General features: G+C 39.5%; 5 protein-coding genes across 9 annotated transcripts; 1 reads left to right on the top strand and 4 right to left on the bottom strand.

The window, feature by feature from the left end:
* Positions 1–950: 950 nt before the first annotated feature.
* On the bottom strand, positions 951–29,595 carry cd81a (CD81 molecule a). Its single transcript, XM_038700840.1, has 8 exons — positions 29,417–29,595; positions 20,974–21,088; positions 12,224–12,321; positions 11,683–11,757; positions 9,033–9,149; positions 8,449–8,547; positions 4,874–4,957; positions 951–3,470 (listed from the first exon to the last, which is right to left on the bottom strand). The coding sequence occupies exons 1-8, from the start codon at positions 29,480–29,482 to the stop codon at positions 3,408–3,410; spliced, it is 717 nt and encodes a 238-aa protein (XP_038556768.1). The 5' UTR covers positions 29,483–29,595; the 3' UTR covers positions 951–3,407.
* Positions 29,596–39,935: 10,340 nt separating this feature from the next.
* LOC119889771 (tryptophan 5-hydroxylase 1-like) lies at positions 39,936–58,982 on the bottom strand. The gene is made up of 12 exons (XM_038700581.1): positions 58,899–58,982; positions 48,755–48,843; positions 47,663–47,809; positions 47,319–47,502; positions 47,050–47,150; positions 46,840–46,907; positions 44,749–44,945; positions 42,985–43,120; positions 41,505–41,631; positions 41,052–41,147; positions 40,359–40,492; positions 39,936–40,107 (listed from the first exon to the last, which is right to left on the bottom strand). Exons 2-12 carry the CDS (start codon positions 48,833–48,835, stop codon positions 39,936–39,938), a joined length of 1,443 nt encoding a protein of 480 aa, XP_038556509.1. The 5' UTR covers positions 48,836–48,843; positions 58,899–58,982.
* Positions 58,983–59,045: 63 nt separating this feature from the next.
* On the top strand, positions 59,046–83,755 carry LOC119889769 (AP-2 complex subunit alpha-2). Of its 3 annotated transcripts, XM_038700578.1 has the most exons (23): positions 59,046–59,180; positions 62,740–62,808; positions 63,403–63,545; positions 63,731–63,924; positions 64,843–64,972; positions 65,223–65,324; positions 65,430–65,538; positions 67,304–67,454; positions 69,767–69,935; positions 70,744–70,881; positions 70,968–71,150; positions 73,997–74,094; positions 74,912–75,143; positions 76,651–76,815; positions 77,134–77,223; positions 78,425–78,558; positions 80,237–80,319; positions 80,569–80,658; positions 81,252–81,375; positions 81,461–81,577; positions 82,144–82,213; positions 82,431–82,565; positions 82,646–83,755. In XM_038700578.1, the coding sequence occupies exons 1-23, from the start codon at positions 59,114–59,116 to the stop codon at positions 82,721–82,723; spliced, it is 2,871 nt and encodes a 956-aa protein (XP_038556506.1). In that variant the 5' UTR covers positions 59,046–59,113; the 3' UTR covers positions 82,724–83,755. The 3 variants fall into 3 exon arrangements, with proteins under 3 accessions (XP_038556506.1, XP_038556507.1, XP_038556508.1); XM_038700579.1 differs by lacking the exon at positions 77,134–77,223; XM_038700580.1 differs by lacking the exon at positions 59,046–59,180 and having other exon boundaries at positions 62,740–62,812.
* Positions 83,756–88,291: 4,536 nt separating this feature from the next.
* LOC119889772 (protein C19orf12 homolog) lies at positions 88,292–95,837 on the bottom strand. 2 transcript variants are annotated; one of them, XM_038700583.1, is made up of 3 exons: positions 95,652–95,837; positions 92,310–92,484; positions 88,292–89,005 (listed from the first exon to the last, which is right to left on the bottom strand). In XM_038700583.1, the coding sequence occupies exons 2-3, from the start codon at positions 92,467–92,469 to the stop codon at positions 88,740–88,742; spliced, it is 426 nt and encodes a 141-aa protein (XP_038556511.1). In that variant the 5' UTR covers positions 92,470–92,484; positions 95,652–95,837; the 3' UTR covers positions 88,292–88,739. The 2 variants fall into 2 exon arrangements, with proteins under 2 accessions (XP_038556511.1, XP_038556510.1); XM_038700582.1 differs by having other exon boundaries at positions 92,310–92,517; positions 95,652–95,830.
* Positions 95,838–116,635: 20,798 nt separating this feature from the next.
* Positions 116,636–123,827, bottom strand: LOC119890833 (protein C19orf12 homolog). 2 transcript variants are annotated; one of them, XM_038702261.1, is made up of 3 exons: positions 123,672–123,827; positions 120,334–120,508; positions 116,636–117,333 (listed from the first exon to the last, which is right to left on the bottom strand). In XM_038702261.1, the coding sequence occupies exons 2-3, from the start codon at positions 120,491–120,493 to the stop codon at positions 117,074–117,076; spliced, it is 420 nt and encodes a 139-aa protein (XP_038558189.1). In that variant the 5' UTR covers positions 120,494–120,508; positions 123,672–123,827; the 3' UTR covers positions 116,636–117,073. The 2 variants fall into 2 exon arrangements, with proteins under 2 accessions (XP_038558189.1, XP_038558188.1); XM_038702260.1 differs by having other exon boundaries at positions 120,334–120,541; positions 123,672–123,825.
* Positions 123,828–144,179: the final 20,352 nt, after the last annotated feature.

Genomic DNA, 144,179 nt, shown 5'->3' with positions numbered 1-144,179 from the left:
TCAGATTAGCCCGTATGAATTATGCCAAATTTTTACCTAAAGTACCATATTTGGGCCATGTTTATCATATCAAATTTGGGTCACATTAGGCTCACACCTTGATTAGCTGGAGCTGGAAGTGCCATATATTTGCCAAAAGTGGCCTACATAAGATGTGGCCTGCCACATTTGCTGCTTCATATGTGGGCCACTTTTGGTTTACACCCATATTACCCTTTGTCGGCTGTGCCACTTCAGGCTCAAATCCGTTTTGTCAGGACCACAAGAAGACCAGGAGTGCTGCATCATTGCCTGAGGTGGCCCACATCCGGATGATGTCTGGATGGCAGCAGTCAAGACAAGACAAAAACAACGCATGAATCAGTTTTATTGCATAATAAAAAGATATAGTCAGACTTTTGCTGGTGGAAAAATACAGTCATACTGACAGTCAGTAAGCTTACTCAAGTTTAAATCACTGTCTGTGATGACACCCACACCTTTTGCCTCAGCCGGAGGTTGGTTTACCAGTCCACTTGAATTTAGTTTCATTGATAAATCAGCACCAATTACTATAATTTCAGTTTTGTCATTCTCATTTAATTTCACATCGCTGTTGCTTATCCAAACTAATATTTGTAAGCAGCCTGTGAGACTTGTCTGTCTGTGTTGATGAGGTCATGGGTGCCTGTCATCTTCACTGTTCTCTTAACCCGGACACATCATCACTGATGGTTTTTAACAACATGCATGTACATTTATCAATCCACACTATTTAAAAGTAAAAGATTGTTTTATTCTTGTAGTCACCTTGAAGAAGAGGTCAAGTCAGTTTACTGGCTGGTAAAATGATATCTGCCTGCAGTAATCTGCAGCCTTCCTATAGGTTTCCATTTCATTTATGATCTCTGTAATTTTTATTTGATCCCCACTTTTCATATTAGAATTCCCAAAGAAAAGACCACCAACTGTTTATTTGTAAAATACATTTAATCCCTTTATATTTGGGCAAACCAAAGTCTACAAGAGTAGATCGGGTTTGAGATTTGAGTGGCAGTGGGTCCTGAGTGTCAGATACCAAATTCAAAAGGCAGCAGCTTGGACATACTGTCAGAGAAACACAGGTAGTGCCCTCATCATCGGGGAATACTGGACTGGACGTTCTGGGGAGAAACTAGCTAATATGTTAAAGTTTTGACTTCCCTTCAGTCAGCACTGCCACAAAATCCTCCACCCTTTCTGGCCAGACTCCTTTGACAACGTACCAGACAAAAATACACAATACAAGGAGAAAAAAGGCATACATTTCTTTCTTTCTACAGCCTTCATGATTTTCATTAGTACAATACGTCAGAGCTGTAAATATTACAAGACACTTTTACTGTTTCTCAGTTTAAGTATGACATGTTAACATGACAAGGTTTTAGTTTGGTGACAAAAGCTGTGATAATATGGAAGATTACACAGGATGATTTAATGTGTTCATGATGCGCAAAACTTGGGAGTGCTGCAATGGTGGGCAGTAATGTGTTAGTGGCAGCTGGATCTAGTAGGACAAAATATTTTCAAGCCTATGTGGAGTAAAAAAACCCCACTGGACAAAAACTAAACAGCAGATTCAGTTGCCAGGTGGAGGGAGGGGGCTAAGTGCAAACTGGGTGGCTCAGAACAGATGAGGTGCTTTGTCTTGTTCTTGCCATGCACTGGGAACCATTATTACATGAATGGCAACAATGATGAAGGTTAGTAGGCTGTGAAACCAGAGGGACAGTACATTGACACAACCAGGTCAGATGAGAGAGGACCAGACTCAACCAGATAAGGCTACCCAGATTCAGAACACCAAACCAAAGCTCTTTCTGCAGTTACACTGGCTACAGGCTGGAGTTTCACCATGCGTTTCCTACAAAAGCAAGCAAAAGTTAATCAATTTCCAGTGGTGGAATATTCCTGTACACTTACTCAAGTACTGACCTTAAGTTACTTTAGTTGAGTATTTTCATTTTATGCAACTTTATACTTCTAGTCCACTACATCTCAGAGGCAACTACTGTACTTTTTACTCCACTATATTTGTCAGACAGGTATAATTCCTTTGGACAGGATTTTAACAGGTTTGTTGCAAAAAGCACACCACCAATACATGGAGGCAGCTGGGGTGTCAGTCACCGTGGATATCAGCCAGCTTGCTATAACTGTAAATGGTATGGGTCACATTTCAACTCCTCTGATTTGGGAAAGATAATTATAGTGTTAAGCACAGTAAATAAACAAGTGCACAGTTGTATAAAATGTTTCAAGTTTTTCTATTAGATTGTTTTGTTACGTTTACTTATAGAGGATTACTAGGTCAGATTCTAAGGTGAAAACATGTCTCTGTCTCATGCGCCTCCTGTTGTTGCAGTTTTAATAGAGAGGTTATTAGAAATGTCTGGACAAATTCATACAAAAGATAACTGGATGTTTCTTGAAATTCAGAATGAATGACCTTTTTAACCATACATTTGTGACTACATTAGAGATGACTCAGACGTTTGAAAGTAGGCTAGGCCAAACTAGGTGAAATGTGTTTGGAAGGACATGATTTGAATTCAACTTCATTTCTTCTAAGGAAATCCAAAAACCTCTACTGAGGTAAATTACTTTAAAATGTTTTATGCATCTGAGCACAAGTTTTCGACATGTGACGAACGTCAAACAGCCGCAGACAAATCAACAAGACATCAGGTGACTCTGACTTTGGTTCCAGCTTCCAATATTAACTGAGGCTTTCCTTCTTTAGTCAGCTCCTGCAGACATCACACAGCGATGTGGATGTGAACGCGTGTGCACTTCTATGTGACATGGTGAGGCTAACACGAGTGCTTCACTTGTGAGGGTCGCATACACCATCATCTGGTTCAGTCCGAAACAAGACTAACAAGCAGAGAGTGCAAGAAGAATACAGAAGGATCTACTGTAATACAATATCCATGCTCAGGCAGTCATAAAGCACTGTTAATATATTTATATATATATATATACACAGTTTATACATACAGTGAAAAACATCCATAAACCGAGAATATAAGAGCTTGTTCATAGGCAAGGAAGCAGTAAACCACTAATGAATCACTAAAGGTTTAGAGCACCGGGACTGCTGAGTCATGTGTCAAATCATGTGTGACATGTGGTATAATATCTACATATCAAGTTCGAATAACACTGGTTAAATATGCATAACGGCATCTGTGACAAAAAAAAAATTAATTGACAGTGTTCAATAAAACGCTCAATGGAGGATGGTTTACATTGTCTTCTCAAAGAGCTGACTAAATCCAGCAAGCAATATATGTAACATTTCCTGATTATAAAAGAAAAGAAAAAGAATGAGAGAGAATACAAGGTCGTCCTTCCTTCATCGGCGAGTAGGCTGGACATCTGGCACTTTAGTACACCGGGCTGTTACGGATCCCGCAGCACAGCACCATGCTGAAGATCATCTCAAAGATCTGGGAGGATGAACAGAAGTGTTGATGAGATATCTCTATCCTCAATAAAAATGTGATGGCAGGGGGGCACAGTTGCAGAGTCCGGTGAAAATATTAAGCCTCAGGCTACATTACAAACATAAGGGAAATATGCAAAATCCCTTTCATACAAATAGCAAGATAAGAAGACCCTAATGTCTATGCGTTAAGTCCTGAGGCGTCGGAAGGACATTAGCTTAGCTTAACATAGCATAAAGTCTGCAAGCAAGTTTTAAAAACACACCCACCAACACCTCCAAAGCCTGACACATTATATCTTGTTTGTTTAATCAGTACACAAATACTAATGTAAAAATGACATGTTTTAGAGAGAGTTACATGTTGAAACTATTAATGAAAATAGTCCCTACCAAGTGCACTCCTGTTTGAAAGGCGTTGGGTAAAAACAACAGTGCACTTTAAAATAATTCAACTAAATTTTTTTGACCATTTAAGTAGGAACCAGCTAGCATAGTGCCACTGGGGATTTAGGAAGTATTGAGAGATAGACTAAGATAGACTAAGACAAACACATTGTTGGTTTAGATTTTTGATCTTATCCATTAATCTGTATGAATAACTTAAAATGTCTAATAGACAGAATAAATATGCCAACAATACCAACACCAAAACGAAACACAGCTAACACACAGAAACTCTAACAAAGGCCATGTGCTCTGAGTGACGGCCAAACCTCAGCACACTCTCTGTGTTACTAGCCCGGACATGGAGAGTCTGACAGCAGCTGCTCGTGTCTGCTTAGACTCTGACTACTAGCACCTGCTACGCTGAACGCTGGTCAGTCTGTCACACTGTCAGTTTCCCGCTTCACACACTATGTAGCCTGGAGGCCACGCCCCCTGCGGTGGTTGTCCTGTGCAGTCTTCTGCTGCATCTTTTAAATGTGCTGGGAGGGAGGGAGCTAGAAGAATTTGGGTGTGTCATTACGGTTTATTTTAGGACTAGTGAGGAAACTTTCTGTACTCAACAGCTTTCCAAACTCTGCTCAGACAGCCAAAATGACTGAATAAATAGTTTGAGATAAGCTGTCCATTTCTGTTTAACAAGCCAAACATGCTTTTTTCTATAAACTGCAATCTTGTAAACATTACTTTCTTGTATTGTGGCCCAAGAAGAGAGATATTTTAGGTAACTGATGCAGCTGAACCAGCATACATTTTAATCTATGCATATTATCTGATTTATACGTATAATCGTTTATTCATTGCATCCAACAGTAAATGAGCTCTATACTAAACTAGGCTCCCGTGTCGCATGGCATGCACCTTCTGTATGCTTCTGGATAAATTCAAGAAAACAAATACACCATGTTGTAGAAATATTGAAAGGTTTGATGTCCGTGATGTGCGGCTTCACGTTCTCACCATAATAACTGCGACCACCAGCGCGGCAATGCCAATCAGGTAAATCTTATCTGAAAACAATTCCTTGATCCTGTTGTGGCAATTCTGCAAAAGAAGACAATGAAAACAAATCATTTATATCTGCTTCAAAACAGCAATAACATCTTGATTACCCAGTGAACTGATTTTGAAGTCATGGGGAAAACAAAGGGCCACATTTTACTTTAGCTTAATAGTATGTAATTTACAATTAAATACTACAAAAAAGTATGTAGTTTATATCTGTTTGGGACAAGCGCATGTAAGGAGGAGTTCATACCAATATTGTTCACATGAGCGAGCGTTCACCAAGACCAGCCCCCCTTAGTTACTGTTGTGTTGATCCATTTTCACACATATAGGCAGTTTGCAAAGATAATGGAGGCAGATTCACCACTTGAAATTCTTGGTAGGTTTTTAAACAAGGGTTCTTGATACAAAAGCAGGCTTCTCATTACTAGCCACCGCTGTCTATTTTGTTGGCTGAAATGACAACTGTTTCTGGCAGTGGCCTGATTTCCAGTATGGCGATCAGAGTGGAAATTAGCATTTACAATAGATTTACTATTTACCATGACCACATTCTACCCTCCCCGCGACCCTGTACGCAGGATAAGCGGTTGATGATGGATGGATGGATGGACATTCTATCCTATCATTAACCAAATGGTTTTTGCTGCCTTTTCTAAAAAACATATTGTAATAATTATTAAACCTGCGAAGGTGCAAATCTATGGATGGTTGGTCGCCATACAAATACTAAAATTATGACATTACCATGAGCCTCAGCTGCACTTTCTATTTAGTGCTAATTAGCAAATGTTAGCATACTTACATTATCATTTGGCTGAAAGCACTGCTGTGCCTATGTATGGCCTTTCAAAGCCACTAGTTTGGCTGGAGACTTCTATTTTTGCAAAGCAAACTAGGGCTGGGCAATAAAACAATAGTGATAATTATCGCAATATAATTTTCCTCAATATCAATATAATAAATGTTCAATATATCGTCAATAAATATTTGTTTTAATTAATTTGAATCACAAACAAATAGCACTTAATTTTTCTTTTTAATTTTTTTTTTTATCATAATAGTTCTGAATGTTCTACCTTAGACTTGTGAAGTGATCCACTGTTTGGCATCAAGTGTTTGTCCCATTCTGACCATAAAGAAAAGTTGACCCACATAATAAACCATGTGGTTTCTTTTCAATCAGGAGCAAAAAATCCACCTTTAAACTTGAAAGAAATAATGATTTGACATTTATCGTGATTATTATCGATGTCGAATGATATGAAGTGATTTTATTGTGATAACATTTTTGGCCATATCGGCCAGCCCTAATGCACACACACACACACAACACTTTTTTTTATTAGGGGGCTTATTTTTTCCCAGTAATATTTTAATTGCCTGATTGTCTTTGCTCTTAGTCTTGAAATGTATTTGTTTTTGCACTGATTTTCAAATTTTATTTCACAGTAACCGATACGGTCCCTTGCATTTAGTCAATTTTATTATGATTACACAGTCATTAAAAGCAATATTATTTTTAATCTCCACTTTTTTTATCAACTGATTTCTTTGGGAGTAAATCCTAGTGTTTGTTTCAAAGGTATAGGATAGATACACATCAGTTCCACAACACTTGCATTGGTCATTTTAGTTGATGAGTGTGATGCCAAGAGTTAGGGCCCCTAGTCTGCACTGAGGTAGCTGATCTATGTCTCCAGCCCTGAATAAAGCCCTCTATGATTCTCTACATCGCTTTTCTTATGATTTTCCCATCATAAATGATTTCTTTACATTAGTGTTTCTCAACCTTTTCAGGACCCATAGATCCTGACTTCTCAAACTGAAAACATGCATTTGACATCAAGTGAAATATGTTTATTCACGTTCTTGCAGAGAGTTGAATTGGATTAATACCACTCTCATATGTAGGGTTGCTAAACTAGCTGGGCTCCAGGAGGGTCTGACCACACTACACCAAACTTCATTCATCATTCCTACAGTTTAATTTCCTGATTTTGTACAAAAGCATGTAGTGAACTAGCTTATTTTAGCGGTTTAATAAATCAAGAGGATCTTAAGGTAAATTTGGCACAGATGATTGCCAGATTACCAAAACAACAACACTTAACATCGAAATGAAATGGCAATCTATTGTCAAAGGTACAGGCAAGGGAAACGTCAGTGAAGTAAAGGGACAGTCAACATGAGAGAGAGAGGGGCGCAAACAGCTGTTTCTATGCGTCTCCCCCTGCTTCTCTGTTTGGGTAGCAGAACCTAACATGACAGGCTGAGGGATAACAGAGCAGTAGGTTGTCCCTCTCTCTCATACAAATCACCCTGTCTCAATAGTCCAACCTGCAATATTCCTCTACCATAGATTTTCAATAAATTGGATCTTATGCCTTTGGGTTTCCATTTATGGTATGATTCTGAGCCTTGAGGATGGAGCTTGAGCCAGAATGGGATTATCTTAGTTAGCATAAATAAATACTGTAAGCAAAATAAAGCAGCTTGGCTCTGTCCAAAGTTAAAAAATACAGCTAACAGCACTAATTAACACGTTATATCATTTTTGTTTCATCCATACACAAACAGTAATGTAAAAATGTCAGGTTGTGGTTTTACAGGGACTTACATGTAGTAGCTAGTTCTTACCAATAACAGCAGGGAGCAGAGACTTGGCACTCTTGTCCAGCATTTAACTCCCCATAAAACCCCACATTTTCCTTTTCTGTTTGTACATGGATTAATTAATGACACGAAAGGTGCTGGCAAGCATATTTTATTTTTACATTGGACTGAGTCAGGCTAGGTGTTTCTCCGTGCTTTAAAACTTTATGCTAAGGTAGGCTAATCACCCAGCTCTGTACTTGGATATGAGGGTGGTATCTGCTCATTTAACTCTCAGCAAGAACATAACTGAGTGTTTTCCCCTGTGAACTATTCCTTCATAAATGGATTAAACCACTGACATAACTTACTGCTCAACCTAAATGTTACAGAGCCATCAATAATGTTATTTGTTCCACTGGTGTCATGTTCTGCCTCAACATGAATTTTGGAATACCGTCATTACTGTGATAAAATTAATGTGCTTTACTGTGGCTGCAATAACATCTTCATCTACTCCCACCACCCGAGGAAGTGAAGACCCAGTGGATTAACTTTCTTTTTGATGAAAATGTCCCCACAACAGCTGGAAAACTCTCGTGTGTGAGTGAACCACTTTACTTTGGACTGCTTTATTGAGGGCCAGTACAAAGCAGGATTCAATTAAAAACTGAAGCTCAGGGGTCGATTGACACAGACTTCAAACATGGAAGCTGTAAATTTTGCCATTTTTGTGTTGCTTTACTGTTTATTTTGCAGGGTGAGAAACATTACACTCTAATGATGTGGTAGTGAATAATGATAATGTAACATGGTGGGCTTTATCTTTGACATACTCAAAATGACTATGTTGAACACAACCTCACAGCCTGGCCTGGCTGCTGATGCATGAAAACAGTGAGAAAACTGCTGAGATGGATTATCACACTTACAACTGTAGTTCCACTGCTGGGGCAGAGGTCGGTCACACCTAATTTGTCTGTAAGCTGTGTCAGAAAACTAGTCCCCACGCCTTTACCACAGCAGCTCAGCTGAAACACAAAAACAACACAGTGACTAACTTGTCCTCTATACACAGTACCCTTCTTTAAACTGAATGAAACTAGCTGAAGTAACTTTGCTCATCTTTGTGAAGCCTGAAAGCTGCTCATTGCTGCCTACGGCTTTAATTGTAGACAACTGAGCTGCTTCCTTCTGTTGACTGCTAAAAGGTTTGATCTGGAATTACTGTTTATTATTATTAGACAAATTTCATTTTTCTGTGTAACAATACAACATTTGATCAATAGCTCAATTTAATGGTAAAGGCCAGACAAACCCCTCTTCACATGAGGGGTTTCTTTGTCTCCACATCATCCATTACAATAATGAAACATACACCCCCTCAATTATTTTAATTTCCATAATTTCATACTATACAATGAATTGTATTACTAAAACAGTGTGATGAAAAAAAACAAAAAAAACAAACTTATTTTAATGTTTATAAATTGCATATTTTATACTATATTCATACCGTCTCATGGAAGACCTTGAGCACAGGAGCAACACTCTTCTTCTCCTGGTCAGTGATGGTTGATGAGATGGCCCTGTCGTACACAGAGTCATAGAAGTTGATCATCTCCTGCGACACCTAAAACAAGAACAAAGAGGTTTCTATGGGCAGAAAACTTAAAACTTCCTGTTGTTACCTGTGTTGTCCAAGTACATTTTAAGTGTTAGTAAAGGGTTCAAAAAGGGCCACAGACAGAGCTGGCTACCACAAGAGGAGAGACTCTGCTCCCAGTGTGACAGAGGACAGGTAGAGACAGAGCTGCACTTTCTAACTTCATGCCCTAAATATAAAACACTAAGACAAAAAAACTTTAACTAACAGAAATATATCTATATATCCCAAATATACCCCGAATTCATATCAGACACACAGAAAGTCCCCTGTTTACTGGGAGAAATGCCCAAATGTGAAATAATTGAATAATTTCTCCTCATGCCATGAAGTGAGGACAACCAGTGGAACCTCAGACTGATAAATTGTACAAATTTTCTTATCATTATTATTTGATTGTTGATATTTTTAGTAATAGTTTTGCTTTTAAATTTCACATTTGATATGGATTTATTTTTTAAAATTGTTATTACTATTATTTTTTAATATTAACATTTATTTATTTATTTTTTAATATATTTTAATTTTTCTACCACACACACGATTACTGTTTTATTAATTTATTTTCATTTTTAATATATTTTAATTTTTGTAACACACACTTAATGTTTTATTCATTTATTTTAATTTAATATAGTTTTATTTTTCTAAACACACACACACACACACACGCACACACGCTTACTGTTTTATTTAAATGTTTAATATATTTTAATTTTTCTAACACACACACACACACACACACGCTTACTGTTTTATTTAAATTTTTTATATATTTTAATTTTTCTAACACACACACACACACACACACACACACACGCGCTTTAATTACTTGTTTAATGAAATGTATGGGGTTGATTGTTCTTATGTAGTTTGTATGATGCTTTGGCAATATTGTTGTTATAAATTCATGCCAATAAAGCTAATTTTAATTGAACTGAATAGTAAAGTGTTTTTGTATTTGCTTGGAAAAAGGACAGGACAGAGACATGACAGAATAAACATCAAATGACATTAAAGAAAAAGTAACAGGGCGGCAACTCTGTGTTAAAAAACTAAATAGGTTTTGTTGATGTGGGCATGTTGTTTCAGGAAAGCTGGTATGAGTCACAGATCCAAAAGTCTGAAGGACTGTCAGCTACAAAAACACAACACAGTAACATCGCCTCGGGGAAAAAGCAGAGCCAGGTTGCCTCATCTAACCCTCACACAAGCATGGAGACACTATAGTGATCTCACTGAAATAAAAGGAGTTGGGTTTTTGTTCATGCAGTGCAATTGCCCGTCTGAAAATGGCCTGAGACAGGGCTTGGTTTGCATTACAACACGCTGATGGAAAATGAGCAATGTACCAAATTGGGCGTCAACTAAAGATTTCAGAAAGTCCAACTGATGATTTGGACAAATTGAACACTTGTCATGTTGATAGTTAGTACCTTCCATTTATTGCTGTTTAGATCACAGAGCTCAGCATCTGTTTTTTCAAAAAAAATAACCAGCACTTTCAAAACCCAGACAGTCATTTAAAAACATTTATAACCCCTGTCAAGATACAGAGTTGGAGACGATCAAATAATAAAACAATCTTTATTTTGTATGATATAAAAGATTTTAACCCATAATCTGTTTTTAAACTCATTTCTGTGTATTTCCTATCCAGGCATCTGGAAGTTGCCTTTTTGTCTGACATAAGAAAAAGGCTTTGTTTTATCCATCCATCAATCACCTATACTTCTTGTTCTAAGGCGGTCGCGGAGAGGCTGGAGGCGATCCCAGCTGACACTGGGTGAGAGGCGGGGTACGGACAGGTTTCCAGGCAATCAATCGATCAATCAATCACTGGGCTAACACAGAGATAAATAACCACTGACGCCGACAGTCACACCTACTGGCAATTTAGAGTCGTAAATGAACCTGACCTGCATCTCTTTGGACTATGGGAGGAGGCCAGAGTACTCGGAGAAAACCCACACTGACAAAGGAAGAACATGTTGACTCTACATAGAAAGGCCCCAGTCAGCTCAAGCAGTATTTAAAAAAAACTATCTATACATTCTGACCGTTCCATGTTTGAGAATCAGAGGAGGGATTGTGTGCCTATTCTGTAATATATGTTTGCTAATAGCTATTAATATGGCTCAAAAGACTGTATGTGGGTAGTGACCCCCCCCAACCCAAAAATATAAATCAAACAGCATATAGTCCCTGAGGTTTATTAACAATAAATCTAATTTAAAACAAAATCAAAAGCCCTTTCCACAAAACAAAAAAACCCACATTGGGCTTCCAATGAGGGAACCTAAAGTACCAACTCAAGCATAATAAGCCAGAATATCTGAAAACATCTTTAACAAATGTGGGACTTTTTGAGGCATTTGTTTCATTCTATTTAAAACTTCCCTTTAAATAACCTGCAAATGCCCTGTAGAGGTATTTACTGTACATTCAGGCTCAATTTTGCATGCCTATTTCAGCCTCTAGTGTATGTTTGTAGTCTTACAGTGTCTTTGTGCATGAAGCCCCAGATTCCAGCTGCAACTTCGCAGGCGAACAGGATGACCAGGCAGACGAAGAACTGCAGGACAGAACAGAAGCATCAGATTACTGGTCCATTTAAGGATTTAGCTAACTGAGGTTTTACTTCAACTCTTAATGAGACAACTTTAAGTTAAAGGGGCCATGTGGAGCTTTCTTTTAAACCAACAAAGGTTATGTTTACAATCAGGTCTACTCACCAAAACACACTGTGGCACTGAGCTCTAACCAAAGTTAAGTATTTAAATCCAGCATTGTTTACATCCATGTTTACTAGCTTGCACTGTTCTTCTTCCCTGCCTTTGCTGGCACAGTGCAGCATATCACTGCTGATCAGTGGAATGGTGTGTAACCATTGGTAGGACAGCATATCGTGTAACTCGCGTGCACATTCACGTGCATGTGCGATAAACAAAACGAGCACCCAATCATCGAAAAAGGAGCTTCATAGAGCTACTAGAGGTCTAAAACTCCACAGGGAACCTTTAAATGTGACTGTGACTCACAGTTCCCAACAGGCACTGGGACTCCTGGATGGCGCCATAGCATCCAAGGAAACCGACCACCATCATCACTGCACCAACAGCAATCAGGATGTGGACACCTGGAAAGACACACAGATGGACAGTATAGATTGACTGATTAATATCCATGGCAACACCTGATTATAACAGGGAGGGAAAAAAGAGGGCAGGCAGGAGTTCTACTGGGATACAGGTCATTGTAAAGAAAAGGGAAAATTCACTTGTTACAGCAACTCCAGATACAACACAACAGATAAGAAAATACACATTAATTAAACAGAATAGAAAAATACTAGATATAATAGAAATAAAAAATAAGAATAAGTTATATGTACATTATACACCTTTTACAACTATTACAAGAATGGGAACCACTATACAGCTTTAAAACCACCGTGGTTTTGAAGCTTTGCCATATCCTCCAACTAACTTTAATACCTGCATGCGATAACATCGGATGGCCAGCAGAAGGCACAATCTTGCTTTTATGCCAGCAGAATAAAGTGAGTCATGTTCTAGTAATGTCCACAGGAAGTTGTTCCATGTTTTCTTCTACAAAGTGCCCGCTCCATAATTCAACACAATTTTTTCCAACCTAGACATTATCTGTCATCCCACAGTATCTATAGAAACCTCAATGTGTTTCCTGTGTTATGCTGCCAGATGCATGCTGGTTAACATTTAACTTTATGGGGGATGGAGCGAGTGCAGCATGGAAAGAAAGACGTGGGGATTTCTCTGGTTTACATCTTGCTCTTAGTTCTATTAATCTCAGGAGGTGTGTGGTTGTAAAACGCCAGCTGTGCACCGGCCTTGTTAGCAGAACAGCTGAGAAAAAGAAGTGAAAAAACAGACTATTAATACTTCAGGTCAAAGGTCTGACACAGGGAGAGCCAGGTAGACTAAAAGACGAGTGGAAAGATGGGACTGGAGAGAAGGGACATGGCTATACTACAGCTGCTCAAAAATAAAGCTAAGCTATAAAGAATTTCATTCAAATATTTATTCTTTCTGAATTTGTTTTTCCTTCAAAGACCAGTCTGCTTGATTTGGCAAGTTTAGACCTATAAACATATGACTACTCAAGACTTTCCTGTGTTGTTGATTGTTAAATGTGATAAACCATCCAGCAGTTGAGTTTCCACTCATTTCATTCATTGCAGTAAACAAATCATTGCAGAGACTTGTTTGTGTGGTCACCACAGTATTACCACACAGCGTAATGATATAATACTGGCATTATCGTCTAAGTATAGAAATAAACTAATAATGTGCGATTTTAACCGTTCAACCATATTTTTATGTCCTTTTTCCGAATGATATTTTTATTTCATGTCACTATTTGTCACAATGTTATCGCCACATCACAAGCTTCCTGCCTCTATAAAGCTAACCAGCTAAAGCATAAACATTGTTTGAAGTAAAAATTATGAAATTACATTTCTTTATAATTAGCTGCTTTCCAAAAAAGATGAAAAATTTACATATTGGACACACTTTTTACATGCGTTTTTTATTTCATTATGTCTTTTTATTTAGTTAACACCGAGCACTTTGGAGCTGCGTAAATAACAAAATGGCCACCTCACTTTTGTCCAAATAAAAGACTTATTGGCATATCAGGCTGGGAGTGCAGCTCTCTGTGTAGAGTCCCAGGATCATTACTCAGACATGTCAGCTCAGACATAATTTGATTCTGGACCACTAACTGGTCCCGTACCTCGTAAACCCCATCCCCCACCTTTTCTAGCCGCAGAACCACTCACACACACACAAAGGCTAATTTATAAATCGATATCTTGGAGACTGACCAACTGCTCCCTCCATCTCTTACACTGTGGCTCTCCAGTCTGACACGGCCCCTCCCTCCCTCCTCTGATGCTGTTTGGCAATCTCAAGCTCTCCCTCGCCTGCTACCACCCATTTGTCCTTTCTATTTAATGCATTTGCTCATTCAAAATTATGCTCTCAATAATTTCATTTACTTAAATGTCTTTTCCTGTCTGTCTTGATTTAATCTTCACATAGATCTTCCATTATGCTATCTGTCTGCTTCCATGCAACAGGCCATATGTATCTCCCACCTGAAGAGGAGCTGGTGGATTACGTGACTCTCAACGTAGCATTGCCATGAGATATGCCACGATCATCTCAAATTCCAAGCCTACAAATAACTACATTGTGTGCCATTATGTCAGCTTTAAATTTATTTTAATTATTCTTTAAATGTATCAAAAAAATAGTTGCAAGTCGAATTAACAATTTTTCACTTCAACCAAAGTGCTTGTCAGATGGGCAAATACAACAATCGCAAGGAGTTTGTGCAGCGACTGGCCAGGTGTGTGGAGGTCAGAAAATAGGTAGGGTTTGACATTTACCACATCTACCATGTCAGTTTAGCGTGTTAGCATGCTAATATTTGTGAAATAGCAGATAAACAGAGAGTACAGCTGAGGCTTACAGGAATGTCAATACTTTTTCAGGTATTTGGTCCCAAAGCATCAGAATTTTTGGCTTGATGATGTTGCTGAAATGAGTATATGCAATGTAATAACTAAAACTTTACAGTCTGGTCATGACTTGAAATGAAGAATGGAACGCCCAGTCACATACTTACTTACAAGTGGTCATTTATCAGAGGGAATTAACAATAAAATATCAGTGCTGGGCAACGATTAATCACATTGTTATACGTAAAACTGAATAATGAATATATACACAAAAGTGCAATAACATGTGGTTTGCAAACACTAAACAAATAAGGTGCTTTTTACCAGCAGTATTCCCTTTACACAGTAGCAATAAAATATGTCTTGTAAATCTCAACTTAAACATTAATGTGATCAAATCAAATATTAAACCAAAGCTATTTGCCACTGCCAGGGCATCACCTTTTATCTAGCTTGTTAAAACAAGTTACCATCAGAGTCCTGATGCACAAATCATTGGAAGAGAAACTGATCCTCGCTGTTTGTGACTTTCCAGAGTCTCTTACTGTTTACTAAATTGGACTTTAACAGGAGGGAATTTGCAGAGCATCTCTGCAGAACTGGATGAAGGCCTATCAGGTAAAGTTGTTTAGTCTATAATTTTAATTTAAGATAAATAGGCTACAGCTGTGTAGCGCACAGAAGCTGTTGCCATGGCTTTTCTTGACAGAGCGCCTGCTGTTTACTCGCCAAGCGCTGTCTTACTTCTCCCACAGCGTAGTCTGCTGAAGCCTCCCTCCACTGCTGTTGTTTGGGTGGGTGATTTGCAGGCTGATCAAAATCCCGCCCCTCCTGTGACCCATGGTTTGACTGGATGTGTATTCAGAGCCAGTGAGCAGTAGACTTTCAAAATAATTTTAAAAAATCTGCATTAATGTGCAATAAAGTAATTGTCAGCATTAATTAATTAATGCGTTAACACGATAGTAACACATAAATGTTCCCAGCCTTATAAAATATATAACAGAAATACAATCTTTTTAAATCTAATCAAAAATCTACTATTATTTTATTCTATATGATTATAAAATGTCAAAAAAACTTTGTCTTTTATAATGAGAACAAACAAAGTAACTACGTCACCTATGCTCTTGAAATTCTGCCTATTGTGTTTGTTCAATGTAGACTGATTGATTCAAGGTAGATTAATTGTTAGTACAATTAATCTACCATGTTCATCTGCCCACTGCAGGTGCTATTTCCCTAAAATGATCAAGCTAACATAACAACATGCCTTAAAAACATTTCATGTAGCTGCCTTAGTGAAGTCACCAGACTATTGTTTATTATACAATGAAAGCCTTCCTTCCTGCTGCTTCCTGTTATATTTTGGTAGCTTATTATTAAAACTGCTGTCCAGCCATGTAATGACATCAGAAAGTCTGACTTCAGATGAATACACTGGAAAAGACCTTGAAGATGCAATTTCATGGAAGACACAAACACTTCTCAACCCGCAGACTAAACTGTATACGCTACACAGAATTCCTTTTTTTAAATAAAAAAATGGCTGACAGCATGGTTAGCAACTAGCATGTCATCTAGTGGCTAAAGCTAGTTTCTAGAGACCAAACTACAGTGCACAGACCGACATAAAAGTAAAAGTGGTAGAGTGGGAAAAAAAAAAAAAACATGACACTAAATGAATGCTAATGTTGCTATATCTACTTGAAAAGGCAACTGTTTGGTAACACTTGTGCCATATAGACTTTACAAGGTGACAATACTTCAGATGTTGTGTTTTCTGCTGCCTTAAAGTGGCAAAAAAAACAATTAATGTAGCTAATTAATAATTAATTTGCTTAAACTCATGGAAACCTCTGGTTTAATGTTAAGAAGCTATAGTCCAGTAAGCATGAAGAACAGCATATGATGATGAACATGTGGGTAGAAGTAACAGCTGAATCCCTTCCTGGACAAGTCTATTCAATTCCAAACACATCCCAGCTATCCAGGAACTCTGAGAGGAGATACTCCTCTGACTCCGATTCTTTTTTGTGAGGTGGTTCTGTAAACCACTGGATACGTATAAAAATCCCTGTAGGTCTTGTACAGCTATGGGATTTCCCCAAAAACACACTGCAGTGTGTCATGCTGGTTTTACGTCAACTTTCCAATTCTGGAAATTACATTAGTTTCCTCAGAGGCAGCAACCTTCTTAGTAAGTGAATGACTAAGTGGTTTGCCTCTTAGTGAGTCAAGTAGTCAAAACACTCATTCCTCAGTCATTTGCTATGTCAAAGATAATTCTATGAAAGAGGATGAACCGTTTTTATTTTGTTCTGCTTGGATTAGCCACCCTCTGGCAAGACATTTGCAGTTCCATGGCTACATAAATGTTGGTTAAATATTAAGGCAGGTTAACTGTGGAAGCATTTGGTCTCACCTGATACATGAAGAATCACACCCATTAGCTTGAATCCTAAAGCACTACATACAGTGCACCACTACAGACTGCAGCACTACTGTACAGCCCCTAATCAAATTAAATTACATTCAAAGATCTTCAATTTATTAAAACCAACTTTGTAGTTATTTAGAAGTTACAATCACAAGCTCCAGTCTTGTGACTTATTTAAATTAGGAAATTCAATTACTTTATTTAAATGAACGTCCTATTGATAGGACAGCACACTAGCACAAGTAAGGCAAGTCTGGCAGGAAAACGTTGGACCAAGAAGTTGTTTGTCGACTGTAGGGCTGTCACTTAAAAAACTACAACAACAAAAACATAACAAAAACTAAGACTTAACAAGTGAACTGATTAAGGCTTGATATATGTTCACACACACAGGAAGCAATTCTAACAGTTTCAAAATTTAAGCCCTGACCACTATTCATGTGACAGCTGCTAACTATGTCTCAAAAGCTTGAATGATTATGTAACCTAAAAGGAAGTGAACTTTCAACTCCCCAGCTACTGAGAAATGTGAACTAGAAAAACAGTATGACTTAAGAGGAACTGAGGCATCAAGTTTGCTCAACTTTCCATTTTTTTCAAACTTAATTTTAATCACATTAAGTTTTACAATAAAACTTTGAAGTGATTATTTAGCTGTAGTACATTCTCTGTTGTTTTTAAGTTGGGACAGTTTAGGGAACAAACTGATTTGTCTTTTAACTGACGAGCTCACAGTATGTTTAATTCTGAAAAAAAAAAAAAAGCCATTGGGTAATTGCGTCTTTAAGCGGTTAGGGGTGAGAGAAAGGAGAGAAGCAGATGTAGGACTCCATATTGAAAAGTTCCTGGCAGCAGGGGATGAAGACAAGAGGAGAGGCGGAGGGAAAAAGGGCAGACAGAGATAGAGGGAGGGAGGGAGTGACTAGGGGAAAAATAAGGGTAAGTCAGACAGTGTGACTCGAACACTAACCACAACCAGATGAGGAAGCAAGGGGGAGCGACAGTGGAAAGAAACCGACTGGAGTGAAGGAGAGGAAAACTTTCACAGAGGAGTTTGGAAGAGGGGTGGGGCTGCTGAGGAGGAGGAGGAGGAGAATGGAGGGCTGGTGAGGATTTTTTTCCTACACCGACTAGGCTTTTTCTGAGATGAGAAGGAGGCTTTATGTAATGGGTAGGGTGCAATAATTGAGGAAGTCCATGACTGCTGAGGCTTTTTTCATTGAACTACCACAGCTATGCTGCCTCACAGGACGGCAACAACAATGATCTAAACACGCCCTCCATTTTTTTTGTAGCTATATTTTAGATGTAGATAGGAGCCTCTCTTTCTCACATTGATTGTGTAATTATACCAATTCTGTATTTTCCTAACATCTTCCCTTTAAAACTCTCTCTCTTTCCTTTCCGGGGGGGGGGGGGGGCTTTGATACTGGTTTGCAGAGATGGAAAGCTTTTCACATTCTGTCATAAGATGAGTTGTGCGTCTCCTGTTAGTCCTGGTCACAAGTTGCCACAGATCTGGGTGAGGCGGGGCCGCCCCACTTCATTGTGACGCTGTGCAGGATCAGCTCTGTACAGCCTGTACTGTATACGTCTGAGTGCATGAAACGATGCTACAACTGGATGCTGGTTAATATATATAGTTTCAACTCTACTGAACAATGAGTTGATCAACAGAACATCTGCAACAATCTGATTAATCAATCAAGTCAATTATAAAGCAAAGTTGTCGAATGTTGCTATTTCGCAAATATCAGGATTTGCAGGTTTTCTCTTTTTTTAGATCACCAAAGATTTTCTTTTGGTTTGGAACCATTGCACAAAAAAAGCGATTTGAAGACATGACCTGACAGGCAATTTCCTGTGTTTTCTGACATTTTATTGACTAAGCAATGACTAGATTGATTAAAGAATATTTGATCATTTGCTAATCACATTAATTGTTAGTTGAAACCCTTCTTATCAGTTCAGTTTGTATAACATAAATGAGGGAGGAAAAACCTCAGTGCATGGTCCATTAAGGCTGCCCACTTTCCAACACCGTGAATCTGAGCCTAATGTGTGTTTATTATGCATGCTGTCTTGCGATCAACCAATTTTTATAAACTGCTTCTATGTTGTTTCTTCTTCTTCTACCTAACTTTTGGTATCTTTATTTCCTGGTCCGGTCACTTGGTGTTAAGCCTGTTTGGCTCCGTTTTTCAAAATGTATTTCAAGCTTGGGGATGTTTGGCGATTTTGATAGCTTTTTAGCCCTGTAAAACGCCAGACCAAAACATCATTAAAACTTAATAGTTTATAGCTGCTCACCGCTTAGGAGGCTGTTATCGTAACAGTTATTTAAAAACATCCAGGTTATCCCATACAACTGTGGACCCTCACCACCAAATGCCTGTCCACCACCTGTCTTTGCTGGACAGAGCAGAAAGGCCTGCATACAATTCATCTGCTCTATTGTTTTTCTTTACAGTAGCCGGATATCCAGAGATGATACCTTGCCACAAACACAAGACTATATCACTGTGAAAAAAAAAACACATTTTTAATCTGTTCTTCACATTAGTGCAACTGTTCACCGATTCACTATGAGCTAGAGCCAGCTAGTCATCTAGATCCATGAAAGTCCCGTAAACCGTGGCAGGTGCGCATGCAGTGTAAATATTCACACCACAGTTTACTGGACTGTCGTGACTCAAGACAGCTAATGAAGAAGACAGTGATAGCTGTCTTCATCATCATCATGTGTTATTTTCAATCAGGAAGTGGCACTTCCTGATTGAAAATAACACATGATGTAGGCATTAATTCCACTAATCAAATGAATCAAAAAGGTACCTAATGCCAAGGTTGTGCAGTAAATTTGTTATGTCTGAAAAATACAATGTTAAAATATACTGAAATTATACTGAAACAGGTAGCACTGGTTTCTGCTTTCTTTCTATCATGTAGCCCATTACTTGAGGACGTGTGGTACCATTGTACAAAACATAATTTACAAAAATGTTTGACCAATCAAACTCTTCAGGTTCGGGTTTAGGTTGACGTGCGAGATAACATTAAGTGATAGGTCAGTACTGGTTTCAAAATACGGCTGCCCTGTTCTAATGACACATTTCCTTCTAGTGTCACTGTGTTCTTTAAGGTAGCTGTTATCGGTGGGGTCTCTCCAGCGAGGAATACAGTGAACTGTAAACCTGCGTGAACTCGTTAATGAACTGTTTATTTAGCTTTGGCATAAATTCATGGTCTGTTATATTGACCAAATAACAAGGAAGAAAGGAAATATTAACTTGCATTTTGAAATTTAGGCTAAAGTCAGATCCTGTGGTCTGAACTATCTAATCTGGATAAGCACTGCAATTCGTGCCAAATGTTGCCTCTTATCAGACAACAATTTTTCATTTTCTGATGGTTTCCTGTTTCCATGCAGATACGATATTGCAGACTTTAGGGCTTTCCTTTTAACCCATAAAGCTGTCTTTCCACAGCATGAGCAAAATGAGTCCATAAACTGAAAGAATAATTAAAAGAATAAGAAAGGAACAAAGGAGAGCATTCCCATTTGATTAACTCCACTTAGTAACAGTTAAATATAAATCCTGGTTGGTGGACAAAGAGCAGTGTTGTTGTGTGGAAATAATGCAAATTGACGTAGTTGCCAGAAACATTTTCTGAGTGTGATTCACTTGTGAACTAGAGTGTGGCAACAGATGCTTTTTTGTTTTTTTAAAATGGCACAAGGCTCTCCGCTACTGAACTGCAAGAGATTTACCATAATACAAAGACAGCATGAAGACGGACACAGAGACAGACTGTAGAGATAGTAGAGATGAGATACATACTGATGTAGAAGGTGCTGGGGGCCTGGGCTCCTTCAAATTTGAGCTCTAGCAGGTTGCTGGTCTTGGTATCGTGCCTCAACCAGAGGGCCACGCCCAGGATTACACCTCCTGCAAGCTGCAACACACAAATAGTTCCTTCAGTGCATTTCATTTTATTCAGTACATTGCACTACATTGTTTCTTCTACAGTACATTTTAAGAACAAATATTACCAGGACCACTACAGAAAATTCCAGACCGACATTTATATCCATTATAGACACGACCACTGACTTACTTGTCCACAATATAGCACACTGACCATATTCAGTCCAGCCATACGCTAGGTTTTGACCTAAGCTGTAGACACACCGGATCCGCTGACGGATGTCAAGTCGACAGATCCTTTTCATTTTCTACAGTGAGGAGGAGATTCAGCAACGAGGTGCATGACCGTCAGTCCACTGATCTGAATTTGCATAAATACGACTCGGTGTCCACTTTACGCAAATGAGTCCATCCAATGCAACACACCAGGCTCACAAAACTCACAGCAAACTGTTTATCTTGTTACTGGATTGCCAATTTCTCACCTCAAATGTTTTCAGAAACATATTTAAGTGTAGTGTTTACCTCTAATATGAGAATGTTTCTGACCCAGCCGCCATGTTGAACCAGCTACAGTTAAGCACCGCCCAACTCTCAGTTTCGTCACCCACTAGCCGGAGTGTTCATTGGTATGCTGCATCCAGATGCTTCCTTGCAGGATTCTGTATGTCTCTGGCTTTAGCCTTGTTTTCCCACTTCCTCCGCTGCCCTATCTCCTGGGGGAAACCCTGCACATAGGCCTACTGCAATGTGTAACTTCGTTACTGAAATGTATTGTTCTTTAGGGCGGTTTACATTCACATAAGCCTTCCTGAGCCCTTTTGTATGGCCCAGGACAAAGAAATCCTAAACGTAACAGGAGTTAAATTCAATGTGGCCAAAGAGAATAAATTAAACGAACACTCGTTTCTGTGAATAGATTGCAACCAAAATAGGCTCAGCCACCCCTTCTCCCTCCTCCAACCCCCCCTCCTCCCTTAATGAGGTCCATTCCAGAGCTAAGACCAGCTGCTGCCCAGCAACCAGATCAACACCATAACTGGCAAGAGCGTAGAAATTCAACACACACACACACACACACACACAGCACTACAGAATGACTTTCTAACTTACTAAAATAACCTTACCACATGAATTTCCACTGAATCAAAGTTCCTGAAAGGCATGAAGGTTACCCAGAGTAATAAACTTATTAACCATAAATCTACAAGACAGCCTTTGACCCAGAACTATGTTGTTGTTAAGTTGTTGATTAGGAAAATATTCCAAAAGCACACTGGTTGCAGCTTCTCAAACGTGATTATTTGTGATCCTCTATGTTAGTAAACTGAATACTATTGCATTTAAAAGCATTGGTCACACAGAACAAGCAATTTAAACATTTAAACTGTGCGCTAAAGAATTGTCAGACATTTTACATTTATATTTTTGACATTAGAGATCAAAAGACTGATTAATCAAGAAAGTCTGATAACCTGAAGATGAAGTCATAATGATGGTTAGTTGCAGCCCTTTGATTAAGTATCATAGCAAATGTTAATTTAGTCATATCAGGAAAAGTAGTTTAAAGGTTAAACTAATACCATTAACAACTGATCCCTTTTCACTTATCTTGCCTAAATAAACATCTGTGATTAACATCTCCCTCACTTTCCTGTTAGTTAGGGCAGGACAATTTACACCTCTATGATTTTTTATAAAGTAGATGAAGTTTGATGGCCTCAAAGTCTACCCAACGTCAACTTGGAAGAAAAAAACAAAACAAAAAAAAAGACTAAGCAGCCAGACCAACTGATACACAGTCTCTCTCATTATTACCAAGTTACCAAATTATATATAAAAACATTTGTCCCACCACAGTTTCATAATGAACTAGGGCTGGGCAATAAAACAATAATTTCCTCAATAACAATATAACAAATGTTCAGTAATGTTTGATTGAATTCAGTTGAATCAAAAATGAACTGGCACTTTATTTTTGTATTAAAATATTTATTTTGATGAGGAAAAGGGGCTGTAAAAAGATTTTATTAATTTTTTTTAAAATTTTCTACCTCAGTCTTTGTTCTGACCATAAAGAATAGTTTAAAACCACAATTAATCATCTGGTTTCTTGAACTTTCATGGCGGAGCTAAAATCAACCTTAAACTCACATTTATCAAGATCGAATAATATGAACGTTTTAAATAATAATGACAACATTTTTGGCCATATAGCCCAGTCCTACAAAAAACTAAAAATATTTTTACACATCTCATAAGGCTCATATAGGGCTGGGCAATAAATCAATAATCATAATTATCGCAATATAATTTTCATCAATATATGTTCAATATATTGTCAATAAATATTTGGTTTAATTCATTTGAATCACGATATTTCAGATATTTATTTTGTTGAGGAAAGTGTGACTGAAAAGAGATTTACTAATTAAATTTGTTGAAAAAGATTTGATCATAATGGTTTTGATTGTTCTACCTCAGATTTGTGAAGTAATCCACTGTTTGGCATCAAGTGTTTCTCACATTCTGGCCATAAAGAAAAGTTTTTACCAAATTATTAACCATAAGGTTTCTTCAATTTTCACTCAGGAGCAAAAATCTGCCTTTAAACTTGAAAGAAATAACGATTTGATATATATTGTGATAATTAGTGATATCGAATGATGTCAGATGTTTTTATCGTCATAACATGTTTTCACCCAGCCCTATCTCATAATAACATGAAAGATGACCAATGTTGTGTTATGCACCATTACCTTAGCAAAGCATCTCTTACTCCCAGTCAGTCAGCTCACTACTCGGGCTGAACGATTTTGGAAAATAATCTAATTGCGATTTTTTTTTAACTAATACTGCGATTGCGATTTAATATGCGATTTTTAAGCTCTTTACCTTCTGTAATATTCAAAACGGACAAGCAGTAAATCAGTGTATAGTATGACCAACACACTATTAGATAGATTAAACATACACTGTTCTTTCTTGTGGGTCAGGCCTGTGTTATGATGAAATTAGGTGATGCATGAATTATTATGAGCAATGGTGGAGAAGAAGTATCAAATTTTAATAATATGAGAAAGTCAAAGTCATGGCATTAAATATGTTATAATATCATCAGGTCGGCCTACCTGCAGATCACAAGAAAAACTGTTTAGCACAGTGTGTTATACAGTAAGCGCTCAATACAAAGCCCACAGTTCAACCAGCAATTAATGCGTCCTTATGTCAGTTCAAATCTGCTAGGAGTCCATCTTTCTGTATCCCAGTAAGCAAAAGTCGCAAAAGAACTACAGTCCTAGAACTGCGGTCCCAGGATTGCGGGGGTCCTGAAACTGCAGCCTCTGGTACTGCAGCTAGATAATATTGCTAATCGTACTACACATGTTCAACATTCTGTTGTGCATTTTACCCGCGGGTGGTGGCTCTAATTTCATTCGCTGTTTGACACAAAAGTTTCTGCAGTGTCAGCTTCTGTGGACATTGTACAAGTCACGGTGCAGCGTAATGTGCAAAGTTATGTGCAGACTGCTTTACTTCCGCGTGTCATGTTACCATAATCGCAGCCTTTGCGATTACAAAACCTTGTTTAATCATATTGTGATATTATCGCAAATCCAAATAATTGTTCAGCCCTAACACACACATGAACACACACGCAGCCCTACTGTAGTTTATTGACACAATCCAACATAAACCATCATGCCATAAAATGCCACTAGCTTAACAAATGCCCAGTTTACTCTTGCTTGAGTGGCGTTTGACTTGCATTTATATAATATCAGAATCAGATTTATTTTAAGTAGGTTTACACATACAAGGAATTTGCTTTGGTGACTTAATAAACATAAAATATATAAATATGGCAGTTTGTGTAGTGATATGCCCAACTGGCATCAGCCTCACTGTTTTCTAAGAATATCATATTTCATTTCTATCTAATAATTCAGCTTGGTGTGGTATATCCTAATTGGCCATGCTGAAGAATAGGATGACCAACCAGGAAAATTAGGAGTTAAAACACAAAACTGTATTTTCCTTCGTGCACATTACATTCAACTAGGGTTGGGCCGATAGATGATGCCATCGTCCATGGCTGACAGAAATCACGACATCGAGCCGGCATCCCCCGCCGCAAAAAAAAAATCTCACATTTTCATATTATACCGCCCTGTGAAAGCAGGGTTTAATGACCACGGACATTCTTCTTATTGTTTTTAAGTATGCTTTGCACCTGCCTCGGAATTCTCAGGTAAACACTTACACCCCCCCCCCCCGGTCTGGTCCATTTTGTCCATCAGCAGTATGTTTTATAAAGTTGCCTAAAAGACTGAGAACTCGTCTTTTTTCCGTATATTTCCACCCGCGATCCGTTATCACGGCAGCAGGTGAGCCGCATGTCGGCTTATTAATGACGGCAGCCTATCAAACAATTGAAACCAACATCTGCACCCTGTGTGTTCAATGCTGCTCTACCAAGTCCATAAAAAATACCAACCCTGCCAACTTTTTTTACCGAGTGAAGTCAACTGCTGGCCCCCCCTGTGCGCGCCCGTGCACCCGATGATATCGTCCATCCCCATGTTTCATTGTAGACATCGCCCAACCCTACCTTCAACACAAGGTTTCACTGAATTCAGTTCAAGATATCATCACCAAGAGAGCAATCAGAGGTGGATTACATTGAAAGGGCCCATTAAATAAATGAACAAGAACAGACCAAATGATAAGGTGACCTTTTCATAATAAAGCAAGTAGGGTGGAAAGAGTATCATGAATATTCAGGCCTAGGAGTGCATGTATTTTAGTAGAATAAGAGACTTTGACAGACTTTTTGATCATGTCAGTTGTCAGAAAACCTAAACTGAAAAGAGGACATGCTATGATTACAAAAATACTAGAAATTGTCTCGCATAGGTAGTTTATAGACTTAAATTAGGGCTAAAATAGAATAACACCGCACATAAACTACTGCTACCATTTTCACTGACTGATAATATTTTTGGCCTCATATGCCAAAGACATTATCTAACCATCTGTTGCTCATTCAGCCACTGCATTTGTTTTACACATTCCACACCAAGAAAACTGTCTAAACACGTGACCTATCACCATCATGTTTCGTACAGCCTGCTGTCCCATAAGAGAAGACATTTAAGCAAGTTTGAATGCGTTGTTAGTATAACTCAATATAATACTGAGTCCTTCCACTGAATGAGTCAAGACGAAAGTGCAACTTGATGAGAGTGAAAGTGAAATTGTTTCAAATATCATATAGTATGAAATCAGCGCTGCGCAAGTCTCCCTGCCAGCCGTCTATTTCTGCCTGTTGCCCAGAGTACAGGGGATTGTAGAATGCTAGGCATGGTGGAGGAGGAGGTATGGGGGTGGGGTGTTGTCTGCTGTTCCCATAAGACTCCTATACCACCACACAGGGGCCACCCCTGTAGCCTTTTAACCCTCTCTGTGTCCAGTGTGATTTATGGACACAGGAGGTCTCATTTTTAAAAAGCCAGGCTCCACAGCCGGCTGCTCGGTGACCGCACACTGCAGTCGAAAGCGCCTCTTCAGATGGACTGAACTTGTCTGCTCTGACAGATCCTTTCACAGAGCTCTTTAGAGCAGCCAATAAAACTAAAAGGACTAAAGTGGAATATGTGTTAAGAAGGAAGGAGTAGCCCGCAGAACACTGTAATGCACTAACAATCACATTAAAGTCACTTTTAAGGAGTATTCCCAAAAGGGAACCTTCGGGCCTGAAGAGTGAAGCCAATGCGGAAGTGCCTTAAACCTGCATTCTTTCTAACGGCCAGCAGGGGACGACAGTAGCAAAAAGGAAGTTCAACTGTATGCACGCTTATGAGAAAATGACCCTCTCTCTCACCTGATTTATTACCTCAGTATACACTTTTCCAATAAGTTTATGGTGTCAATAGCTGGTATCAAGTCTTCTTAAATACAGCATTATTTTCATTTTGTAAATTATGCTCCCATTTAGGGCAAAACAGACGATAAAGCAGAGTATGCTTTAGGGCATGGACAAGTCGCTACTGTGGTAACCTGTAAATCTGATCTCATCAACGGCAAATTGTATCCACTGCACTGTGTACATTTAACTTTCAACCTTTCACAGTGCGTTTTCAGTTCATGAAATTTACTGTAACATTTTGGTCACCTACAAATGTCTTGCTCAGTGTTTGGTTGAACTAAAAGAAGTGTTGGCTGTTCATTCCCCCCGGTAGCTATGCCTGTTTTTCACTACACAAAATTAAACTTCTCATCAGTGACTATTTATTTACTATATCTATCTATTAATACACTAGTCTGGGGTAGGTCTTCCATTTTATCCCTTTACAGCAGAGGTTTCCAAAATATGGGAAATGGAACCAAGCTCAGCAGCCTCCCAGTGATCACGGCAGGATCGGGATGGCAGGGAATACAGTACCCAGGCGATATACGGCAGCTCTGGTTCACTACCAATTGTTATGATTGGCTCAGGACATCTCTAGTATTTCCCATATTTTCTAAATCCAATCACTGTCTCAGCACAGATGAGTAACAAGAAGACCATCAAATTATCACAAAGCTTTTTCCTACAGGCTTTGAGTCCTATGTGAACACACAATTTACTACACTTACAACACACAAAGTTCAAAAAGTTTCGGTGGGGTCTGTTCGTAACTGCCTTTCTTAGCTGAACGTGTGTATCAACAAAGAACTGAATGCAGATAAATTGTTATATATCGCAATATTTTTAAAATCACAATAATATTGTATCGTGACATACAGTATGTATCGTGATAATATCTTATTGTGGGGCCTCTGGTGATTCCCGCCTCGATTGTCCAGCGAGGCACTTTGTTGGCTAATCAAATAAATGCACATGCACACATTCCTGGTAGATTCTACTGAATTTTATTTATATACGCAGCTCTCTGGTCTTGGCTATTGTGGAGAGGTTGGAATCTGTTTGATTGAGTGTGTGGACAGGTGTCTTTTATACAGGTAACAAGTTCAAACAGGTGCAGTTAATACAGGTAATGAGTGGAGAACAGGTCTGTGAGAGCCGGAGTTCTTACCGGTTGGTAGGTAATCAAATACTTATGTCATGCAATAAAATGCAAATTAATTATTTAAAAATACTACAATGCGATTTTTCTGGATTTTTGTTTTAGATTCCGTCTCTCACAGTTGAAGTGTACCTATGATAAAAAAGTACAGACCTATACATGCTTTGTAAGTAGGAAAACCTGCAAAATCAGCAGTGTATCAAATATTTCTCCCCACTGTAGACCAGGTCTAGACTGTAGGCCTACTCTTTTTAATTTAGAAACCTTACATTTTCCACCATGAGCAAGCACTTGGCCACAGTGGCAAGGGCAAAAACTCCCTTTTAGCAGGCAGAAACCTCTAGAAGAACCTTCCGCCCCCTGAGCTATTTTAACACTAGGCAGTTTTCTGTAGGAATCCCCTGTTCACGATTGTTTTCTTTTCTGTTTCGAATCAGTCTCCTGACAGAAGATCAGTTTGCTTGCTATTCTCCACACACCGCGGTGCTGATATTTGGCCTAAGTAAACCTAAGTAAATGGAGAACAGCGAAGGAGCAAACTATGCAGCAGCTCCTCCACAAGTGGAGTAAGAACTAAACATCCACAAATGTTTCCATGATCAATCACCCAGCTCAGGGCCTTTGACTCACCAAATGGAAACCACCATAAGCCCCCGTCCACACACACACACACACACACACACACACACACACACACACACACACAGAGAGAAGTTGGGTGGAGGATGTAATCCAAACAAAGACATTATCCAAGCCCAAGCAAGCCAGTCTCCCTACCGTCCAACAGCTAGGGCTTCGCAGCAGACCTACACACATTTGTGCAGAATTATCATTAACGTTAGCTTATTTCGTATTTGAGCTTCTGTCAGTGACCTAGAACTAGATTCAAAACTGTCGAACCGCGTGTTCATGTCACAAGAATCTAAACTATCGAGTGGTCTCTGGCATGTTGTGTTTTTTTTCTGTTTATAAATGATAAAATTTACCACGTCGCGATTGTGTACTGTAGTTACGTAAGTTACATTAACCACACCAGCTTCAATGACCATAATTTCGCCATTATCTCCTCTACGGGTGAACAGATACTGAGGAGGTAAGTTAATAACAGTAAATACGATGCATCTGGGAGACGTGAGGTAAACGTGTATGTTTTGTTCGTCCAGCCACAGCTCATTCATGACGGGCTGGAAGCCCAAACAAACCAAAACCGCTGAGGACAGAGAGGAGGAGGCGCTGCGCAGCGAGGTGGACACCACAATGTGTGAAAAAAACACAAGGCTTCTTACCCAGAAGATGAAGTTGAAGAAGAAGAGCATGTACTTGATACATTTTGTGCAACCTTCGACTCCCATGGTGTTCCGTTTGACAAATATATTCGGCGCAGAGTTCACAGGACGGCGACAGCGGCAGGCCAGGCGGCGTGTAACGGTCTGAAGCTCGAATGGAAATCCTAAAGACAGCTCACAGACCGAGGCAACACCCAACTCCTCCCTCCCTCTGAGCACCCCCCATAATCCTCCAAGCACCCCTCACTGCAGTGTGCAATTCGGGGCGGGGTCGACCGTTTGACTCCGACCACATCGCACTGTCATGTTTTTCGTGTTGAATCTGTCAAGCCTATACAAAACCACACGTTGAATACAAAGTAGTTATATTTTTATTATGGTACCCGCATGACTTTTATGACATTTTTTTTACTTCAACATTCCTTGTATGCTTCCGGGTTGTTTTTGCTATACAGCTCAACTTCGATACCTGCTACGCGCATTGTTGCATTGAACATAGAAAGCGATGTCTTTCTTCTTTGGCTGCTCCTGCTTCAAAACTTGCTAGATTTACTCAAAGGCACCACCTCGTGGCAGAAGCCCTGCAGCACATTCACAAACAGCAATACTGCATGAGGTAGGCCTGCTAAATTACTAAGCTGCAGCCTAGAAAACTGTTACACGTGCATTTCAAACTTTTCCTGCATACAGGTAAATGAGGATGCATTTGCTGAATTAAATTAAATAACACAAAAATAGTTGTTCGCTATGTCATGCAACAGTGGGACACCAAAATAGTAAACATAAACAACCTTCCAAGTAGATGTGAATCACTCACATATGCAGCAATTTTTTAAATAGTTAAATAAACATCAAAAATCAAAATTTAAACATCTGTAACATAATCCCAGAATGTGTGAGTTTGCGTCAAATACAAAACGTTCAGTATTGGGGTTACAGATGAGCGAGTTGTAACACTAGCTAAGGATGTATAGTGATAACAGAACAGTAAAACTGACAGGTGAAGGCCTAATGGCAAAAACATTTTAATAGTAAAAGTGAATGGCAGAAACATCTTTGACTTTATACATTTTAAAAACATCGTTTAATGGAATTCTTATTTTCACCTTGCCAACTTGTATCCTTTTGAAATAAGTGCATTTTATTATTTATTATTGTTTATTATTTTGTGAAATATGGATCATCTGTTTATTTTGATGATGATTTCATTAAGCATATAGCCTATACACAGTATACTACAGTTACGCCAGTAAATATCCTCATTTATAATGATATTGTATCGTATCTTGTGTAACATTTTACTTACATCAGTACATTTTCCTCATTGTAGAGACAGACTATACCATACAGCCATACTGACAAGCTCAATGTGCTTTGTATAAGTTATACTATCTCCAGTAAGAAGACCAGAGTCTCATAACTATCAAGTACTTTTTAAACCAGATTAAATCATCGTTTACCAATAAAGTATTAAACTTCTCTGCCAAGTGATGAGTAGGCTACTGTTTTAACATATATATATATATATATATATAAGTGTGTGTGTGTGTGTGTGTGTGTGTGTATGTGTATATATATATATATTCTTGTTGGTACAACCCAGACTCCCAGACTCAACCAGTTTCTCACATGCACTATCTAGGAATGTCCTTACATATATATATCTTACATATATACAGTCACAGGAAAAAGTATGTGATCCCTTTGGAATTACCTGGATTTCTGCATAAATTTGTCAAAATGTGATCTCATCTTCATCTAGGTCCCAACAATAGACAAACAAAGTCTGCTTAAACTAATAACACACATACAATTATTATGTTTTTATTAAACACACCGTGTAAACAGTCACAGTGCAGGGCGGAAAACGTCACAGATCAGACCTGAACAACGGTCAGGAGGAATTATGGACCATTCCTCTTTACAAAACTGTTTCAGTTCAGCAATATCCTCTGGATGTGTTGGTGTGAATCACTCTCTTGAGGTCATGCCACAGACATCTCAATCACGTTGAGGTCAGGACTCTGACAGGACCACTCCAGAAGGCAGATTTTCTTCTGCTGAGGCCAGTCTGTTGTTAATTTACTTCTGTGCTTTTGGTCGTTGTCATGTTGCATCATCCATCTCCTGTTGAGCTTGAATTGGCGGACAGATGGCCTTACATTTTCCTGCAAAATTTCTTGATAAACTTTTCTATTTCAGCGATGGACTGGCGACCTGTCCAGGATGTACCCCGCCTTTTGCCCGATGTCAGCTGGGATTGGCTCCAGCCCCCCGCGAAGCTGTACACAGGATAAGTGGTTTTTCTGTTTTTCCATTTTTCCGTCGATGATAGCAACCCTTCCAGGCCCTGAGGCAGTGAAACAGCCCCAAACCATGATTACCCCTCCACCATCTTCACAGTTACGATGAGGTTTTGTTTTGTTGGTGTGCTGTGCCTTTTTGCCTCCACACATAGGGTTGTGTGTTCCTTCCAAACAACTCAACTTTAGTTTCTTCTGTCCACAGAATAGTTTGCCAATAGTGTTGTGAAATATCTAGGTAATCTTCTGCAAACTTCAGACTTGCAGCAATGTTTTTTTTGGAAAGCAGTGGCTTCCTCCTCCATGGTGTCCTCCCATGAACTCCATTCTTGTTTAGTGTTTTACGTATTATAGACAGAGATGTTAGCATGATCCAGAGATTTTCCAGTTCCAAGTCTTTAGCTGACACTCTACAATTCTTCTTAACCTTAGTGAGCTTGAAGCTGTGGTCCTGCAGTTATCTTTGCAGGATGGCCACTCCTAGAGAGTAACAACAGTGCTGAACTTTCTCCATTTAGAGACAATTTGTTTTACTATGGACAATTGAACATCAAGGCATTTAGAGATACTTTTGTAACCCTTCCCAGCTTCATGCAAGTCAACAATTCTTAATCTTAGGAGAGCTCTTTTGTTTGAGGCATGGTTCACATTAGGCAATGCTTCATGAGAATAACTAAATTAAAACTGATGTGTGTTTTTTATAGAGCAGGGCAGCTCTAACCAACACCTCCAATCTCATCTCATTGATTGGACTCCACATACGCACACAGTATACACTCAATAGTACATGTATATTTGTTACAAGTGTCTTGCAATTGGAGATTCTGGAGATTAAAGACCATCACCTTGAGTGACTGTGTGGGTCACTCCACAGTTGCGGGCATTGTTCGAAATGGATGTGATGTAGTGTTGTCACAATACCAAAATTATGGCTTTGAAACAATACCTGACTAAATATCTCACTACCAATACTGAAATGATACCACGGCAAAAACCTAAAATGGAATTATGGAATAATATCATGGATGACACACGTTTTATAAAAATTTAAATATCATTTGTCACGGGTGCTGAGCTATTGAAGAACATGTTTTAACTTAAATAAAATGAGTTTGTTGCAGCTGTTGAGCTTTATAGTTATGTTGAAAAAAATAAAAACTTGGTGTGAGATGTGAAGACCATGTTTTTCTCACTGACTTATTTTATGGACAGTTCTTTGGCCACCTCAAGGCTCTTAACTAGGAAAACAAGTTCGTCTCTGGGCTCCTCAGTCAGCATAATGCATCTAGGACTGCAGATAATGCCTGCATGGTTCTCCACCAGGCGAGTGGGTCTTCAGAGCTACGCATCTCTTTCATTTGTTACAACATTTCACATCTCAGTTGTTCAGCAGTGAATTTGAATGACCTCCAGAGCTCCATCTGCCTTACCTGAATTCTCCTTTTTAAGCTTGATGGTGGACAGCAGGCTTTCTTTTGCCCCTCCTTGATCTTCCTGTTGTTGCTGCTGCTCTGCTGCTTAGATGGGTGATGGTGATGGCGCAATGGATAAGACTATGCCTTTGGTGTGAGAGACCTGGGTTCAATCCCCCACAGACACTTAACCCCTAGAGATCCAGAGACCTCTGACATACATAGCAATTGTAAGTCGCTTTGGATAAAATGTACACCTGCTTCAACACATTCTCACTCCCAACTTGTCACATATGGACACTTGGTCAAGACCAGTCAGTCATAGGCGACATAGGTGGTTGCCTAGGGCGCAAAATGTCAGGGGTGCACCCCAAGAGAAGGTTTTCGAATTGGCTCAAATTAACTCAGCCCAGCTGCTGTGCGGCTTGTGCTGAGTCCAGACAGTTGTGACGAGTCGCGTCGTTGCTCTGTTTGGGACTGTGAGCTGCTTGAGTTAACATGCGTGTGGATTTGTGGTGAGTGTTGGTTTCGGTTTCACATGCAACATGTAGAATGTGCACTGTGTTGGTCAAACGGTCTAAAGAGGATAATTCCAGCAGAGCAATAAGTAGCCTAATGCACCGCAGATTATAGGACCGGTAGACTTAAAATATATTATGAATTCTCATCAAATGATGACGTTAGTATCTTAATATTATGTCTTTTTTTGTCAGAGAACACAGATGTGGGAGAGATTCAGAATGTGCAGAAAGTTTTGAATATGAGCAAAAACCTGCTAAAACACAGGATTTAGTCCAGGAGTTTATAACTTTAATAAAAATTAACTTATTTGAGGTGAAAAGGTGCCACATGCACACCCCCATGCAAAAGACACTAAAGAGCAGAGAAGATTGAATCATGCTGCATGTGTGCTGACTCAGCAGGGATTTTATTAAATTAGAAAAGTTGATCTACAGGAGAAATATTGGCTATTTAAAAGTTACAGAATGTCTGAAAGCCTTACTGCATTAAATTCTATACATTATTTATATTTTGAATTGTCACCTGCTGCCTAAATTTTGTGTTCCCCTTTACATAAAAGCTGTCTGGGTCTTTACTGCTTCTGTTTTCCAGCCAAAACAGCACAGACTGCTTGTTGCTGTACACAGAATCTCTTCTCCATCTCATAGGTGGAGTACCAGTATTCATCATAAATGAGCTTTTGCTCAGGTAGCTTCACTTCTCTCTCTCTACTTCAAGCTCCTCGACATTTAATTTGACCTGGAAAAGGCAGACAGGGTTGTCCAGAGGTTGGACAAGCATGGTGAGACACGGACCTATAACCTTGCCTGTAGCCAGATGAAGGTTATGCCCATGTATATATCAGAGTAGCTCTCAAATGCTTTTTTGTTAGTGCAATTGTCAGTGGTCAGTGCCATTTTTGACAGGTCCAGTCTTCTTTTCTCAGACTCCAGTTCCTCCAGGGCTTCACGTATCCGTATGATCCGTATATAAAACTGAACATCCTAAACACCAGGATTGTGTTTGGCAGGATTCAGTTAAATACTGGATTGTGACCACCATGTACGTATCAGCTGCTCTGCTCGCCCAGATGTCTGGGAGTGTCTGGTCTCAGTGGACAGCTTTGGGATTTCATTATACATGAAATCATTTCTCCCAGGCATGTCAAATGTTCTGTCCAACTGCTGCACAAGATTCCGGAATCCACTTTTCTCGTCTATATCAAGTTTGACCTGATGATGAAAGATAACCTCAGCTACTGCTTTGTTCAATCTTTTTGCATGTTTCGAGTCTTTATCATATTTTCTGTAGTTTTCAAACTTAGCTGGAAGGGAAGAAAGCCTCAACTGGGCGGTTACTGATCTTGCTGGCATCTGTATGTCTGCTGTGTGGAGTTAGCAAGAGCATTTGTACTTGCAGCGATGCCTCACATTCACCATTGTCACCATTGTCAACATAAAAGCTGCAACATGCATATGAGAGAAAAGGAAGTGGAATCAGTACTTTACAAATGAATGCAACTTTCATTCTTCAAGTACGGGTACTAATGAAACTGGTTGTATTGTACCATTTTAACAACTACAGATTGAATGGTGGAATGCACATTTGATATACAGGAGTGGCAGTGGCCCCAGAAATGGCAGAAAAAGCAGCAGAGCTTGAGTGCAGTGACAGGGCAAGGGGTCATCTCAGCTGAAGGAACAGCAACACCTCACGAGCGGGTATCACCATCAGAGAGAGGTTCACAGAGTATGTCTTGTTGGGTGAAGATGCAGTGTCATGGCAGGCACATTGTTTAATATCTGACCAAAGCAATGTAGGTATAGTCATGATTCTCATTCATTTTAAGGCAAGTCTCTTAAAATTGTGTGTTTACGTTATGGGGACTTGCGTTTGTCCCATGTGATTGTACAGACAGATTTATCTCCCCATGACATGAGTAATCCACGCTCTCTCTTACACACACTCACACACACAGCTAATATATGAGAATATATTGTTTTAAATAATATAGCAGTTCTTTGCAATGCAAAGACATACTTGATATGTGAGGACATACAGTATTTTAACAGACAAGATAGCTCTTGTCTGTCTCACTCTTGTCCAACTTTTCACACCATTCACACCCCTTCATCATTTTTTTCTCTCTGTTGCATATTTTTTTTCATAAGGTGTCACAGCGAGAAGTGGGGGGGTGGGTGGCATGACAACCAGTGGTATTTAGTACACATGCAGTTCGTTGCAGTGACATCACTAATGCGTAGTATTTGGACCATTTTAAAGCACCGTGCCCAAACTGGTGTATCACTGAAACACACAATGCTATTTGTGTGATCTCACTGTTTATCTACATCCAGTATGACCTAGTAAATGCTGATACCTGAGGACATATTACACCATGCACAGTCAACAAGGACAAGAAGCCCAATTTAATACACAACATCATCACAACTATGTTCTAGTTTCACAATAAAATCCTACCACTGCCTTTCCACTCAGCAATAGCTTTACATATCAACATTAGCTCATTAGGTGCCACCTGCTGTCAAAAAGCTGTTTGAGAAATAGAATGACTGGCGGCAAATTATTGGGAGTGAATGCTAAGTCAGCATTAACTTTATTGTACATGTTTTTACACGAGTTTTAGCATGTTAAACTGAACAAGGGGAACGTGTTGCTCTAAAGAAGAGAGGCGGCAAATGCAGCAAATATTCATACAATGGCATGCTGGCTCTGGCTTAATCTACATCTGTCCACTGCAGAGGCACTATCCACCTGGAGGAGTAACTGGTATAAATTTGTGTATTAGTACAATATTATAACAAAAAATAAAAGTTTAATGTTAGTATAATACTGCTAATACTATCGTATATAGCTTACCACTTGTAGGCCTATAAAATTAATTCCAGTTACAGCGGTTTCATTATGGTACAGTGTTCTCATTCATTAAATCCTTTTGCAAGAAAAATGCTCTACATGGTGGTTAGTCTCTAATTTTTTAATCAATAATCAGAACCATTCATGCAGACGAGTTTAACATTTCAAAAGTTTGCTGTACCATGTCAGCCTGTTTTTAATGTCCCGCCACTTCAGGCTGCAACTGGTCGTTTCACAAAAAGTGACATTGATAAGCAACTTTATGCACACGCTTGGATAAAAAAAGCACCCGACCTTCTCCCTACTCCGTCTGCACCGGTGGAGAGTGCAGACAAGAGCACCAGCCAGGGGCGGATTGGCCATCTGACAATTCTGGCAAATGTCAGGACCATTTGTTTTGGGTTGGGTCAGACAGATTGATAATAATATCAGTCTTTCCCACACATAGACTTTACTTAGGTGGGTGCATTAACAGCCGCCCATGTATATTAGGTGACCCATTTAAGCATTTTGCAAAGAAACACTGAGAGAGATATTATCTATTATGTTATAAGACACAGGCACGGTGGATATTTTACAAGCACAGACCAGGTAAAGCAACAGTGAACACACTGGTGCAGATATAACTGGGTACATTGTTGGTTTTCGGTTTTGATAGGCTTCCTCACTAACAAGCTTCCTCCGCGCACGGAATCACGCAACTTTATAAAACATAGCCCACTGCTAATGGAGAAAGTCAACAGGGCCGACAAATACTGGGAGAGAGAAAATGAAAAAGGTAGGGCCAGCCGCTGTGTTTGCGGCAGAGGTGTGTGTGCGTGCTTGTGTGGGAATATTAGAACTGAAGGCAAAGAGAGCAGATTCAAGTAGGGAAGTGAGTAAACACTAAACTAAAGGTGGAGAATGAAGTAGAATTAACCTAAGCTTCTAGAATAGTCATTCTGTCAGAAACAGTGAATATATATATAAATAAATTGTTTTTACAGGACAACGTTATATAAGATGAGGTTTTATCACTTGCACACATTTACTATGGGTGTAATAATAATATGCCTAATAATAATAATAACAAATATAAAACATTTGGCCCAGTTGGCAACGGCCTGAGATGGGCTGACCAACTCGATTAGGCTACTTAAATTGGGACATTCTGTCAAAATTGAACACCTCATCAGAGAGAGTGCAACTTAATCTGATTGTCAGTGAAGTTACTTTTGTCAGAACAGAAAACCATGACCCTTTCTACTTCTGCCATTTACCAGACTTCCTTGTTTTTATTCATGTGTATTCCAGTGTTGAGATCAGTGTGTGAGAAAACATTTTCCTACAATGTTCACATCCTATACTGAGTTCAAGAACTAGGATGCTGCTGGAATCCGTACAGCCAGAGTCCAGCCTGCTCTTCTAGTACCAGTGCTGTGAGGAAGGATGCTACTGTAGACCTAGCAGAGACAGGGAGGAGGGTGGTAGAGGTAGGAAGGAAACAGTGACACACAAATGTTTCGGTTTGTAAATAACTCTACAATAGAGAAAGACAGTAACAGCAGACAGACAGAGAGCACACAGACTCTACAACATACTCAGATGGACAGCCATTGTTTTAACTGTGTAAATTTGTTATAAACATGTGTAAAAGTATTGAGCATTGTGTGCCGGTCGCATACATTAAATGTTACAAATTGGTTACATACGGCAGGCCTACTGTTTATATTATTTCACCATCTATACACAAATGTAGCCTAAGTAGTAAATGTGTGTTTGTGAGTGGGGATGTGTGGTAATGTGGGCTGGTGTGGCTACAGTGCCAGGGCTGAATTTTTGTCCCAGTCCGCCCCTGGTACCGGCAGCTTGTGCCGGTACGAAAGAGGGAGCTCAACTTCCAGAGGCCTAAAAGACAGTGGTCAGCAGCAGTTCTAGCCAAAGTCAGGAGGTTCAGTGGCAGTGCTAGAGGCATGTACCAAAGTAGATCAGGCTTTGTTGCAGAGTCCGAGTTAAGCATCTAGGTGCAAGTTCACTCTCAAGTCAAGTGTCCAGTCAAACTTGATTAGTTGCATTAGGTGAGTCTCAACACATTTTATATCCACCAAAATAACCCGATATGAGACAACCAACAAAACAATACAATGTGTTATAATATGCATACATACACAATAAAAACTGTCAGGCAGAGCAGGATTATTAAACATTTATCGGGACACCTTGTCCGACTAAATACATTTACTCAAGTACAAATTGAAACACTTGTACTTTCCATTTTATGCTACTTAATACTTTTACTCTACTACATGTCAAAGGCAAATATTGTACTTTTTACTCCACTGCATTTGTCTGACAGCTTTAGTTTAGTTATTTTTATTCTTCTCTACTTTCCATGTCCTAAATAGTGAGATGAAGTGTCCCTTTTCTCACTTTGTTCTCACTCTACAGACAAACACATAATGATCTCATATCTGTAGATGCTGCTGTAAAGTATTTCAATTTGAAACCTCTTAAAAATTGCGACACACACATTAATGCAGCAGTTATATTAATGTATTATAATAGTAAAACACTGACAGGGACAATTGTACTGTACAGTAAATATTATCACTTTAAGAACTGTCACTGTATTTTACTGATAATTATTCTAATGCTTTTGAATGCAGGACTTACTTGTAGTGGTGTATTTTCAGTGTGTTGTTATTACTTTCATGGAAGTAAAGGATCTGAACACTTCTACAATGTTCACACATACGGTAGTACAAATTGGATGGCAATAATATGAGCTTGTTCAGAACAGACCATACGGAAAAGTGGCGCGGCCAGCGCCAATCATTACAGCCAATCTACTCATCCGGCTACAGGCCGCAGCCGGATGTTATTGAATATTTAGGCTACAGATTAAAATTTTGTGCACCGTGCTTCCAGACCTGTCTCATCCCAGGGCGTCTGATACCGACGCTTTGTCAGGCTTTCTCAAAGATTCGATTTGTTCCAAAATAACACAGTTAGTATGCACTTAGTATAGTACAATTAAAAAGTCATAAGCACATTTTAAAAAAAGCAAGTAAATCTTTTTTTCCACTTAAGGTATTATAATCCATTGCTGTTCAGATATGCAAGCTGTCAACAACAACTTAAAGTGCTCCATTAACAGAGGAAAGGTACGAACAAATAAGCAGCAGCCAGCAGAAACATGAAATACCAGGATCCATCATTACATGATCGAGCCTCAAGGCAGTTGTGTGACTGCAGAGTTGGTGCAAGGGTGAAAACACAGTAATTTGCGTTGACGTAGCACTCTGTCCATCAAACCCATCAGGTTAAATCAAGTTGAATTACATACGTTGACTGATTTGAGGCTAATTTGGTTTTCAGGTACTTCTGTATTAAGCTCCAAGTTGGCTTTATTGGAACTTTCAGATGATTTCTGACCAACATGACAACTCAGACTCTTGGGTGTTTGAGTCGGTTCAGGGCGTCTTCTACAATGTCCAGCTCATGACGAATGTCTTTCACCATGCTATTGATGCTGCTGGTGTCCTTCAGGATGTCCACACTCCGCGTGTAGGGGTTGTACCGTACTGTGAACGGACGCCGAATGGTCTTGGCAAACTCCCTGCAGATGCAGCAAAGTCATGTACTCAACATAATGGTATACATAAAATATGGTCACCCTAATTTCCCAATATGTTGAACTTTTCTAGGTTGCAATGATGAAACTTTGGCCATCTGATACTAAAGTGCTGGGTAATGACAATTGGTTGGAATACTTGCTCAATACAACAGAGATGATCTCAAAACATGTTAGATAATAGATTATAGCTACATTATTAAGGAAGGACTGTATTTACACAGAATTCTACTGACCTCATTTTGTTCTTGGCTTCCTCAAAACTCTGTGAGACAAAGTAAACTTCTTGGAACGTGGTTATTTTGCACTCCTGATTACAGGTCACCATGGGGTCAAACGGAAGGATATGGGCCTTGCCAGACAAAGCATGCTGATAGAAGAAAGAGACATTGTGGTTTAGTTGTTAGATTTTAGTAACAAGACACATTTACATATTGAGAGAATGCCCTTCTGGTTGGTCAAGCAACATGGTTTTGGCTACTGCGAACTGAATGCTCTAACAAGGTTACAGTGACGTAGATTGGCACACAGAATAGGACAAATGAGAGGTGTTTTGTCTTTCCGCTAAAAATACTTAAAAATAAATAGTAGTAAAATTGTTTCCTCTTAACACTTATTGCTGTAGATGAGCTGATAATACAGGAATTTGGTTGGTGAGGGTCGGTCAGTATTAAGATCACGATCATGAGAAAAACGATGAATATCTACAATCAATGGGTTTGTGGTAATGAAGGAACTATGGAGGTGAAAAGAAAGTTTCTCAGCCCAGGAGTTAGGTTCGTAGTTTGTTGAAATCTTTAAACAAAAAAATTAAGCCTGAAACCTGAAACTAAAATGCAGTTATATGGAAATAGTATAGAGTAGAGTAGAAACACAGCGCAGCAGATGCATCTGTGCTGTATTAAGCTAGACAGCAGGTCATATGTCACCTTGAGTTCACTGATGGAGGAGAGGAGTCCAGCTCCATAGGCCCTTAGCCTGCCATCCTGCTTACATAGACCAAACTCCACTGTGAAGAAATAACACTAGAACAAAACAGGGTGCAACTTTAAAATCATCCTAATAATATACATCATCCCATCATCAAATAATAATATACATTTGACTAAATTGTTTGTTTGTCTGCTCTCAATTTAATCTTAAAACTTTCTAATCACTGTTTTTGTTCTGTTGTTTTAAGGGTGGTTTACGGTATCCCACCTGCAATATTTGCAATATGACAGTCAGCTGCTCAACAGCATTGGATCTCATAAGTGTTGTGTTAAAATAAAATCTAGGAGACACACAAGCAGCCAAAATGTGAACACGAGAGCTGGTTTAAAAAAAAAAAAATAAAGTGTGTTGTAACATTGCACAGTGAGTGTGTGCGTGTATTTTCTCACTGTGGCCAGTTTCTGAATGTCGTCATCTGAAGCTCCCAGCGATGCTAAACCAATCTCTTGAGAGAACTGGGCGAAGCTGGGCTCAGCAAGCAGAGGAACATGACCCAGTAGCTCATGACATGTGTCTCTGCATCAAACACATAGTGTCACATAGTAGCGGTGGTGGAAATGGGGTGAAGGCACGGGCGTAAAAGTCTGCTCTGATATATTCACTGTCAATCACTTATAGTTGTTTACACGTTTATGCCTGTTGAACAGGTGTATTGATACACACGGTTTCTTAGGTGGTCATGAAATATAACTTATTGTGCTTTAATGCACCACAAATCCAGCTACTGTCCATACAGCCAAGGCATGATCCAAAGTGATGTTTCTGATTCTGCATTGTCATCACTACTGGCTACAGGCGAGATACATGTACATTACATCCGGAGGGCACATAAAAGGACGCAGTAAACTAACTATCGAGGCACTTTTCCCTGTGATTATGCTAAAGTTACATTGTGAACAACAAATACATGTTTAAATCAACTCCTCTACAAAGACACACATGGAGCAAAGTCAGTGGTCAGTGGTTGGAGGCGCTGGAGAAGTGAACCAGATGAAGATAACTCCAAGATTACTTGATTTGACCACTACTCATTACTGTGACTTAGTGCAGTAAAACCATGGCAAGTAAAAAGCCAGTACTTTATAAATCATATATATATACAGTACTATATAAAAAATATTATCAGCAAGCATAAACATGTAAACATGAACAAAGCGTAGATAGTAAATATAGAGACTTTGCTGTGACATTATTGTTGCTGCCCTCGAAACAACATTCAGTTCTAATCCTGTTCTGAATTAATTCTCTTTTTTAGGACTATATTTTTTTAAAAGCCGTTTTAGTGATGAAAAAGAACCAATAAGAGTAGTAGTATGGATGAAACCCTAACAATACCTATCCCTAAACACGAGGTCAACACTACAATATGTCAAAAAACACATTTTAATGGGGACCCACTTAATTTCCCTGGGACTCACTACAGTTAAAACCTTTCAACATCACTTAAGCTGTCAAAAAAACTCATCAACACTGATGGTGGTTCACTTTCCTCAAACATTTGTGGCATCTTTGACATATCTAGTCTAGTTTACGTAACATTAATCTTGATTATATGACCGTTCGTGTTATTGTTGGACAGGAGAGAAGAGGAAACAATGCAGCGGAGAGGAGACAGCATCAAAGCAGCAAAGCAGAGAGAACATAAATAAGCCAAATCATCAACACTGTCATCAAGAAAATAAGATCTCTACAATCTTTGCAATCAATAAAATCTGTAAGAATGAATATAATGAATGAATAATTAATCAAATTTTCCAATGACACCTCTCCCACCTTCCGACCCCCACACAAATATATTCCCCTAGTAAAAGTATGACTGTGGAAGGCAGAGCAAATGAATGAGTTGTGTGCGTGCATGTGTGTACTCACGGTTCAGGTGTATACAAGGGCTCAGAACTGTGACGGACATACTGAGTGCAGTGGAATACTCTGAAGGCCAGGCCTGCTAGAAAGTCTCTGGGGGAGAGGTACCCTGCCACTGGTCGAATGATGAAGCCTGAGCGCTCTATTCAACACACACACACACACAAAATACTGGGTCTGTTTCTTTGGTAGAAAGAAATTCCAGTGAAAACTGTTGACATCAAAGTCTGTGGATTACCCAGATTACCACGGACAATGGGCCTCATACAAGAACTACAAACACATTTACTTAAAGCAACATTACGAAGTAATTTTTTATTAAAATAACAGCTTCAAAATAACCTGACTTGTATTAGGGTTAATGGCGTCTCTGTCATTGCCTCTCCGGGCCCAGGACACCTGCTATTAGACCATGTAACACTGGAATGTTCCAGAGAGGCTATGGACATTTTGTTAGCTAATGGCAGGGGCGAAGAGACAGAAGAGGATGTTGACGGAGGAAGCTAAGAAGAGAAACGTCGGAGCCAGATAACGAAAAGATATCCTGGGTATGTTGAACTTGTTTCATGGGAAAGGTCCCATTTGTTTCTCAGCTTGGATTACGCTGCCTGCCTGGTGTGTTTTGTTCTGTGTCAGCATTTAAACCCTCAGTTCTGTTCAGTATTTGTTGTCTCCTCATCATTTGTAGAGTGCCTGTTTCCATGGTATTTGAAGTACCAGCCCAGTTTTGCTTCAGCTCTGGATTTTGCTCTGTTTTGGTTGTTTGCTCTTTAGGACATGTTTCTGCATTTAAGATACGTTTTGGACTACTACCTTTGTAGCGCAAGCTTTTTGTTGTATTTAAATAATTATTTTACTGGATCTACCCTGTCAAGTGTCTGCATTTGGGTATCCCTATCTATGCATTTGGGAATTCCTGCCAGATTAAGCCAATGATCAAATCTCATGATCATGCACTTTGTATGTACAGGGGGTATTCATCAAATTGAAGTTTGAGTAATTCACAGATGAGTTTGTGTAGTTAAGACTCGGACTTGCTGAGTCTGACTTAGAACATTTGTATAAGCAAGCCTCAGTGAGTAAGAAAGGTTAAGGGTAAGATAAAAAAAAAAAAAGACAATCTTGCATAATTGTTTTCAGGACATTTAAGCATTTTCAAAGCTTTGAGCACCACAAAGAAAAGTGGGTCCATTTGCCTCCTTTGTAAAGGAGTAGAAGCATAAGAGAAGTTATTGAGGCTCACTATGCATCCTCAATATGATAGTAGAAAAAAATAAACAAAATCCTGATTTCCATGTTTTGTGTTTCAATCTTTTAGTCTCCAAAATAACTTATTCACAATTTACATGAGCTGTGAGTTAATGTTAATGCACAAACATTACATTGAATGTGCCCATCACACAAACACATGAAATGTATTTGTGTCAATCTGTTGCATGGATAGGAAAATGCTTTCTCACTTTTATTGCACGTCTTTTGCTTTATGCAGTTTACATTGATTGGTAAGTATCTGTTGAACGATTTCAAATAATAAATCAGCAAGTAGGCTAAAGCTCCATGTTGAGTCATATTTATGGTAACAAAAAAATAATCCTGAACAAATCTGGCCCACTATGAGTTTGTGGAGCTGATATCATCTTGTCATTAGATAAAATGCTGCTGAGGGCACTTCAGCATCAGCTTACACTCTGAGCCATGGCAGATGTTGTTATCACGTGATTTGCTAAGGCACTTCAAATTATCAAAACTGGCTTAGAATTGAAACGTTACCGTTGAGGAAGTGTGAGACATCCTCCAGCTGGGGGATGTTGTCTTCGCTGTAGTTACAGTATTTGGTGAGCAGAGGGAGGTTCTTCAGATGCTCCTTGCAGGCATGGCTGAGGTACAGCTTGTTGAGCTCCCTGAACACCACACCCCAGGTATGCACCTCCTCTGCTGTGAAGTCTATCCGAAATATAGGATCGCCCCTGACAAACAGAAGTTAGCTTACTGGCTTCAATATAAATAATTTAAAATCCGATAAATAAAACACAAGATAAACAACATAGCAATGTAGGGAATTCTGTGTACATTTGTGTCAGATCTCAAACTGGTTTCACTTCATAACTGTCAAAAGTGTGTTTCTTTTTATTACAGTAGGCCTAACTCTTTAAGAAGGTCATTATTATTCTTCGGACTCAAAGGATTTTTCCGGTTAACCCGGAAAGCCGGATCGCTATATGAAAGCACACACACGTGTGCGGGATTACGCGGCGGACATTCATCCACGTTTATTGAGGGATCTCGGTGTGGAAGCAGCTTTTAAGACTCTTTCCCTGCTTCTCATCATAGCACCTGTGGCTTCCTACACACCTGAAGCAAGTTCCAGTAATCAACCTTTCCTGTGTTTAGCCACAGCTCTACAATCAGTCTCTGCACATGCTTCAGCTTAGTGTTTAGTTAAGTTCGCTCTTTTTGCACCAGTTGTCTTGATTCCTGTCTGATTATTAATTGTTTTCTTGCTCCTGTCTCAGATCATCGCTTCAGCTGTGGAAGCCCAGCCTGCCGGCCTGTTCTGTGTTTTTTGGATCACCCACCCTCCTGTCTGCATACTCTCTGCCACTGCCCTTCGGATCACTTTATAGCCCCATTCTCTTTTGTTCAATAAACCCCAGTGTCTGATTCTAACCTTGCCTCTGTGTCTGCTCCTGAATCCAAATATAACTCAGCTCAACAATAATATGAGATATAATCCTATTCATTTGCTGAGTGGGCTATTAACCTTACCCTTTCTTCTATTCATTTTACTGACAGGTCTCCACTGGATGTAATATTGATTTGATCATAAAGTCAGTCCTCTTGTTTAATAAATCGCTCTACATCCCAATTGAGACAATTGTCTCACACCTTTTATTTCTTGTTATCGATTACAGAAATAAAGCAATCTGTGTGTGTGTCTGTCTGTTTGTATTTCGATTATGTCAGGAACCGGTCACCCAATCGGCTTCAAATGTGGAGGATGTGTTGTTGTGGACCCAAGGGAGTGCAGTGTTGCGTTTGGTGCAATTTGAACACACAACATACTCAGAATGACTAAATATACAAGGGAACAGTGGAGCTCTGCAGCAGCGATGGCAGGGAACACTCACTCGGGCGGGGCTTATGGTGCTCAGCACCGCAATAGCGAGAGTGGGTTATGATGGCAGGGACGGGGCTTATATGCTCTGATGTGGTAAGGTATAGTTGACGTTACATGGAAGTTACTCCCTCATACTGACAATATGTCTTCCAACCTCCATGTGTAGGCCAATTACAACATCCACACTGGCAGGTGCACACTGCATTTAAACTGGGAGATCTTTTCAATGCTTTTACATTAACAATTATTTAAAAGCAACATTAAATTCCATTTAGCATATCATACTCAGACACACTCAACACCCTTTCTTTGTTGTGTTTGATTTCAAAAGAAATCAAGGGCCAAGCCTTTACATGAAAAACACCATCAGACTGAAATCACATGCAAAACTCACACAATTCCTTTTCATGACATTAAGAATTTTTTGCTTGTTTACCCTAATGTACTTGTTCCTCTTTTTGATTTTGTCTTTATGCATCATCATCCTATTTCTGAATACTATTGACATAATTTTATTTGGTCTGGAAGTTGCTAATTCTTTTTTATTTATTGTCAGTTTTGTGCAGATGGAGAATATAATGATAGGTGTGTTTTTGATATTATATTTTTATTTTGCCTAACATGGTGCGTCTCAAGGGATTTATCCTTCATTTTTGAAACATGTCAGCTAAATCAATTTTATACATGAAAGCAAAATGAAACAATTTGAAGTGAATCACATTTAAATAAACAATGGAACTTACTGTTTGTAGCTCATAGCCAAATCAGCAAAATATTTTCTTCTTTTACGATATATGTTGTCTTTAAATCCCTGCAAAAACAACACACTCACAATCTCAATTTATATTTTCACAATTTTATAGTTATAAAAAAAAAAAAAAGGATAAGCCATTTTAGACAAGAAACAAAAAACCCACAGGTTACTCTGTAACAACTGTATCTGTCCTACATACCGGATGATCAGCATCTAATTCAGAGCCATACATCAAAACCCTGTTCGCACACAGATCCAAATCAGAGACCTTCTTAGGGAACCAGGGCACATCAGCCATATCTGCAATACAAATTAGGTTAAATTATTTTAAAGTTGCTTGTATCTCATAAATTTTCTGCTAGACCTTCCATGTACTTATGAGTTAACAGTTACAAAACAGGCGTGTGAGTTAGATTTGAACCATATAAGCTATTAATGTTGATTGTACATCATTTAAAATATGCCCACCATCATCAGGGAGAGTGGAGTTGTCAAGTGGGGTCATCTCAACAATATCAGTATGCTTCCTTAGCAGCTGAGTCAGCTCCTTAAGTTGTTTATGGTCAGTGTCACAATCCACAAAGATCTCAAAGTCTGAATTCCTTCGTTTGGACTTGCGGGACTCGATATGAATGAGGTTGACATGTTTTTCCTGCACATGTATAACATAAGAAGAAAAAATGCGGAACCTCTTCCAAACACAATTAAACATATCCAGAGAAGATTATTTCAACAAAAAATATTCAGAAACTTGACTACTAATTTAAAGATGAAATGATGAGAAGGCATGTTTTTGTAAATGAAACACCCACCTGGAAAAGCTTAAGGGCCTTGACAAGACCACCGACTTCATCTTTCACTGAGAATATGATAGTTGCAATGCCTTTCTCAGAGCTGGTGGGCTTTCCAGGGGAGCTGCTCTTGTTGTCCGGGCTCTCATCAATTTTACTGAAGGTAACCTTATAAATTTAGTGTAAAAAAAACAAAACAAAGAAACATTTATGGATTTTCTTTTTCCATTTATGCTTGTTGAGACTACCTGATTAAATAAAGATTATATTTTTTAAAAGACCGGTTGTTATGGCCATTCTAGAGCTCTACATTGTGGGACACAGAGACTGGCCCAATGCATACTGGAGATCTTTTCGGTAAGACATCTGGGTATTTTTTAGCTTTCAATCGATTTTGCTTTTGTTTGTATACTGCATTCTCCATGGTATATATTTGCCAAATACTGCTGGTATTGTAGCCGGTTTTGAGTACAGCCATCTAGATCTTATACAGCCAGTCAAGTCTTGCATAAAGCAATAACTACACAGACTCTGAATAATTAACCAACATTAGCTTTCCTGTTAAAGTCTTCTTGTTATCTAACTTACAAATATGAACACACTTCTTGTCCTGCACCTTAGCTTGTTAAACGAGTCACCAAACAAGCATTCACAGAGATAAAGTGCACTGTTGTGTACAGCATGTAAACAATATCACTCCGGACCTGTTAGATGCTGGTGTGGTCCTTACTCTTCCATACCACTAACAACATGACATGTAGGCTACAACGCAAATAAGTTTAACACTGGCACTCTGGCAGTCTTCCAGCTGCTATCAATCAAACACAGACACAGCCAGCCCTGCAGCCAGCTGAGACAAAAAGGAGCATTTCTGATATAAAATAAAAAAAATGCTTTGATATTATTTTTGATTACGAAATGAAAACAAAATGTGGTTTCAGTTGTAAACAATCTTTCACTAAGCTTATACCAATCAGAAATCATTTGACAGCTTTGTCAGCTCTAGTGGTTAACAATTTTGAAGTTACCTTTACTTAAAACTGCTACTAAAAAAGCCAAGTCCTTTAGCTGAGGCTTTTCACATATACCACAAGCATCGTTAGTGCTACTTACTTCATTGTTGAGCTGCTTCTCCTCAGACTCAAAAGAACATCTTTTGCGTGGTCCCTGTTCGTCTGACTTTTTGGCATACATGGCTGTCTCTAGATCAGCAGTAGAAAGGTAATATACAATTAATGCTCAGTATAGTTGTTTGTTCTGCACCAGCTACCGCTAAACTTGAAACTAGATGACAGTGAGTTCTCTGAAAGGAAGAAAGCCTCTCTCAACAGTAGAAGACTTTTGGATCAGATACAGTTTGAGTTGCCAGCTGTACTGTAACACAGAGCAAAATGCTGGGGTATTTATGGAGCTTTAGTGGAGGGGAGGGTGCGAGAGGGAGCAGCTATTTCTTTCAGCAGGACGGAGATTAAGAAGGGTCAGAATAAACATTACTAATCATCACTAACGGGAAAATAGGTTCACACACTTTGACAGTCCAATAAAAAGCAATAGAATACCTTATTTATGAGCAACAAATATTAGATTTAAAATCTGAAACTGATATTTCTCTTTCAAAGGAATTATATGTGATTATATGCATGTTATGTATATGTTCAAAACACTATGGACATATTTGTTCCTGTCTTATGTTGAATTTTCTTCTGTCTGTTTGGTCTGTGTTTCTTGTTTCCTGTTTTACATTAAAGTTTTGTCTGCCCCTTGTGTCAGTGTCGCGTTGTACTTCCTGTGTATGTCTCACTGATTGCCTTAGTGGTTACACCTGTGTGTGATTATATTTGCCTCACCTGTGTATTTCGGTGGTGGTCTGTCTCTCATTTGTTGTGTTTTCGTTGTTCTGTATGGTGTGCTTCACAGTGGAGGTTTGGATTGCTTGTGTTTCATGTTTCCGGTTTATTCCCTGTGTTTTGGATTTATTTCTGTTGGACTCTTGGACTGTTTGCTTACCTCAGTCGTGGATTACCTTGTTTTGTTTGGACTGCCAACCAGCTTCACATCCACTGTTAGGGTGCTTTCACACCTGTAGTTCGGTTCGTTTGGTCCGGAACAAGTGGAAAAAAATAAAACTGTTGCATTTTAGTTCTGGTACGGTTCATGTTCACGCTGCAGTTTTACAAACGAACCGGAGTACTACTTGGTTTCCTATTTTAATATAATTAAGGAAAATACCTACGCTGGCAAGTAGGCTATATGTTACCAAATGATTTTCATAAACACAGAACGGTTTATACAGATCAATTATGAGATCACTGAACACATTTTGTGATCAGCAGATGGATTTATTAGTGGTTTAGCTTTGGAAATAATGCTCAGATCCCATCTCTGCTATCATAAAATCCTGTGGTTGGTTCGTTTGCTTTCACGCCACAAGCGAACTGCACCAGAATTTGTTTGAAAGCTACTGAGACTACCTCTTCAAGGAGGTCTTGGTCTGCTTGTTTGGTCAGCTTTTGGTGCGCACCCGAGCTCGATTGCTGCATTCACACCTGCCCAAACGAACCACACCAAGGGGGAAAACAAACTCTAGTTCCATTCAACCAAACTAAATGAGGCCGGTGTGTTTAGAATTTTGTTTAGTGTACTTTTACTTAAATAAATGGTCGGAATAGTTCTTCCACCACTGGCAACGCACTATGAGGGGGATCCAGCCACCACTGTTTTGTCACAGAGTGAAAACTCATCTGTTCAGACTGTACCTTGACCCACACTTTTTTTACTTATTGTTTCTAAATGTAGCATTTAAAGCATTTCAGCATATTTGATGGAGTTGATATACTTGCATGATTCTTGCAGTTGTATCCACATGGTTGTATGCACTCATTGTAAGTTTTTGGATAAAAGCTTCAGCTAATTAAGTGTAAAATAACTTAATGATGTCTGCCCTAAAATGCACTTAAGTAGAAAAGTGAAACACAACCAGGTTCATAACCAAACAGTTGAGAAACAAACAACAAACTTAAAGGTGCCCTGTAGAGTTTTGTTGTAAACAAAGTTTTTGTTTAAATACTGTATAGTATTTCTTCCACAAACACATTGTGCGGGGGCGGCTTGTTCATTAGGATAGACTGGGTGACGTACTTTTCTCACACCACACTGTTACTTAGCTGTGACTGTTTTTGACAGACAGTTTATCTCTGAATATTCCTGTCCAATCAGCGTCAAGTCGTTTATGCTCTGTAAAATGCCATAGGCTAAGCTAATCTTGATAGTTATTATAAAGCCAAATTTTATGCTTATGTTAAATGTGATTGTTATTAAGCCATGTTTTATATGTGGTGGTGGAGTCAATTTAAAATTAGCTGCACTTAACCAGTAACAATTATTTGATGTTGTGTTGTTTTTTTTTCTTCTATTGCCAGAAACCAAAGAAGAGGAGGAAGCTTGATGTGGCCACCAATGGCATCTTGTAAGAGGAGGGTAAAAAGAAGAACAAGTAGGAAAACAACAGAAAATAAACCAACAACAATAGAATATACCTTTAATATTTCCCCTTACATGCCTTGTTGTTTATGTGTAAATACAGAGGAAGAATGGGAGAACAGCACATAGCTCGTTTTTGCTGTGATTATAGAGTACAGGAGCAGTGGAGCCACCACTAATAATACTGTGTAACTACAGGATAACAAGTGTTTTTTTTTACAACTCTCTGCTTACCTTATTAGTCTTGTGTAATGTGAAAATGAAAAACTGTAAATAATTTTATTCATTGCACATCATCAGCCCAGTGTCACCGTGTTTTCTTCTGGATTTGTTGTTCCTAAATAAAAGGTTTGTCACAGCTAAATCAGATGATTGTGAGAGTCATCCTTTTTTTCATTAATGGTAAAATAGTTGCCTTTACATCCAAAGGTCTAAAGATGTGTTGATTTTTGACTGAGGACTGTTCATTCATTGTAGACATTGACAATGAACTTCAGTATGTAGCTGTTCACAAATTGCCCCCCTGAGAGATTTAGCAGGAGCCACCACTGGCACTGTGGATCCTTGAGGTCCAATAAACGTGTTCAATGCACTTCCTATTCTTACTCAGTTCAGTTCCCTTTTATTTATATAGTGCCAATTCATAACAGATGTTAAGTCATCACATCACACTTTTGATGGAGCAGAAGCCTGTACTACAAAGCGAGGTAACTGGCTTATCCAGTAACTTCATGAGTAACTTTGGGATGTCGGGTGTAACTTTCCAATTAACCCGTACTACGAAAGGTGGATAGGTTTTACTCGAGGTATTCTGTCATGGCAATTTACACTGCATCTTTAAACTGCTCCGAGCAGGTTGTCTTCGTGGTTAACTCAATGTTACCCTATAGACATGGATAGGCTATTATAAGTGTGGGCTACACAACACATCTGTACTATAATGTAATGATGAGACCGTTTGATCAAATATTTTAGATTTTACACAAGTGCTTTCCACTGTGGTTGCAGTTGAAATATAGTTATTCTTAACACAATAGCATTACATACAGATATCCCTGCAGCCTCTGATATCTAGAGAGTAGATCTTAATTCATTAACAGGTAAATTTCTGAGATGAAGCCCATCTTTCATATTGAATCATCCTACATATTTAGATTTAACATTTTTCATGTCCAAAAAATACAGAGCCAGGAGAGGTGGGTAAAAATCAGAGATAAAAGTATTACATTTAGAAGAACAAATTTCACAAGTATTTTCTCATTGTGAAATCTGGGCGCATAGTATAATTTGATTTATCACTGCGGGCATATTACACGGCAAGCAGCGGCATCTGTGGTGTGATGTTGCAACCTTGTGAAGTGAAGCCATGTGGTTCCTTCCCTTCTCTCATAAATTTATGAATAAAATGTGATTTTTCCAATAAATGTAACACTCGTGCATAAAATCCAGTTTAGTGGACCTTTAATCCACTAACCAAAATTTTATTCATGTCATAGTACCATTTAACTCCAATGCAGGCAGTCAGAGTTTGTCAGACCTGACTTTCCTTGATAACCCCGAGTTAAATCTGAGTAGGTTAAATACTTACTTTTTTATAGTACAGGCCTCAGGTCTAGACCATACTCTTTGTAATATTATAAGACCCAACAATTCCCATTGACACCTTCACTGCATAAACTATCAGAAGTGTTTTTAGTTTTTTATATATTTTTTAAATAATTCTTTAAGTTTTCTATATAAATAACATGAACATAAACACATTATTTCTGCCTTTTAGGTTGGAATTCTATTGTGGAGAATAATACCTAAATTAGGAGCGAATTCAGCATGTATGAATGCGATGCAAAATGCTTTATTAAGCATAGTTTTAGCATAGACTCCACAGCCCTTGTAGTCCAAGGCTACATTATGATCTTAGCAGTGTACACTGCAGGGGGGTGTCTCAGTCTGCCCAAGCATAAAAAAAGGCACATTAAACCAGCTATTTATAGCCCTATTCAGTGATGGCCTCATCCTCCATGAGATGGTGCGTCTTTTGTTCTGAGTTGCGTCAGGATCTTGGAACTGATTTCCTTGCCTGCAGTATAGTTATATTAGCTATTTAAGTTTTTCTTGGTTGACCTATTACAAGTGTTTTTTTCTTATTGAAACAGCAGTTGACACAAATGCATTACTTAATTTCCACTCAGCAAATGTTTTAAGTGGCTACTTTACATCCCACCTATACAAGTACACATTAATATTACATTTTTATTTACATGTTGGCTTACTCCCATAAAGAATGTGTTCTTATACACATTTCTACCCATTTAAAAGAAGCCTTATGGCCAAGGGCACCCTTTCACTCCAGGGCCCACATTGGCCATACAGTAGTCAATCGGAAGGGTAATTTTAATTATAGCAAGAGACAGGAAGTCTCTGTTATCTGGTTCTTTAATTTTGTCTGAAACAGTATCCTGTATCTCTAAGAGGCTCCATATGAGACCTGGCATATTTAAACACATTTACAGCCAGATCTGACCTTCAGCAACCCTCTAAGAAGAAAATCATGGATGCAGGTTCTCTAGTAACAGGTTATCCGCAGCCAGGATTTTCTGAGACGTAAATCTGACGTTGGTGCAGCTCTGCTCTTTTGAGGAGTCTAATGAAAACCAATCATAGAGTGTGATCTGTCCATCTGCTCTCTGTTTATACAATTAGAAAGGACTTTGTGTACCATTGAAAGGTATTGTTTATTGGGTTCTACTGCTGGATGGTCTCTGTGCAGGGTCATTCTGCAACCACACATGTTCATTTTTGATGCTTTATTTTATTAGGCTATGCCCTTTCAGCACTGAAACATTTTGAAATAATTAACATGAATGATAGCTGTAACAGTAAATCACTTCTCTGAATAAGGTATATAGGACTGTGATGTCAAAACGAGACTGCTGTGAAGAATGAAGTAATCAATAAATGATGACACTGCCACTGTAGGCATCTATGGGAGGGTAATTGACAAGTACCCTATATATGTTGTCCCTTTATACTGGCGTCCTATTCAGGATGTATCGTTTCTTGCTCAATGCAAGCTGGGGTAGCAATAGATCAGTGTGAGTTTATAACCATAGCTTATATGATTACAGGTTAAGCCCACTGTTCCTCGTTCCTTTTCTGTTAGCATCCTGGTTCAGCTAGTTGTTTCACCAAGTATGTAATTACACTCACTTAAAGGATTATTAGGAACACCTGTTCAATTTCTCATTAATGCAATTATCTAATCAACCAATCACATGGCAGTTGCTTCAATGCATTTAGGGGTGTGGTCCTGGTCAAGACAATCTCCTGAACTCCAAACTGAATGTCAGAATGGGAAAGAAAGGTGATTTAAGCAATTTTGAGCGTGGCATGGTTGTTGGTGCCAGACGGGCCGGTCTGAGTATTTCACAATCTGCTCAGTTACTGGGATTTTCACGCACAACCATTTCTAGGGTTTACAAAGAATGGTGTGAAAAGGGAAAAACATCCAGTATGCGGCAGTCCTGGGAGCGAAAATGCCTCGTTGATGCTAGAGGTCAGAGGAGAATGGGCCGACTGATTCAAGCTGATAGAAGAGCAACTTTGACTGAAATAACCACTCGTTACAACCGAGGTATGCAGCAAAGCATTTGTGAAGCCACAACATGCACAACCTTGAGGCGGATGAGCTACAACAGCAGAAGACCCCACCGGGTACCACTCATCTCCACTACAAATAGGAAAAAGAGGCTACAATTTGCAAGAGCTCACCAAAATTGGACAGTTGAAGACTGGAAAAATGTTGCCTGGTCTGATGAGTCTCGATTTCTGTTGAGACATTCAGATGGTAGAGTCAGAATTTGGCGTAAACAGAATGAGAACATGGATCCATCATGCCTTGTTACCTCTGTGCAGGCTGCTGGTGGTGGAGGTGTAATGGTGTGGGGGATGTTTTCTTGGCACACTTTAGGCCCCTTAGTGCCAACTGGGCATGGTTTAAATGCCACGGCCTACCTGAGCATTGTTTCTGACCATGTCCATCCCTTTATGGCCACCATGTACCCATCCTCTGATGGCTACTTCCAGCAGGATAATGCACCATGTCACAAAGCTCCAATCATTTCAAATTGGTTTCTTGAACATGACAATGAGTTCACTGTACTAAAATGGCCCCCACAGTCACCAGATGTCAACCCAATAGAGCATCTTTGGGATGTGGTGGAACGGGAGCTTCGTGCCCTGGATGTGCATCCCACAAATCTCCATCAACTGCAAGATGCTATCCTATCAATATGGGCCAACATTTCTAAAGAATGCTTTCAGCACCTTGTTGAATCAATGCCACGTGGAATTAAGGCAGTTCTGAAGGCGAAAGGGGGTCAAACACAGTATTAGTATGGTGTTCCTAATAATCCTTTAGGTGAGTGTATATACAGCACAATATGTCTATGCGTGCAGAAGATGCATTAGGATTTTCTGGGCTTTGGATTTACTAAGATCTTTGTTCATCATGATCAAATTTAATCAGATTAAATAATGTCAAATCTGATTTGTTGAAGGTTGCTCGAGGGGTTCCACAATGTTCAGTGCTTGGCCCACAACTGTTTCTACTATATAAATGACATTTGTAAAGTGTCTAAATTGTAAAATTTTATATTTGCTGATGACAAATTTATTTTTCCGAGAGCAATATAAGCTCTGGGAAAAGTTTGGAACAGCAACTGAATGCACTGGAAACGGAACTGAAAGTGCTGAAAGACATGGTTTGATATTAACAAGTTATCACTGAATTTATTAAACTGCTTTTATAATATTTGGTTATTGGCAATTCAGTAGTCAAGATAAATCTATGATCAGTGATGCTGGAATAAAGAGATTTTCTGGGTGTGATAACTGATCTTAAATTATGCTGGAAACCACACATTAATAATGTGTATAAAAACAAAAATGTCTAAAACCTTGCATTATTATATAAAACTAAGGATCTCTTGAATCAGAAAACACTATATATACTGTATTGTTCTCTTATTGATCTATACATTACCTAGTGTGTGGAGGTGTGGGGAATCACATATAAAAGCAACACTAATCCCAAAAATCGACCTGATTATTATGAACTAACCAATGCACCATTTATTAACTTACAGGCTTTAAAATGTTTTGATTTATTGATTATAAAATTAAACAGATAATATATAAAGCACAAAATAATATACTTCCTCAATATATTCAAAGGTTTTTCGAAATTAAAGAAAGCCAGTATGTCTGCTGTGGAATCCTTCAGGTTTCTGGATTCCACTATCTCCCAGGACCTGAAGTGGGAGCCCAACAACTTCACTATCAACACAGTCATTACAGTGTGCAATAACCCAGTAACTCTGTCTCCAATCAGCCACCTGTTTACTGGTTACCACTTATTGTTTAGTCATCATTCTCTATTTCAGAGATGTTCATACTGTTCATATTGTCATTTTGTATATTGTATATACTATATACCAAATCCACCTACCTCGAGTACGTAACACCTGCAAATAATACTTATTTATTCCAGCATCCTTTGTACTATGCTCCATTGCAATTTGTGTGTATGTGTACATGTATGTGAATGTGTACCTGTATCATTCATCCATTTCCGACATGTACATAATAATAATGGTAATGATCCTTGCGACCCTGTATGCAGGATAAGTTGGTGATGAATGGATTGATGGTAACGATAATTTACTCCTGCATCCTTTGCACTATGTCTTAATCTGTATATTGTTTTTGTTTATAGTGTGTATATATGTGTTTCTCTATACTGTAGCCTGTGTCTGATTTTATTATTGTATTATTTTACAAGTATGCACATCGTGAACATGCTAAGTCAAATTCTTTTTATGTGTACACATACCTGGCAATAAAGCTGATTCTGATGAACTAAGGGGAATAGGTGTGTTTAAAAAAACAAGGGTAAGGACAAACATAAAAAAACAGATCCATAGACCTACCCGTTGGTTGCAATATAATTTTTCTCAATAACAATAACAAATATTCAATATTTCATCAATAAATGTTTGATTTCATTCATCTGAATTACAAATGAATTTGCACTTAATTGTTCTATTAAGATATTAATTTTGTTGAGGAAAAAGATTTACTAATCATCTTTGTTGAAAAAAAGGTTTTATCAGAATCACTTTGAATATTGTACCTCAGATTTGTGAGTGATCCACAGTTAGGCATCAAGTGTTTGTCATGTTTTAGACATAAGGATTGGTTAAAACCACAGCTAACCATCTGATTTCTTCAACTTTCACTGCCTTTAAAATCTGCCTTTAAACTTGAAATAATGATTTGTCATTTATCGTGATAATTAATGATATCAAATGGTATGAAATGTTTTTATTGTGATAAAACTTTGGCCATATTGCCCAGCCTTAGGTATATTTACCTGCTGTGTGTGTGTGTGTGTGTGTGTGTGTGTGTGTGTGTGTGTGTGTGTGTGTGTGTGTGTGTGTGTGTGTGTGTGTGTGTGTAGTGGTTGTCTTCGTGGTGGTAGTTGCTGATTCATTGTTCAGCATTTGTCAGGACTGACTTTTTCAGTGGGTCTCCAGAGTTATACCCGTGTTTATTGGATTTCCGCCGTTGTTTCCCCTTGTTGTTTGGACTAACCTTTCTTTTGTACTTATGGACACACTGGTTTACTTTGATTTTGCTTTTGGACTGCCTGACTCACACACCATCTGTAGTTAAATGTCACTAACTGTACCCGTCTCCATGTCTGCGTTTGGGCCCCAAACCCCCTGTTACTTAAATAGCAAAGTTTTATAATATGTCACGTTCATTGCTTAGCAACATACCACTGACATCACCAATCTAGCCATCTCTGGAAATCATTACAGGGGAAGAACGTTCTCTTCATAGCTAGCAAAACTATTATGAACAGACTCATTTGTTTGACCAATGTTTTGCTCCCCAGGTTTATTCCAGTTAACTTTAGCCTATTTATCAGGAGTTTATCTGATTTGATTGATTAATGATCTAATTTGAGTGTCTGGCCCACAGGCAATGTAACATTACCATGGATGTATAAAGATAACGTCATCCCTTGGCAGACGGCATGAAAAACCTGGGGCCTTTCTCATTTCCCTATTTTGTGCCTCCTCGATCCTCCGTCCTCCTTCCTGTCACCTGGAAATTGATCTCAGTGCGCCATCTTGAAGGACATTTCAATTCCTAAAATGCACCTTGAGGATCGAGGAGGTTTGCCGCAGGAGCTCTGATCGAGGAAACACAGGTGCATCCTTCATGGAAACCTTTGGCAGCCGTGACGTTTGAAAGAGGCGTGGCATACAGCAGGAATATATAACCCATAATGAGCAGGACTCTACAGTGTTCTTTTGTATTCACAAGTTGTGTTAGTTATAAGTATTTGAATATACAAATATAAAATGTTTTCACACATTCATGGTGATGCCCCAGCTACAATAGGCTACTATTGTCTCTATATTGATTCCATAGGAAAGGAGGGTTTTATTCATAGAATTAGGCACACACTGGGAATTCAAATATTTCCCCTTACAACACTGCTGGACGATGGGGTACTTCATAAAGTGGAGACATAAGGAAGTAGCACACTTCCTTAAAACCACATCTCGCAAGGTTTATCTCTCAGATGGCAAAAGTAGTAATGTCGATACTACTCCAATGGGAGGCAGCAATACACTAAATGTTGCCTAGTCTGCTGGAAAAGAAGAAGAAGGAGGAAAGCAGACTGTTGTTGTTGGTTGTTACTCACATGTTTGGAACGCAGCCCTCCTTTAGGTTGTAGTGTAGCTCTGGATGTATTGAACGCAGCCGCAGCTTGTCTGTTACTGTCCCCGTCACATATCGGGGCTCCCTGTACCATACACGCTTGCTTGTTAGCAAACTTTGAAACTAAGTAACCCTATATAGTTACGCTATATTTTGAATACAGAAGAGAAACCGTCACATTAACAAGGCGTGAACAAAATGCCTGCAGTCTCTAAAGGGGATGGGATGCGTGGCCTGGCCGTGTTCATCTCTGACATCAGGAACTGTAAGTTTGTTGATCGCATTCATAAACAGTTCTTGGTTATGCTAGCAACAAGCTATCTGGTGTGACAAGGATCAACATTAGCGATGTGATTTTGAGAACATGCAAAGGAGTGTCTCTCTTGCCCTTTCCACCCACAATTTAGTTAACTTTAACGTATCAGCGTGGTTTTTAGACAACCCCTCAGCTGGCCTACACTAGCTAATTAACGTTAGCCGCTAGCTTTCAGTTGAAAACGTCACGTCGAAGGGCGTGGACCACCCAGCTAATTTAACTGGAGAAAACTCCAAACTGGCAGACTACAGGGAGTCATAAAGTTAGTTTGTAAATAGTCCCCTGCCATTAATCCAACGAGGTAAACACAATTCATCATTTTTGGTAAAACTTTGCAACTGACAGTTTGACTAGTTTCACTTAAGTTACTTTGTGATGAATATTTCAGATCACGTCAACAGGACATGCACAGAAGTTACAGTCTGTGGTAATGTACAGTGGCCTTAAACCGCCGAACTAATGTAGAGTTTAAAGGTGGGGGCCTGTAAGTTACTACAAAGCAGGATTTGAGGTTTGCAGGTAACTCAAGGTGTAACGTTAACCCGATGTTTCAGTCCTACGACGGTAGTTTACTTTTTACCTGGGTACATCACCATGGTAACTAATGCTGAACGTTAATGTAAGAAAACGACATACAGCCGCTGCAGATAAAAGGCTAAAATTGTCATACACGGCATAAGAATACATCCAAGAAACAGATTAATTTAATGGAGAACACAAATGTAATTACAGTCAAATCTACGGGCATTATCTAATGAATGGTAGTGATATTATAACGTTAAGCCTGTTGACTTTCACATTCACACAGGGTGATTTTCCTTTTTCTTGCATTTGTCAGCTGCAGCTGTGTTGCTTTTAGCCTGGATTATGTGTTTAACTTCTTTTTATTTGTCTAATATTACAGTTTTCTTTATGTTTGTAAAATATAACGCTCTGCTGCCAGTAGACTTACCCATGTCCAGCGATTCGTCATCTGCTGCAAACACCGGCTCCTTTCATGTGAGCACGCTCATATCTGGATTGGGAAAGTTGGGTTTACTTACTGGAAAATAACAAAATATTTGAAAAGTTTCAATCTGGTTTCAGGAAGTACCACAGCACTGAGACTGCCCTGCTTAAAGTCACCAATGACCTTTTAATGTCTGCTGATGAAGGCATGTGCTCAGTCCTGGTACTCCTGGACCTTAGCGCTGCTTTTGACACCATTGATCACAACATCATGTTAGACAGACTGAGGCACTGGGTGGGGATCTCTGGTACTGCCCTAGAATGGTTTTCATCCTACCTGTCAAATAGGAAGTTTTGCGTGTCTGTAAACAACTATGTCTCATCGTTCTGTCCAGTTAAATATGGTGTGCCTCAGGGGTCTGTCTTAGGACCCATTTTGTTTTCCTTGTATCTGCTTCCCCTTGGACACATTATCCATAAACATGGCATTTCTTGTCATATTTATGCTGATGACACACAAATATACTTGCCCGTCAGATCCACAGACCCTGGAATGCTGAGTTACACGCCTTCATCTCATCACGCCTGGATTATTGCAACAGCCTTTTCACCTGTTTAACCCAAAAATCTATTGATCGACTCCAGACTGTCCAGAACTCTCCTCTCGCCTTGTTATATTTCTGAACTTTTAGTCCCATACGCACCAGCACGTACCTTGAGATCCTCGGGCAGAGGTCTGCTGTCTGTTCCAGAGTCTCGACTGAAAACTAAAGGGGACAGAGCGTTTGCTGTCAGGGCCCCGAGGCTCTGGAACAGCCTGCCTGAGGAAATCAGGTCGGCTGAGTCAGTGAACTCTTTTAAGTCCCTTCTTAAAACATACTTTTATAGGAGAGCCTTTCCCGATCTTATTTGACTTCATTTTATCCCTTTTATTTTATTGTTTTTTACTAATTTTATATTTATCTTAAATGTGTATTTTAGTCTTTTCAATGTTTTCATGCTTTTATCTTGTATTGTTTTTGTATTATTGTCTCTTGGGTATTATTGTCTTTACACTTGTTAAAGCACTTTGTAACTTGTTTTTGAAAAGTGCTCTACAAATAAAGATTATTATTACCGACTTGATTACCAGTGGCGTGTGAGTGGTAAACCAGATCACGATTGTTAGGGTTAGTGAAGCCAGATAATGGAAAGATATCCTGGGTATGTTGAACTTGTTGTTCAGGAGATACTTTCCAAGTGTCCAGCTGGAGACCATGAGAGGAACTGGTTGTCGATGTTTGAATATCCAGAACTACTTATCTTGTTGGATTTTCAAGCACAACAGTCGCTAGAATTTACAGAGAATGGTGCAAAACACAAAAAAACAGTGGGCCAAAATGACTTGTTAATGAGAGAGGTCTGAGGAGAATGGACAGACTGGTTCAAGCTCACGGGAGTGTGACAGTAACTCAAATAACCACTTGTTACAACAGTGGATCACACAACACGTTGAAGTTTGAAGGTTACAGCAGTAGAAGACCACACCAGGTTCTACTCCCGTCCGCTAAGAACAGGAAACCGAGGCTACAATAGGCACAAGATCACCGAACTGGACAGTAGAAAATTTGGAACAACTTGATCTGGTCTGACAAATCTTGCTATCTTCTGCAGTGTGCAGATGGTAGGGTCATAATTTGGCATAAACAAAAAAGAATCCATGGATGCATCCTGCCTTGTGTCAGTGGTTCAGGCTGGTGGAAGTGGTGTAAGGGTGCGGGGGATATAGTATACCAATCGAGCATAATTTAAATGCCACAGCGTTATTGCAGACCATGGCCACAGTAGGGCTGGGCGATATAGCCTAAATTGTTATCACGATAAAAAATGTCATATTAGGCTATTCGATATTGATAATTATCACGATGAATGTCAAATTATTTCTTTCAAGTTTAATGGCTGATTTTTACTTCTGAGTGAAACCAGATGGTTAATTGTGGTTTGAAACTCTTCTTTACGGTCAGAACATGACAAACATTTGTCATTCAAAACATATAAAATATGCATGAGGTAAATTAAGTGAAATCTTTTTTTCAGTCCCTTTTCCTCAACAAAATAAACATCTTAATAGAAAAATTAAGTGCTAATTCATTTGTGATTCAAATGAATTAAATCAAACATTTATTGAGCATTTATTGAACATTTGTTATATTGTTATTAAGGAAAATTATATCTCAATATTTATCATTATTGTTTTATTGCCCAGCCCTAGGCCACAGTCGAGCCATCTTCTAGTGGCTTACAGCATAATGGGATCCTACCCAGTACTAAAGAGATGGAACTAATGAAGTGGCTACTGAGTGTAGCTAATATGTCTGTATGACTGAGCTTCACTGTCCTAAAAATACATACAAGAGCCATAATTGCAGTAAGTGACATATTCTTTCATTATGATGAACACAGCAAGTGTAGCTTATTCCTCTCGGCAAAGCAGTGTAAACAAGGAGGAAGAATGTTTTATTCCAAGTTCTGAGTGATTGCAGCATTATGTAACATGCAAATCGTCTTGATCTGTTTGCAGGTAAAAGTAAAGAGGCAGAGATTAAGAGGATAAACAAAGAACTGGCCAATATCCGTTCCAAATTTAAAGGTAGGTGAACATTTCTGACAAACCAGGCCAACCTTCAGAGATAGAGGAGCAGGTAGATGGAGGGCAACAAGTCGACAGGTTCTCATTCCATCCAAAGACTGATTCCAAGCACCTGTTTTATTTTATGATTGAAATAGAAACCTTTGCCTTCCTTGACACAAATTTGTGAATCCACTTTGCCCACTCTGTTCAGCTTCACAGTTTTTCAGTGGCTGTTGCTGTGTCTGCATTGTTAAAAGTTGACACATCTCCCTATGAATGAGTGTGCCTTAAAGCTAGGGTAGGCATGTTTTATTTGACAGCAATCAATACATCAAATGCTCTGATGCCTCCTCTTCCTATAGTGCCTGAACCGACTCTGAATATCCTAATCAATATTTTGTTCATTCGTCCCATGGATAATTTGCAAATAAAAATTACGATAAAAACTCACAAGTTTGGCATTAAATGATGGAATGCATTGTTTATCACCTACCGTACTCACAGTGTAAAGTCAGACCATTGAAATCCTTGTGTCTGTAACGTCATGTAGACATTCACTTCCATCTTTGTGTGTGTGGGTGTGTGTCTGTGTATTTGCACGTGTGTGGATAGGAGACAAGGCTCTAGATGGCTACAGTAAAAAAAAGTATGTCTGCAAGCTGCTCTTTATCTTTCTTCTTGGCCATGATATCGACTTTGGACACATGGAGGCTGTCAATCTCCTCAGCTCCAACAAGTACACAGAGAAACAAATTGTAAGTTTGTCCTCATGTTCATCCAGTGTCTGAAGTTGAGAGCTTGTTGGTCATTTATCAACCAAATATGCTTGTGTGAAGGGGTGGAGACTCAGAGGTGTACAAACAACTTGACATGTATTATTTCTCCTTTTTATATGGTGGATTTTTTAATGGTAACATTTTTTTCTCATGTCCCCTGTCAGGGGTACCTGTTCATCTCAGTGCTGGTGAACTCCAACAGCGACCTGATCCGTTTAATCAACAATGGCATCAGGAATGACCTGGCCAGCCGCAACCCGACTTTCATGAACCTGGCCCTGCACTGCATTGCAAACGTGGGCAGCAGAGAAATGGCTGAGGCTTTTGCTTCTGAAATTCCCAGCATCTTGGTGGCAGGGTTTGTACATAATCATTAATGCATAGAGATTTTAACTGGCTCTAAGTCTCAAACAGAAAGCTAAGTTGTTATTGTCAGTCAGAAGGAAAAACTTTGAACTGGTTTAATGTCAATCTTTGACACTAGTAGCTCTTGATTTCTTTTAATGAGCATCTGACAAAATAAGATAAAATAATTTCCAGTATGAATTCCTGTTTTTTGTCTCAAAATGAAGTACCATAAAACTTTAATTAAAGCCCAGTTTGAATTAGACACGTTTCCCTTTTACTGGCCTGGTATGGCCATACATTTTGACTAAAAAAGGCAAGTCTCAATTACACGCCTGGTCTGGTTTTCACAAAATGTCAATAAAGGAAATATTCTTCCTCCAATTTTACCCCGATGAAATGTCAGGAAGGGTTGGAAAAGGCCTGGCATTAAAATCAGCAAGAGTTTCATTATTTCAGACTTAGTTTCTGTTTATAGTGGGCATTTACATTCTGTAATTGGCTCTTATATAGTAGTAATGTTGTCCTAATGAAGGAGTTCACGGAAATTGTAATTAAAAGCAATAAACAAACAAAATGAAATTACTTATGTACGATTTTGTTTTAGGTGTATAAATGGTTTTGTTTTATGTAATGAATAAGTTGTACACAATTCATTGCATTAAACATTGATCATTACACTTTGTTTTTGATTTTACATAATATGTTTGTTATATGGAGACGCATACAATATTGGAAAAATATCCATGTTAATATAGTGATTGGTGCCCAGGCCTAATGTGCATTCATTCGGTGTGAAAAGGGTAAATTTACTTTCATTTTCTTTGTGGAGATCTTAAAAAGCTGTGTTGTATTTCTGACAGAGTCGCAGATCAAGGTGTGTTTGCTGTCGCCATGTCACTTTGCATGAAACTCTGCTATCCTCTATCAGGGACACCATGGACAGCGTGAAGCAGAGTGCAGCACTTTGCCTGCTACGACTCAATAGGACATCGCCTGACCTGGTGCCCATGGGTGACTGGACAGCACGAGTGGTCCATCTGCTTAATGATCAGCACCTGGTAGGACTGTACCTGTGTCCCAATTCCAAACTACATACTGATTGCATGTAGGTTTTTGTGTTCACACTAGAAAAGTGACAAAATTAAGTATACTCAAAGCAGACAGTATGCACACTAAATATGGTGAGTTGCTGGGGAAAAAAAATCTGCTCCATATGATCCTTTATCCTTTATATTGAATACTAGACCCATGTTGCTGAAATGTTGTGTCAGTGTGTCTTGTATAAAGGTGTGTCTGTCTGGTTTTCAGGGAGTGGTAACAGCAGCCACCAGCCTTATTACCACTCTGGCCCAGAAGAGTCCTAACGATTTCAAAACATCCATCTCGCTGGCTGTGGCCAGGCTCAGTAGGGTGTGTGTCTTTCTGTAACTTCACATTATCTTCATCCCACTGAGGTCAAAGATGGAGTCTTATTTTAACATCTGTCGACGTGTCGTCTTGGTCTTGCTTGTCCAGATTGTGACTTCTGCATCCATCGACCTTCAAGACTATACGTACTACTTTGTCGCTGCACCATGGTTGTCTGTGAAATTGCTGCGTCTTCTACAGTGCTACCCTCCACCTGGTATGGTACAGTACATGGTACAGTCGACGTTAGTATGGGTATTCAGATGATCATTCCAGATTTGTTTATTCCAGTTTTTGTCATTTCTTGCATTTGCCCTTGCGTCTACTGCCAAGTCAAATTATCAGGTTTCTCCACAAGGTAACTAATGGCCACATTTACAGCTATTGACTTTGGTAATCCCATTACCTTTCCTCTAGAATTACCCTTAAGCTTGCCAAAACCAGTGCAATAGTCGGCTGCATAGTGGGACAGCAAGCTCTTGTGGAACTCCCTGGATTGACAGTTAAGCCAGAATTATGCTTCTCTGGGCTGCACGTATATACGAGCAACCCCTTGCATGTTTGTGTGTTTCTTGTATATTTGTGCAGTATCTCACAAAAGTGAGTACACCCGAATCCGGCCCGCTGCGCTCCATTGACTCTAATACAAAATGAGTCGTTTTCTAGCTTTCTTTTGCTGTATTTTTTCAAGATATGGTCAAACTCTGTTCCTGGGGAACTTGTAATAGTTACAGTCGCTACCCAGAGAGGTTGAAAGAAGTACGATTTATTCTCTTTCCAAAACCTAAAACAAATCCAGAAAAATGTCAGCTGTGGAACTAATGTAATGTTAGTTAGCTAACGGTATCCGGTACTTCTGAATGTAACGTTATAAAGCCCTACTGTTCTGCTTTTTAATGATTGTAATAGTGTATAGAGACCTACCCAGCTGTACAGGAACAATGTTAAGTTTATCAGACTTAGCAACACTGGCTAAGATGGGCTTAGCGAAGGGTCAATTGACATTTGGGAGGCGTGCGCGTTGGCTCCTCCGTGACCTAGAGTTACCCATAACGCCGTTCTCTCTGTAAGTTTGCAGAGACATTTACGTGTCTTTTCGGAGAAGCACAATTCCAGCTTGAATACTAACCTTTCCCAGAAATCCTCAAATACAGACTAATAACATGAGAGGTGAGATGAGAAGCTCTAACTGAATCGCATGTGTGAAGTACAGATGTGTTAAGGATGTGTATAGCCTAGTTTAGCCAGATTTGTCACTCACTTTATTGGATGGAAATCACAGAAACACAACAGTAGACCTCTTTAATTCATTATCACAAGTTTTAGAACACATCTATGATCCATGATGGTAACTGTATTATTTGTCTCTCTACTGTTTGCCACACATGGTTTAGAATCCAGTCTCCTTTTGTCCTAAACACTTGTGTTCAGATGCTTTTCAACTCTGCTCACTGACTCTTATTTGACCAAAGCTGGACAGAAATAATGTGTGGATGGAAAAGGTAACCCCTCGCCTCACACAGATATAAGGTTGATGAGGATCTTCTCATCTCACCCTCAAAAACATTTGCCAAAATGTTTGAATAGGGTTTTCCTTGCCAGGAATGGCTACAAAAAGTGTAAAACCAGGTAATTTTCATTGTTGGAGCCATCCTAAGATAATAATAGAATAAAGTTGCATTAGGTGATTTTTGACACCAGATGGCAGTAGAGTAGAAAAAAGAAAAAAGCAAATAGCAATGATATAATGTACAAGTTTATTCAACTCTTTTGGATAATGAGGTGCCAAAAACATTGTGTGTGTTTATCTAGACATCCATCAGAGAACCAGCAACATGGGCCCAGTGGCATGATTTGATTCATTGTTAATATATATGAATAATGAAACCCTTATACTAAGAATTTTTGGGCAAAGCAATTAGCTTGACAAGAGTTAAAGTAAAGGCTAGGAGGTGTTAAGAACATAGCATTTGTTGTTGCAGAGGATGCAGCGCTGCGAAGTCGCCTGACAGAGTGTCTGGAGACTATCCTCAATAAAGCCCAGGAGCCGCCCAAGTCCAAGAAGGTCCAGCACTCCAACGCAAAGAACGCTGTTCTATTTGAAGCCATCTCCCTCATCATCCACCATGACAGGTTCGGCATATTCACTGTGACAAGCTTTCTGCTGGTCATAGACTTTATGGAATATCATGAAATTACAGAGGTGTGTTCTGGAAGATGAAATCTGGATTCACTTCATTTTAGGGCTGCATAATTAATCGTATGTACGATTACATAACCGCAAAAAGTGTGCGATTTTATAAAACAGAAAAGGTGTGTGTGACGCTGTCTTCTGTGTGTGTGCTGCAGTTTGCTCATTAACTCCACCCACACCGGGTTCTTGCATGTGCCCCTAAAAACTGATAAGCCTGTGTGCAATGTAAGAAATGATTTATGAGCAGTGTGCGAGTCACTTTTATGACAAAAACCTACTGTAACCCCCCCCGCCACTAATCGTTCAAAACATTAACTCGCCACAAGAGCACTGAGAGAAATGCCGGTGCTTCGGTCGCTCTGTGACGAAGACAGAGAGACGTTGGCTGCAGCTGAAGCAGTAATGCCGCGTTTGAGACCGGTCGGAAGTGGAATATTTCCCAGTTGAAACTTCCGTTTTCCGACATCAAAGCATTCCAGGTGCTTGGTGGTGCATGACGCCGCAAGTGAACGAAAACCATGGGTGACCGTGACAAAGTGTACACACAGTTGCACCCTCAGCAGTGTTTTAGGTGTTAATTAAAAGGATGGCAGTTTAACTGCAACAACTGAATAGCCTAGTTCTAGCTACATCAGTTGGTAATGTTGTAGGTTACACCAGAGATGCTCACAAGTCTTTGAGCTAGACTCCAAGTCAAGTCTCAAGTCTCTCGTGGTTTTTACGAATGCTGCATCACCTGCTGCGTTCAATCCAGGTTGCTAATAAAACTGCATGGCTATAAGGAATTTTGTAACTGTAACCTGTTTTTCATTTACAGAGCACAACCATGTAATGTGTAATGCAATTGACAGCTTATTAAATACTGTAAGTCAACACACTCCCCAGACTCTTAAACCCAGTGTAACGTTAACTAAATAAAACTGTGACGTTGCATAATCAACAATAAACCTGTTTTTAACTTACAGAGCACAACCATAATGTGCAATGTAATCAATGACAGCTTAAACTACTGTAAGTCAACACACCCTGCAGACTCTCAAACCAGTGTAATGTTATAACTAAATAAAACTAGGTAAGGTAAGGTTATGCTACATGATCAACAGTAAACCTGTAACCTCTTTCCAGCCAACGGCGATAATTAACATGATGGCAGCCAGCGGGACGTAAATGATTACGTTAACCGACCACCACAAGTTTGGCAAGTAAACAAATGCTCATTCATCTTTTCATAACGAACGACAGTCGGCGTAAACCTCCTGTAGGTCGTAGCTGAAGCAAGAAGCAAGCTAACGTTAGATGGCCAATGCTGAGCTGGTGGTGTTTACTCAACACAGGTTACTAACCTATTTGCGTTCAGCGCTTCTTTGTTTTGGTCCTGTTGTATGAAGTTTTAAAGCCAAAGTTTATAATGAATGTCACAGCAGCTGCCGGTGTTTGTTGTCCTCTCTCACGTGCGGCCACACGTAGCAGATGCTACATGTTATGTAGGCAGGTTATAGGTAACGGAGGGAGGGGTACATATTTTTTCTCCGAGTTCACAAGTAGGAAATCAGACTTCAGGTGGCGTTCCAGGATAGTTTTTCTAGTTGGAGGTCGGAAATTTCCCAGTTACGAGTTGCCTGGAACGCAGCATAAGACAGAAGATAAGGAAGGTTTGAGTTTGGCTCGCTGACCATTTAACGTTAGCTGTATCATTTGCATTTAGTTGTTCAACATGTTCAACTTTTTGTCAGTCACTTTTCGTCAACCGACCAATCACAGAGATTCACATTACATCACATTAGACAGATGCAAACAGTGCCAGTGTGCCAATATGTGCTACTTCTAATTGCTTCCTCTGTAGAGCAACATGCTCCCCTTGTTCTGTTTTACATCTGTTTTACTAGTTATTGTTATAAATATTGTTTGACTTTATTTAAGTTGAGAAATAGACATTTGAAAATGTCAGTATTTCGCACATTCCTTGATAATTAAGCAAAAAGACTCATAGTACCATTTGTTCCTGGAGTCACTGGATAGGCATGTTGTAATAGATGTTAGTTGTCAGTCTAACTAGCAGACACAGGACTGTAACACAAACTAAGTTATACTTTATCTTCAAACTCCACATCAAGGTCACAGGGTAAACCCAGCTGTCTTTAGTTCACATTCCTGTGCTGTGTAACACTTTCTGGATATTGTTTTTTTTTTAATATTGAAATGTGTGTTAGTACTTGGACACTACAGCTAGTTGTTGTCTCTTGTCTCTCAGCGAGCCCACCCTCTTGGTACGAGCCTGCAACCAGCTAGGCCAGTTTCTGCAGCACAGGGAAACCAACCTCCGTTACTTGGCTTTGGAGAGCATGTGCACACTGGCCAGCTCTGAGTTTTCTCATGAGGCAGTAAAGACGCATATAGAAACTGTGATCAGCGCTCTAAAGGTGAGTCACACCAATAATGAACTTTAAAACGCACAGTATGTAATTTTCTGCTGGGGTCTCTCACATCAACACAATAACAAAATATGTAGTTTGACATTGTGAAATAGCAGGGGATGAACAACCAAGATCTACAAGGGTTATTGTAAAAATGTGGCTTAAAACTGGATAAAGACTCAATTTATGACCGCCTCTGGCAGGCAACCACAACAGTGATGCATGTGCAAAGGAGATATGAAGCTATTGGTGAACAAATAAAATGCACTTAGATTAAAAGAAGGGGCATTGATTTCTCTGGGTTATTAATAAGTGCGCTTTCAGCTTACTAACAAATACAATAACGCAAGGGGTGATCGGTTGCATCGCTTTAGAGCCTGAAATATCTCAGCCATCTGTCAGAACCAAAAATGCAAAGTGTAGGCAACATTAATCCTTTTTTTACATTTATGTTTTGATTGTTTTTGCAGAAATGACTAGGACTGGGAGTTAGTTACTTTCCAATGCCTCTAAATAATTGTGTAGTCTGTAATCATACCCACTATAATCATGGAAAAGGGACAGTTTGATTTGATGGTTATAATAATCAGAAATAAGGAATGGACCGAGCACTGCTGTGGTCCCCTGAAAGAGAGGGAATATAGCTCGGACTCTAATTGGCTGAGCGTAACACACCCTAACATGCAACAACCTGTATTTTGATGTGTGGTTTGGTCAAATTGATTAGCTACAGTGGAATTTAAGTAGCTACAGCTGATGAAATCTGCCAGAGACGTCTGTCATTTCATAATTTTTGTGTTTATTTTCTTGACAGACAGAGCGAGATGTGAGTGTTCGCCAGCGCGCTGTGGATCTGCTCTATGCCATGTGTGACCGCAGCAATGCCAAGCAGATTGTGGCAGAGATGCTGAGATACCTAGAGACCGCCGACTACTCCATCAGAGAGGAGATAGTGGGTCATCATTAGTGCAGACCTGTACACCATTGAGTTCTTTTGTGTGCTGCTCTCGTTCTCAGCCAGTTGCTTCTCTTCCCCAGGTGCTCAAGGTGGCTATCCTGGCAGAAAAATATGCCGTGGACTACACCTGGTACGTGGATACCATACTCAACCTCATCCGCATCGCCGGTGACTATGTCAGTGAGGAGGTGTGGTATCGTGTCATCCAAATTGTCATAAACCGAGATGATGTCCAAGGCTACGCTGCCAAGACCGTCTTTGAGGTGGGCATGAAGATTTTATGCCATCACAGATCAGCTTGACTTTCAGTGTCTGCCTCATCAGGTTACCTTTATAAGGTTACCTTTCCTGGCAAACCTGTCCATGAGGGAAAATGGCATGCACATTTCAGCAATCATCCCCAAGCCTCACATGGGCCTTTAGTTGTTGTTGTTGTTAGTTGCACGTTTAAAAAATTAAATTTCTTTTTAAATCCCTCCGTCGTGCCCAGACCAACAGGCTGTACTCTGCAGAAACTATGAATAATAATAATAATAATAATCTTTATTTGCAGAGCACTTTTCAAAAACAAGTTACAAAGTGCTTTAACAAGTGTAAAGTCAATAATACCCAAAAGACAATAATACAAAAACAATACAAGATAAAAGCATGAAAACATTGAAAAGACTAAAATACACGTTTAAGATAAATATTAAATTAGTAAAATAGAATAAAATAAAAGGGATAAAATAAAGTCAAATAAGATCAGGAAAGGCTCTCCTATAAAAGTATGTTTTAAGAAGGGACTTAAGAGTTCACTGACTCAGCCGACCTGATTTCCTCGGGCAGAGCCTCGGGGCCCTGACAGCAAACGCTCTGTCCCCTTCAGTTTTCAGTTGAGACTCTGGAACATACAGACCTCTGCCCGAGGATCTCAAGGTACGTGCTGGTGTGTATGGGACTAAAAGTTCAGAAATATAACAAGGCGAGAGGCCATGAAGTCAATTCTAAAACATACTGGGAGCCAGTGTAATGAAGCTAAAATAGGAGTAATGTGGTCATATTTCATTGTCAAAGCCTGGCAGCTGAGTTCTGGACAGTCTGGAGTTGATCAGTAGATTTTTGGGTTAAACAGGTGAAAAGGCTGTTGCAATAATCCATGCGTGATGAGATGAAGGCGTGTAAAATGTTCTCGTTGTCCTTAAAAGTTAACATAGATCGAATTTTAGCTATATTTCTAAGTTGATAAAAACATGATTGAACAAGCTTTGTGGTGTGCTGCTCGAAATTTAAATTACTAAGACAGACCCCTGAGGCACACCATATTTAACTGGACAGAACGAGGAGACATAGTTGTTTACAGGCACGCAAAACTTCCTATTTGACAGGTAGGATGAAAACCATTCTAGGGCAGTACCAGAGATCCCCACCCAGTGCCTCAGTCTGTCTAACATGATGTTGTGATCAGTGGTGTCAAAAGCAGCGCTAAGGTCCAGGAGTACCAGGACTGAGCACATGCCTTCATCAGCAGACATTAAAAGGTCAGAAGTACCACAGCTCAGTGCTGTGGTACTTCCTGAAACCAGACTGAAACTTTTCAAATAATTTGTTATTTTCCAGTACAGTGAGCAGCTGTTTGGACACAATTCTTTCTAGAATCTTTGCAATAAAAGGCAGTTTTGAAATTGGTCTGAAATTATGTGGGAGAGAGGGATCTAAACCAGGTTTCTTTAAAAGTGGGTTCACGCAAGCCGTTTTAAAATAATCAGGGACACAACCAGTAGATAGGGAGCTGTTAAAAACAGAGATCAAATGGGGCCCAACAGAATCCATTACTTTCAGTAAAAACTTTGTAGGTATTACATCAAGTGGGCCGGAGGACATTCTCATTTGTGATACTGTTTTTAAAAGCTCAGACAAGTCGATGGGATAAAACTGGTTAAAACTCTCTTGTTGCTGGTGAGGGACCTCTGAGTAAGAGGCCGCGGGGGTAATAGAGGCTCTGATTGACACCACCTTATTGGTAAAATAAGATAAAAACAATTCACAGTCATCATTACTTCCCGCTGAGGCACAAGGAGGGGTTGGGTTTACCAGCTGATCCACAGTCTTAAACAGAAACCTGGGACTGTGTTTATGTGTAATAATGAGTTCAGAAAAATAGTGTGTTTTCGCATCCTTAACCATGTTATTGTAGTTAATTAATAAATCCTTCAGACTGAGGTAATGGACTTGGAGACTGGATTTTTTCCATCTGCGCTCTGCTTTCCTGCATTCACTTTTTAGGCTGCGAATGCTGTCATTTATCCAGGGTTGCTTACTAGCTTTAGACGTAGGTCTAACCTTTAGAGGAGCAGTAATATTTAGTGGGGACAAGCAGATATGATTGAAGTGATCAACCAGATTGTTGGTGTTGGAATCAGACAGGTGTTGGCTTTGGCTCTGACTTTGTTCATTAAAGATGCGAGAACACACGGAGCTTGGTGAGGCGGCGATGAGTAACAGGCGAATCGCAGCTAAAAACAATACAGCTGATGATACACGGAGCAACTTTTAGAGCAATGGTGCAGGGCAATGTTGCCTTTAATGGTGATGAGTAAAGATTACTACCGTAATCCCCTTCACCCATCACTCCACCACCCTCCCCGCACCACCGCTATCCGTTCGGAACATAGTCGGACTTGCCACCAGCAAGATTGCCCAGCAACATTGCTCATAAAGTTGCCCTGTGTATCATCAGCTTAATTGTGCACTGTGCAGCTGAATATTCAGGGGAAAATATGAATTTATGAAGTATTGAGTCAGTGTCTTTATTAGCAGTACTCAGTAGCATCAGATGGGATTGTGGGGTCAAAAAACAGAGACATCCCTAGCAGCAATAATGATCCCTCACAGCCTAAAATAAAGGAAAAATAAGACCTGTTAGCCTGATTACACTTTACCCCCAAGAAATCCTCAAGAAGCTACGGATTGAAGTATGTAGAAGTCCTTGTTTCTGAAGGTCCACACGCACAGTGTCGGCTGGGTGGTTACCACCTGTGCCATTCAAAAGCTTACTTATGGTAGATAGCATTGTTTAGTTTCTTCTATGTTGTATCTAACCTAATGCCATCTTTATGAACACTTGTAGGCACTACAGGCTCCCGCATGTCATGAGAACCTGGTTAAGGTGGGGGGCTACATCCTGGGAGAGTTTGGTAACCTAATTGCTGGGGATCCACGCTCCAGGTACAAACGGCATCTGCACAGCACAATCCACTGTTCTGGAAATTATATCATTTTTGCCCGAGTTCAGCTGATGTTTCAGCTCAGGTCTTTCCTGTTTTCTGTTCTTTGAAGGTTTAGTTTATCCAATTAACAAAAGCAGTTTTCACCCATGCAGATGCTCTGAAAGTCTCCAGTGTGATCTGCATGGATACGACCAGGCTTAAGTAACCGAAATTTTAATCAAATGCAGTAGACACCAATATGTTGTCTTAATAACCTGATCGTGGCAATAGTATGAAGCTGCAGTATCGGAGGCTGCAGTTTCAGGGCCCCCGCAATCCTGGGACCGCAGTTCTAGGAACCTAGTTCTTTCTAGTGGAGTGGTGGTGGTAATACACATCAACAAGAAGGAGGTTAACCCTGTCTGCTACAGCGGATGTGTGCAGCTGTGGGTTAGCAGGTCAATATGCATATAATCAATAACTTAGGTTTAGGCACACACTCGGTAGTGGTTGTGGTAAGGGTAATTGGCTTCAGGGGGCTGTAAAGAGTAACATAGCTAGATAGCTAACCAGTCAGCTAGCTGGCAGTATCAAAGTAAACAAGTGTCCTGGAATTGCAGTTCCGGTCCTAGGATAGTGGTCCTGAAACTGCAGCCTCCGGTACTGCAGCTACATGCTACTCGATCATGGTGCAGTGTTTACCATAGGAAATGTACAGAAGAAGTAGGGGTGAAAGCCAGTATTGCTTGTTATCAGAGGGAAATATTGAGTTAATTTTCACTAGAGCTGACCGTTTTACTTTTATTGAGTATTTACAGTTACTGTTTCTGCTTCAGCCCTCTGGTCCAGTTCAACCTTCTCCACTCCAAGTTCCACCTGTGCTCTGTGCCAACTCGGGCGCTGTTGCTGTCGGCCTACATCAAGTTCATTAACTTGTTTCCAGAAGTGAAAGCCACGATCCAAGACGTCCTGCGCTCAGACAGCCAGCTGCGCAACGCTGACGTAGAGCTTCAGCAGAGAGCTGTCGAGTACCTGAGGCTCAGCTGCATGGCCAGCACTGACATATTGGTTAGTGAATTATGCAGGATAGCACGCGGTCTTTCAGAGCTCTGCAGATACGGATCAGAGTGGGAATTGTCAGTTGTCATTCTGTGTCATGCTGCCTGTATCAGCAAGACTATATTATTAGTTCACATCCGCAGTGAACATTAAACAATTTTACTGTCACGGTATCCCTCAGCGTATTATAGCGAGTCGCGTCTTAAATTACAACCTCCCCTGCTAACATCAATTAAAAAATGAGACATGACATTTTTATAAAACTTAAACCTTCAGGGAGAAACAGCAGAGACACTGTCTCACACAGCACATGCCATATATTTAACGGGGTAATTGTAAATGCTGTCATCTAGTAAGTAAATGGATCATCAGACAAGACACGTCACGTTCTGTTTAAATAAGCTCAGATGATGACAGTGATGGATTGAGCAATCACATCGTACAGTCGCTTCACAGTAATAATCAGAGCAGCATATTGCAATGTTGCTCTGATTAATTCACCTCCTGTGAAGTTGGGAAACAAAGACAGATGGTCACAGTCATCATTCACAATTGTTAGATTCCATAATCAAGGGATTTTTAAGCCAGTGTTAAAAATGAGTTTCCCCTACGTGTGCAGCAGTGCGTTTGTCAGCTCTGGGGATAGATATGCTGGAGATAATTAACATACAGCCCTCGTATGGAGTCATAAAAATAAGAACTCTGTAAAAGAATAAGAAAATAAATGTGGAAATATAAAGAGAAATAAAAGAAAAAATGAATTTAGAAAAACATAGAAGACATAGACTAAATATAATTATAATAATAATAATAATTACAAGCATTTTCATTTATTTTCACATTTATTGGTTAATTCCTGAATATATTCAGTTAGTAGTTGTTTGCGGAGTGCTGCACATACTACTCGCGCAGCACGTTGTTTCACACTCACGCTCACTCTCTCTCTCTTTCTCTGTCTCTCTCTATGTCATGAACACCGCTGCACAAATATGTCCAACAACTGTCAATGTCAGAGACCCACCTTAAAAAAAATTATTAGCAGGCATTTAAGGAGCCTCGCTAATAAGGAGAGATAAGTTAACATTAGATCACAGCTGAGTTGTTGAGCTAAGCACGCTGTATATAGCTGGAAGTCAATCTGGAAGCGCTCTCTCTCACATGGCACAGTGGAGTTTGTGTCGGGGTTCCGGTTAGCGATTACACTTGATGCGACCGTGCCAGAGTTCAGTTTAACCGTGCTCAGGCCCACCTCTTCAGTGGGCTTGGGCACAGGTAAGCGTACCGTGCCTGGGCACAGCACGGAGCGTTCACACTGGTCAAACTAACCGGACTTTGGGGGTTAAACATGCTTGGACACGGTACAGATTGCCTAGTGTGAGTACACCCTTAGCGGCACTATGTGGTGTCATAACACATCATGTGCACACTCTAGATCTGTGAAATAACTAAAAATCACCATTGCTAATTGTGCATTGGTGCCATCTGTATTGCCCACGCTCTCGCTGTCCCTCCACAGGCCACAGTCTTAGAAGAGATGCCTCCATTCCCAGAGAGAGAGTCTTCAATCCTGGCCAAGCTGAAGAGGAAGAAGGGCCCAGGCCACCTGCCCAACATCGACGATGACCGGCGAAATGTCAACGGCAGCTCAGAGCACAGCGAGAACACGGACGCCACAAAAACGGTAACTCCACAGTAGTGTTGTGATTAGTTTGAGGGTTTTTAAAATAAAATAAAATCTTTGCTTAAAAATTTTTTTTTTTTTACCAAAGATTCTTTTATCCACCCCCACCCAGGAAAAATGTTGGTTCTTAACAAGTAAAGTTTCTCATACAAATCAGCATGTTGCTAAGAATTTGCAAAACAAGCCTGCATCACTAAAGTTAGCATTATTTAACTGTATTGGCATTTCTTTGATCTTCACCTTCACTTGTCCTTTCTCCTTCCTTCCCCATCTTCATTCCTCTATCCTTCTTCTCCTGTTCTTTTCTTTCTCCGTCAGTCTTCCCCTTCACTGATGGCAGACCTTCTCCCCACCAACAGACCCCGCCCTGCGACCTCCACTCCCATCATGCTCTCTGATGGGAGCATGGTATATATATTGATAGCTAGAAACGACATATAGTATAGTGAATGCATAATTATTTATTAGCTACTCTGGTCCCCAATATTGTCTAATTATGTAGTTTAATTCTTTGGAAATTTCTCTGTTTGACACACCGTTACCATAGTTGCATTATTACACCAATCGATTTTTATGTTATTGTATGTTTAATGTTCTGTCGACTTGCTCTAGATGATTCCACACATCCCCACAGTTTGTGATTATAACACAGTGCTGTATAGTTTGTATATGTTTGGACCAGCTGGAGGTCTGTAGAGTAACCTGTTGTGTATCTGTGATTACACACTTCTTACACTACACACAGGTCTAGTCATTGGCCATCACCACACCTGGTCCCATAGAAGAGAGACCGCCAACTGTAGCTAAACCCTCACATCATCATCATTGACCAGTTGATGACTTCAGTCAGTCTGCCTCACAGTTGGCAGTGTGTCTACTGACAACGCCAGCTCTTGGTTGACCCTAGTGAACCCTAGTCCTCAGAAATGTGTTTCAAGCGGGCAATATGCGGTGATAACCGCGTTTGATCAGTGTGCAGAGCAAAGGATCTGAAAAGGACCTTTAAGAGGTGAATCCATAATTCGTCAGAACAGATGATGAAGGCTACCTGCCGAGATTTGCATCCACCTCTTTTCTCAGTACAAATGAGCGTTACCAGCCACGAGGTGCATGAAATTCCTGGCGGGCGTGCAGAACTCCGCATAACCAGGCAAGACGGCGACAGCAGAAACAGCTGATCAGTCGTGAGTTACAAGTTCGCTACGTCAGAACTTATTCGGAAAAAGTGTTTCCATCTCCCGTTTAGCGCATTTTCTTTTTTTTGACAAAGGCAAAAACCACCTCAATGGAGCGAAAAACAATTTTGCCAAATTAAGCATTTTTTTCTTTGAATTTTGCTTCAAATGCGATACTTCAAAATGCGCATTTAAAAACACGGCTACTGTTTATATTTACTTCCACAAAAAGTGAGGTTTGACTTTAATTACGCTCCATGATGTAGAAAGACTTTCATATATTTCTGTGGAATTAACTGTGTATTTAGCTTGGTACTGTGGCCCCATATTTAACTAGTATTTATATATTAAAAAACTATGCACTTCAATTCAGATTTAGAGTGTGCTTTGTGTGTAGATATTAGAGATGACATATGCAGATGTTTCTCTCCCAGGAATCCACCTACCCTTTGACAGACCTGCTGAATCTAAACTCTACCCCTTCAGCCGGAGCCAGTCTGCTGGTCGATGTGTTTTCCGACAGCTCCACCCCTGCATCTGTAGATGTGTCTGAGGAACATTTTCCCAGGTGAGACCATACTGTGAGCTTGTTTAATGAAATTGGCAGACAAATAGATGTTACAGCCATTTGTAAATAGTTACACATACTATAGGGCGATCTGCATTCCATTAAATATTAAAGGAGGTTTAGTATTGCGCTTTTAGAAAGTTGGGTGATTAAAAAACAAAAATGGTCAAAATCCTGCTGCAGAGGCCAATGTATCCTCCAAAATCACTTGATCTTCCATTTCCCATAATAATGTGGATAGTATCTTTTATTAGACCTTCTTTGCCTGGTAAACACTCAGCGATAATTAATAAGCCTCAAGGGGAAACTAAATATGAATTGTAAACACATGAACTGGTACAAAAGATGAAGTAAATTATTGCACTCAACTTCAGGCGATCAGAAATGACCTGTATTTATAATGAGTAAAATAATTTAACTCGCATTAAATTCACCGTGGGGCACCATACTGTGTGTGTGTGTGTGTGTGTGTGTGTGTGTGTGTGTGTGTGTGTGTGTGTGTGTCAGAATTGGTCTTTAAAACTTGCATTTTCTCTTATTGTAAGCCATGATGCATTTGCTGGTTAAACACATACATATTAACTCTTTTTTGCATGATTATCTCTTGAAAGACTCCAGACACCTCATCTCCATCTTTTACTGATAAGCGGATTTGTGTAAACTATTCCTGTCAGCTCAGTTTCCATTGTTCCCGCATCACAATCAGCTTATTGTTTCAAAGCTTTGGATTCTTCTGGGTTACTGGACAGGAATTGTTGCGAGAGTGATGGCTTGTGGGAAGAAACTGTTCCTAAGTCTGTTGGTTTTGGCGTACAGTGCTCTGTAGCACCTACCAGAGGGGAGAAGCTGGAAGAGGTATGTTTCCTGTCCTGTTGTATATGTATAAGTCCTGAATGGAGGGCAGGTTGGCACTGATGATCTTTTCTGCAGTCCTGACTGTCTGTTGTAGTCTGCTCCTGTCCTTTTTGGTGCAGAGGACAGACTGGATGATGGCTGTGTAGAAGTGGATCAGCAGCTCCTCAGGCAGGTTGAGCTTCCTGAGCTGGCGCAGGAAGTACATCCTCTGCTGGGCCTTCTTGATGATGGTGTCAGTGTTGGGGGGGGGGCTCCTCCTGAAGTCCACAATCATCTCCATAGTTTTGAGCGTTTTAAGCTCCAGGTTGTTCTGGCCGCATCAGAGAGCCAGCTGATCAACCTCACGTCTGTAGGCCGACTAATCACCGTCCCAGATGAGGTCGATGAGGCACATATCCCAAAAGTGATCTCTGTATCTCAAAAGGGATAGGCAGCCCTTGATAAAATCTAGCACATATAAACTGACTTTGGTTCGTTACCAAGTAGCACTCAACGTTCCTTTATTCATCCTCTGAGACTCCTGCTGGACTGTTTCTTGACCCAGACGCCTTGATCAGAAAGGTACACTCAGTTTTCTGTGGAGGGAGGGAAATGCTTATTCACGATACATTCTATACATAACTTGTTTGAACAGCCTGGCTGCAACTTAAGAGTGTGAAACCCTCATGTACGTTCTTTAAACGTCAGCATTAGCTGTTTTTAACAAACCAAGCAAATGGGTGTGCCAAGTGCAAACTTATCAAATATTTATTAAACTTATCAAAAATAGAAGCTGTCAAATGTCCTCGTTGCAAATGTGTAATTGTGTACTTGTACATTCTAGGTTTGTTTGTAAGAACAACGGTGTTATCTATGAGAACCAGCTTTTGCAGATTGGACTGAAGTCTGAGTACAGGCAGAACCTGGGTGAGCAGCTGTACACTTTTCTCCACTATGCTTGAGTTCTACATCTTGTGCTTTGGGGAAATCTCTTCAGACCTCATCAGTTTTAAGGATATTTTTAAAGGATACTTCTGACAGACTGGAGTTAGAGAATAATGAAAAAGAATCATGTGCAATATGGGATTAGTTTCACACATTATGGTAAGTGTAGTGTATACTGGTTAGATGTAGTTAAAGAATGAACTCAAACATTTACCTGCTGTGGTCCCACAGGTCGCATGTATGTGTTCTACGGCAACAAGACATCTACCCAGTTCCTCAGCTTCTCCTCATCAGTGACCAGCCACGACACGCTCACGACTCATATCCTTTCCACTGCTTCTTGTTACAAACTTGACTGTCCCATTTCAGACCACGGAAGTACTGGAGTTTACTTAACACAAGTAACTAAAGCAATAACTACCACTTTTCCAGCTGAGAAATATTTTACACGTCAGTTCTGCAGGATGGCTGTCTCTGCGTACAAACGTTATTATAATATAACTTTATTCAAATAGCCCTACAACGCAACATTACTTTCCAAAGTTACTATAGTAATCAAGTATTGTTTATTAAATATAGCACCTTTCATCATCATAACAGTGATAATGGGTACCTTTTAAATTGGCTGATGATGTGAAGGGGAGCATAAACTAAAAAAATATATATATAGTAGCCTGAGGCACAGCACAGGAAAGAGCGGCAGTTTCAGACACATATGGACCAAGTAACAGAAAAAAAACTCCTCTCTGAGGGATAGGATACCCATAGCTAAGCCTTTGAAACCGGATGCTGTGATCTGCAGTATCAGAAGCTTCGTTGAGATCCAGCAGCGCCAGAACAGAGCATTCACTCTGTGCTGGGATGTGTGATAGTGTCGTTTAGGTGCTTGTAGAATCCTTGACCATTGTCTCCACAGCTGAATGTCCACGCTAAGACAGTAGACCCCATAATAGAAGGTGGGGCTCAGGTCCAGCAGATCCTCAACATTGAATGTGTGTCAGATTTCACAGATGCACCGGTACTCAACGTTCAGTTCAGGTTGGTGTCTGAATGCATACTTCGTCTTTTGATGTATTTATCTACTCATCTGTGCTCATTTCTGACTATATGTGTGCGTGAACAGATATGGTGGAACTCTTCAGACCATTGCAGTTAAACTCCCTGTGATGCTGAACAAGTTTTTCCAGCCCACAGAGATGACATCCCAAGACTTCTTCCAACGCTGGAAACAGCTTGGAGCGTAAGGCTCAGTTTCCTTTCTCAGTGCACCGCTGTGGTTTTTCCCATCAGATTAGAAAAGGCAGGAAAAACAGATTCCTGTAACTGTTTGAAATGCTGCTCCATTTCATTGGATCTGTATGTCACTATATATTTTGTCTGTTTCATGTCTGAAAGATCACAAAAAAACACTATTGAGTAATGTTATACAGTAGGTCAGTGATGGCTGTTAATCAGAAGGTCAGTATTAATGTAAAGTCCACAAAAAGTGAATGTGTGGGTTCAGACAGCCACTGGATCTTGTTCCCAGTTTATTACAATACCTGGGTTGTCTGTAACTAATTCAAAGTTAAGTAAAGTCGCAGAGTTAAAACTGCCCGCTCCTGCGCGATTTGTGTTGTCCAGCTGTCTACTTTCGACTGTTCTTGGCCTTTAGGTCATGTATAAATGAAAGTAATAACAAAAAATGAACAAAATTAGGTCCAAATAGGAGGTGTACATTGCAATTTCTGTAGTGGATAGAATTCTACAGGAACATGTTCGTGTTATTTTGCCCTCCACAAGTAGTGATCTTCTCTGTGTCCTCAGTCCTCAGCAAGAGGTTCAGAAAATCTTCAAAGCCAAACACCCAATGGACACAGATGTTACCAAGGCCAAGGTAAAAAATCACTTCTTCAAGGGAAACTGTTCAGTAGTGGGTCATAAACCAGCTGTTTGACATTCTGACTGCATTTTTGTGTACAGATAATCATAATGATTTTATTAAAATTCTTATTCCTCTTCCATAATTTATTTTTTAGCTGGTTGGTTAGGTTAAAAATGTTTTTGTCCACGATGTGGAAAATTGGCATTGGCTTCACCACCTTCATTCTCAGATCGTAGGTTTTGGTGTAGCTCTGCTGGACGGGGTGGATCCCAACCCTGCAAACTTTGTCGGAGCTGGAGTCATTCACACTAAGAACACTCAGGTGGGCTGCCTCCTCAGACTGGAGCCCAACGCACAAGCACAGGTGAAGGCCCACACACGCACACACAACTCATTTACTGAACCGTCGTATAGCCTGTGTAACTGTGTGTGTTTCCTAATTAGATGTACCGCCTCACCCTCCGGACCAGCAGGGACTCCGTGTCTCAGAGACTGTGCAATCTCCTTTTTGAACAGTTTTAGGCGCCAACCTTTTACACATTTACTCTCCTGGTCTCACTTTAGATTGGACTTGATATATTGTACAGTGTACACTGTTTTTTTATTTTACTTACTCTACATGTAAATGAAGTGAAATGTATTTTTCACACATAGCTTTACTAATACGTCACTGCTTTAAACCTGCCTTGTACTGTATGTGTGTGGATCCACACTGGGTTGGGTACGGCGGTGGATGCTCCGGATGCTTCTCTGTTGTGTTCTGCAGCTCCAGAGTTTTGAACAGTTTGGAAATTGTGTGTTTTTGCTGCTTGCTCATTCAAACATTTTGAGTTGGTTGGGAAGCATTAATGAGACTGAATTAGCTGAAAATGTCAAAAGGACTGTAAGCTAACTTATGAGCTCCACAAATAATTCAGTTATTCTGATAGCGGTTCTATGAGGCATTTATTCTTGTAGTGTTTCAAACAAATGTTGCACAGAACTGGGAAGCTTTCCTTAACTTCTTAACCATTTTGCACTTGTAAAAAAAATTGATCACATAAGTAGACCAGATAGATTTAGACAAGAGAATTTTGACTTTGACTTGTTTCACCAAATTCAAACGTCTGTCATCTCAGGAGGAAAAGCAAAGCTTTGTATTGTTTTTTTGTTGTTTGTTTGTTTTTTAGCAAAAAATAGACTTTGGATGCTACAATTGTGCTTTTGTTGTGTGAACCAAGCAGATGTTTTACACATAGAATTCAGACACTCAAATAAAATAGCAAAAAGTCAGTATAGAACACTAGGTACCAAATGGATTTCAGTTTTTGAAAGTGATGGAGATTTGTTCCCAGAATATGTACTTTACTCCACACAGGTGTGCCTCTGAACTTTTGTTACTCTGTCAAGAAGAGAGAGGAAGAGTAATTAGAAGTTATAACTCTAAAGCACTGCCACACTGTCACTTTTTGCCTCAATGCATTCATTCACAGAGCACTACCAAACTGATAATATTTCTATATTTCAATAATGTACGGTGTATTTTCTGTTTTATAAAATGTACTTTTGTCTTAATGTGTTATGTCATATTTGATAGCATAAAGACTGGTTCTGTCCAAAGGTGGAAAACATCTTTTACAGGGGTTATATCTCCAGTAATCAGTCAAATGACTATTTAATGTCTAAGGTGTCGTTTGGAGAGATCAGAATCAGTTTTATTGCCAGGTATGTTTACACATACGAGGAATTTGACTCAGGATTGTACCTTGCTCACAATGTGCTTACTTATACAATAATACCATAACACAATAATAAAATAATAATAAAATAAAATCAGACACAAACTACAGAATAGACAACACTAATATACACACTATGAACAAAACAATATAGACATATTAACAAATAGTGCAGTGATCAGCGTGCAAAGGATGCAAGGGTAAACTGTTCTCATTATGTACATGTTGAAGGTGGATATGATATACAGGTACACATACATGTACACAGTGTGATGGAGCATAGTGCAAAAAATAAATATGACCTATGACCTTATGACCTGAGGTAGGTGTATTGGTATACAGTATATACAATATGACATAGTATGAACAGCACTGAAGGAAGTACATCCTCTGCTGGGCCTTCTTGATGATCGTGTCAGTGTTGTGCTCCCACATTAGGTCCTGGCAAATAGTGGAACCCAGAAACCTGAAGGATTCCACAGCAGACACAGGGCTGTTGAGTATGGTGATGGGGGGGCAGAGTGGGGGGGCTCCACAGTCATCTCCACAGTTTTGAGCATGTTAAGCTCCAGGTTGTTCTGACCGCACCAGAGAGCCAGCTGATCAGCCTCCCGTCTGTAGGCCGACTAATCACCGTCCCGGATGAGGCCGATGACTGTTGTGTAGCGGGTGGAGTTTGCAACGCGCCTGCTATTTTTCTGTTTCTTAGTATAAAACACTTTTTAGCTGACATTTTCAAGTACAGGTCCAAGTACAGTTGGCAATGACTTAATCTGACTTCAATGAGCATTTGAAAACACGCCACATGCATGAATTCCCTCATTGTTGTTTTCAGAAGTTGAGGTAAAGACCTCACGTGCCAGAGTGGGGTATTTTTGTCGGTTTAAAATTAAAACACAGGAAGTTGCTGCTAGAATTGTGGAAAGATTCACACATATTTCTGCTGGTTTTAGTGTACTGTGAAATATTTGGCTGACGTTTGATCCAACACTGAGCAAAAAAGAAATCGAGCATTCAGAACAAATTACAGCAAAATATTGAATATCACTGCAACTCTGAGATCTGAAAACCCTTCCGAACACTTAATATCTGCCATCTAGAGAAAGTCTGTGTCGATTGCTGCAGCATTTGAATGAAGTGGAATTGACCATAGTTTGCAGTGAGGCAAATTTTTATTACACATCAGTGGGTGTGCTGAAAAAATGTTAGCTCCCTGGGACATATGGTTGATTTTCTTTTTTTAAAGTTTGAAATGTATATGTGTTTGTACAATCAATCACCAGATTTTATGCACAGAGTAGTGACCCTAGATCGTGCAAACTGAATTTTGGATATGCTGTTGCAGTGTACATATAATGTAAGTTCAACATCCACATCCAGAAGTTGTTTTAATGAACAGTATAATCCAGCATAATTACAGAATCTGACATTGTACTTGAAGCTTGTGTACAGTTGACTGCAGGGGTCTTTCCCGCATGAATTATTAAAGTAATTTTTTAATGTTTGTTTTTACTTTTAAACAAGCAAAAAAGTCTGCCTATATACTATTGGTCAGCTACGTGTACGATAAAATTTCAGTGGGCAAGTGCCTGTGTGTGATTGGAGGAGGTAGTACCCATAGAGTCCAGTAGAGGGCTCCGCCTGTGCTTATAGAACTAGGGTTACCATGTCAACAGTTATCTCAGAGCGCTTTTAATAAAAGAGCAGGTCTAGACCGTACTCTGATGATATTTACAGAAATCCCCCGGCAGTCTAGGCCTATAGCAACTAAGGGATGGTTATAAGCTTTATCAAAGAGGAAAGTCTAAAGCCTACTCTTAAATGTGGAGATGGTGTCTGCCTCCTGAACCCAAAGTGGAACCTGGTTCCACAGGAGAGGAGCTTGATAGCTGAACGCTCTGGCTCCCATTCTACTTTTGGAGACTCTAGGAACCACAAGTAACCCTGCATTCTGGGAGCGCAGTGCTCTGGTGGGGTAGTAAGGTACTATGAGCTCTTGATAAGCTATGATAAGATTGTGCCTGACCATTAAGAGCTGTAGGTGAGAAGAAGGATTTTAAATTCTATTCTAGATTTTACTGGAAGCCAATGCAGAGAAGCTAAAACAGGAGAAATGTGATCTCTTTTCCTGGTTCCTGTCAGAACACGTGCTGCAGCATTCTGAATCAGCTGAAGAGTCTTAATGGACTTTTTTGAGCCTGATAATAAGGAATTGCAGTAATCCAGCCTAGAAGTAACCAATGCATGGACTAGTTTTTCTGTATAATTTTTAGACAGGATGTTCCTGATTTTTTGCAATATTACGAAGGTAAAAAAAGGCAGTCCTTGAAATTTGCTTGATGTGAGACTTAAACGGCATGTCCTGATCAAAGATAACTCTGAGATTCCTCACTGTGGTGCTGGAGGCCAGGGCGATGCCATCAAGGGAAACTATATCTTTAGATAATGCGTCACGGAGGTGCTTGGGCCCCAGAACAATAACTTCAGTTTTATCTGAGTTTAACATTAGAAAATTAGAGGTCATCCAGGTTTTAACATCTTGAAGGCACATTTGAAGTTTAGCTAACTGATGAGTTTCATCTGGCTCGATCGATAGATATAACTGAGTATCATCTGCATAACAATGAAATACTATTGCCTAAACGAAGCATATAAAGTGAAGAGGATTGGTCCGAGCACAGATCCTTGTGGAACTCTGAGAAATAGGACTTAAACCAGCTTAGAGCGGTTCCTTTAATGCCAATTAAATGTTCCAGTCTCTGTAACAGGATCTGATGGTCAATGGTATCAAAAGCAGCACTAAGATCTAATAAAACCAGTACAGAGACAGGTCCTTTGTCTGATGCAGTTAGGAGGTCATTAGTAATTTTCACCAGTGCTGTCTCTGTGCTATGATGAACTCTAAATCCTGACTGAAAATCCTCAAATAAACTATTGCTATGTAGAAAGTCACACAGCTATTTTGGCGACTCTTCCTTTTAGAGAGAAATGGAAGGTTAGATATAGGTCTATAGTTTGCTAAAACATGTGGATCAAGGTTGGTCTTTTTCAGAAGAGGTTTAATTACAGCTACTTTAAAGTACTGTGGTACAGAGGGAATGAAAAGCGCTGTGAGATAACTGTTGTTGTGATTTGGCGCTATATAAATAAAATTGAATTGAATTGAACTGGTACACAGCCTGTTGATAAAGAAGCTCAAGAAGTCGTAATTATTGAGAGCTATGGGAATACTTGGCTCAATAGAGCTATGACTCTCTGTCAGCCTGGCTACAGTGCTGAAAAGAAACCTGGGGTTGTTCCTAGTTGTCTCTGTTAATGACGAGTACTACGCTGCTCTGGCATTACGGAGGGCCTAAAGTTGACAAAAACTCTGCAAATTCAGATAAGAATTCAGAGTACGGACCAGGTGCTCGGTACACTATTACAAATAGAATTGGTCGCAGTGATTTCCAACTTGGGTGGACGTAATCACAAAAGAATATCTTTTGTACACACTATAGTGAATAAATCCTCTGATGAGCCAAGCTAAAGTTTCCTTCTGAGTGTGATTATGTATTATGTCATGCAATATATCACATTCTGATGGAATTTATCAAGAAATAAAAGCATAGTTTGATGACGTGTAAAACACGTACTTAATAGTAATCCTAGGTTGTATGTTTTTAGCATTCTTTGTGAGTTATTTTTAAATAAGTTCAGCACTGATTACTTCTACTAGTTCTGAATTAGTTACCTACAAGAGTAAAATGCAGTTTCCCTCACCAAGTACATATAGTGAAATGTTGAAAATAGTTTGAAGATCATTTATCAGAATTTACCAATCCAAAAACAAATGGGGAATAAAATGTAAGTGGAACCTGCCGGCAGTTACATAAGAGAAAATGTAAAGCTCAGCAGGCCCTGATTGTTTTGATGCTGCACCCCCTTTTCTACCTAGGAACTGCTTTATATTTTAGGCTGAGCACCTTATTGGAAAGCACACATGCAGCCTTTTTTCTTACATTGAAGAGTCACATTTTCATAGTCAAAATTTTTATTTACAATCTTATAATTATAGACTATTATAATTTTAAAGACATCTCCTAATTTCAATCATAATATGACTTGCCATGATTTTATTTTATGAAAAACATCTAACTTTTCCTGACAGTAATGGGCTTCCATAGAAAAGACTACAGTATATTTCAATAAAAGTTAGTAGGTGGACTTCTGATCTTCGATTCATTTGTTAAATAAATATAATTTGTCATATACTAAGCACTTGTGAGAAGTTGAATTGTTGCTGCAATTCTCTTACAGATGTGTATTTTTCAAAATGTCTTCTTACAATCCTGACAACTTTTAATAAGCAAATAATCAGTCACAAGCAGAATAGCTTCAAACGTTTGTTTTATTTGTAATTCATAAGCAGAGGTATATTAAAAACACCCTGAGAGAGGATGGATAAAGAGATTTTATTCCAATCCAGAGAAATTGACTCTCCAAGCAGGATATTTTACACAGTTTATGAAAGCAGAGGAAAGTTGATGTAGATGTCAGTCTGTTGTACAAAACATTATTTGAGTTCAGTACTGAGTGAGGTTTCTATGGTTACTGTGCAATGATTTGTGTTAGGTTTTATTGATTCGACTATACACTGATTTTTAGGATAAACACTGAGAAGATAGTAAAGGTGTGTTGCTCAATTTGGCACAGTCACACAGAAAGTTTAACATCCATTATTGACAGTTTTTCCAATAAGGTAAACAAATATGTTCTAAAGGACTCTGGCTGTGTTTGGCTGGCCTGACCACCCTGAAAAGTCCATGTGTAACCCTAACTCAGTCTTTATAACACACCTCTGCTCTGAGTTCCTTTTTGATGTAGTTCAGCAACGCAGCAGTGACCTGCTGATGGAGAGTGGTGTTGCCCATCACGAGGGATACGAGCTGGGCCGCGTCCGTCCAGATTAGGTTGCCTAAGACGGCCACAATGTCATTATAGAGCTTCTTTCGCTCGGTAGGGGGCAACTTCTTCAGGATCTGAGGCAGAGGCCTGAACTGACCGCTGGTCATCCAGAAGCCCAACAGACCACCTACTACTCCACCTGATACAGACACAGAGAGGGTGGAGGGGTAGAGTTACTGTGTGAGTATAAATTGAATATAAGCATGTACTAGTATGAAGTAAATCTGAAGCAACGACAACTGAAAACAATTCAAGGATAAAGGATAAGTCTGGTGATGACTGATATTTTTCATCCCATGAAAAAGACCCAAACCAACAATAATTTGATCCTACTGACATGTAGTATGGCCGATGATGTTTAGAGAGCTGACATCAAAACAAAGAAAAGTCAAGTATAATTCCATTATTCCATGCAGAGTACAATCTAATACATGTTGTCTCAGCCAGTAACAGGTTGTTTTACGAGGAACTGTTATTAATGAATAAAACAAACATAAATTGGGTTCTGCTGTAGATTTCAGAAGGTGACTGGTGTTTAAGGGAGAGTGGGGTACAGTTTGTCAGAAGTGACGTCATTCAGCTGCATTATTCTCTACAGTCTAACACTATATATTTAACTCTGGCCAGTAGGGATGCACCGAATCACCAAGAAGGCCCAGCAGAGGATGTACTTCCTGCGGCAGCTGAAGAAGTTCAGCCTGCCAAAGACAATGATAGTGCACCTACACCACCATCATTGAGTCCATCCTCACCCCCTCCATCACCATCTGGTACGCTGCAGCCACTTCCAGGGACAAGGGCAGGCTGCAGCGCATCATTCGCTCTGCAGAGAAGGTGATTGGCTGCAATCTTCCACCACTTCAGGACCTGCGTGCCTCCAGGACTCTGAGGCGAGCAGGAAAGATTGCAGCTGACTCCTCCCACCCCGGACACAAACTGTTTCAGACTCTCCCCTCTGGCAGGAGGCTGCGGTCCATCAGGACCAAAACCTCTCGCCACAAAAACAGCTTCTTCCCGTCTGCAGCTAGCCTCATTAACAAGGCCCGGGTCCCCCACTGACACTCCCCCCTTTCAAATAATACAAACGTCTCTGCACATGTAAATACTATTTCATTTCATTTATCATGCACGAACCTGCCACATCACACATATTTATTGTTGATTGTTAATCTTTGTTGTTCTATATTTTTATATAGTCAATTTATATTTATGTACACAATATTCTCTTTCGTCGCAACACAAACTGGAGTAATGCATATGTAAATATCTGCCACGTTGTTCTTTTTCTCCAATTAGTTGTATTCTTTTTCCCTATTCTTTTTATTATTCTTATATAACTTGCATTGTCTATTCCATATTTATATTTTTCTACATATATTTATGTCAACTGTATGTTTGTCTACGTGTCGCACCTTATCACCAAAGCAAATACCTTGTTTGTGTAAAACATTACTTGGCAATGAAGTTCCTTCTGATTCTGGATGAGTGAAAAAATTTTACCAAACAATGTGGAAGCATTTTAAAGTGTCTGAGAAAGACGCAAAAATGGCCGTTTGCAGACACTGTTCTGCTGAAATGTCTCCTAGCACATCCACTCCATCTGTGGCTGACTTCTTAGAAAAGGCAACAAACGGTCTGACCCTCTTTGAATGTTTCTGTCACTCGTTCTGAGAATGCAATTAATAAAGCCACACCTAAACTTGAAGAGCACAGGTATGCAAGCCTTTATGGTAAATCCAGTGAAACCAGAGCGAGCTGACAGGCAGGTTAGCGTTAGAAACTGTCAGTTTCGCTCTTTACAAAGACAAGTGCTGCAGGATGAGACATCTACCTGAAGAGAGGCGGTGAAGTCTTCTTGTTACGCAATACCAGAACCACATACAACATTATTTATCAAACAGGGTCGGACTTGATGAATTTAGTGCGAGGATACACATGTGACAACGTCTGGTTTTCAAAATAAGGTGCCTTTACAGTATGGAAATAAGATTAATTGGATTATATTCACATGAAGTATAAAATATACATAAATATTACATGTGACCATTAAAAGTAAATGGACACAAGTAATTAACTTTACTGGACCCTCAGGCCCACCCACCAAAGTCTCTCCACATCCTGTGGGAAACACTGAGTAAAAAGCACATTTTGACTACTTAATTTATGCAATGGTGAAAACATTGGCAAAAAATGTGAAAAACCTTGTTCGGTATTCAGGAAAGTTTTTCATTATATTCGGCTTCAGCCAAGAATTTTCATTGCGGTGCATCCCTATTGGCCAATGGTTTTAGATTGGATCTGCTGTCATTCGGGATGATGTATCGGCCTCGTGAGTGCAGGTATCGGTCGATGCAGATTATCTCAAATGTCAGATATCGGCCTGATTGATCAATCTTTCACTTTTAACAACTAGCTGATCTATCTTATTCCTAACGTTTCACAGCCCCACTGTTCTCTAAAAGCTATCAGAAACATCATGAGACACACCATAACACTGGGTGACATGTTCCTGTATTACCACTTTATTTTTTTCCATACACCACTGCCCCAAACACTCCCTTGAGCACCTTCTGTGTATTAATCCACCAGTGTAAATCCTCCCCAACAAATGTATTCTAAGTAATGTTTAAAGGCCAGTTAGGTCAGAAAGTATTCAGAAACAAACTAAAACATTGTTGACCTATTCAACATGACGTGATTTTACATATCAGAAGTTGAAGATGCCATGATCAATATTTTCAACATTTTTATATTAATGGATCAAATGACTACATGTAATGTGAGGTGTCGCCTCCTCTCCTCTCAGGAGTTAGAGGAGACAAAAGCAGCTAAAAGGAGAGTGAATATTGGACTTCAAAGATCTGTCTGCTGCCCAGAAACACGACTTCAAATAAATGCTAATGTTCAACTGTGCCTGCTAGCTGTGTCAATGTTGTGCATAAAGTTTGTTGTTCTGCCCCCAAGTGGCCAAAAAATCTGGTTTTATTGAAATGTTTAAGTTTTGGAGAGAAATTTAGGTTGTATTTGTCTTTTTAGAAGTGAGGCTATGTCTGGTATTCTCAGTCACACAGTGATTAAAAAACACAAGTTCACAGATCCCGTGGTAACATCTCCAAACTGATAGTCGTGTACGACCAAAGGTAAAACTCCCAAAGATTTTGAATTTGACATGATATAAAACAGCAAACAGCAGATCAAAGCCAATAAATAATCTAGCAGTGAATAAGGAGGAAGAGGTGGTGGGTAAGTATTGTAACAAAGCATCGGTCACGCTTTAAATAACTCCTTTTGTGTTATTCCATCTCCAAAAATGTCTCATCTATGAATGACAGCCTAGTAGAAGTTTTGAATTTTCCTCCAAGGTATGAGATCCTACAAATCTCACAATCCCAAAGGCCCCAGTCAGTGTGGGCTACAGAGGTCAGGATCAGTTGTTGTCTTACCAACAGCAATCCCCAGAGGTCCCATGAGCAGCGCGCCTAGCATGGCTGTTCCTCCTGCCACCAGGGCTCCTTTGGTGGAGTTTTTCACCGCGACCTTGATCTGATCGTGAGCTGATATTTCACAGCACAGATGCACGACATCATCCATTCTTGGAGCCATCCCTGCATTCAGACACTGGCAAGAGGACAATCAACACTGCTGTGTTACCTAAAAAATAACAAAGACACATCCTTAGACTGACCTCTTCCCCAGTACTAATCAGCACGCAGTGTGTAGCTATCCACTTCACTATGGCATTTGATCGCTTGTCTCGGTTTATCTACTTCTCCCACACGCTGCATCCAGCGTAGTCTGCCGAAGCCTCCCTCCCCTCTGCTTGTTTGGGTGGGTGATTTGCAGGCTGATCAACATCCCACCCCACCTGTAACTTGGTTTGACTGTATGTGTATTCAGAGCCAGTGAGCAACTGACTTTCAAAATAATAATAATAATAAAAACTGCGTTAATGTGAGATAAAATAATTGTCAGCGTTAAAGTGTCTCTTCTGAGACAACAGAGAGTGGCCTCAAGAAATGAGGTTTCTTTAGGTTGGGGAGAGCGGGGTAAGTTATCTCGTGTGTAAGTTGTCACACTGCTCATAACTCCAACACTAGAGGCTCTATGTCAAAAATCAAATAGCCATTTTTTGTGACTTCTTTTTCTATGTTCAACTTCCTGTTCACATGTGGTCAAGGTCATTCTAATCAGAGGTGAGCACAATTTTATTATTTTTTTGCTTCAAAGGTAAAACATTTGCACTTAACACTTTATGTATTCCAACCTTATTAGGTATGAATGTTCAAAATGATAACTTTGCACAAAGTAGAGGAGACAATAACGTGTCTTTTGATACTTCAGCTGAAGTGCTATGTTAAGTTAACTTTGAGATTTAGCCAACATTAGCACACATGTCAGTTTGGGGCAAGTTGTCACATGTGATTACTTGCCCCAGTACAAATAAACACATAGAACATGCTCAAAAAACTATGTGAAATTGTGTAATTACCTCTGACACAAGTATTAAATGATACTGTAAATAGAATATTACACACTGTAACTGGACAAGACTGAATTCATGACAGAGTATATACGGTCTTATATCGTAGGCATGTAGTCTGTTAGTAGATACAAACACACAGACACACACACACACTACATGAACCAGTTATTAATTTAGTTAGGCAACAAGGGTAGCAGACAAATAAGCTTGTAATTAATTTGTAATTGTGTTTTTGAAGGAAGGAAGAAAATTTTCAACAGAATGACTAGGAAATGACACCGCCTGACATAATGTTAAAAGCAGCAGGCACATGTCTGATTAGTCAGATACAGATGTACGTCGTACAAAAATGCACATTGTTGCATTAGCGTGTTTAAACACCACATCTGTTTAGTTAAGAAGTTACACATTTAAGCAAGTTATCTGCAGCATTACATTCAATTACCATAGATCCATTTGTCCTCCAGAGAACATTTGATTTTAAAGTTCAAAGAAAGAGGTTGTCCCACTTAATGTGTGCTCTGCCAACATTTTTGTTTTGAATTAAATTATTTCTTTTCCAAATTCTCTAGGCTTGATTGTTGATTGATTTTACTTTTTGTTCTGGTTACAATTTGAAATTGAAATCAATATTCACAATTAAGTGTTCTAACTGTTTGATAATCCAGTGTGACAACTTAACCTGCCGATGGGGGAAATTGTCACAAGTGCACACTCTCTATTCAACAGTCTACAGCTCCATAATGAGATAAGATATGAAGATGTAATGAATACAAAACTTCTGCCCAAGACTTCATTCTTTCATTTGGTATGACATTTGTACCATTGTGATGTATGGTGCTCAGTAAATATTAGATGGTGTGAAAAGTGTGACAACATACCCCGCTCTCCCCTATATTTATTAAGAAATTGTATTTACTTAATTAGTCAGTAAAACCATATGTTACTGTGACTTGGCCACTGACAGACAACATGGAAAATGTAAGCCAAGAGTGTGAAACACTGTCACTGAATCTGCACCAGTCCTTAATAAACCACACATTAGATAAAGCCCCCGCGACCCTTTACGCAGGATAAGCGGTTGACGATGGATGGATGGACGGATGGACATTAAAATAAAGCTTATACAAACCTTGACAAGAGAAACACATTAATGCTCTCTGTGATTATGGACCCTTACCAAAACTGCCCGCCAACAATAATATCTGGCCCACGGTTAGATTTTTTCTTTGATAGTGGCAAAAAATATAAATAAATAAATGCTTTGATAGCGCTGCTGAAATATATCTCAGTCATGGCAGCAACAGTTACTCACATTATCACTTCCTTTTTATTAGTTTCACCTACAAAATAAAATTCGGAGTTGAACTGAGCTTTACTAAAATTCTGAAAAACATTAAAAGAGTTGTCATTCCCCTAAATGTCCTCTGCCCGGAGATACTGGGGAATTGCAAAAGCGTCCGTAGGTTGATGGATGCGGATCAAACACCAAAACTGTCCATGGAAGGGGGACCCGCGGCTAGGGCACAGGCCTTAGGTAATAAAAACATGATGGTTTATGTCTTTATACAACACTGAAAACATATTCATGGATCTTATATTGCATTTCTGTTGATGACAGCCTATTGCCGACCCCTGTTGTATGTTATCTGAGAAAATATTGACTTGGCTTTAAGCAGTGGATGGAGCTTATTTCTCTGCATTTGTCTGCAAAACGTATTTAATTATTTTTTTATGTCCAGCTTTTGAATGTCTGCTGAAAGTCACCAGTTAAAAGGGCCACTCATTAAACACATGTATAGACTCATCTTGGTTGATAGGTTACTGTAATTATAAACAAATTTGCAATTAAACAAATTACCATCCAAGCTGATACAAGTCCTATGCTCTTATTTATTTAGCTTCTTTAAAGGAACTGGAACTTGGTTTCACTTTTACTTGTATTAAAATGATGTAATGCTTTTACCCGGTTTCTGAATGGAGTTTGGTGGGACAGGTTTGTCAGTGAACTTGGGGGTCCAGCACTGGTCTAATAAACTACTTTAAGTCTATGGGTTTTTTCAAATAAGAGACATAATGACAGTGAAGACAGTAGGTTTAATCAACGATGGTTTGATTTAAATTCAACACAATTCCACTAAGTTTCATATCTATTTTAATAGCGAACAAAGTGTGACTTCAAGCGCCAAGTGATCCGTCTTGTCTCCCTTTAAGTTGAGGCAAGAGATAGAAGGCAGCGGTCACGAGCCTATCGTCGATAATTAACTTTTTTTCATTAAAAATCCTTTCAGTGTTAACTTACCTTCAGTTCTGGTCCTGTCCCGGATGCCTAGTTTGTGCTGCACACATTCGCCTCTTCCCAAAACATATGGGTGTTTCTCAAAAGCAAGAATGCAAAGAATGGACTTGTGTTCTTGGGGGGAACGTTCTTGCTAGTCCTTCTTGGAAGAATGAACTTGTCACGAGCACACAAAAAACGCTGCTGGCGGTTTGAGACGATGCGTTCTTGCTGTATTGCGCAACACCCCCAGCACAGAGGCCGCCTGCATTTCTCTGATTATTATAACAGCCAGGCTTCATCCCGCAAAACAAAAAGCTCAGAATCGGGTTTATTGTAGGTTTTAACTTACCAAGATATATTTGCACATAAAAAAAATTATAGAAAATAAAAGCAAATACTGTGACCACAACTCTACTGTAGGCTACACTAACAATGTAATATCTAATATAATAATAAATAATGTTAATAATAAAGCAAAGACAGTCCCCTTTCATACTATTTCTGATCATTTTCCCCAAAGTTTCACAAGACCAGATTTATTTGCACATCACCATTTTTCTGTACATCATCAAGATGCCTCTTGATTTAAGTTAAAACCTTACACAATTACTCAGAATGTACAGACAGAATAACAGCGGTACGAAGGTGAAAACTATGATACAGCTGTGGGTCTTTCCTCTGCTGTGTTGGCTGCAGTGGTCTGCGTGTCTGAGGGCTCTGTGAGCGGATCTGGCCACAGATTTTGGTGTTACACCGGCTCGTCAGCTTCCCCAGCTGACGGCTGCAGAGCGTCGCAACTGATTGAGCACATTTTAGATTCGCCATCATTTTTACTAAAACTGCCAATATTCGACATCGAAACAGTTGATTTATTGCCTCAAACCGTCTCAGAAATGGATTTAGTGATGAAATAACACAGGAAAATAGTACAAAACGAGTTGTTGGCTGCTTCTTTCAGCCCCTCGCTTGAATGCCGAAATTAATGCTGGGATATCTCTGCCGTCAAGTTCACACAAGTTACCAACCGATGCATCCTCGGTAAATGAAAAAACTAAATTAAAACTGAACTCATGGTTAATGAGAGATAATTTTATACATGGTAGGGTCCTTTTATCCAAAGCAGAGGGGATATCTAGATCTGTTTATGTGGCTTTATCACTTAGCGTCCCAACCAATGTTATTAAGGAGCTAGATAAAATACTTTAGGATTATATCTGGAGAAAAAAAAGCCCCATTATCTAAGAAAAGAAGTTATTAGAGGTAGTTTAAAACAAGGCGGTCTGGAGGTTGTGGATTTCAGTATATTGAATAATACCTTTAAAGTTAAATGGATAATAGAATTTCTGAAGAATCCCCAAAGTATCTGGAATGCTTTTCCTGCATACATGTTTAAATCTACTGGTGGTATAGATTTCTTTTTAAAATGTAACTTTTCTGTTGACACAATCCCGATTAGATTAACCAACTTCCGCAAGCAGGCCCTTTTAGCCTGGACACTAGTATACAAGCATAACTTCAGTCCTCATAGATACTTTATTTGGAATAATAACACCCGCTTCGAATGTTATCACTCAATTGAACGGGCGTTATCAGTGGTTATCAGCCCTATAGATATGGGTCAGAAGGGCCCTACTGCATTTTAACTGTGATTAATTAGCCAATACGCGAAAGTAATACAGAAAAAAATAGTTTTAAGGTTGTGTGACATGAGTGTTGACAAGAAATAACCGTTTTGCTATTGCGTTTGCTTTACATTATTAGCATGTATGCTTTCGTTAGCATTACTAATTATTAGCATGTTTTACGTGACAGCTTTGAACTGGTAAATTAAATTAGCTTCAACGTTAGCCTGTAAAAATGACATTTTCCACACTAAGATTGTAAATTAGACATGTTGCATAGCTTATAATCTGTATCTGCTCTTCACTGAAGCTATTTCACGCTCATATTGAGTAAAATATTCAAACCCAAACTTTATGGCTGCGCCGGTAGCATTAACGTTAACGTTAGGCTACATGCAATGGAGAAGTCCAGAGAATCATTTTAAATAACGTTACATGTAACTAATTCAACCTGACATGTTTGGTCTCTTTGAAAACCTTGGGATCTTGACTAGAACGTAAAATAAGTTCACGAGGAGCAAGCTCAGTCGGCTGCACCTGTCACCTGTGAGTGTTAGAAGCTTACAATCATATTGACATTCATACAAAAGAGGAACCGTGTCAATTTATTAGAAATACCTTAGCTCGTATGTGGTGATATTAGGGCTGTGGTGTCTCAGTTGTATATTTGTAAGTGAGCAGTGAGGTAGGCTAACATGCATTGCTGTCCTCAACATAGAACTTGAAAATAAAACCCAAAGCCACAGGTGTGTGTGTGTAATATTTCTTTAGGCCCACCTAATTTTTTACGTCTCCTTTTACAGCATCACTTACCAGTTGTGTCTTGTGTGGTAAGTTTGTCATGCAACTATCCAAATTAGGTTTTGGGCCAAGCTGCATAGAGAGAGTGAGAATTTATTAAACTATCTGTCTAACATGTGCATAAATAGAGGAACAAAATACATATCCCTCATCTGCATCCCATGTTCACTGATGTGTTTCTGTCTTTTAGGCTGTGATAAGAAGTATGGTGTTCACTTTTCCAATAACTGCCAAATATTTTGATTTCAGAAATCAGCGTCAAGATTAAGGTGGTGAGGAAGTGTATCGCTGGGCGTCCAAAGGTTTCTTACCTTAGTCAAGGTATGAAACCAGCAACAGCCGACAAGCCCCACACAGTCTTTTCCATCCCTCTGCTAGAGCTTTTTGTTTGTCTGTCACTGGAGTGGTTTCTGATGAAGGTTTTTGCAACACCCTGCGCTGGAAAAACAACCTCACACTTGCAGAGGTAAGTCTGAAGTCCTGTCTGTGAAGTGAACAACACTGACAAGTCCAAATGGATGTGAAAATTACACCCTTCCATAATTGTGCTCATCATTAATTATCACAACAAAATGTAAACATTGAAGATGAACATGGAACCATATTGAATTATACAGTTGCATGCAAAAAACCTCTGTGTAAACCACCTTCACCTTGGCCTTATGTAGGAGATCTGAGTATATGAAAGAATAATGTTTTCTCTTACTGCTGCTTATTCCGTAGGTTAATACACTCTACAGAGCCCTGGTGGGAGAGTCAATATCCCAGTTTAGGCATCACCACTTCCGACAAAGAAGTTTGGTAGATGTTTGCCCACAGTTTGATGATGGGACCACATGCCCAGCATGTCCAAAGGTTGGTTCTAGTTTCAGGCCACTTCCTGTTTGATTAACCATAATTGCAGTATCCATGAACTGATTGGATACTGCATTGAATTGATAAATGCAAAATCAGTTAATTCTTGTATAAAGTATTATAATAAAATAGTAAGTGTATCAACCTAGTGCTCTGCATTTCTGAAGGCTGTTTGAGGATGAATGTGGGACCTTGTGTATCTTTCAGCATTTGTTTTAAGAATTTGTCAATCAATTATTTATTCCATGGGTGTTTCTGACCTAAACTCTTTTTTTTGTAGTACCAGATACAAAACCAGGATTACTGTGTTTATTTTCCAGGCGGATGGAGATATGAAAGTGACATTGGATGCCAACTTTGGCCTTGTGAGGAAGCAAAGCTCTGGGACAAGTGTGGTTGAGCCGTTGCATGGAACCCACATGTTTGTTGATGAAAAGGATGTAGAGGAATACCTGCTATCACATCATGACAGCTCAAAGCCTCATGAGATTAGTCGCAGTTGAGTCCATAAAATGTTAGATTTACCTCCTAGAAAAAGACCATTACTCTTCCCATAAATGTAATTTCCTTAAATATTTAGGACTGTAGTAACTTCAAGGCTGGCAAGATCATTTTAAAGAGTAGTTGGAGTATTTCAAATGATAATGGAGATTGTTTGGATATTTGTTTCACTTTTCCTCAGTATAGTGTTTCATCATTCACATGTTGTGTGTTGTAATAGATTAGCCTGTCCCCTGTGTGTCATCGATGAGCTTCTTCGAAGATGTGAGAAGAAGCACATCCACCTGCGGGTTGTCTATGACATTGCCTGTGTTGTTGCTTCCCATTTGCATGTGAGTAAATCTTTAAACTCGTGTGTAAAAGTGAATTATTGTTTTGATAAAAAACATTGACACATTAACTCAAAATGATGCCATACTGTGTTCAATCAGAAATCAGGGGAGGGCATAGCACTCTCTTGGCCGTACCAGCATTTCACATTTATGGACACAAATTGCCATGCCAGGTAATTTCATTGAGTTTATAGAGACATCAGGACTGTGTCAGATATCATTCACTGTCTGCCTCCATTTTCCTGTCTATCCACTGCACTGCTGAAATTAAGTAGAAATGCCTAGAAGTAATCGTAAAGCTTTTCCCGCTTGGTGTGTGTTCAAGTCTTTTTCAGTGATGCGCTGTTTAGGACACAATGGAGACTGCATATAGTGGTCACGTCTGTCCGGGTCAAATTGATTACTATAAGCAGATGATTGTTATAACCAAAGTTTGTTTCTCATGCAGGTTACCATCTAATTGGCATTTGTGTATTTATGGATTATTACATGGATATAAATGAATGAAATGGACAGTTTCGCTATTTACAGATTTAAAAGATAAAATAACATAAGCTGAGCAAAGGCCCTCTCCTGCTCCAAGCCCTGTCTGAAGGGTCAGGGTGAAAGCATTACACTCCACTCACGTAACATACCGCAGGCCGAGCTACTGCTGTGATAGAGTGGGGAAAATAATTGTGCACCGTCCCAAAATGCGAGCAGAGCAGGAATGGAAGGGCCAAATAACTCACTGAGCCTCAGCAGGAAAATATCACATGATGCTTGACTGCGCACAGCAAGCATATGTTCACACACAGCCTAACTGAACACTGTAAGCAGACTATTTGATTATTCTAAATTATTATTATAAAAATAAATATATAGGATGGATTCTGTCCTGAGCTTTTGGATCCATTTAAATAGATGATCACTGCAACTGTTTCCAATTTAGTAGGATAATGTGCAACGTCAGTGTATGTGATATTGTATGACTTTGCTGTAATCGCAGATCAAGTACAACACCAGACGGCTTGATGGTTTTGGGCTCACGGCTTTGGACGGGGAAGGAATGGAAAGGCTGTGGTCTTTCCTCCAAGACTTGCCAGAGTCACAAAGGAGATGACTCCCTCGCACCGCCTGGACCTGTTGACTGATGCCCTTCTGCTTTATGGACGGAGGAAATCAACTGACCCAGGTTTGTCTACTGCTGTATAACAAAATTCTGTCCTGGTGGTTTAAGCTGATGACACACAAATTGGTCAGCAGAAGTAAACAAAACTGTCTTTACAGAGGTGCAGCTCCTGCAAAAATTAGACAAGGAAGAGAAAATATCAATCCTCGCTCAAGAAGACATCTCATCTGTCATCAGAGAAGCACCAGGTAAGTCATGCACATGCAGGTAACAATAGGTGTGAACAGGAAACTTTAGATTCCATTTACAAGCGCCCTTTGCACAGAGTATGTAGCATTGACACTTGTTTATTTTCTGTTATTTTTATTGTCTAGTGTTAGTCTCAGAGCGAGACATGGAGAGATGGAAGAAAAGGGAGCTGGAGCTAGCCCAAGAAAAACCAAAGTCAACTGAAGTGAATGCTTGAATGTCTTGGAATATTGTAAAAAGGTAACACATATAATTAACAAAGATATTGCAAATACGTTAATATGTACTTTTCCATGTACAGTAGAGTATCCTGTAAACTATGTTGGTGAAGAACATGAAATGATGCACTTTATTAGAAGTAGCTGTAGTAATGTCATTATCTGTTCTCCAGGCACTGTCTGTAGATGGAAAAGGGACTATATCACTAAGCTGATTCAGTTCTACATGTTCAAGTAAGCGTTCAAGTTGTTTATGTAAGACTATATGGGAATTACACCCATCTTTGAGTGCCTTACTGATGTGCTTAAACATGGAAGCCTTGGTGTGATTACATAGCTATGAGCGAGACAATAACACCGTCTTGTTTTCTAGGAAACTGTCACAATGCAGTAATTAAATATGGTGTGATTAATAATCAATTACCACCAAGCTCCCCCTGTAATGTACAAAGTTTGGTCAGGTGTACCACAGGAATGTTTTCTGGTTGGTAATTACTGATGTGTTGTGCTATACATTTTATAATATATAGATCTGGGACTCGTGAGTCACACATGGAGGATGAAAAAGAGCAAGTAAGCAGTATCAGTCTGTTACTGTTCTCTGATTAAGTGCCTAATTAACAGTCATTTTTACTCTCTGACCATTTTAGAATTGAGAACTCTCTGCTAAACATTGAGAAAAAAACACAGCATACGGAGAAGATGGCAAGAATCTGATTTAATCTTCCAGTCTACCCTTAAAGAAGTTGACTGTGATGTCAGAGGCCAACTGATCTGGAAGGCTAGAACTGAATCAAAGGAGAGAGCCGTCCTCCTCCATCTGAAGAGAAAATATCCAGGTAAAGTGCTGTGGATAAGTAGATAAATAAAAAAAAATAAGATCCAACTCTGTAAAGGACCATAATAATGAAGGCGTTTGTTTGCATGTCTATTTTATAACTTTACTTTATGGGCAGGGCATTGCCATTAGACTGTCCAAGCAGGTTGCCAACTCCAACAAGAGACTGAGACAGGCAATAAAAGAGTACAACAGCATTCAGTGGCCACCACAGATCAGCATCTGCAGCTGTATCATACAAATAAATAGTTAAAAAATCATACATTGTGATTTCTGGATTTTTTTTTTAGATCATGTCTCTCACAGTGGACATGCACCTACGATGACAATTTCAGACCCCTCCATGATTTCTAAGTGGGAGAACTTGCAAAATAGCAGGGTGTTCAAATACTTATTTTCCTCACTGTAGGTTCTGTGTGTGTCTTCATTGTAAGTGGTCACAATCCAATTAAGGCTGTGTTGCTGATCACTTTATTAGTGTAACTGCAACAGAGTCCATGTTTGTTTTTCATGAGCTGTGAACTGTCCTGCCAATTTAAACAAAAAATGGTTTAAACTTGCTGTTTTGGACAATAAACACTGTTTTTGTAGAAGCTGCTGTCTAAGTAACTTTCTACAGCCTAGTAATACTCAAGGTGTAGTCAGCTTTGGTGTTATGAACTTTACAGTTAACACTAACCATTTTATTGTTTTTGTAAAACATGCTTTTGTAAAAAGGACACCTTTGTAAAACATATTTAAATGAAGGTTACTTCCACAATACACTCAATATAAGTCGAAACGGAGAATACAGGTATACTGACTCTACAATAGCATTCCCACAATGAGTTACAGGTGTGTTTTCAGCCATTGTCAGAACAGTTATTCACAGCACACTTGAGAAGTAAATAAAAAAGTAACTTATTAATATATGACCTATACAATCATTTTACAGTCATAATCAGCCTGACAGTGGTCCTCGTACGTTCTTACTAAAGGTGTTTTTGGCATGAAATGCTCCCTGATCAAGGCCGATGTAGGTGAGCAACTTTTTTTCCTCTTCCCATTGGCTGCTTAGGGTATCAGGCCTTGACGTCATGCGGAAGCTGTAAAACAAGGGATGAGACTGCAAAGCTGTAAATGTTCATTGTCACTATGCAGTATTTTAAGATAGTATCGGCATTAAGATGCGTTTTGCGTATTAAGTATTTTTAGTCTTTAATCAGAGAATGTATATTGTATTTAGTTTTATCTTTAGTTCGTTGCTATGGTGGTTGCTATTGACGCTGCTATCGCTGAAAGCCGAAACCACGTCGCTTGCATGACGTAGCCCGCCCGGAAGTATTTTCTTCACTGTCAACCTAAGATATATTTTAATGATATCTTTAGCATTTCTTAACAGAAGAACAGGAACTTCATAACTCAACAATAGTTTAGAGTTTCATGTTAAGGCTTTCACTTTTTTTGGTAGTGGAAGGTTACGGAAGTGCTTTATTTTGTGGGCGGAGTTTGCCTTTTGGACTCCTGTTTCTGCTAAAATATGTGAAATAAACCAAGATAATTACTTTTTCTTAACATGGATTATCTACATTCAGTGTAAGTAGTAGTTCGGCTGTACTAGATATTTTATATATTCAGTAGGTATATGTTTTTACAACCCTATATTACAACCCTAACTTTGCACACAGGAAAAACTACAACTGTGGTGCTGATTTGACTCAAACTGCATGGCGTGGCTATAGAGAATTGTAGTTTCTAAAACGTATTAACGTTTATGTAGAACTGGAATTTGGAATTTTAACCACATTTGATTGGGCCCCCAGTTGTTGACTATACTCAATTGACAGCTAAGGTCAAGAGCTCTCTTTAACAGTTGGTCCCATGTCTGTAGTCTCTTTCGTTGATGTATTATAAGCATTCAAACATGCACCAAGGTGAAGGTTCAAAGGTCAGTGTTTCAAAGCAGGATCCATTTAGAATCTTCATACTGATATATGGTAATCTACAGGTTGAGACCTTTCCAACGATGTATTGGTTTAGCTCTACAGCAAAGTTTTAAATTTCTCATTTCAGGAGCAAGCCATTCCAGGTCTAGTTTCAAAGAGCACTTTGAAGGCTCAATATATAAAAACAAACATTTCATGTATTTTTTTTTTAGTGAAAATAGTGACCAAATGAGTCACTCACACACAAACTCTGTGCATTTTTGTTGGGGACACCCTTTGTATATGCTTATCTATTTACGTTAATGCTGCTATGATGGTAAAGAAAAACAAAACATCAATGAATAAGACCATGGCCTTGGGTTCTTCATGACATGACACATAGGCCTAGTGTAGGCCCTGCTGTATCCTGTGTACTTATTTATCAGTTTAAAGATACGGAAGTACGGCATGCAAGCTACGTGATTTCAGCGATGGATGCGTCCGTAGCATCTATTACATTTAAAGTTTAAAAAATAAATTGTAGTCTTCAACTGAATGGCAAAGTTTTCACAAGTGTCACTACTGCTCTGACATAAAACATCTTTTTAAAATCCATTTTCCCAAATACCTACCAGTGACAATGCAACAGGAAATTCTAACCATCATGTGTAGGACTGAAAAATACATTAGACCGATGTGAAGCGTCTAATCATATCAACATAAACAGAGATTTATAAACAAATAGGCTTTTCATTTACAACACAGGTACTCAATTCAGTAGAACTTTATTTAGTTCCCCACATGGCACAGTTTAAAAAGGGACCACATCGATGGGGCCAACAAACATCAACAATAAATAAAAGGAATCTTAATTAGGCTGAATGAAAATTTCACTGTTTTCTTCTTACAGGGCAAAATATATGTAGCGCCGAGATTTATATAAATTTCATTTTTAATAGAAAAAACTGCTGCTTACTGTCAACACAGTAAGAAAACTCAAACAACTTAAACTCAACTCAACCTTGGAAAGCAGTAAACATTACATGTTTCCTAACACTGATGCAAAAGGTCAGCGTGTGTGCGTGGTGGTTTGACACTGGCAGTGAAGGCACATGTTGCTTTTAAATCCACATGCAGTGTGTGACCACAGTTGGCACACTGTGCACTGCGACCATGAACGCCACTTCTTTGTAGCATTCTTCTTCTTGTCAACAAAATGGATGTGGCAGACACAGCGCAAACTGCCTCGATCTACCAAAGGAAAAACAAAAATATTTTGGAGGTGAAACCAGTTTGCTGAAATCAACCTATTCAAAGCAATGTTTCAAAGTAAGCTTTTCATTTACAACTGCTGCCAAATTAAAATTTGGGTATTGCACATCAATTCACCAGAACTGACACCCACCATCTCAGATCTTGCTGATGCTGTATCATAAGATACAAGCAGGTCAACAAAGAAGGGTTCCTGGGGCCCATATATGAAAGCGGGTTTAATGAAAACTCTTGAGTTTAACCCTGAAATGAGGTAAACTCTTGGTTTTCCTTTTCAGACCCTTTCAGAAAGCGAGGTAACTTTAGCCCAGAGTCAGTTACAATGGTAACTGAGTGTGAGCTTTTTTCTTCAATAAACCTTGAGTTTCTCAGTCTCCTCCCTCTGACACAGCGCTGTTTCCTCATTACTTCATTTAAGAGTTTTACCATCCGTGTCAATAAAAATTATCAGCATTTTTTAATGAAGTCTGTTAGGCAGACTAAAATAAGGTGACCACTGACCAGAAGTCCCCATTTATGGTTTTCTGTCCCTGGCTATAGGTGTCCCCGGAAAGGTTCCCAATTTTCTATTCTGAAATCTCATCACTACTTTGTTCTTATATTTCCATTTTAGCTTCTTTCACATCTGTTCTATACAGAATTGCACCTGAATGAAAATATTATGTTAAATCTCATTCCACTTCACCTGTAATATTATAATTGTGATTAAATATAAATTAAATAAACTATATTCACTTTTTAAGAAGAATATCTGTTCAAACTCTCCTTATGTTTTGCCTGAGGATTTCCACCTCCAGACGTGTGAAGTATGAGGAATGATTATTTTAGCTGTTGCCATGGTGAATCGTAGTATCATGGCTCAATTCATGCTGCCTGTTTAGAGTGGTGGTGCACACGCTTGACTGAGAGTGAACCTACTCTGAGTTGATTAAACAAACTCAAATCAGCTGTTCTGGAGCCGGAAACTCAATAGTTTCCCATCTCAGGGTAAATAAACTAATCATAATTGATTCTTTATTAATGTGCATTGTCTGCTATGTAGCATTAAAGAGTTCCATCCCTCGTCAAACACTTATCCTGCGTACATGGTCGCGGGGCATTAGAGAGCGTGTTATAATACAATGTGTTGTATTGTGACAATAAACCTACCTACCTGGAGTTCACTGTTAGAGTTTTTTGAACCTGCTTTCTGAAATGGGCCTCTATCATATTGTTTTGGGCAAAAATGTTCATTGTATGTAAATGTATTATTGATCGTATTTGTTTAAAATGTCATAGCCCTTATGGTGACTACATGAAAAACAATTAACTGAGACACAAACTCATATTGCATAGTTTTTTATATAGAGTACATCATGAATGTTATCCTAATTACTAGTATTACATATATATTAATAAATAAACTGATATTTTCAGCCATTTTGATTTCTGATTTCTGATTTTCTCTCTAAGACTCAATAATTTTCAGACTAAGATCTACATAAATCTAGAAGTAATGATTAAGGCACAAAGAATCCAAACAGCTAAATGCTCCGTATTTTAAATTTATTCATTTAGCTGACGCTTTTATCCAAAGCGACTTACAATTGCTATACATGTCAGAGGTCGCACGCCTCTGGAGCAATTAGTGGTTCAGTGTCTTGCTCAGGGACACAATGGTGGATGTCTTACAGTGGGAATCAAACCCAGGTCTCCCACACCAAAGGCAAGCATCTTATCTCCCAATGGTGATGGGGTCTGATCCTTTTAAATATCTCTGATCCTTTTAAATATTTCAAAGGAGAGCAGCAAATATACAGGGATTGGACAATGAAACTGAAACACCTGGTTTTAGACCACAATAATTTATTAGTATGGTGTAGGGCCTCCTTTTGCGGCCAATACAGCGTCAATTCGTCTTGGGAATGACATATACAAGTCCTGCACAGTGGTCAGAGGGATTTTAAGCCATTCTTCTTGCAGGATAGTGGCCAGGTCACGACGTGATGCTGGTGGAGGAAAATGTTTCCTGACTCGCTCCTCCAAAACACCCCAAAGTGGCTCAATAATATTTAGATCTGGTGACTGTGCAGGCCATGGGAGATGTTCAACTTCACTTTCATGTTCATCAAACCAATCTTTCACCAGTCTGGCTGTGTGTATTGGTGCATTGTCATCCTGATACACGGCACCTCCTTCAGGATACAATGTTTGAACCATTGGATGCACATGGTCCTCCAGAATGGTTCGGTAGTCCTTGGCAGTGACGCGCCCATCTAGCACAAGTATGGGGCCAAGGGAATGCCATGATATGGCAGCCCAAACCATCACTGATCCACCCCCATGCTTCACTCTGGGCATGCAACAGTCTGGGTGGTACGCTTCTTTGGGGCTTCTCCACACCGTAACTCTCCCGGATGTGGGGAAAACAGTGAAGGCGGACTCATCAGAGAACAATACATGTTTCACATTGTCCACATCCCAAGATTTGCGCTCCTTGCACCATTGAAACCGACGTTTGGCATTGGCACGAGTGACCAAAGGTTTGGCTATAGCAGCCCGGCCGTGTATATTGACCCTGTGGAGCTCCTGACGGACAGTTTTGGTGGAAACAGGAGAGTTGAGGTGCACATTTAATTCTGCCGTGATTTGGGCAGCCGTGGTTTTATGTTTTTTGGATACAATCCGGGTTAGCACCCGAACATCCCTTTCAGACAGCTTCCTCTTGCGTCCACAGTTAATCCTGTTGGATGTGGTTCGTCCTTCTTGGTGGTATGCTGACATTACCCTGGATACCGTGGCTCTTGATACATCACAAAGACTTGCTGTCTTGGTCACAGATGCGCCAGCAAGATGTGCACCAACAATTTGTCCTCTTTTGAACTCTGGTATGTCACCCATAATGTTGTGTGCATTGCAATATTTTGAGCAAAACTGTGCTCTTACCCTGCTAATTGGACCTTCACAGTCTGCTCTTATTGGTTCAATGTGCAATTAATGGAGATTGGCCACCAGGCTGGTCCAATTTAGCCATGAAACCTCCCACACTAAAATGAGAGGCGTCTCAGTTTCATTGTCCAACCCCTGTAATTTCACCATGTACATCGATGTACAGAGCTGAACTTGAGCTGAAATTGAAGTTTATGATTTATTACTATGATGCATGAGTTTGTATTTTAAAGAATTGTACTGGGCAATACCCTTTGTCTCAAGATGTTTTTATGCTTTAGGTCCCTTATGTCTCTACACAGAGTGGAAAAGGGGTGTTTATGTATTCTGCACTTTCTGCCTTGAATCTGCTCCTGAAAGACTTAAAATTGAATCTTCCTAAAAGCTTTTATATCCAAAATGAAAAAAATTGGATATTTAGTTCGTCTATGCCTCTGTTCCCAAAGCTGTTCCTATTGTAGTATTGTAATCTGTCTAAAACTACTTGTTTTTATCTATACTGAAGTCAATCTTAGCCAGGTCTCCCTTAAAAAATTGATTATTAGTCTCAATGAGACTTCCTGGTTAAATAAAAATAACCACAATTTAGATACCTTCATCTGCAGTCATCAGGATGGCTACATTACTGGTTGTTTCTGAGGATTCCTCTTCCATCTGCTGTGCACCTACAGTACATAAGACAAAACACAACAACAGCCTTCTCAATACAATCAATTTCAATACAAATTTTGAATCTTCATTACAAATTCTTAGTGAAATTTGTTAGCATTTATGCTGTCGATGGTTAAAGTAAATGAATGAATTTAAAGTGTAAAATGATCAAAATACCAAACTTATAAAAGTTGTTTAATGTCACGTCGATAAATATTGTATCTATATATTGTACTTTTCAAACAAGTGAGCTTTTCTCTCTCTGTGTCAAATGTCAATGGCAGACTTCTCAGAACAGAAGTTTAATTAAGCTTTAATTTAAGCATTAACAAAAACTGATTTGTAGCAATTGGCATTCGAAATGTATTACGATTACAAGAAATACCATTTTCACACATGGCCTCTAATATCTCTTCCACCGACTTCGTCTGGAGGTCATCTGCTGTGTCTGTTGATTTGAAGACATTACACTGTGACATAAAGGTGATTGTGATTTCACCATATTATTTACATCATACAATAATGTGTACCGTGGTCAAATGTGCTGTGTAATTAGGTAGATTGACCACAGTTACAAATCTAGTAAAGGATGCTTCTTCAGTTTAATAGTAAATATTTATGTAAAGATAAAATAAAAAACAACTCAGCCTACATTCTGCGTTGATGTGTTCTAAACTTCCCTCTGCTGAGTCAGTGGGGTGGCATTGTGCTGCATCTGATAGATATTTAGGCAAAAAAGGAAGACAAATAAATGGTATTCCTGCATTGCTGGAGAAAACATAATCACACATCTATGTATCTATGAAGGAATACAATTCTCAGGAATGAAAAACAGACAATTTAATTGCTGAATGGTCGAGTGATGATGGGGCAGTAGATAAGACACATGGCTCTTGTGTGGGAGACCTGGGTTCAATTGTGACATCTACCTATGTCTCCCTAAGCAAGATACTTAACTACTAGTTGCTCAAGAGGCGTGCGACCTCTGACATGTATAGCAATTGTAAGTCGCTTTGGATAAAAGCATCAGCTAAATGAATAAATGTAATCTAATTGCTCATTACATACATTTGGATTACATACTTTGAGTATGGTAATCATTGGATGACTTAATTAATATTAATGTTTATTTGGGATGAATTCATTTAAAATGATGAAAGAATCTACAGAAAAACACATCTCACATCACAATTGCTGTCAATCTAGCTTACACCTAATACTGTAATGCTACTATAGTGCCAACTCATACCACTAATGTCAAGCATATGAAGCTTCTTTCCAAACCTCCAACTTCAGCTTCTTCAGATGCTTTTTAATTTTGAGCTCCCTCATCTCAGGGCTAATGTCCTGTGCCTGCCTGTATGCCCTCAGTGCTTCTGCCTCTTGAAAGTATTTCTGCTTCTCGTCTTTCCCTAATGTGGACCACTTGCCCTTAATATAGTTCATTGTGCCTAAGGGAAAAAATAGATGCACAGAAAACTTAACTTTGGAGTCTGCATCTCTTTTTTTAAAGTAAATTCATACAGAGATAATCTGTCCAACACGCTGGATCACACTTGGGTTGTGAAACCCATTACATTGTAACAAGCCTGTACAACAGGCTTCAATAGACACAGAACTCTTGCACTGAAGTATGAAATCCTTCAAATACTATACTACAAATTCGTTTCACAACTCTTGCGAACCCCTGATGTAAACAGGACCGCTACGTACAACAACAACTAACCATTTAGTATAACAATTAAAAGCATCCAATACTGACTCATACCTTTGTTTCTGAGAATGTCCCTACATAAAAGATTGTATGGTGACAGTTCTCTTGTGTGTATTTTGGGCTTTGACTGCCAGGGCTCAGAAGCAGCTTTGGACCTTTTGTAGTTACCAATCCAGTTCTGAAAGAGAGAAAACTAAAATAATGAAAGCGTATTATACCAATTAAACTTAATGTTAATAAAAACATTTATACCAGCAATACAGCAGAATGATATATTTATTTGACATGTTGAGTGTCATCTTACTTCTATGACACAGTTTTCCAAACCAGTAGCTGATGCAGCTCTTGGAATTAACGGTGAGCCAACATGTTTCATTCCCTCCTTAAGAAAGGATTTACCAGTCTGGTTTTCTGAGAATAAAAGGATTTTACAGTTATTGCTGAGGTACTCTTCCCTCCCCTATTTTGATTTTATGATGCAGTATATCAAAATGACAGAGATGTAAAGACAATAATCAAATGGAACACTTTGGTACCCGCCATGTGGTGGTTGGGACATTCTACAACTTAAACTTGGCTCAAAATGGCTTACAAAAATCTGTCGTGGACGTCATGCGTTATAGGCTAGAGGGCGTTACTCAATGCAGGGCTGAGATAGCCGGTTTGTATCCATTCCACCCATTGTTATAGGCTAGAGGGCGTTACTCAATGCAGGGCTGAGATAGCCGGTTTGTATCCATTCCACCCATTCCTACCCCGTGCTTTCTACTGAAACGGGTTGTTCACCCTGAGATGAGAACGGGCTCGGTTGTTCTATCTCACACAGGCTCCGCCCTCTACTGGACTCCATGGGTACTACCTCCTCCAATCCCACGCACGCACTTGCCCACTAAAATGTTATCGTGCATGTAGCCGACCAATAGGACGTCGCTACCGATACGTGCGTGACGTATAAATAGCAGTTGCTCTCACCTCTAAGAAGGTGTGTGAGCTGTGTGCCTGTCGGTTCACCCCAGCTGCATGCTGGTTCTTGGTGTCCACAGTGCAGCCAGATTGAGACAACACTCCTTTGCTCTTAAGAACATAAGGAGCATGTTCAGGTCCAGGACAATAAATCTGGATGCTTTCTACCCCCCTACCCCACTTAGGGTGCAGGGAGGTGAGAGTGCATCTGTTGTGTCCATGTATGCTAGGCTAACGTCCTATGTAGAGCACACAGCCCCCATTCGATGCACTGGTCAGCTGTTTGTCTGTTTCAGTGATAGTGCAGTCAGTAAAACCCTGTCCAAGAGGAGCCTGGCCAGCTGGCTTTGTGAGTGAATCTCCGAAGCCTGTACACGGGCGGGAACAGACTCACCCTTAGCGGTGCGTGCACATTCCACTCGGAAGTGTGGAAGCATCTACGACCCTTTTTCAGCGGTGTGTGTGTCGAAAAGATCTGCACAATGGCATCTTGGCCCTTACTGTGCCCGTCTGTGCGTTTCTATCTCTTGAATATGTCGGGCTCCTTCTTGGGATCCAGCTCGCAAGTGCGACCTAGGATCTGAAAACTGAGGATCTGGTGACTACTGGGTGTAGAGGGGGAACATACACTGGCAGTGCCTGATCTATTGCAAATAGAGCTGACTTGTCACTTGCATCCTGCCAAAGCATATTTGTTGTACACGATCAGTTTGCTTTGGCTCATATGACTGCAATCTTCACGCTGTGGTCATGATTCTAAACAAATATGACTCTTACTGATGTCCCTTGTTTGGGTTACAAAGGGGGGAGGCAAAAAAAAAGAAATGAATTAAAATATTTGAAAGGTGCTTCAAGGTCTGCATCTCAGCCTGATCTTTCAATTCAATTCAATTTTATTTATATAGCGCCAAATAACAACAACAGTTACCTCAGAGCGCTTTTAATAAAAGAGCAGGTCTAGACCGTACTCTGATGATATTTACAGAAATCCCCCGGCAGTCTAGGCCTATAGCAACTAAGGGATGGTTATAAGCTTTATCAAAGAGGAAAGTCTAAAGCCTACTCTTAAATGTGGAGATGGTGTCTGCCTCCTGAACCCAAAGTGGAACCTGGTTCCACAGGAGAGGAGCTTGATAGCTGAATGCTCTGGCTCCCATTCTACTTTTGGAGACTCTAGGAACCACAAGTAACCCTGCATTCTGGGAGCGCAGTGCTCTGGTGGGGTAGTAAGGTACTATGAGCTCTTGATAAGCTATGATAAGATTGTGCCTGACCATTAAGAGCTGTAGGTGAGAAGAAGGATTTTAAATTCTCTTCTAGATTTTACTGGAAGCCAATGCAGAGAAGCTAAAACAGGAGAAATGTGATCTCTTTTCCTGGTTCCTGTCAGAACACGTGCTGCAGTCTTAATGGACTTTTTTGAGCCTGATAATAAGGAATTGCAGTAATCCAGCCTAGAAGTAACAAATGCATGGACTAGTTTTTCTGTATAATTTTTAGACAGGATGTTCCTGATTTTTTGCAATATTACGAAGGTGAAAAAAGGCAGTCCTTGAAATTTGCTTGATGTGAGACTTAAACGGCATGTCCTGATCAAAGATAACTCTGAGATTCCTCACAGTGGTGCTGGAGGCCAGGGCGATGCCATCAAGGGAAACTATATCTTTAGATAATGCGTCACGGAGGTGCTTGGGCCCCAGAACAATAACTTCAGTTTTATCTGAGTTTAACATTAGAAAATTAGAGGTCATCCAGGTTTTAACATCTTGAAGGCACATTTGAAGTTTAGCTAACTGATGAGTTTCATCTGGCTCGATCGATAGATATAACTGAGTATCATCTGCATAACAATGAAATACTATTGCCTAAACGAAGCATATGTAAAGTGAAGAGGATTGGTCCGAGCACAGATCCTTGTGGAACTCTGAGAAATAGGACTTAAACCAGCTTAGAGCGGTTCCTTTAATGCCAATTAAATGTTCCAGTCTCTGTAACAGGATCTGATGGTCAATGGTATCAAAAGCAGCACTAAGATCTAATAAAACCAGTACAGAGACAGGTCCTTTGTCTGATGCAGTTAGGAGGTCATTAGTAATTTTCACCAGTGCTGTCTCTGTGCTATGATGAACTCTAAATCCTGACTGAAAATCCTCAAATAAACTATTGCTATGTAGAAAGTCACACAGCTATTTTGGCGACTCTTCCTTTTAGAGAGAAATGGAAGGTTAGATATAGGTCTATAGTTTGCTAAAACATGTGGATCAAGGTTGGTCTTTTTCAGAAGAGGTTTAATTACAGCTACTTTAAAGTACTGTGGTACAGAGGGAATGAAAAGCGCGGTGAGATAACTGTTGTTGTGATTTGGCGCTATATAAATAAAATTGAATTGAATTGAACTGGTACACAGCCTGTTGATAAAGAAGCTCAAGAAGTCGTAACTACTGAGAGCTATGGGAATACTTGGCTCAATAGAGCTATGACTCTCTGTCAGCCTGGCTACAGTGCTGAAAAGAAACCTGGGGTTGTTCCTAGTTGTCTCTATTAATGACGAGTACTACGCTGCTCTGGCATTACGGAGGGCCTAAAGTTGACAAAAACTCTGCAAATTCAGATAAGAATTCAGAGTACGGACCAGGGGCCTCATTTATAAACGTTGCGTACGCACAAAAGAAGGCGTACGCCGCTCTCTACACAATAATTGGTATTTATAAAAAGTAAACTTGACGGTAAAATGTGCGGTCCTTCAAGCAAGCTCTTACCCAGGCGTACGCACAAAAACGGGTGAAATGAGAAATGGCAACACCGTCGGCAGATGGAAGAAACAGGTGAAAGTGAGTGAAACTGTAGATCGTTGTAAAATAAATGGCAATACTGCCTCTCATAAATAACACGAAGACTTCACAAAGCAAGTCTTACAATTAACAGCCTACACAAACACCCGTTTGATCGATCTGCAACAGAAATGCAAATTAACACATATTTCCAAAAAGTGAAATATGTTCTGCAATAACATTGGCATGTTATACAATTCATCCTCATAAATAAGATGGTAAACAGAACGAAATAATGTACAAAACTGATATTCTCGCCAATGTGTCCGTCTGGCGGAGCAGATATAGATGCAATTAGATAGTCAGTCAGATAGATAGATAAATTAGGGAGATATATAGATAGATATATAGATAGATAGATAAATAGATATTATTTGTCCACTGGGGAAAGTTGTTTTCATAGTAAAAATGTCTTCATCAGCTACGGAATCATGGTATTCATGCATATGCCTTTAGTTTGTTTTATTTTTGATAAAATAACGTATGACGTATGTCTCAACCATTTAGAAAGAAATTACATTTGCGCTGAACTATTTCCCATTTCCAAGTAGATTATAACCGACATCTGTAGCTTGTCAGATGCAATTAAATCTTGCGCTCTTAGAAGATGTGGCAAATGGAAGGATTCGGAGTGAACGCATCTTCAGACAGCAAGAAGACTTGTTGGCAAATGAGGACGAGTGGCTTATGAGCCGGTTCCGACTTCCTCGAGCCGTCCTGATGGAGCGCTAGACGCTTTTTTGCCTCGACTTTGATGTCCGACCATTTCTTTTTTATTTCAGCCACAGTCCGAGGTTGTTAGGCTACAGCATTTACGGCGTCTGCAACCTTTTGCCACTCAAGTGCCTTTTTGGCATTAGTAATGCCCACACTGTGCCCTCCAAACAACATTTTTCTCCTCTTTTCCACCTCGCCAACGATAACTTCTACTTCACATTGAGTGAAGTTTCGTTTTTTTGATTTCCTCTCTGTGTTTGCCATGATTTCGCAATCGATGAATATTAACTTGTGGGCGTTTCACGGACTATTTATGGGCAACTATGGGCGTGACATGAAGCCGCAAAAGCTGCGCTACATTTAGAATTGATTGTGATTTATTAAGGGAAAAATGCGTAGGATGTGCGTGCGCACGGTTTTATAAATCCGAATATTTCTGTGCGTACGCAAGTCCTATGTTTCATCCGTACGCCACTTCTGACGCAAATCCTACGCAAAGTTTTATAAATGAGGCCCCAGGTGCTCGGTACACTATTACAAATAGAATTGGTTGCAGTGATTTCCAACTTGGGTGGACGTAATCACAAAAGAATATCTTTTGTACACACTATAGTGAATAAATCCTCTGATGAGCCAAGCTAAAGTTTCCTTCTGAGTGATTATGTATTATGCACATGGTTGCAATGTCATGCAATATATCACATTCTGATGGAATTTATCAAGAAATAAAAGCATAGTTTGATGACGTGTAAAACACGTACTTAATAGTAATCCTAGGTTGTATGTTTTTAGCATTCTTTGTGAGTTATTTTTAAATAAGTTCAGCACTGATTACTTCTACTAGTTCTGAATTAGTCACCTACAAGATTAAAATGCAGTTTCCCTCACCAAGTACATATAGTGAAATGTTGAAAATAGTTTGAAGATCATTTATCAGAATTTACCAATCCAAAAACAAATGGGGAATAAAATGTAAGTGGAACCTGCCGGCAGTTACATAAGAGAAAATGTAAAGCTCAGCAGGCACTGATTGTTTTGATGCTGCACCCCCTTTTCTACCTAGGAACTGCTTTAGATTTTAGGCTGAGCACCTTATTGGAAAGCACACATGCAGCCTTTTTTCTTACATTGAAGAGTCACATTTTCATAGTCAAAATTTATATTTACAATCTTATAATTATAGACTATTATAATTTTAAAGACATCTCCTAATTTCAATCATAATATGACTTGCCATGATTTTATTTTATGAAAAACATCTAACTTTTCCTGACAGTAATGGGCTTCCATAGAAAAGACTACAGTATATTTCAATAAAAGTTAGTAGGTGGACTTCTGATCTTCGATTCATTTGTTAAATAAATATAATTTGTCATATACTAAGCACTTGTGAGAAGTTGAATTGTTGCTGCAATTCTCTTACAGATGTGTATTTTTCAAAATGTCTCCTTACAATCCTGACAACTTTTAATAAGCAAATAATCAGTCACAAGCAGAATAGCTTCAAACGTTTGTTTTATTTGTAATTCATAAGCAGAGGTATATTAAAAACACCCTGAGAGAGGATGGATAAAGAGATTTTATTCCAATCCAGAGAAATTGACTCTCCAAGCAGGATATTTTACACAGTTTATGAAAGCAGAGGAAAGTTGATGTTGATGTCAGTCTGTTGTACAAAACATTATTTGAGTTCAGTACTGAGTGAGGTTTCTATGGTTACTGTGCAATGATTTGTGTTTTATTGATTCAACTATACACTGATTTTTAGGATAAACACTCAGAAGATAGTAAAGGTGTGTTGCTCAATTTGGCACAGTCACACAGAAAGTTTAACATCCATTATTGACAGTTTTTCCAATAAGGTAAACAAATATGTTCTAAAAGACTCTGGCTGTGTTTGGCTGGCCTGACCACCCTGAAAAATCCATGTGTAACCCTAATTCAGCACCTCTGCTCTGAGTTCCTTTTTGATGTAGTTCAGCAACGCAGCAGTGACCTGCTGATGGAGAGTGGTGTTGCCCATCACGAGGGATACGAGCTGGGCCGCGTCCGTCCAGTCTAGGTTGCCTAAGACGGCCACAATGTAATTATAGAGCTTCTTTCGCTCGGTAGGGGGCAACTTCTTCAGGATCTGAGGCAGAGGCCTGAACTGACCGCTGGTCATCCAGAAGCCCAACAGACCACCTACTGCTCCACCTGATACAGACACAGAGAGGGTGGAGGGGTAGAGTTACTGTGTGAGTATAAATTGAATATAAGCATGTACTAGTATGAAGTAAATCTGAAGCAACGACAACTGAAAACAATTCAAGGATAAAGGATAAGTCTGGTGATGACTGATATTTTTCATCCCATGAAAAAGACCCAAACCAACAATAATTTGATCCTACTAACATGTAGTATGGCCGATGATGTTTAGAGAGCTGACATCAAAACAAAGAAAAGTCAAGTATAATTCCATTATTCCATGCAGAGTACAATCTAATACATGTTATCTCAGCCAGTAACAGGTTGTTTTACGAGGAACTGTTATTAATGAATAAAACAAACATAAATTGGGTTCTGCTGTAGATTTCAGAAGGTGACTGGTGTTTAAGGGAGAGTGGGGTACAGTTTGTCAGAAGTGCCTCCAGGACTCTGAGGCGAGCAGGAAAGATTGCAGCTGACTCCTCCCACCCCGGACACAAACTGTTTCAGACTCTCCCCTCTGGCAGGAGGCTGCGGTCCATCAGGACCAAAACCTCTCGGAACAAAAACAGCTTCTTCCCGTCTGCAGCTAGCCTCATTAACAAGGCCCGGGTCCCCCACTGACACTCCCCCCTTTCAAATAATACAAACGTCTCTGCACATGTAAATACTATTTCATTTCATATCATGCACGAACCTGCCACATCACACATATTTATTGTTGATTGTTAATCTTTGTTGTTCTATATTTTTATATAGTCAATTTATATATTTATGTACACAATATTCTCTTTCGTCGCAACACAAACTGGAGTAATGCACATGTAAATATCTGCCACGTTGTTCTTTTTCTCCAATTAGTTGTATTCTTTTTCCCTATTCTTTTTATTATTCTTATATAACTTGCATTGTCTATTCCATATTTATATTTTTCTACATATATTTATGTCAACTGTATGTTTGTCTATGTGTCGCACCTTATCACCAAAGCAAATACCTTGTTTGTGTAAAACATTACTTGGCAATGAAGTTCCTTCTGATTCTGGATGAGTGAAAAAATTTTACCAAACAATGTGGAAGCATTTTAAAGTGTCTGAGAAAGACGCAAAAATGGCCGTTTGCAGACACTGTTCTGCTGAAATGTCTCCTAACACATCCACTCCATCTGTGGCTGACTTCTTAGAAAAGGCAACAAACGGTCTGACCCTCTTTGAATGTTTCTGTCACTCGTTTCTGAGAATGCAATTAATAAAGCCACACCTAAACTTGAAGAGCACAGGTATGCAAGCCTTTATGGTAAATCCAGTGAAACCAGAGCGAGCTGACAGGCAGGTTAGCGTTAGAAACTGTCAGTTTCGCTCTTTACAAAGACAAGTGCTGCAGGATGAGACATCTACCTGAAGAGAGGCGGTGAAGTCTTCTTGTTACGCAATACCAGAACCACATACAACATTATTTATCAAACAGGGTCGGACTTGATGAATTTAGTGCGAGGATACACATGTGACAACGTCTGGTTTTCAAAATAAGGTGCCTTTACAGTATGGAAATAAGATTAATTGGATTATATTCACACGAAGTATAAAATATACATAAATATTACATGTGACCATTAAAAGTAAATGGACACAAGTAATTAACTTTACTGGACCCTCAGGCCCACCCACCAAAGTCTCTCCACATCCTGTGGGAAACACTGAGTAAAAAGCACATTTTGACTACTTAATTTATGCAATGGTGAAAACATTGGCAAAAAATGTGAAAAACCTTGTTCGGTATTCAGGAAAGTTTTTCATTATATTCGGCTTCAGCCAAGAATTTTCATTGCGGTGCATCCCTATTGGCCAATGGTTTTAGATTGGATCTGCTGTCATTCGGGATGATGTATCGGCCTCGTGAGTGCAGGTACCGGTCGATGCAGATTATCTCAAATGTCAGATATCAGCCTGATTGATCAATCTGTCACTTTTAACAACTAGCTGATCTATCTTATTCCTAACGTTTCACAGCCCCACTGTTCTCTAAAAGCTATCAGAAACATCATGAGACACACCATAACACTGGGTGACATGTTCCTGTATTACCACTTTATTTTTTTCCATACACCACTGCCCCAAACACTCCCTTGAGCACCTTCTGTGTATTAATCCACCAGTGTAAATCCTCCCCAACAAATGTATTCTAAGTAATGTTTAAAGGCCAGTTAGGTCAGAAAGTATTCAGAAACAAACTAAAACATTGTTGACCTATTCAACATGACGTGATTTTACATATCAGAAGTTGAAGATGCCATGATCAATATTTTCAACATTTTTATATTAATGGATCAAATGACTACATGTAATGTGAGGTGTCGCCTCCTCTCCTCTCAGGAGTTAGAGGAGACAAAAGCAGCTAAAAGGACAGTGAATATTGGACTTCAAAGATCTGTCTGCTGCCCAGAAACACGACTTCAAATAAATGCTAATGTTCAACTGTGCCTGCTAGCTGTGTCAATGTTGTGCATAAAGTTTGTTGTTCTGCCCCCAAGTGGCCAAAAAATCTGGTTTTATTGAAATGTTTAAGTTTTGGAGAGAAATTTAGGTTGTATTTGTCTTTTTAGAAGTGAGGCTATGTCTGGTATTCTCAGTCACACAGTGATTAAAAAACACAAGTTCACAGATCCCGTGGTAACATCTCCAAACTGATAGTCGTGTACGACCAAAGGTAAAACTCCCAAAGATTTTGAATTTGACATGATATAAAACAGCAAACAGCAGATCAAAGCCAATAAATAATCTAGCAGTGAATAAGGAGGAAGAGGTGGTGGGTAAGTATTGTAACAAAGCATCGGTCACGCTTTAAATAACTCCTTTTGTGTTATTCCATCTCCAAAAATGTCTCATCTATGAATGACAGCCTAGTAGAAGTTTTGAATTTTCCTCCAAGGTATGAGATCCTACAAATCTCACAATCCCAAAGGCCCCAGTCAGTGTGGGCTACAGAGGTCAGGATCAGTTGTTGTCTTACCAACAGCAATCCCCAGAGGTCCCATGAGCAGCGCGCCTAGCATGGCTGTTCCTCCTGCCACCAGGGCTCCTTTGGTGGAGTTTTTCACCGCGACCTTGATCTGATCGTGAGCTGATATTTCACAGCACAGATGCACGACATCATCCATTCTTGGAGCCATCCCTGCATTCAGACACTGGCAAGAGGACAATCAACACTGCTGTGTTACCTAAAAAATAACAAAGACACATCCTTAGACTGACCTCTTCCCCAGTACTAATCAGCACGCAGTGTGTAGCTATCCACTTCACTATGGCATTTGATCGCTTGTCTCGGTTTATCTACTTCTCCCACACGCTGCATCCAGCGTAGTCTGCCGAAGCCTCCCTCCCCTCTGCTTGTTTGGGTGGGTGATTTGCAGGCTGATCAACATCCCACCCCACCTGTAACTTGGTTTGACTGTATGTGTATTCAGAGCCAGTGAGCAACTGACTTTCAAAATAATAATAATAAAAAAACTGCGTTAATGTGAGATAAAATAATTGTCAGCGTTAAAGTGTCTCTTCTGAGACAACAGAGAGTGGCCTCAAGAAATGAGGTTTCTTTAGGTTGGGGAGAGCGGGGTAAGTTATCTCGTGTGTAAGTTGTCACACTGCTCATAACTCCAACACTAGAGGCTCTATGTCAAAAATCAAATAGCCATTTTTTGTGACTTCTTTTTCTATGTTCAACTTCCTGTTCACATGTGGTCAAGGTCATTCTAATCAGAGGTGAGCACAATTTTATTATTTTTTTGCTTCAAAGGTAAAACATTTGCACTTAACACTTTATGTATTCCAACCTTATTAGGTATGAATGTTCAAAATGATAACTTTGCACAAAGTAGAGGAGACAATAACGTGTCTTTTGATACTTCAGCTGAAGTGCTATGTTAAGTTAACTTTGAGATTTAGCCAACATTAGCACACATGTCAGTTTGGGGCAAGTTGTCACATGTGATTACTTGCCCCAGTACAAATAAACACATAGAACATGCTCAAAAAACTATGTGAAATTGTGTAATTACCTCTGACACAAGTATTAAATGATACTGTAAATAGAATATTACACACTGTAACTGGACAAGACTGAATTCATGACAGAGTATATACGGTCTTATATCGTAGGCATGTAGTCTGTTAGTAGATACAAACACACAGACACACACACACACTACATGAACCAGTTATTAAGTTAGGCAACAAGGGTAGCAGACAAATAAGCTTGTAATTAATTTGTAATTGTGTTTTTGAAGGAAGGAAGAAAATTTTCAACAGAATGACTAGGAAATGACACCGCCTGACATAATGTTAAAAGCAGCAGGCACATGTCTGATTAGTCAGATACAGATGTACGTCGTACAAAAATGCACATTGTTGCATTAGCGTGTTTAAACACCACATCTGTTTAGTTAAGAAGTTACACATTTAAGCAAGTTATCTGCAGCATTACATTCAATTACCATAGATCCATTTGTCCTCCAGAGAACATTTGATTTTAAAGTTCAAAGAAAGAGGTTGTCCCACTTAATGTGTGCTCTGCCAACATTTTTGTTTTGAATTAAATTATTTCTTTTCCAAATTCTCTAGGCTTGATTGTTGATTGATTTTACTTTTTGTTCTGGTTACAATTTGAAATTGAAATCAATATTCACAATTAAGTGTTCTAACTGTTTGATAATCCAGTGTGACAACTTAACCTGCCGATGGGGGAAATTGTCACAAGTGCACACTCTCTATTCAACAGTCTACAGCTCCATAATGAGATAAGATATGAAGATGTAATGAATACAAAACTTCTGCCCAAGACTTCATTCTTTCATTTGGTATGACATTTGTACCATTGTGATGTATGGTGCTCAGTAAATATTAGATGGTGTGAAAAGTGTGACAACATACCCCGCTCTCCCCTATATTTATTAAGAAATTGTATTTACTTAATTAGTCAGTAAAACCATATGTTACTGTGACTTGGCCACTGACAGACAACATGGAAAATGTAAGCCAAGAGTGTGAAACACTGTCACTGAATCTGCACCAGTCCTTAATAAACCACACATTAGATAAAGCCCCCGCGACCCTTTACGCAGGATAAGCGGTTGACGATGGATGGATGGACGGATGGACATTAAAATAAAGCTTATACAAACCTTGACAAGAGAAACACATTAATGCTCTCTGTGATTATGGACCCTTACCAAAACTGCCCGCCAACAATAATATCTGGCCCACGGTTAGATTTTTTCTTTGATAGTGGCAAAAAATATAAATAAATAAATGCTTTGATAGCGCTGCTGAAATATATCTCAGTCATGGCAGCAACAGTTACTCACATTATCACTTCCTTTTTATTAGTTTCACCTACAAAATAAAATTCGGAGTTGAACTGAGCTTTACTAAAATTCTGAAAAACATTAAAAGAGTTGTCATTCCCCTAAATGTCCTCTGCCCGGAGATACTGGGGAATTGCAAAAGCGTCCGTAGGTTGATGGATGCGGATCAAACACCAAAACTGTCCATGGAAGGGGGACCCGCGGCTAGGGCACAGGCCTTAGGTAATAAAAACATGATGGTTTATGTCTTTATACAACACTGAAAACATATTCATGGATCTTATATTGCATTTCTGTTGATGACAGCCTATTGCCGACCCCTGTTGTATGTTATCTGAGAAAATATTGACTTGGCTTTAAGCAGTGGATGGAGCTTATTTCTCTGCATTTGTCTGCAAAACGTATTTAATTATTTTTTTATGTCCAGCTTTTGAATGTCTGCTGAAAGTCACCAGTTAAAAGGGCCACTCATTAAACACATGTATAGACTCATCTTGGTTGATAGGTTACTGTAATTATAAACAAATTTGCAATTAAACAAATTACCATCCAAGCTGATACAAGTCCTATGCTCTTATTTATTTAGCTTCTTTAAAGGAACTGGAACTTGGTTTCACTTTTACTTGTATTAAAATGATGTAATGCTTTTACCCGGTTTCTGAATGGAGTTTGGTGGGACAGGTTTGTCAGTGAACTTGGGGGTCCAGCACTGGTCTAATAAACTACTTTAAGTCTATGGGTTTTTTTCAAATAAGAGACATAATGACAGTGAAGACAGTAGGTTTAATCAACGATGGTTTGATTTAAATTCAACACAATTCCACTAAGTTTCATATCTATTTTAATAGCGAACAAAGTGTGACTTCAAGCGCCAAGTGATCCGTCTTGTCTCCCTTTAAGTTGAGGCAAGAGATAGAAGGCAGCGGTCACGAGCCTATCGTCGATAATTAACTTTTTTTCATTAAAAATCCTTTCAGTGTTAACTTACCTTCAGTTCTGGTCCTGTCCCGGATGCCTAGTTTGTGCTGCACACATTCGCCTCTTCCCAAAACATATGGGTGTTTCTCAAAAGCAAGAATGCAAAGAATGGACTTGTGTTCTTGGGGGGAACGTTCTTGCTAGTCCTTCTTGGAAGAATGAACTTGTCACGAGCACAAAAAACGCTGCTGGCGGTTTGAGACGATGCGTTCTTGCTGTATTGCGCAACACCCCCAGCACAGAGGCCGCCTGCATTTCTCTGATTATTATAACAGCCAGGCTTCATCCCGCAAAACAAAAAGCTCAGAATCGGGTTTATTGTAGGTTTTAACTTACCAAGATATATTTGCACATAAAAAAAATTATAGAAAATAAAAGCAAATACTGTGACCACAACTCTACTGTAGGCTACACTAACAATGTAATATCTAATATAATAATAAAAATAATGTTAATAATAAAGCAAAGACAGTCCCCTTTCATACTATTTCTGATCATTTTCCCCAAAGTTTCACAAGACCAGATTTATTTGCACATCACCATTTTTCTGTACATCATCAAGATGCCTCTTGATTTAAGTTAAAACCTTACACAATTACTCAGAATGTACAGACAGAATAACAGCGGTACGAAGGTGAAAACTATGATACAGCTGTGGGTCTTTCCTCTGCTGTGTTGGCTGCAGTGGTCTGCGTGTCTGAGGGCTCTGTGAGCGGATCTGGCCACAGATTTTGGTGTTACACCGGCTCGTCAGCTTCCCCAGCTGACGGCTGCAGAGCGTCGCAACTGATTGAGCACATTTTAGATTCGCCATCATTTTTACTAAAACTGCCAATATTCGACATCGAAACAGTTGATTTATTGCCTCAAACCGTCTCAGAAATGGATTTAGTGATGAAATAACACAGGAAAATAGTACAAAACGAGTTGTTGGCTGCTTCTTTCAGCCCCTCGCTTGAATGCCGAAATTAATGCTGGGATATCTCTGCCGTCAAGTTCACACAAGTTACCAACCGATGCATCCTCGGTAAATGAAAAAACTAAATTAAAACTGAACTCATGGTTAATGAGAGATAATTTTATACATGGTAGGGTCCTTTTATCCAAAGCAGAGGGGATATCTAGATCTGTTTATGTGGCTTTATCACTTAGCGTCCCAACCAATGTTATTAAGGAGCTAGATAAAATACTTTAGGATTATATCTGGAGAAAAAAAAGCCCCATTATCTAAGAAAAGAAGTTATTAGAGGTAGTTTAAAACAAGGCGGTCTGGAGGTTGTGGATTTCAGTATATTGAATAATACCTTTAAAGTTAAATGGATAATAGAATTTCTGAAGAATCCCCAAAGTATCTGGAATGCTTTTCCTGCATACATGTTTAAATCTACTGGTGGTATAGATTTCTTTTTAAAATGTAACTTTTCTGTTGACACAATCCCGATTAGATTAACCAACTTCCGCAAGCAGGCCCTTTTAGCCTGGACACTAGTATACAAGCATAACTTCAGTCCTCATAGATACTTTATTTGGAATAATAACACCCGCTTCGAATGTTATCACTCAATTGAACGGGCGTTATCAGTGGTTATCAGCCCTATAGATATGGGTCAGAAGGGCCCTACTGCATTTTAACTGTGATTAATTAGCCAATACGCGAAAGTAATACAGAAAAAAATAGTTTTAAGGTTGTGTGACATGAGTGTTGACAAGAAATAACCGTTTTGCTATTGCGTTTGCTTTACATTATTAGCATGTATGCTTTCGTTAGCATTACTAATTATTAGCATGTTTTACGTGACAGCTTTGAACTGGTAAATTAAATTAGCTTCAACGTTAGCCTGTAAAAATGACATTTTCCACACTAAGATTGTAAATTAGACATGTTGCATAGCTTATAATCTGTATCTGCTCTTCACTGAAGCTATTTCACGCTCATATTGAGTAAAATATTCAAACCCAAACTTTATGGCTGCGCCGGTAGCATTAACGTTAACGTTAGGCTACATTCAATGGAGAAGTCCAGAGAATCATTTTAAATAACGTTACATGTAACTAATTCAACCTGACATGTTTGGTCTCTTTGAAAACCTTGGGATCTTGACTAGAACGTAAAATAAGTTCACGAGGAGCAAGCTCAGTCGGCTGCACCTGTCACCTGTGAGTGTTAGAAGCTTACAATCATATTGACATTCATACAAAAGAGGAACCGTGTCAATTTATTAGAAATACCTTAGCTCGTATGTGGTGATATTAGGGCTGTGGTGTCTCAGTTGTATATTTGTAAGTGAGCAGTGAGGTAGGCTAACATGCATTGCTGTCCTCAACATAGAACTTGAAAATAAAACCCAAAGCCACAGGTGTGTGTGTGTAATATTTCTTTAGGCCCACCTAATTTTTTACGTCTCCTTTTACAGCATCACTTACCAGTTGTGTCTTGTGTGGTAAGTTTGTCATGCAACTATCCAAATTAGGTTTTGGGCCAAGCTGCATAGAGAGAGTGAGAATTTATTAAACTATCTGTCTAACATGTGCATAAATAGAGGAACAAAATACATATCCCTCATCTGCATCCCATGTTCACTGATGTGTTTCTGTCTTTTAGGCTGTGATAAGAAGTATGGTGTTCACTTTTCCAATAACTGCCAAATATTTTGATTTCAGAAATCAGCGTCAAGATTAAGGTGGTGAGGAAGTGTATCGCTGGGCGTCCAAAGGTTTCTTACCTTAGTCAAGGTATGAAACCAGCAACAGCCGACAAGCCCCACACAGTCTTTTCCATCCCTCTGCTAGAGCTTTTTGTCTGTCACTGGAGTGGTTTCTGATGAAGGTTTTTGCAACACCCTGCGCTGGAAAAACAACCTCACACTTGCAGAGGTAAGTCTGAAGTCCTGTCTGTGAAGTGAACAACACTGACAAGTCCAAATGGATGTGAAAATTACACCCTTCCATAATTGTGCTCATCATTAATTATCACAACAAAATGTAAACATTGAAGATGAACATGGAACCATATTGAATTATACAGTTGCATGCAAAAAACCTCTGTGTAAACCACCTTCACCTTGGCCTTATGTAGGAGATCTGAGTATATGAAAGAATAATGTTTTCTCTTACTGCTGCTTATTCCGTAGGTTAATACACTCTACAGAGCCCTGGTGGGAGAGTCAATATCCCAGTTTAGGCATCACCACTTCCGACAAAGAAGTTTGGTAGATGTTTGCCCACAGTTTGATGATGGGACCACATGCCCAGCATGTCCAAAGGTTGGTTCTAGTTTCAGGCCACTTCCTGTTTGATTAACCATAATTGCAGTATCCATGAACTGATTGGATACTGCATTGAATTGATAAATGCAAAATCAGTTAATTCTTGTATAAAGTATTATAATAAAATAGTAAGTGTATCAACCTAGTGCTCTGCATTTCTGAAGGCTGTTTGAGGATGAATGTGGGACCTTGTGTATCTTTCAGCATTTGTTTTAAGAATTTGTCAATCAATTATTTATTCCATGGGTGTTTCTGACCTAAACTCTTTTTTTTGTAGTACCAGATACAAAACCAGGATTACTGTGTTTATTTTCCAGGCGGATGGAGATATGAAAGTGACATTGGATGCCAACTTTGGCCTTGTGAGGAAGCAAAGCTCTGGGACAAGTGTGGTTGAGCCGTTGCATGGAACCCACATGTTTGTTGATGAAAAGGATGTAGAGGAATACCTGCTATCACATCATGACAGCTCAAAGCCTCATGAGATTAGTCGCAGTTGAGTCCATAAAATGTTAGATTTACCTCCTAGAAAAAGACCATTACTCTTCCCATAAATGTAATTTCCTTAAATATTTAGGACTGTAGTAACTTCAAGGCTGGCAAGATCATTTTAAAGAGTAGTTGGAGTATTTCAAATGATAATGGAGATTGTTTGGATATTTGTTTCACTTTTCCTCAGTATAGTGTTTCATCATTCACATGTTGTGTGTTGTAATAGATTAGCCTGTCCCCTGTGTGTCATCGATGAGCTTCTTCGAAGATGTGAGAAGAAGCACATCCACCTGCGGGTTGTCTATGACATTGCCTGTGTTGTTGCTTCCCATTTGCATGTGAGTAAATCTTTAAACTCGTGTGTAAAAGTGAATTATTGTTTTGATAAAAAACATTGACACATTAACTCAAAATGATGCCATACTGTGTTCAATCAGAAATCAGGGGAGGGCATAGCACTCTCTTGGCCGTACCAGCATTTCACATTTATGGACACAAATTGCCATGCCAGGTAATTTCATTGAGTTTATAGAGACATCAGGAACTGTGTCAGATATCATTCACTGTCTGCCTCCATTTTCCTGTCTATCCACTGCACTGCTGAAATTAAGTAGAAATGCCTAGAAGTAATCGTAAAGCTTTTCCCGCTTGGTGTGTGTTCAAGTCTTTTTCAGTGATGCGCTGTTTAGGACACAATGGAGACTGCATATAGTGGTCACGTCTGTCCGGGTCAAATTGATTACTATAAGCAGATGATTGTTATAACCAAAGTTTATTTCTCATGCAGGTTACCATCTAATTGGCATTTGTGTATTTATGGATTATTACATGGATATAAATGAATGAAATGGACAGTTTCGCTATTTACAGATTTAAAAGATAAAATAACATAAGCTGAGCAAAGGCCCTCTCCTGCTCCAAGCCCTGTCTGAAGGGTCAGGGTGAAAGCATTACACTCCACTCACGTAACATACCGCAGGCCGAGCTACTGCTGTGATAGAGTGGGGAAAATAATTGTCCCAAAATGCGAGCAGAGCAGGAATGGAAGGGCCAAATAACTCACTGAGCCTCAGCAGGAAAATATCACATGATGCTTGACTGCGCACAGCAAGCATATGTTCACACACAGCCTAACTGAACACTGTAAGCAGACTATTTGATTATTCTAAATTATTATTATAAAAATAAATATATAGGATGGATTCTGTCCTGAGCTTTTGGATCCATTTAAATAGATGATCACTGCAACTGTTTCCAATTTAGTAGGATAATGTGCAACGTCAGTGTATGTGATATTGTATGACTTTGCTGTAATCGCAGATCAAGTACAACACCAGACGGCTTGATGGTTTTGGGCTCACGGCTTTGGACGGGGAAGGAATGGAAAGGCTGTGGTCTTTCCTCCAAAGACTTGCCAGAGTCACAAAGGAGATGACTCCCTCGCACCGCCTGGACCTGTTGACTGATGCCCTTCTGCTTTATGGACGGAGGAAATCAACTGACCCAGGTTTGTCTACTGCTGTATAACAAAATTCTGTCCTGGTGGTTTAAGCTGATGACACACAAATTGGTCAGCAGAAGTAAACAAAACTGTCTTTACAGAGGTGCAGCTCCTGCAAAAATTAGACAAGGAAGAGAAAATATCAATCCTCGCTCAAGAAGACATCTCATCTGTCATCAGAGAAGCACCAGGTAAGTCATGCACATGCAGGTAACAATAGGTGTGAACAGGAAACTTTAGATTCCATTTACAAGCGCCCTTTGCACAGAGTATGTAGCATTGACACTTGTTTATTTTCTGTTATTTTTATTGTCTAGTGTTAGTCTCAGAGCGAGACATGGAGAGATGGAAGAAAAGGGAGCTGGAGCTAGCCCAAGAAAAACCAAAGTCAACTGAAGTGAATGCTTGAATGTCTTGGAATATTGTAAAAAGGTAACACATATAATTAACAAAAGATATTGCAAATACGTTAATATGTACTTTTCCATGTACAGTAGAGTATCCTGTAAACTATGTTGGTGAAGAACATGAAATGATGCACTTTATTAGAAGTAGCTGTAGTAATGTCATTATCTGTTCTCCAGGCACTGTCTGTAGATGGAAAAGGGACTATATCACTAAGCTGATTCAGTTCTACATGTTCAAGTAAGCGTTCAAGTTGTTTATGTAAGACTATATGGGAATTACACCCATCTTTGAGTGCCTTACTGATGTGCTTAAACATGGAAGCCTTGGTGTGATTACATAGCTATGAGCGAGACAATAACACCGTCTTGTTTTCTAGGAAACTGTCACAATGCAGTAATTAAATATGGTGTGATTAATAATCAATTACCACCAAGCTCCCCCTGTAATGTACAAAGTTTGGTCAGGTGTACCACAGGAATGTTTTCTGGTTGGTAATTACTGATGTGTGTGCTATACATTTTATAATATAGATCTGGGACTCGTGAGTCACACATGGAGGATGAAAAAGAGCAAGTAAGCAGTATCAGTCTGTTACTGTTCTCTGATTAAGTGCCTAATTAACAGTCATTTTTACTCTCTGACCATTTTAGAATTGAGAACTCTCTGCTAAACATTGAGAAAAAAACACAGCATACGGAGAAGATGGCAAGAATCTGATTTAATCTTCCAGTCTACCCTTAAAGAAGTTGACTGTGATGTCAGAGGCCAACTGATCTGGAAGGCTAGAACTGAATCAAAGGAGAGAGCCGTCCTCCTCCATCTGAAGAGAAAATATCCAGGTAAAGTGCTGTGGATAAGTAGATAAAAAAAAAAATAAGATCCAACTCTGTAAAGGACCATAATAATGAAGGCGTTTGTTTGCATGTCTATTTTATAACTTTACTTTATGGGCAGGGCATTGCCATTAGACTGTCCAAGCAGGTTGCCAACTCCAACAAGAGACTGAGACAGGCAATAAAAGAGTACAACAGCATTCAGTGGCCACCACAGATCAGCATCTGCAGCTGTATCATACAAATAAATAGTTAAAAAATCATACATTGTGATTTCTGGATTTTTTTTTTAGATCATGTCTCTCACAGTGGACATGCACCTACGATGACAATTTCAGACCCCTCCATGATTTCTAAGTGGGAGAACTTGCAAAATAGCAGGGTGTTCAAATACTTATTTTCCTCACTGTAGGTTCTGTGTGTGTCTTCATTGTAAGTGGTCACAATCCAATTAAGGCTGTGTTGCTGATCACTTTATTAGTGTAACTGCAACAGAGTCCATGTTTGTTTTTCATGAGCTGTGACTGTCCTGCCAATTTAAACAAAAAATGGTTTAAACTTGCTGTTTTGGACAATAAACACTGTTTTTGTAGAAGCTGCTGTCTAAGTAACTTTCTACAGCCTAGTAATACTCAAGGTGTAGTCAGCTTTGGTGTTGTGAACTTTACAGTTAACACTAACCATTTTATTGTTTTTGTAAAACATGCTTTTGTAAAAAGGACACCTTTGTAAAACATATTTAAATGAAGGTTACTTCCACAATACACTCAATATAAGTCGAAACGGAGAATACAGGTATACTGACTCTACAATAGCATTCCCACAATGAGTTACAGGTGTGTTTTCAGCCATTGTCAGAACAGTTATTCACAGCACACTTGAGAAGTAAATAAAAAAGTAACTTATTAATATATGACCTATACAATCATTTTACAGTCATAATCAGCCTGACAGTGGTCCTCGTACGTTCTTACTAAAGGTGTTTTTGGCATGAAATGCTCCCTGATCAAGGCCGATGTAGGTGAGCAACTTTTTTTCCTCTTCCCATTGGCTGCTTAGGGTATCAGGCCTTGACGTCATGCGGAAGCTGTAAAACAAGGGATGAGACTGCAAAGCTGTAAATGTTCATTGTCACTATGCAGTATTTTAAGATAGTATCGGCATTAAGATGCGTTTTGCGTATTAAGTATTTTTAGTCTTTAATCAGAGAATGTATATTGTATTTAGTTTTATCTTTAGTTCGTTGCTATGGTGGTTGCTATTGACGCTGCTATCGCTGAAAGCCGAAACCACGTCGCTTGCATGACGTAGCCCGCCCGGAAGTATTTTCTTCACTGTCAACCTAAGATATATTTTAATGATATCTTTAGCATTTCTTAACAGAAGAACAGGAACTTCATAACTCAACAATAGTTTAGAGTTTCATGTTAAGGCTTTCACTTTTTTTGGTAGTGGAAGGTTACGGAAGTGCTTTATTTTGTGGGCGGAGTTTGCCTTTTGGACTCCTGTTTCTGCTAAAATATGTGAAATAAACCAAGATAATTACTTTTTCTTAACATGGATTATCTACATTCAGTGTAAGTAGTAGTTCGGCTGTACTAGATATTTTATATATTCAGTAGGTATATGTTTTTACAACCCTATATTACAACCCTAACTTTGCACACAGGAAAAACTACAACTGTGGTGCTGATTTGACTCAAACTGCATGGCGTGGCTATAGAGAATTGTAGTTTCTAAAACGTATTAACGTTTATGTAGAACTGGAATTTGGAATTTTAACCACATTTGATTGGGCCCCCAGTTGTTGACTATACTCAATTGACAGCTAAGGTCAAGAGCTCTCTTTAACAGTTGGTCCCATGTCTGTAGTCTCTTTCGTTGATGTATTATAAGCATTCAAACATGCACCAAGGTGAAGGTTCAAAGGTCAGTGTTTCAAAGCAGGATCCATTTAGAATCTTCATACTGATATATGGTAATCTACAGGTTGAGACCTTTCCAACGATGTATTGGTTTAGCTCTACAGCAAAGTTTTAAATTTCTCATTTCAGGAGCAAGCCATTCCAGGTCTAGTTTCAAAGAGCACTTTGAAGGCTCAATATATAAAAACAAACATTTCATGTATTTTTTTTTTAGTGAAAATAGTGACCAAATGAGTCACTCACACACAAACTCTGTGCATTTTTGTTGGGGACACCCTTTGTATATGCTTATCTATTTACGTTAATGCTGCTATGATGGTAAAGAAAAACAAAACATCAATGAATAAGACCATGGCCTTGGGTTCTTCATGACATGACACATAGGCCTAGTGTAGGCCCTGCTGTATCCTGTGTACTTATTTATCAGTTTAAAGATACGGAAGTACGGCATGCAAGCTACGTGATTTCAGCGATGGATGCGTCCGTAGCATCTATTACATTTAAAGTTTAAAAAATAAATTGTAGTCTTCAACTGAATGGCAAAGTTTTCACAAGTGTCACTACTGCTCTGACATAAAACATCTTTTTAAAATCCATTTTCCCAAATACCTACCAGTGACAATGCAACAGGAAATTCTAACCATCATGTGTAGGACTGAAAAATACATTAGACCGATGTGAAGCGTCTAATCATATCAACATAAACAGAGATTTATAAACAAATAGGCTTTTCATTTACAACACAGGTACTCAATTCAGTAGAACTTTATTTAGTTCCCCACATGGCACAGTTTAAAAAGGGACCACATCGATGGGGCCAACAAACATCAACAATAAATAAAAGGAATCTTAATTAGGCTGAATGAAAATTTCACTGTTTTCTTCTTACAGGGCAAAATATATGTAGCGCCGAGATTTATATAAATTTCATTTTTAATAGAAAAAACTGCTGCTTACTGTCAACACAGTAAGAAAACTCAAACAACTTAAACTCAACTCAACCTTGGAAAGCAGTAAACATTACATGTTTCCTAACACTGATGCAAAAGGTCAGCGTGTGTGCGTGGTGGTTTGACACTGGCAGTGAAGGCACATGTTGCTTTTAAATCCACATGCAGTGTGTGACCACAGTTGGCACACTGTGCACTGCGACCATGAACGCCACTTCTTTGTAGCATTCTTCTTCTTGTCAACAAAATGGATGTGGCAGACACAGCGCAAACTGCCTCGATCTACCAAAGGAAAAACAAAAATATTTTGGAGGTGAAACCAGTTTGCTGAAATCAACCTATTCAAAGCAATGTTTCAAAGTAAGCTTTTCATTTACAACTGCTGCCAAATTAAAATTTGGGTATTGCACATCAATTCACCAGAACTGACACCCACCATCTCAGATCTTGCTGATGCTGTATCATAAGATACAAGCAGGTCAACAAAGAAGGGTTCCTGGGGCCCATATATGAAAGCGGGTTTAATGAAAACTCTTGAGTTTAACCCTGAAATGAGGTAAACTCTTGGTTTTCCTTTTCAGACCCTTTCAGAAAGCGAGGTAACTTTAGCCCAGAGTCAGTTACAATGGTAACTGAGTGTGAGCTTTTTTCTTCAATAAACCTTGAGTTTCTCAGTCTCCTCCCTCTGACACAGCGCTGTTTCCTCATTACTTCATTTAAGAGTTTTACCATCCGTGTCAATAAAAATTATCAGCATTTTTTAATGAAGTCTGTTAGGCAGACTAAAATAAGGTGACCACTGACCAGAAGTCCCCATTTATGGTTTTCTGTCCCTGGCTATAGGTGTCCCCGGAAAGGTTCCCAATTTTCTATTCTGAAATCTCATCACTACTTTGTTCTTATATTTCCATTTTAGCTTCTTTCACATCTGTTCTATACAGAATTGCACCTGAATGAAAATATTATGTTAAATCTCATTCCACTTCACCTGTAATATTATAATTGTGATTAAATATAAATTAAATAAACTATATTCACTTTTTAAGAAGAATATCTGTTCAAACTCTCCTTATGTTTTGCCTGAGGATTTCCACCTCCAGACGTGTGAAGTATGAGGAATGATTATTTTAGCTGTTGCCATGGTGAATCGTAGTATCATGGCTCAATTCATGCTGCCTGTTTAGAGTGGTGGTGCACACGCTTGACTGAGAGTGAACCTACTCTGAGTTGATTAAACAAACTCAAATCAGCTGTTCTGGAGCCGGAAACTCAATAGTTTCCCATCTCAGGGTAAATAAACTAATCATAATTGATTCTTTATTAATGTGCATTGTCTGCTATGTAGCATTAAAGAGTTCCATCCCTCGTCAAACACTTATCCTGCGTACATGGTCGCGGGGCATTAGAGAGCGTGTTATAATACAATGTGTTGTATTGTGACAATAAACCTACCTACCTGGAGTTCACTGTTAGAGTTTTTTGAACCTGCTTTCTGAAATGGGCCTCTATCATATTGTTTTGGGCAAAAATGTTCATTGTATGTAAATGTATTATTGATCGTATTTGTTTAAAATGTCATAGCCCTTATGGTGACTACATGAAAAACAATTAACTGAGACACAAACTCATATTGCATAGTTTTTTATATAGAGTACATCATGAATGTTATCCTAATTACTAGTATTACATATATTAATAAATAAACTGATATTTTCAGCCATTTTGATTTCTGATTTCTGATTTTCTCTCTAAGACTCAATAATTTTCAGACTAAGATCTACATAAATCTAGAAGTAATGATTAAGGCACAAAGAATCCAAACAGCTAAATGCTCCGTATTTTAAATTTATTCATTTAGCTGACGCTTTTATCCAAAGCGACTTACAATTGCTATACATGTCAGAGGTCGCACGCCTCTGGAGCAATTAGTGGTTCAGTGTCTTGCTCAGGGACACAATGGTGGATGTCTTACAGTGGGAATCAAACCCAGGTCTCCCACACCAAAGGCAAGCATCTTATCTATGCACCATCACCACCCCAATGGTGATGGGGTCTGATCCTTTTAAATATCTCTGATCCTTTTAAATATTTCAAAGGAGAGCAGCAAATATACAGGGATTGGACAATGAAACTGAAACACCTGGTTTTAGACCACAATAATTTATTAGTATGGTGTAGGGCCTCCTTTTGCGGCCAATACAGCGTCAATTCGTCTTGGGAATGACATATACAAGTCCTGCACAGTGGTCAGAGGGATTTTAAGCCATTCTTCTTGCAGGATAGTGGCCAGGTCACGACGTGATGCTGGTGGAGGAAAATGTTTCCTGACTCGCTCCTCCAAAACACCCCAAAGTGGCTCAATAATATTTAGATCTGGTGACTGTGCAGGCCATGGGAGATGTTCAACTTCACTTTCATGTTCATCAAACCAATCTTTCACCAGTCTGGCTGTGTGTATTGGTGCATTGTCATCCTGATACACGGCACCTCCTTCAGGATACAATGTTTGAACCATTGGATGCACATGGTCCTCCAGAATGGTTCGGTAGTCCTTGGCAGTGACGCGCCCATCTAGCACAAGTATGGGGCCAAGGGAATGCCATGATATGGCAGCCCAAACCATCACTGATCCACCCCCATGCTTCACTCTGGGCATGCAACAGTCTGGGTGGTACGCTTCTTTGGGGCTTCTCCACACCGTAACTCTCCCGGATGTGGGGAAAACAGTGAAGGCGGACTCATCAGAGAACAATACATGTTTCACATTGTCCACATCCCAAGATTTGCGCTCCTTGCACCATTGAAACCGACGTTTGGCATTGGCACGAGTGACCAAAGGTTTGGCTATAGCAGCCCGGCCGTGTATATTGACCCTGTGGAGCTCCTGACGGACAGTTTTGGTGGAAACAGGAGAGTTGAGGTGCACATTTAATTCTGCCGTGATTTGGGCAGCCGTGGTTTTATGTTTTTTGGATACAATCCGGGTTAGCACCCGAACATCCCTTTCAGACAGCTTCCTCTTGCGTCCACAGTTAATCCTGTTGGATGTGGTTCGTCCTTCTTGGTGGTATGCTGACATTACCCTGGATACCGTGGCTCTTGATACATCACAAAGACTTGCTGTCTTGGTCACAGATGCGCCAGCAAGATGTGCACCAACAATTTGTCCTCTTTTGAACTCTGGTATGTCACCCATAATGTTGTGTGCATTGCAATATTTTGAGCAAAACTGTGCTCTTACCCTGCTAATTGGACCTTCACAGTCTGCTCTTATTGGTTCAATGTGCAATTAATGGAGATTGGCCACCAGGCTGGTCCAATTTAGCCATGAAACCTCCCACACTAAAATGAGAGGCGTCTCAGTTTCATTGTCCAACCCCTGTAATTTCACCATGTACATCGATGTACAGAGCTGAACTTGAGCTGAAATTGAAGTTTATGATTTATTACTATGATGCATGAGTTTGTATTTTAAAGAATTGTACTGGGCAATACCCTTTGTCTCAAGATGTTTTTATGCTTTAGGTCCCTTATGTCTCTACACAGAGTGGAAAAGGGGTGTTTATGTATTCTGCACTTTCTGCCTTGAATCTGCTCCTGAAAGACTTAAAATTGAATCTTCCTAAAAGCTTTTATATCCAAAATGAAAAAAATTGGATATTTAGTTCGTCTATGCCTCTGTTCCCAAAGCTGTTCCTATTGTAGTATTGTAATCTGTCTAAAACTACTTGTTTTTATCTATACTGAAGTCAATCTTAGCCAGGTCTCCCTTAAAAAATTGATTATTAGTCTCAATGAGACTTCCTGGTTAAATAAAAATAACCACAATTTAGATACCTTCATCTGCAGTCATCAGGATGGCTACATTACTGGTTGTTTCTGAGGATTCCTCTTCCATCTGCTGTGCACCTACAGTACATAAGACAAAACACAACAACAGCCTTCTCAATACAATCAATTTCAATACAAATTTTGAATCTTCATTACAAATTCTTAGTGAAATTTGTTAGCATTTATGCTGTCGATGGTTAAAGTAAATGAATGAATTTAAAGTGTAAAATGATCAAAATACCAAACTTATAAAAGTTGTTTAATGTCACGTCGATAAATATTGTATCTATATATTGTACTTTTCAAACAAGTGAGCTTTTCTCTCTCTGTGTCAAATGTCAATGGCAGACTTCTCAGAACAGAAGTTCTAATTAAGCTTTAATTTAAGCATTAACAAAAACTGATTTGTAGCAATTGGCATTCGAAATGTATTACGATTACAAGAAATACCATTTTCACACATGGCCTCTAATATCTCTTCCACCGACTTCGTCTGGAGGTCATCTGCTGTGTCTGTTGATTTGAAGACATTACACTGTGACACAAAGGTGATTTCACCATATTATTTACATCATACAATAATGTGTACCGTGGTCAAATGTGCTGTGTAATTAGGTAGATTGACCACAGTTACAAATCTAGTAAAGGATGCTTCTTCAGTTTAATAGTAAATATTTATGTAAAGATAAAATAAAAAACAACTCAGCCTACATTCTGCGTTGATGTGTTCTAAACTTCCCTCTGCTGAGTCAGTGGGGTGGCATTGTGCTGCATCTGATAGATATTTAGGCAAAAAAGGAAGACAAATAAATGGTATTCCTGCATTGCTGGAGAAAACATAATCACACATCTATGTATCTATGAAGGAATACAATTCTCAGGAATGAAAAACAGACAATTTAATTGCTGAATGGTCGAGTGATGATGGGGCAGTAGATAAGACACATGGCTCTTGTGTGGGAGACCTGGGTTCAATTGTGACATCTACCTATGTCTCCCTAAGCAAGATACTTAACTACTAGTTGCTCAAGAGGCGTGCGACCTCTGACATGTATAGCAATTGTAAGTCGCTTTGGATAAAAGCATCAGCTAAATGAATAAATGCAACGTAATTGCTCATTACATACATTTAGATTACATACTTTGAGTATGGTAATCATTGGATGACTTAATTAATATTAATGTTTATTTGGGATGAATTCATTTAAAATGATGAAAGAATCTACAGAAAAACACATCTCACATCACAATTGCTGTCAATCAAGCTTACACCTAATACTGTAATGCTACTATAGTGCCAACTCATACCACTAATGTCAAGCATATGAAGCTTCTTTCCAAACCTCCAACTTCAGCTTCTTCAGATGCTTTTTAATTTTGAGCTCCCTCATCTCAGGGCTAATGTCCTGTGCCTGCCCGTATGCCCTCAGTGCTTCTGCCTCTTGAAAGTATTTCTGCTTCTCGTCTTTCCCTAATGTGGACCACTTGCCCTTAATATAGTTCATTGTGCCTAAGGGAAAAAATAGATGCACAGAAAACTTAACTTTGGAGTCTGCATCTCTTTTTTTAAAGTAAATTCATACAGAGACAATCTGTCCAACACGCTGGATCACACTTGGGTTGTGAAACCCATTACATTGTAACAAGCCTGTACAACAGGCTTCAATAGACACAGAACTCTTGCACTGATGTATGAAATCCTTCAAATACTATACTACAAATTCGTTTCACAACTCTTGCGAACCCCTGATGTAAACAGGACCGCTACGTACAACAACAACTAACCATTTAGTATAACAATTAAAAGCATCCAATACTGACTCATACCTTTGTTTCTGAGAATGTCCCTACATAAAAGATTGTATGGTGACAGTTCTCTTGTGTGTATTTTGGGCTTTGACTGCCAGGGCTCAGAAGCAGCTTTGGACCTTTTGTAGTTACCAATCCAGTTCTGAAAGAGAGAAAACTAAAATAATGAAAGCGTATTATACCAATTAAACTTAATGTTAATAAAAACACTGCATTTATACCAGCAATACAGCAGAATGATATATTTATTTGACATGTTGAGTGTTAGTGTGGCACTTAGGTAAATCTTACTTCTATGACACAGGTTTCCAAACCAAAGAAAGTGTTGAGGCTAAGTGTGGATTTTGCATACCATACGGTCTTTCTCAAACACATAAATGCTTCTTGATTAGCGACTGTAAGGCTTACCTCTATGGGCCATCTTCAACCTGAAACATAAACAGAGAAAAAACTTGCACAAGACAGATGTCACAGTTGGTCCTGTGACAGTTGGAGGTTGCTTCCTTTGTTTTCTTTTCCTGTGGTGGTCTGTGGGCGTGTGTGGGTGTGTCTTTGCCTTGACAGGGAGCTGGTTGCCCGGCAAGGCTTCACACCTGTTGCCAATCCTCATCTACACCTGGTCTTAAGATGTGGGGCTCCCTGAGACCCGGCGCCAGATTATTCCTAGCCATAACTTGGTTGAGTACTTCAGGCCAGCTTGTTTCCTGAGCGTTTAGTCTTTTTCCAGTGTGTCTCTGCCTGAACCCAGATTAATGTTTTTTGTTTATCTCCTTTTTCTAGTTGCTGAGTCCGGTGTCATTTGCCCTGCTTGGAGGATCTCCAGGAGAGCGGATTGCCCCTGCCCAGGACTGCCTGCCCCTGCTCACATCTCACCCACTACCATTTTGTACTAGTCCTTTGTAAATAAACTCTTTACTTTGATGGGCTTTGAGTGTTCTGTATCTGCACCCCGGTCCTCAGTCTTACTAAAACCTAACAACAGATTTATAAACAGACTCTCTATGCAGCTTGGCCCAAAACCTAATTTGGATAGTTGCATGATAAGTAATAAAACAAACTTACCACACAAGACACAACTGGTAAGTGATGCTGTAAAAGGAGGCTTTGGGTTTTATTTTCAAGTTCTATGTTGAGGACAGCAATGCATGTTAGCCTACCTCACTGCTCACTTACAAATATACAACTGAGACACCACAGCCCTAATATCACCACATACGAGCTAAGGTATTTCTAATAAATTGACATGGTTCCTCTTTTGTATGAATGTGAATATAATTGTAAGCTTCTGACACTCACAGGTGACAGGTGCAGCCGACTGAGCTTGCTCCTCGTGAACTTATTTTACGTTCTAGTCAAGATCCCAAGGTTTTCAAAGAGACCAAACATGTCAGGTTGAATTAGTTACATGTAACGTTATTTAAAATGATTCTCTGGACTTCTCCATTGCATGTAGCCTAACGTTAACGTTAATGCTACCGGCGCAGCCATAAAGTTTGGGTTTGAATATTTTACTCAATATGAGCGTGAAATAGCTTCAGTGAAGAGCAGATACAGATTATAAGCTATGCTACATGTCTAATTTACAATCTTAGTGTGGAAAATGTCATTTTTACAGGCTAACGTTGAAGCTAATTTAATTTACCAGTTCAAAGCTGTCACGTAAAACATGCTAATAATTACTAATGCTAACGAAAGCATACATGCTAATAATGTAAAGCAAACGCAATAGCAAAACGGTTATTTCTTGTCAACACTCATGTCACACTTAAAACTATTTTTTTCTGTATTACTTTCGCGTATTGGCTAATTAATCACCGTTAAAATGCAGTAGGGCCCTTCTGACCCATATCTATGGGGCTGATAACCACTGATAACGCCCGTTCAATCGAGTGATAACATTCGTTCTCAGATCGTAGGTTTTGGTGTAAACCGCATCGTCAACCGCTTATCCCAGCTGACATCGGGCGAAATGTGGGGTATACCCTGGACAGGTTGCCAGTCCATCGCAGAGAGAGAGAGAGAGAGAGACTTTGATTTTTCAAAACACACTTTTATTAGTCAGTACTCACTCACACACCATACATTTATATCGTCAACACATCAGCATACACCAGCTGATCAGCCTGTACAGAACACAGCACCCTGCCATGAGCCCACACTGACAAAAAAGATTCTAAGTCCTGATTAGCTCTGTAAAAACTGAAATCTAACAACAACCTGGACTTCATCATTTTCACAAACAACATCTTCACATTGACGGCTTGATCTGTCTCCACCTTTTTTCTCCTACTCACATACACGGCCATCTTGCCTGACCCAAGACAAAGTTTAGCAGCTGACATTTGTTCTTCTGATGTTGAGTGTATTTAAAACCACAAATAAAAACCTGTTTAGTAAAAAACTCTTTAAAACCCCTAAAGATGTTTTCCAGCAAAACAAACCGAGACATGAGACGTGTGCATTCTAAAAAACAGTGAAACACGGTCTCCCTCTGCTGACAGAAAGGACACTGGTCCTGTACATTCCCATTCAGCACAGATACAAAAGAGTTTACAGCCAGTATTCCATGAAGGATTCTCCACTGTAGGTCTGCATGTCTCTTTGTCAGGGGGGGTTTATACAGACACCTCCAGGCAGCTCGAAAATCAGGGCTTAAACCCAAATGAGTCCTCCAGGGGGTGTTGCTATGTCCATTAAGTGTCTTTTTGTTTAGAGTTTTTACCAACGGTGTCTTTCCTGTGGCATCACTCAGAGACACCCCAGCAGAGTTGACCAGTAAAGGTCCTGAAACATCGGTCAAGTCAGGAGACAGAGTGGTAGAAGGATATGGGTCAGTGTAGTCCGGCAGCAGAGAGCCGTCTCTATAGTCCATCAGGAGAGAGACCTCGTGTCCCGTCAGCTGATGTCTCCAGTGTCTCAGTAACAGACTGACATAGCGGCTCGACCTCAGCCCCAGACGAACCGCCAGACCAGCAGGACGGTCCAGCCGAGGTCCGGTCAGCTCCTCCACCTGCCCCAGCGTGGAGATCCTGGCAGTGCGGAGCTTTTCAAACAGAGTGGGTGAAACCCCCCCAAGACAGTCCAGATGTCCTCCAAACAATGCTCTGAGGAATCCAGTGTAACTTGTCCCAGAAAAAATCCACTAATATTCTTTGTATGTTTGGCAGGAGAGAGGGTGGATGGAGGGTCAACACAGGCCAAACGGTGCCACAGAGCCGAAGAAACCAAATTATTTGCAACCAAAACCCGACCTCTAAAAGACATTTTAGGCAGCAGCCATTTCCACTTGTTCAGGCGACCTTTGACCTTCTCCAAAACTCCATCCCAGTTTTTTTTCAAAGATGCTTCATTTCCCAGAAACACTCCTAAATATTTCAGACCTCCTGTTTTCCAGAAAAGGCCTCCAGGCAGACTGAGCTGACTCCTCAGCCTCTCTCCCACCATCACAGCCTCACTCTTCACCCAGTTCACTTTAGCAGATGATATCAGACCATACAGATTTAAGGTTTCTCCCAACACATCAATATCTCTCTGCTTATTCACCAGAACGATGATATCATCTGCATATGCAGACAGTTTGAAAAGAATGTTACATTTTGGAAAACAGACACCAGAGAAAGCAGACCTTAGTCTGTGAAGCAGAGGTTCAATGGCCAGAGAATATAACATGCCAGACAGAGAGCAGCCCTGCCTCACCCCCCTCTGTACACTAAAGGGAGCGCTCAGGCCTCCATTTATCTTCAGAACACTCGCAATGTCACAGTACAAAACCTGGATCTTGGCTATGAAACGTGGGTTGAAACCAAAGGCAGTCAGAGTCTGCCACAGATACTGGTGTTCAACCCAATCAAAAGCCTTTTCCTGGTCTATTGAAATCAGACCAGTATCTACAGCCAGTGAACTAGAGACTTCCAAAACATCTCGAATCAGTGATATTGTCACTGATAAACCTGCTGGGTACACAGTAGGTCTGGTCAACGTGAATGACAGACCCCATCACCTGTCTGAGTCTGGTCTTTTGTAGTCTGAGCAGAGTAGCGACACAGGCCTCCAATTTTTCAGCTCTTGCAAATCACCTTTCTTTGGTAGCAGAGTGATCACTGCCCTCCTGCAGCTCAGATGACCCGTCTCCAAACTGTCACCAAGAACTTCCAGCAGATCCTGTCCCAGCACACACCAGAAAGACTTATAAAACTCCACAGGAAGGCCGTCAGTCCCTGGAGCTCGACCACTCTGCAGACTCATCGCAGCACGATACAGTTCAGGTAGAGACAGCTGAGCTTCCAGCTCTACATTGTGCTCATCACCTGAGGAAGATCAGCATAGAAGAGCTCTTCTACCTCCGGATGGTCTGCCAGCTCGCTTGTGTACAGTTCTTTATAGAAACTAGCTGCGTGCTTTCTGATCTCAGAGGAATCGGAGATGGAAGCTCCGTCTCTGGATCGAATGGAGTGAAAGATCTTTCTCTCTCCAACCCAAAGAAGAAAGAAGAAATGTGACGGGGCGTCCATGTGTGTGGCATCCAGGAACCGAGACCTCACCAGAGCCCCCTGAGCTGTCACACCCAGCAGGTTGGCCAAACCCAATGTAGTGGCTATCTTAATTGTTCGTAATTATAAACTTCAACTAAACTTACTTCTGTTATCATAACCACATTGTATGAACGACGTAAGACAATTTTACGCGTTGAGTTGGCCCGGAGAGAACCAACGACGGTAAAACAACCGTGTTGCTCCGCCGTCCACACTCGTTTATTGTTTTTCTTCCTTACCGCTTCCTTCAAACTTCAAAATAAGAGTTCCAATACAGAAGTTGCACCGAAATACCAAAATAAACACAAGAATGACAGAGTAACAAATGTTATAACATAAACAAACTTGCTACTAATAAATGGCGCTTACATTCCGGCCCCTAATTGTTAATTCTGCAACATAACAATTACATCTTTGAAATTCAAGCGTCATTTCTCTCAGAATTAAGGATTCATCACTTGCACAAACAAAACTTGTACTTAACCTTCTTAACCATAACAGTATATTTCAAATCTACATTCAAGTGAACTCAAAATGCACTTATAACATGTATCAACATCTTGCCTTATACAAAGGTATACTTATGGCACATATAACCTAAAAAATGCCTTCACTTAGTTTACTCCTCCATCTCAAGCAACACACATAATTTATGTATTGGCCTTTCCAAAATGCTAGATTTAGTTTTGACAATTAGTTTTGTGTCAATTAGTTTTGTGTTTCTCACAAGTCCCTTTGAATCAGAAAGTGTCCGTTCAACCTTTCCTATCAACCAGGAACTTCTTGGTGCACTGTCATCAACTATAAGGACAACATCTCCTGATTTCAGATTTCTCCTTGTTACTGTCCACTTCTGCCTCTCTTGCAACAGTGGCAAGTACTCTTTAGTCCATCGCTTCCAAAAGATGTCAGACAGGTACTGCACCTGTTTCCACCTCCTCTTGCCATAGAAGTCCTCTCTGTCAAACAGT

The sequence above is a fragment of the Micropterus salmoides genome, unplaced genomic scaffold (assembly GCF_014851395.1).
Source record: "Micropterus salmoides isolate LMB-PRFRI ecotype aquatic unplaced genomic scaffold, ASM1485139v1 Ms_hic_scaffold_6, whole genome shotgun sequence".
NCBI lineage: Eukaryota > Metazoa > Chordata > Actinopteri > Centrarchiformes > Centrarchidae > Micropterus > Micropterus salmoides.
This window is presented reverse-complemented; position numbering and strand designations above follow the sequence as displayed.

What these genes read in the sequence shown, in the direction of transcription:
- LOC119889772 (XM_038700583.1), bottom strand. Translation starts at nt 92,469, where the DNA reads ATGGCTCCAAGAATGGATGATGTCGTGCATCTGTGCTGTGAAATATCA. An exon ending in ACCTCTGGGGATTGCTGTTG is followed by an intron (nt 89,006 to 92,309) that starts GTAAGACAACAA and finishes TGTCTGTATCAG; the next exon opens with GTGGAGTAGTAGGTGGTCTG.
- LOC119890833 (XM_038702261.1), bottom strand. Translation starts at nt 120,493, where the DNA reads ATGGCTCCAAGAATGGATGATGTCGTGCATCTGTGCTGTGAAATATCA. An exon ending in ACCTCTGGGGATTGCTGTTG is followed by an intron (nt 117,334 to 120,333) that starts GTAAGACAACAA and finishes TGTCTGTATCAG; the next exon opens with GTGGAGCAGTAGGTGGTCTG.
- LOC119889771 (XM_038700581.1), bottom strand. Translation starts at nt 48,835, where the DNA reads ATGTATGCCAAAAAGTCAGACGAACAGGGACCACGCAAAAGATGTTCT. An exon ending in CTCCACTCTCCCTGATGATG is followed by an intron (nt 47,151 to 47,318) that starts GTGGGCATATTT and finishes TTTGTATTGCAG; the next exon opens with ATATGGCTGATGTGCCCTGG. An exon ending in TGTCTCACACTTCCTCAACG is followed by an intron (nt 43,121 to 44,748) that starts GTAACGTTTCAA and finishes TGTGTTGAATAG; the next exon opens with AGCGCTCAGGCTTCATCATT.
- LOC119889769 (XM_038700578.1), top strand. Translation starts at nt 59,114, where the DNA reads ATGCCTGCAGTCTCTAAAGGGGATGGGATGCGTGGCCTGGCCGTGTTC. An exon ending in CTGTGGCCAGGCTCAGTAGG is followed by an intron (nt 65,325 to 65,429) that starts GTGTGTGTCTTT and finishes TTGCTTGTCCAG; the next exon opens with ATTGTGACTTCTGCATCCAT. An exon ending in ACAGTGCTACCCTCCACCTG is followed by an intron (nt 65,539 to 67,303) that starts GTATGGTACAGT and finishes TTGTTGTTGCAG; the next exon opens with AGGATGCAGCGCTGCGAAGT.
- cd81a (XM_038700840.1), bottom strand. Translation starts at nt 29,482, where the DNA reads ATGGGAGTCGAAGGTTGCACAAAATGTATCAAGTACATGCTCTTCTTC. An exon ending in TCTTCAACTTCATCTTCTGG is followed by an intron (nt 21,089 to 29,416) that starts GTAAGAAGCCTT and finishes TGTGTGTTGCAG; the next exon opens with CTTGCAGGAGGTGTAATCCT. An exon ending in TGGTGGTCGCAGTTATTATG is followed by an intron (nt 3,471 to 4,873) that starts GTGAGAACGTGA and finishes TCATCCTCCCAG; the next exon opens with ATCTTTGAGATGATCTTCAG.